The sequence below is a fragment of the Pinus tabuliformis genome, chromosome 9, assembly GCF_031772625.1.
Source record: "Pinus tabuliformis cultivar Carrire ecotype Pingquan chromosome 9, CPIR1, whole genome shotgun sequence".
NCBI lineage: Eukaryota > Viridiplantae > Streptophyta > Pinopsida > Pinales > Pinaceae > Pinus > Pinus tabuliformis.
In genome coordinates this window covers 1,153,552,694-1,153,696,872 of record NC_142307.1, presented here as the reverse complement: position 1 = coordinate 1,153,696,872, position 144,179 = coordinate 1,153,552,694, and the positions used below count along the sequence as shown (strand labels likewise).

At 38.8% G+C, this 144,179-nt stretch overlaps 1 protein-coding gene across 1 annotated transcript; it reads right to left on the bottom strand.

The window, feature by feature from the left end:
- Positions 1-47,893: 47,893 nt before the first annotated feature.
- LOC149152713 (uncharacterized) lies at positions 47,894-106,958 on the bottom strand. Its single transcript, XM_089443577.1, has 5 exons — positions 106,692-106,958; positions 53,694-53,764; positions 48,526-48,702; positions 48,309-48,376; positions 47,894-48,207 (listed from the first exon to the last, which is right to left on the bottom strand). Exons 1-5 carry the CDS (start codon positions 106,956-106,958, stop codon positions 47,894-47,896), a joined length of 897 nt encoding a protein of 298 aa, XP_089299703.1.
- Positions 106,959-144,179: the final 37,221 nt, after the last annotated feature.

Here is a 144,179-nt window from a genome sequence, read left to right as displayed (position 1 = left end):
TTCGACTTAATCCACCATTCTCATTAGTTTATTCCATGTTTTTTATTATATTTATGCTAATAGAGTGAATTGGGTTCGTCATTATGTCAACAAGTCTAATGGGTGCTTTGTGCAGTTTTTTTGGTCAATTTTGAGACAAAATCAAAGGTTTTAATGAGCACTTGGCAGCCAAATTCATGGAAGAACAAGCGAGAGGATTTGTAGGAAGGTGTCCCCTTCATTTATGGGCCCTTACCTTGAAATCTCCACCATCAGCTCAGAGTTTAAGGGCCACCACATCAATTATCACAAGGGCAGCCGAGCAAGGGCTAGTAAAGGTGTTGTTAACTACAAGTTTTGGCAGCCGAGTTCCTAAAGTTTAGGAGGGATGTTGGTGTCTTAAATTTGTATAAATAAGAAGGCTTAGGGCCTCATTTCAGTTAGTCACTTTGTATGTAGAATTTAGCTATTTTGTAGTTCGATTTTAGTTATTCTTTTAGTCATCTTTTAGACAGTAGATTAGCTCTGCATTTTCAGCACACTTTCAAGCTTTTCCTTGTGTAAAATTTTTGGAATGTAACTATTCCTTTGATCAATAAAGATGAATCCAACTTTTCACCAACTCTAATCTCTCTTAGGGGGCTGTAGCTCTTGGAGTTGGGCCCAACCCAAGTGCCCAGTACTTCCTTTGTTTACTTTTATGTGTTTTTGCTGCACTCTTAGAGTAAAATCTGCTATTTATATTTAAATCTTGTTTTGTTGTTTAGGTTTCTCTTGATGATTAAAAAGGATTTTCATGTTTAGATTGATTTGGATAGGTTAATAACAGAGAAGATATTCAGAAAAAGGCTATCAAGCACCTCTGATCTCACCTCTCCCTCAGTGGGACCATGAGCTGGGACCAAGGTGTCCTTGCTTCCACCAAAAACATCATCTTTGCTTCATCATGCAATTATTAGTGTTAGATTCTCATTTGCAAAAGTTGATACCAGTTGTGATTACATGCTTAGATCCATTCTTGTTTGGTTTCCATAGTTGATTTACGTGATTTGCTGCCAATAAACTGTTGTGCATCATGCTTATGGTTTCTAGGTCAAATTAGGTTAAAGTAGTTAGATCTTTGGTTTGCATAGCCTTTGTTGATCAGTTTTTGGAAATAACGTGCAGAGTACTTGTGATACCTCCTCATCTATGCTTACCCCATCCATGCAACTCGCTTCGTCCTCTAACTCAGATTCTTGCCTCTCATTTGCCACGTTTTCTCACTTTTCCCTAGTTTCTACATTCTTGTGCATCATTGCTTCCTCCATCCTTGAACAAATCCAATCACTCGTTAGGCTCATTCACTAGGTCCTAGACCCCTTAACATCCTTATCCAACCTCCATTTCCACTTTCTTACCATTTTTCCTCCATTAACCCTCCAAAATCCTCTTTTCGGAACATCCTGTAGAAATTTCAGAACATCTTGTAGAACCTCGGCAAACTTCCTGTAGAAGCTCACGAAAGTGGTTTTTTGAGATCTGATCATTGTGAAACTCTTTGGAAGGGTGCTAGGGACCCCTTAGGCCCTATTCTAACCTTCCCAACCTCCTGCAAGCATTTCCTTTCACCAATCCACCTCTGCACAGTAAAAAACAGTTAAAGCACATGCACAATAATTCTGCCAACTTACTCAAAAATACAAAAAGATGTTTCTTTTCAGATTTCACTTCAGAAGTAGCTTAGTCACATGCATTTTACCTTTCTAAGATTCAATGGCATTCCTTTCTGTAGCTTTCATCATTTTTCTTGCACCAGTAGGGTTAGTCAGTAAAGCTAGGGTTTGCATTTCCTTTCCGCTTTCAGTTTCTTTCTGCAAGTAGATTAGCCTCCTTTGAGTTATCTTTCATCCATCAGTTAAAAAGCTTCTTCTAAGAGCTCATAGAAGTTGGCTTAAGCTCCTAGCAGACTTGTGCCAGCTGATCAAGTGACAACTGCGGTAAGAGCTAGTACTTGTGCATACAGCACCGTCGCTTCCAAGTTTGTTACGAACTACCGGGTTGATAAAAGTAAATAAGGGAGTCCCAGGAGTTGCAGCATTATTGCTGCAATACTGGGGCCCACTATCTTTTTGGCGCCGTTTCCGGGGAAGCGTCAGAGTATTGGTGATTGTTGTTTTTCTTCTATTTTCTACTACAACCTTCTGCTAAGTAGTTTATTTCAGCAAGCGTAGAGTAGATTGTTTCATTTCCATTCTGTAATTTCATTTCCGCAAAAGTAGATTAGACATTTCCTACTTTCATAGACTAGCATTTCAATTCCACAATTTCATTTCTCCAAGCGTAGATTAGCATTTCAATTCCACAATTTCAATTTGCAAGTGTAGATTAGCATTTCAATTCCACAAGCGTAGCCTAGCATTTCATTCCTGCAATTTCATTTCAGCAAAATAGATTAGTCATTTCCTGCTTTCATTTCAATTCTGCATTTTCATTTCAGAAAGATAGTTAGTTACAGTTCAATCTATTTTAGTTTTTGCAGGTATAAGTAGAAAAAAAAAAAAAAAAATCAACGAAAAAGATTTCATTTCATGCCTTGTAGGAGTAGAGATAAGTCAAAAAAATGTTTGCACAACACCCCCCACTGCTTCACACAGCCAAATTTCTCTCTTCTTCGATGGCTGTGATTAAGAAGAACCCCTAGGTGGACAACAAGACATATTTGAAGAACCTCTAGGGGAGAAGAAGAAGAAAACATTCCTCTGGAGCAAATGGCTGCAAACAGAAATGTTGGGAGTAGTACCTTATCAAAAAAACGAATTTTCAAATCAGAGATTTCAAGAGCGATATGAGGTAGTTTCTTTCCATGCAACTGGATACCTTATAGATCCAAAGGAAGCAAGAGGAAGCCAAGAGGGCTTTAGTCATCTTTTGTCCCAGGTGCACTAGAAAGCATCCTAGGAACGAATGTCCAATGCACTCCCTAGAAGTGTGTTTCGTCTGTGAAGAATACCATCCTATGAACCAGTGCCCTTCCTTGCCCGAAATCAAAGCTGCATATCAGAGGGCAAAAGGAGCCACTGAACCACTCTATTATCTGAACCAAAGGACGCCACATGGACCCATACCTTACCAGCAAGGAATGCAAGGGACATCCCAGACTTATTACAACCCCTATCAAGCCACTTCCATGCGTTCTTGGGGTCCCGATGTTCATCCTTCCTTGTCCACACCCCCTCCTTGGTCGTATCCATCTCAATACCATGCTCCTCAAGTTGCTCATTCGTTTCACCCCTATGCTCAACCACAGCCTCAGTGGAATGCACCTCATCAGGGGTGGAGGCCCCAGTACAACTCTCCTCCCGCTCCTTTGCCTCCACCACCTACCCAACCACAACCCCATCCACATCCATCTCAAGTATACACCCCCACTCAACTACCCATACTACCATTTCCAAACCCGCACATTGGAATAGCTCAACCCAATTGCAAAGCTGAGGCACAACATGTCCAAATGACTCCTCTTGAGCTCAATGATCTTCACCATAGCTCAGGAAAAGCATTTCAAAAAAGAGATTATCTTGAAAGCATTGAAGGACCACATCCAGAAAAAAAAATATTCAAAAGAGGAGATCAAAGAACCATGGGCTACACTAGATGAAGAGAAGACATCAGAATCAGAGACCGAGAGAGCTCCCTCATGGTTACCATCAAATCCTCTATGTATTCAAGAGAAAACTCAGCAAAAAGAGGAAGATGTGAAGGTCATGATAGAAGAAGATATGGAGAATGATCCAGATCAGCAAAAGGACCAAGGATATCAGAGCTATATTGAGATATGGTTCTAGACAGTCACTAAGTTTCAGCAGTACTTTCTTCCTCAGCTATGTTTGATCCCTTCAAAGTCAGATCATTTGGCCTCTGAAATCTGGATCCCTGTCAAAGCATGCATTTCAAGCCTACATGTTGTTGGGCAAAGTATCCAATTCGGAATGTCCCTATCCCACTCTAAGGTGTGATAGTGCATTAGCAACAAACAAGGAAACTTATTTGAGTATTTCTTCTTTATGAAATGTAAATGAGGAGAAAGGATGTAACTAACCTGTGTCTTCCGCTAGTTTGTCGATCCAAATCACTCCTCTCTTTAGTAGCTCCCAGCTTCTTGCTCCTTCACCGGCCCAGCTTCACCGAATTCCTGCAAGATCACAAGAGAGAGAAACTACACAAAGATACAGATATACATTCATAAAAAGCTCAAGATCAGATTAAGCTAAACATGTAAGCATAACAAAACATCATTGGTACACAGCATGTAGGAGAAACTCAAATAGCTTATTGATAGAATAAGAAAGTCCAAGAGGAGATACAACCAAGTGAGTTCCGATCCAGCATCTACCTCCCAGCAAAGGAATCCCTTCCTCTCCTCCAACAAAGTATAAATCACCCAATGTACTAATCTCAATCTCAAACCAACAACAATTCTCTGCAAAGTACAAAATTCCAGCCTCCTGAACCTCTGGGTGAGAGATCCATATATAGATGTAAGCAGAGAGGATGAGTTAGCTTATGTTTTGACTTGTGGCTTCTCTCTGTCAGTTCTTGCTTTTAGGTGTAAAAATTCCAGTACTGTGGGTTCTCCGGTCAAAAATTCAAAAAACTCAAACCACAGATCTCTGAAATCCAACCTCTTACTCATCACTAGTCGGATTCATTGAGGCAAGTGTCATTGGAGAAGATTCTGGAAGCTTCCAGGGTCTTTCCACCTCGTTGAATGAGCTTGCCATTTGTCATTTCCCGCTCAGTGCACCCTGGTAGTGCTTCCACCTGCGTTGCAGTGCACCTAGCCAGTGTAGTCTCTGCATTTCAACGCAGGCAGCTAGAAGAGCTTCTGAATTGATCCTGAATTGACTGTTTTTGAGTTGTTTTTGGTGGAGAACTTCTGGGAGAAGCTGTCATTGGTTGACCTTGTTCCTTTAGGAGCTGTAACAACATCTTTAGGGACTTTGGATCCCTTGAATTATGGACATTTCATGCTTATAGCTGTAAGGCACAAAAATGTCTATAACAGTTGCCCCCTAAAGTATGAGGCCCTTTATCGGGTGAAATGCTTTATTAGGAGGATCCGAAGTTCATTCAATGCCGGGAGGAGACCTGTAATAAGATACAACACAATACATTATCTTTCATACTATTTTCATGATCTAGCTGAGGCGGGCATTCCCATGCTCAGCTTTATAAATTCATTTTTATGTACATACGACAGACAATTGTCTGATGATAGACTGATGATCCTGCTAAAATCATCATCCTTTGGTAGGATGATTGTCTGTGCTACAATGCTGTACATGTCAATGTCTTTATTTTTCCTGAATATATATCGCAACCCAGATGGATGAAACTAGATCCAAGGTCTTCAAACTCGTTCGATCGTCACTCTAAGTACAAGTCGATCCATGTGAGAAATGTTCTGAAGTCGAACATAGAAAGACATCGCTTGATTACCAGTCAATGATGTAAACCGTTAACAAGCGCGAGAGGAATCACCGATAATGATAATGACCCTCAAGGTACTGCAGTACAATTCACGTGGTGTGAATAAAGGACTTGGCGTCGAACACCACACAAAATCTTTCGGTCGAAGGTCATTGATGTATACCTGTCGCCGGAAGTGAGAAACTTGCCATTGAGGCATGCAAGCTTCAAAGTACTGAAGGGGTTGTTCCTAGATCAACTTCTTGGATAATGAGCTGATGTCGACAAGAAGCGATCCATCAAAGGAGGGCCTTAATGTATCCCACATCAGTGACACGGAACAGAGCAAATGATTTTGATGGAGGTGAAAACGATCTGATGATATATGGTTCAGGGTGGCGGTCATGAAAAGAATGAAGGATAATGTATGGTAGTGGACGGGACACGGTTGACTTCTCTGGATGACTTCTCTTGAACATATCGACGACACTTGTGTGATGGATTGGTAGCATTTACCCCAAAGCTGGATGGTATGGCGAGACCATGGTGATGTGACCGGTGAATGAAATAACCCAACCCGACTCTGGCACGGAGTGGAAGTGTCATGTTCAAGAGCGACTTGCTATCAATAAAGTTCTTTGAGTTTCTTCCCAATTTTTCCCCAGTCATTGTTGACCAGTACCTCTTTATTTTTGTCAAGCTTAAGGAGGATAACATATGCTTGTTCTATAATTTGCCCTTCGAGCAAACCCATCGCTATGTTTTAACGAGCCTAGCGATAGTGAAACTCGTTCTCGTCTAAAGACAAGTTTGTCGCTATTTAATGTTTTTAACGAGTCTAACGACAAAGATAACTCGGTCCTTTTCATTTTTAGAGAGTCTGAAAAGGTACGTAAAGTCAACTCCGAAAGTCCTTTTTCGTCATCTAATCCCTTAAGTCCAAAAAAGTATAAAACAATACAGAAGGGATGAATTTTCGATAGTTTTAACGAGCCAAACAAAACAAGCGCTCGATCTTTTTGTGCAATAATCCCTCAGGTCCAAAAAGATTAAAATCTAAAGGAGGGATAGCACCTTCGGTCGCTTTAACGAGTTGGAAGGCCAAAACTCGGCAATCTTTTCATATTTTACGAGTCAGATGAAAAGATATTAAAGAAGACTCGTCTTTTGAGGAACGAGTGATAAAATGGGTTAGCAGCTGATTCCAGGTAAGGGTTGGAATTTTCCAATCACGACAGTGTCACAAGGATGGCTAGTGAAATCACTCTTCGCAGTTGTTCCTCAAAATGGGTAAACAATCAATATGGAGGTGAATGATCGGCCAATGGAAAAGTGGAGGTGACGGTGCAAACACGACCAAGGCTTTAGTGGCTGATAATGTTACATTCACGGTGGTTATTTACCGGAGGGTAGTTCATTTTTTAACGAGCTTAAACGCGGAAAAACACTGCTCGGTCTTATGTTTATTTTTTAACGAGCATGAACTATGTGCTAAAACTGCTCGATTATCCAGTCATATGATAAGAATGTCTCATGTAAGATTCCATTTTTTATGGAGCTTGCGCCTTACAAAGCTATGCCCCGCATCCTTTCGTTATGCAAGTTCGGAAATGACTAATCCTACGAGTTTAAAGGGTTAGAACTACGGGTTTAAAGGGAGGACCTAAAAATTTAAAAAAATAAATAGCCGCCCCTTGCTTGCACTCCAAAAGGTTTGCATGCCCCCAGGTATAAAATAGAGTTTCAAGGTTACCTCTACTTCACTTCCGCCAAAACAATTGTTTTACCGAGAGAGGCCTACCTCTTCCAGGTTACCCAAAGATTGTTCCGTTAATCTTTCAAACAAAACACTTCTTCGGCGATGTCTACCGAGATAAACAAAGGTGAGCGACGAGGCCCGCCAACTCACATAAATTTGACAAAAGAATCTTATTTTAGAACAACCCCTATCTCAATCACGGACGGGGTACGGACTAGTCATATTCTCCCGCGGAAACCTACCCTATACCCAAAGTTTTCCTGCCGAATCAGACCAGGACGCATGCCCCCTGGGTTCCATTCATATCCCTCCGAATTACTCGCGCTCATCGGGAGGATGGACCGTGGGTTGAGAGATTTCTTGCGTGAAGAGACCATTTAGGGATGGTATATGACTATTTACGATGCGTGATCCGGGAAATGAAAGCTGGTCCATGAGCTTGACCACTCTTCCTTCGTGCGGAATACACATTACTCTAAAGAGTGAGGAGACAATGGCTCCCATGCAATATATATAGTCTCGTCCAAGGAGTAGGTTATAATCCAAGGGTCCTTGAACGACCATCACATTCATTTGAACGGTATTCCCTTTCAATGTTATGGGCACATTGGGGAGGATCCCTAAAGGTCGACTGGTTCCTTTATCAAAGCCTGTCAGATTTCTCATTTCAGGCAAAAGCGCTGGCGAACCAAGCTCTTTCCAAGCAATAGAGGAAAGGGTACTCACAGATGCCCCCTCATCAATGATGGTGCCAGCCATGACCATTCTGTATATTTGGACGATAATTCTGAATGGTACGCTTGCTGGCAAACGGGGTCTGCCTAGTTGGTTCCAGTCGAAAGAGACAACTAGGTTGCTTGGTGGTGTGACCGAGTAGACGGCCGGGTATCGCTCTGACGAACTTCCTTCCTGCGATAAAGGAATGGGGGAATTGCCCCCGTGCTCGTCGGAGTCTGTGTTGATGAAGAGAATTTGGATGGTGTCATCTTTATCCTCTTCAGTGACTGTATCATTCGAAAATAAATCCTCTGAAGGAAAGACCGGGTCAACTGCCGCCTCGACCTTTTGACTTTTGTCAGGTATGGATTCAGCTGGTTCATCTTCAATGACCGGCGCTTCAGCTGACCACTTGAGCGGGTCAGCTGGATTTTCAACTAACGAAGGACTCGGCAAGATTTTTTTATATCCAGGAGGAAGTCGTAACGGTGAAACCGGAAGATCATCCAAAACTCTTTTCGCTTCGTCTAAGAAGGGACAATGGTGGATGGCGTGGTTGCCTTCGCACAGTCTACAGGGGGATCTAGCTCTCCCTTTTTGTCCAAGGACTTCACTTTCGCTATTTGACGGTATGCATTCAACATGGCTATTAGAGTTTGAAGCCACCGGATTGTGCAAACGGGGAGACCAGTCCCTTAGTATCCGAGGGATGCAAGGACAATCTCTGTGGAAGTGGTCTCCCTTGCATATGACACATGGTGATTTAGGCCTAGTCAGTGTTGTGTGTGGATTTTTGTCAGACGACACTTGTTTGCCCCCAGTCGCTTTTGGCTCCTTCTTCTTCTTCTCTTTCTTCTTCTTTTCCTTCTTCTCCTTAGGAACTTGGTTTTTTGTTTTACCAGTTCCGTCAAGCGAAGAGGAAGGAGGAGAGGAAGAATTAGAGGAAGTAGAAGGCTAGTGGGTAACTCTAGACTGGTCTAACTGTTGATTCGACTGTTCAGGAATAGTGGTGTTCTGAACGACATTGGTTGAGAAGAGCCAGACCGGCAAGCCAATTGTCAGTCCTGGAAGCGACAATGTGGCCATATGGGGTGCACCAACATCTCCCCAAGAGGAGAAGGGACTAGGATTTCCACCAAGGGGAATTCCTTGGTTGGTAGGCTCCATTTTCTCAACCTAAAGATCTGTTGGCATTATGATGCATGTGTTGTACTTGATGGCAACCCCCCTCATAGAAGACCATCTCACTTATATACATTCAGAAGAGATATCAGATGTAACATAATACATAGATGCAGGACAGCTCAAAGGAATCAAATGGCAAGTTCTTAGTAAGCTTTGCCATCAAGTCCAAAGGGGGAGATTGTTGGCATTATGGCTAAAGTGTTGTCCTTGATGGCAACCCATTCAGGTGGTAGTTCACTATTCTTCAAGTCAGCAGCAGAAGTTGATGATCAGCTCTCATTTTATTGAAAAATTATGAAGGATGCAGGAAGCCAGTTCAGAAAGTGTGTCCCCGCAGGTATACCATGCAGAACCCGCGTCCAAGGACGCAGGCCAGCCGTTCAGGGGGTGCGTCCACCCAGTGTACACATTTCAAGGCAGAGAAAAGCACGTGGGGGTTTCTTGTGTGGTATCTAGCCGACGGTTTTATGTTTCTATGGTGTCGGCTCGTGGTATTGTTCCATGTTTTAAGGAGGAGCTTGCCTATATAAAGCAAAGGAGATCATTTGGATTTGGCAAGTCTTGGGTTGAATATCTTATGAGGGCTAGATCTGGTCTAGATCTAAACAAGGCGAATCTAGTGATGGACCGAGATCTCTTCGGCGCATGTTCAGATCTGTGGATCTGATTGTCTGGGTTACTTCTGAAGTCTTGAAATCATCTATGCCCGGAGGGACGCAGGTGCAGTAAGGGTTCAGGTGCGTTCGGGACTCAGGCTAGCAGTTGAGCAGGGTGAGTCCGGGACTCAGGCTAGCAGTTGAGCAGGGTGAGTCCGGACTCAGGCTAGCAGTTGAGCAGGGTGCTTCCTTCTCTTAAAATCTTTGTTTATCATTGTTGTGTTCTGGGTTTTGTCCTATTATTGTTGATCTGGTTACTTCAGTTGATTGGGTGTTTCAGAAGGTTGTTTGAGCTTCAATGTTGTTGTTGGGTCCAGTATGAAAATTGGATGAAATGTGGCCTTTCAGTTTATGGGTTGTGCTTCAGTGTATCCAGTATGAAAATTGATGAAACATGGTACTTGAAGGAGAGAAGATTGTAGGCCGGCGCCTACGTACTAGTATCTAAGCTAGTACAAGAGCTAAAGGAAATCTTTGGAGCTTTGTAGCAGGTAGTAGCCTGCGTACTAGTAAATGGATCGGCTAGTACAAGAGCAAAGGGGGTTGTAGCTCCCGTATTGGTATAAGGCTGCACCAGTACAAATATTGTAAAAGAATTTTCTTATTAAGAAGAAGATTGAGATGACTTGCAGCAGGTGGTTTTTCTCCCACATTGGGTTTCCACCTTACATCATTGTGTTCATGTGTGTGCCTTATGTGTGATGATCTACTTTATGTTACTGCATCTGTTAACTGATAATATGGTTGATAATGTTCTAATGCACTCATTGAAGATCGATTAACTTAATCATAAGAAGTTGTGGAAGTAGCATATATGAATCTAATTATGGAAATGAAAAAGTTTTATTAATATGATAATACTGATTCACCCCCCCCCCCTCTCAGTATTATTTCCAACAATTGGTATCAGAGCAGGTCCTTTGATAGAAGCTTGATCGCTTGAAGGAGATCCGTGGAACAATGGGAAAGAAGCTTAAGAAGAAAGCTCATAAGAAAAATAAGTCATCTCAGAAGAACTATGATAGTGGAAGAATCGATTGGGGATTAGGCATAAGAAGCTCTTCAGATTCAGAATCAGATTCAGAATCATTATCAGGTATGAATGTGTTATCATCTGATGTTCCAGCTATATTTCCTTGTGAAAGAGATGAAAGTGATAGTGAGACTACTGAACTTGCTCTTATGGGTGAGCAAGAAAGATGTCAAATAGAGGCAGAACTTAACAGGTTGACAAACAAAATTATTGAACAAGAAAAACGTTTTGACGTAAAGAATGGTGCCCTCAAGTTATGCAAGGAAAGGTATCAAAAGTTGCAGGATGAAGCAACATCTCTAAAGAATGAAGTCATTGAAAAGAACACAACAATCAAGGAGCTCAGAGATCGATCCAGTTATTATGAAAAACTTGAAGCTACAATCCTCTCACTAAAAGGAGATCTTGAAGAATCAAAGAAGCAGAATACAGACCTTCTCCAAGCTATTGAAAAACAAGAAAACGAAGTCATCAGCTTAAAATCTCAACTAGAATGTGCCTTCCGAGTTCATCAAATGCAGCAGGATCTGAATGAAGAACAAGAAAAGGAGATTCTCAAACTAAGGGAACAAATGGAAGAAGGAAGGAAAGCTGAAGAAGTTTTGAAAAAGAAATCTCTTGAAAAGGAAGAACAGCTTCAGGTTGAGGTAAATATCTTGAAAGGTAAACTAGAAGAAAAGGATAAGCTTTTACGATTTCAAGATAGCTCTAAAGTATTGGATGATATTCTTAGTAGTCAAAGGTCCCCTGCTATAAAGACTGGTCTTGGTTTCCATGAATCTGTTGAAGGTGAATCTAGTTCACAAGGTGAGGCAAGAAACTCTAAAAGGAAATCTAAAGTGATCAACGAAGAAGTGAAAGATCAATCTCATCATCAACCAAGGAAAGAGATTCCTCAAAGAAAATCCTTTACTCCTCCTATGAATAATGTTGAATGTTATGTATGTCATAATCTTGGACATGTTGCAGCTAGATGTAGAAGAAGAAGAGTTCAAGACCATTATGCAGAAAGGTCATCTCAATCAAGGTACTTTTATGGATATTGCTTTGCTTGCAATATGTTTGGTCACAAAGCTACTGATTGTTACAGGAGGAATATGAAACATGTAAGATGTTATGCATGTAACAAGCTTGGACATATAGCCAAGGAATGCAGGAACAAAGTTTGGGCACCATATCAAAAGGAGAAAATGTCATCATCACGCTTGAAGATATGGAGGAAAAAGGAAGTACAGTCAGAAAAGGATGGCACAGTACAATGTACAGACATACCAGAATCAGAGGAAGCTGAAAGTACAGGACGCAGTGCAGTAACAGGAGACCTGCGTGCGGACGCAGGCCAGACCAAGTCCAGGTGCGTCCAGGACGCAGTTCAGTAACTGAAGATCTGCGTGGGGACGCAGAGCGACTGAGGATCAGGTGCATCCCTGAAGCAAAAGGACGCGGCGCGATAGTAATTTTGGGTGCGTCCCTGAGTAAAAGTACGCGGCGCAATAGTGTTTTTGGGTGCGTCGCTGCAGCAACAGGACGCAGCGCAGCAGAAGATGAAGTGCGTACCTGTCTCAAAGAATTTATTGGCTGATTCTTCTTGATATGCATGATCAGATTTAACAGATGGCACTGGTTCAGGAGGAGCATATGTCCTAAATTCATTGTTGGCATTATGGTCCTTGATGACAATGCTTATGATTCATCTTGCTATTATGAGTTGGTCACATGATCAGATGTATGGTTGATTCTCTAATGATGCTTGCATGAAGTCTTTATTATCCTTGGCACATATATGGATGAGGTTGGCTGATTTCGTGGATGATTATTCAAAGTCGCATTGTTGGAGACATGATGATGATGAGTTACTCATATGCATTTCATGATGATGTTGACATGAGCAAGATGCATGATTTCTTTCTTGGCACAAATGGATGAGGATTGTTGGCTGGATACAGGGATGATTATTCATACATATGTTGATTGATGCTGATGCTTTCATTTGATGGCTCTTGATTCATGTAGATCTGGATGGTTATGAGTTGATGTTGACAGATACTATGGAGCAGATTATACAGTGTTGTTGTTTGTCATGATCTTTAGATGTTTGGAAGGTCGTAGCAAGACTCATGTTGTAATAGTCTATCTATTATCGTCATCTCTTCAGGTCATGTAACGGCCTATGTCCCCCCACTATGCATAGGATGAAGATGTAATGTATTTGGTTTTCATATTTCTGATGTATTCCCACTTGGTTGGATGGATGATCCTTATTGTGATGGGTGATGGATGTATGTATTTTATAGAGTCATGTTCTTCTTGTAGAACATCTTTTTGCAGACCTTGCTTACAGTCAGGGGGAGCTTGAGCATGAACAACACTATACAGCAGAGCAGACATCTCAGCTTGTTCTCAGAAAGACCATTATCAGATTGGAGCACCATGTCATATTCGAAGGGGGAGCTCATTCAGAGACTTCAGCAGATCTGGTTTATAGTCAAAGGGAGCATGTTCTTAGGGGGAGCATACCCCTTTGCCCTTGATGTCAAAGGGGGAGAGTGATCTGGTGTTGTTGCCATCAAGTCCAAAGGGGGAGATTGTTGGCATTATGATTCATGTGTTGTACTTGATGGCAACCCCCCTCATAGAAGACCATCTCACTTATATACATTCAGAAGAGATATCAGATGTAACATAATACATAGATGCAGGACAGCTCAAAGGAATCAAATGGCAAGTTCTTAGTAAGCTTTGCCATCAAGTCCAAAGGGGGAGATTGTTGGCATTATGGCTAAAGTGTTGTCCTTGATGGCAACCCATTCAGGTGGTAGTTCACTATTCTTCAAGTCAGCAGCAGAAGTTGATGATCAGCTCTCATTTTATTGAAAAATTATGAAGGACGCAGGAAGCCAGTTCAGAAAGTGCGTCCCCGCAGGTATACCATGCAGAACCCGCGTCCAAGGACGCAGGCTAGCCGTTCAGGGGGTGCGTCCACCCAGTGCACACATTTCAAGGCAGAGAAAAGCACGTGGGGGTTTCTTGTGTGGTATCTAGCCGACGGTTTTATGTTTCTATGGTGTCGGCTCGTGGTATTGTTCCATGTTTTAAGGAGGAGCTTGCCTATATAAAGCAAAGGAGATCATTTGGATTTGGCAAGTCTTGGGTTGAATATCTTATGAGGGCTAGATCTGGTCTAGATCTAAACAAGGCGAATCTACTGATGGACCGAGATCTCTTCGGCGCATGTTCAGATCTGTGGATCTGATTGTCTGGGTTACTTCTGAAGTCTTGAAATCATCTATGCCCAGAGGGACGCAGGTGTAGTAAGGGTTCAGGTGCATCTGGGACGCAGGAGCGAAGAGTTTCAGGTGCGCCGGACGCAGGCGCAGAAGGGTTCAGGTGCGCCGGGACGCAGGCAGTTCAGTAGACTCAGTGCGAGGGACGCAGGCTAGCAGTTGAGCAGAGTGCGTCTGGGACGCAGGCCAGCAGTTGAGCAGGGTGCGTCCAGGGACTCAGGCCAGCAATTGAGCAGGGTGAGTCTGGGACTCAGGCTAGCAATTGAGCAGGGTGAGTCCGGACTCAGGCTAGCAGTTGAGCAGGGTGCTTCCTTCTCTTAAAATCTTTGTTTATCATTGTTGTGTTCTGGGTTTTGTCCTATTATTGTTGATCTGGTTACTTCAGTTGATTGGGTGTTTCAGAAGGTTGTTTGAGCTTCAATGTTGTTGTTGGGTCCAGTATGAAAATTGGATGAAATGTGGCCTTTCAGTTTATGGGTTGTGCTTCAGTGTATCCAGTATGAAAATTGATGAAACATGGTACTTGAAGGAGAGAAGATTGTAGGCCGGCGCCTACGTACTAGTATCTAAGCTAGTACAAGAGCAAAGGGGGTTGTAGCTCCCGTACTGGTATAAGGCTGCACCAGTACAAATATTGTAAAAGAATTTTCTTATTAAGAAGAAGATTGAGATGACTTGCAGCAGGTGGTTTTTCTCCCGCATTGGGTTTCCACCTTACATCATTGTGTTCATGTGTGTGCCTTATGTGTGATGATCTACTTTATGTTACTGCATCTGTTAACTGATAATATGGTTGATAATGTTCTAATGCACTCATTGAAGATCGATTAACTTAATCATAAGAAGTTGTGGAAGTAGCATATATGAATCTGATTATGGAAATGAAAAAGTTTTATTAATATGATAATACTGATTCACCCCCCCCCTCTCAGTATTATTTCCAACAAGATCAACGCAGGAAAAAGGGGTGATTGTTTCGTTTAAAATAAATTTTAACGACGCTTTAGACACAACTTGCTTTTTCAATTTTAAAGAGTCGAGAAAAAGCTAAATATGACTCTAGTCGCCTTCGATGTTTTAACGAGCCCGAAGTGACAAATGCTCGGATGGACTTTTTCCATTATAGAGTCTGAAAAAGGCCAAAAGGAACTTCTCTGGAGTTCTAGGCAGAGGGTGTGCCAAAATTTTCGCAAAACCGCAAAATACTTTTTAAGGTACGGGTGGTCAATCTTCCCGAATGCTGTGTTCAGTGCATTGCGATCAGTACAGCGGCCGACACGGCTTCCTATGGATAAAGGTTTTATTCCTATAGGGGTCTCCCAATATATACTCGATGGTACGTGGGAGCACAATCCGTACTGGCGCTATCGTCTCTCAGGAGGAATCACCCAACCATCAGCGATATCGACAGTCACCAGGTTTTACGACGTCGGAACACATCTCTAGCCTAGACCTCTATGTTGTGCATTAAGTTACAACGCGTTGTTAAGTTCATTCAATTTATTTTAGGTTGATCTTTCTTAGAAGTTTGCCTTTTTGGATCACCACGAGATGTATGATACAATTCCTAAATGCAGCCTAAAGATGATAAGCAAGCTTTTATATCTTTTCAACAATGAAAATCCTAGCTACAAGGGGAAAAGAAAGACACAATCTTTTCTCAAAGAGCATAGAGCACACCGTAAATGCACTTTTCCTAAATCAAAGCATGCAAACTATCAAAATGCAAATGCACATATGCATGTATTTGTTTTCGCTTTCTTAATATTGATGCCTAAAAAGAAAGCTGTTGTACAAATTTGAATTCGATTTCAAGTGAAAACATAAAAAAGCTCCTTTTTCAAAATCAAAAAGACGATTACGACACTTTATGATTTACTTGTTTAGACACTAGAAATGCATAAATTCAAACCAAAAGAAAAAAGTGAAAGCGTAATCAACTGTGAACAGCAAAAAAACTCACTCCTAAGATCAAAACGACACTTACGACAGGTCTAGATCTAAGGGCGACAGTATGACTAGTTTACTTTTGTAATGGGAAACTGCAAATGATGTAACAAATACACAAAGAACAAATACAGTTTCTTTATACAACTGAGGCGGAATTGAGGCAAAGAAGAGGGGTTTCAGATAGGTACACTGACTGATAATAGGCTGCAAAAACAGAGATAAAACTGAGCAAAAGGAAGCAGGGAACCACAGCTGCACAAGGCAAGGGCTGATCAGCGCACCCTCAGCACAAAGAAATTGAACTTCAGCGTAGGTAACCTTCACGGGACCTGCGTTGAAATGCAGAACCTCTTCACAGAGTCTGCGCTGAAGCAGAAAAGAGAATTGTCTCTGGGTTCTGGGTCACGACTTGCAGTTTAATCTACAGTTTTAGGCCGGATAAAAGCTATCAATTAGGTACAATTAGGAGGATGATTTAAAGGAGGACTAAGATCTATCACAAAGGGCTGTTAGAGCACTTGCGGATCAGTTTGTTCAAATCATAAAAACAGGCCCAGTGAGTGGACTAGAGTGGCAGATCTCTACTTTGCATTTGAAAATGGCAAATGCATTTCGATTCGACACTCCTGAGTTTATGAGAAGAACAACAATAGAAACACAAATAAACTAACAAGATACTCTCCCCAGCGGAGTCGCCAATTTGTTGTTGGGAAAAGTATCCAATTCGGAATGCCCCTATCCCACTCTAAGGTGTGATAGTACCTTAGCAACAAACAAGGAAACTTATTTGAGTATTTCTTCTTTATGAAATGTAAATGAGGAGAAAGGATGTAACTAACTTGTGTCTTCCTCTAGTTTTTCGATCCAAATCACTCCTCTCTTGAGTAGCTCCCAGCTTCTTGCTCCTTCACCGGCCCAGCTTCACCGAATTCCTGCAAGATCACAAGAGAGAGAAACTACACAAAGATACATATATACATTCATAAAAAGCTCAAGATCAGATTAAGCTAAACATGTAAGCATAACAAAACATCATTGGTACACGGCATGTATGAGAAACTCAAATAGTTTATTGATAGAATAAGAAAGTCCAAGAGGAGATACAACCAAGTGAGTTCTGATACAGCATCTACCTCCCAGCAAAGGAATCCCTTCCTCTCCTCCAACAAAGCATAAATCACCCAATGTACTAATCTCAATCTCAAACCAACAACAATTCTCTGCAAAGTACAAAATTCCAGCCTCCTGAACCTCTGGGTGAGAGATCCATATATAGATGTAAGCAGAGAGGATGTGTCAGCTTATGTTTTGACTTGTGGCTTCTCTCTGTCAGTTCTTGCTTCCACTTGGAGGTTGAGAACCTCTTACTCATCACTAGTCGGATTCATTGAGGCAAGTGTCATTGGAGAAGATTCTGGAAGCTTCCAGGGTCTTTCCACCTCGTTGAATGAGCTTTCCATTTGTCATTTCCCGCTCAGCGCACTCTGGTAGTGCTTCCACCTGCGTTGCAGTGCACCTAGCCAGTGTAGTCTCTGCATTTCAACGCAGGCAGCTAGAAGAGCTTCTGAATTGATCCTGAATTGACTGTTTTTGAGTTGTTTTTGGTGGAGAACTTCTGGGAGAAGCTGTCATTGGTTGATCTTGTTCCTTTAGGAGCTGTAACAACATCTTTAGTGACTTTGGATCCCTTGAATTATGCACATTTCATGCTTATAGTTGTAAGGCACAAAAATGTCTATAACACTCCACATCATTTTATCTCTAATCTTGATGTGCACATGGCTCCATTGGAAGTATTCTTATACTTGAAAATGATTTTGTTTCAAGTAGGGTAGGGTAGAAAAAAGAAAAAAAAGGAAAATAAAAATCCAAGGTGAAAACCTCCTCGAAGGTGCCTTAGATGGGCTCATTGATTAAAAACCTCCATGAGGTGCCCTAGTTGCTTTCAAAAAAAAAAGAGAAAAAGAAAAAGAAAAAGAAACCTAATTTCCATTGAATAATTGCAGGTTGTAGCAAGGACATTGCAGGTTGGGAGGATCACTTAAAACAAAGACAGAGGAAGTTTTGTGCCTTCTACAGGAAGTTCTGTGTCTTCTACAGGAAGCCTACAAACAAGCCAAAATTGATCTCCGAAGAGGAACAGAAGGCTAAGAATATGTCCATGAGGCCTGCAAGCATCCATGTTTACATATCTCACCCTTCTCCATCATTTTTTCCATCTCATTGTGCTTCTTTCCTAAAAACTGCGTGTTCTATAGGAAGTTCCTGTAGAAATTACAGGATTTCTACAAGAAGCTAGAAACGGATTTCAAAAAGGCAATTTGGCGAACATAATAGCTTCCTCGTGGGTTCATAAGTCCTCCTAAAATCCTCAAACCTCTCTCCCATCAATTCCATGCCTGCATCACAGCCCAAGCTCATTTTTTCTTACCATGCAAAAAACTACAAAATGCTTGGAAGCAAAAATACATAGTGTTGAAATTTGTTTTTTCCCTAGCTTGGAAACCGTGCATCTGTTTACAAAACTGTTACATGGAGAGTTGTATAGGGATGATGGCAACATGCTCGAGCAATTTTAGCCAATTCCGGTGCACGGTTTCCAAGAAATCAGCCTCCATCACCTTCAGCCATTTTTGCATTTTCTCCATATCCGTGCATCCATTTCAAAACCTATTTCATGGGGAGATGCATATGGGTGATAGTAACCTACCCAAGTAGTTTCAGCCGATTCCGATGCACGGTTTCCGAGAAATTGATCTCTGTAATCTTCAGCCATTTTCTATTTTTCTCGAAATTTTTGCATCCATTGATCACAATTTTGCTATGGGAGGTGCATAATGATGATAGGAACATGCTCAGAAAGTTTCAGATCGATCCGGTCTATCGTTCAGGAGCAATGGAGAAAATAAGTCACTGCCTTGTAAAAATTCAACATCAGCAGCTTGAGGGTGCAAGTCTGAATGTGGAAACAAATTCTTGCAACTTAGATCCAGTCAGAGGACACCTGCACAAGGAAAAAATCCATGAATCAGCAACCAAGCCATCATACAACTACAAAAACAAATGCATGTAGCAAATGAAAAGCCACAACACCTCACAGCAACCACGCTCGACTTCCAGGTACATGACTAAACTCGTTCCTCTGATTGCATGAATGTAATTTGAAAACTGCATGAACAATGAGATGGTTGTGGTTAAAAAAATCAATGGCCAGCCAACTAGCCACCCTCATCCAGTTCAACAACGCTCGGTGGGTGAATATGACACGTGTGCTCAGCCATCTCAGGAGGAAATATGGAAACAGGTAGTGGTGACTGTTTAAACTTCAATGTAATTGATGGAAGTGATCACAGGTAGAAAACATGAAGTTTCGGGACAAAACTGCCATCTGCATGGAGCCAAAGCACATTTTTCCACCTCATCCCCTCACCTTGAATCACGCTGCAATTAAAAAAATGCTCGGCTGAAACCACCTGTTGTTCATTTGCACTTGCAATTGAATTATGCGTCCTCCACTTCCACAAAATGATTAACTAGTCGTCCTCCACCAATTTTTCTACCTGTCTTCGAGATTCTGTTGCGTATCGGGCTCGCTGAGAGGTGCAGTGGCGTTCTACAGGAACCGGGGGGGGGGTCTTCTACAGGAAGTACGGCACAGCTTTCCGGAGCAGGGAAGCCTGGACTTTTCCACGACAAATTTGGAGTGCGAGGAAGGCTTGAAAACACTCTTCCATGCATGGTATGTTTAAAAAAGGTGGTGAAATTAAACTGCCTTGAATTGGAAAGTCCGAGAAAAGTCCGCTTGTGAGTTAGCGATAGCAGTTGCCTGTGTATTTGCACGGAATTTCTTAGTCGTTCTGCGTCAAAATTTTCCTCCACAATTCTTGTTTAAAAATTCTCCTATAGGAAAGATAAAGCACTGTGAGGGCTAGCCTGTATATAAAAATTTTTAATTTGTATGTTGTATGTATGCTGGGGTTAAAAATTGAGCTCTGTACTCTGTCTGTGGAAACCCAATTTTCCCTTTCATAAATGGACAGTCAAGTTTTGGGCAGCAACAACCTTAAAACCAGGGAATTGGTGCTAATTAAAATTTGAACACCCGAGAGCTCCCTTCTTGAAGTTCAGGAAAGAAAACCAATGATGAAGGAACACAGGCAGTCAAGCACAAAAAGGACAGAAAGAAAAAGGGAGAAAGGGTCCGATTGTTGAGCCTAAAATAGCAGGAGGAACAATGGCACAAACACCTAGGGAAAAAAGATTGCAGAGTAGAGCAGAGAGGACTGAAAAAGTCCAAATAAAGGAGGGCACAACCAAGGCAACCACACAGAAACTAAAAGGAAAGACCCATCCAGCCAAGCAGACTGAAACAGTTGACACAGGACTTTCTACAGGAAGCATGAAAATAGAATAGAAAGAGGAGAAATCACCCGAGATATTGGCTAGGGAGGTAGCAGTTGTTCTTGCTGCCTTAAGCACATCTCCCAAGCAAAAATGGAAGTGAAAAAGGGATACCCCCATGTACTTTAAGGCAAGAAGGAGCACATGGATAAAAGTGGGCAGACCTAAACCACAGTCAAAAGAGCCAATTACTATTGATGACGCCACAACTAAACAAAAGAAGGAGTCTCATTCAAAGATAACCATCACCTATGAATGAGGAAGCCAAAAACCTTCACTTGGAGAGAGAAAATTCAAATGATGGACTCAAAGGTAGCTCTACAGGAAGTTGAGACAGTTCTACAAGAAGCTGAGATAGCTCTACAGGAAGCTGAGAATTCTCTACAAAAAACACAGGTTAAGCTAACAGAGACCAAGAAATTGGAGGAAAAGGCGACCAAACAATCACAGGAAGAAGGGAAGGCAAGGAAACATCTGATGAACAACAAAGAGAGGACAAGCTACAGGCTGAGGTTGAGGCGCTAACAAAACTGCTACAAGAAAAGGAGCACAGGCAGTGGGAAGAAGCATAGAGAAAAACATGGTTTCATGACCAAGAAGAGGATATCACTTCAGAAGCTTGGCATGACAGGGAGGTCACCAGGGCCATCAAAGAAGAAGAGATAGATTAGTTGCTCAGAGGATGAGCAACACTTTCAATAGGGGGGTGATGATGAGCCCCAAAAATGGATAATTATATGGGCTCATTCAGCCTCCTAATTCAACTTAATCCACCATTCTCATTATTTTATTGCATTTTTTCGATTATATTTATGGTAATAGAGTGAATTGGGCTAGTCATTATGCCAACAAGTCTAATGGGTGCTTTGTGCAGTTTTTTTGGTCAATTTTGAGACAAAATCAAAGGTTTTAATGAGCACTTGGCAGCCAAATTCGTGGAAGAACAAGGGAGAGGATTTGTAGGAAGGTGTCCCCTTCATTTATGGGTCCTTACCTCGAATTATCCACCATCAGCTCGGATTTCAAGGGCCACCACATCAATTATCACAAGGGCAGCCGAGCAAGGGCTAATAAAGGTGCTGTTGACTACAAGTTTTGGCAGCTGAGTTCCTAAAGTTTAGGAGGGCTGTTGGGGTCCTCAATTTGTATAAATAAGAAGGGTTAGGGCCTCATTTCGGTTAGTCACTTTGTAGGTAGAAGTTATCTATTTTGTAGTTTGATTTTAGTCATTCTTTTAGTCATTTTTTAGGCAGTAGATTAGCTCTGCATTTTCAACACACTTTCAAGCTTTTCCTTGTGGACAGTTTTTGGAATGTAACTATTCTTTTGATCAATAAATATGAATCCAGCTTCGCACCAACTCTAATCTCTCTTAGGGGGCTGTAGCTCTTGGGGTTGGGCCCAACCCAAGTGCCCAGTACCTCCTTTGTTTACTTTTATGTGTTTTTGTTGCATTCTTAGAATAAAATCTGCTATTTAGATTTAAATCTTGTTTTGTTGTTTAGGTTGCTTTTGATGATTAAAAAGGCTTTTCATGTTCAGATTGATTTGGATAGGTTAATAATAGAGAAGGTCTTCAGAAAAAGGCTATCAAGGACCTATGATATCACCTCTCCCTCAGTGGGACCATGAGCTGGGACCAAGGTGTCCTTGCTGCCACCAAAAACACCGTCTTTGCTTCATCATGCAATTATTAGTGTTAGATTCTCATTTTTAGAAGTTGATACCAGTTGTGATTACATGCTCAGATCCATTCTTGTTTGGTTTCCATAGTTGATTTACGTGATTTGCTGCCAATAAACTGTTGTGCATCATGCTTATGGTTTCTAGGTCAAATTAGGTTAAAGTAGTTAGATCTTTGGTTTTCATAGCCTTTGTTGATCAGTTTTGGGAAATAACGTGAAAAGTACTTGTGATACCTCCTCATCTATCCTTACCCCATCCATGCAACTCGCTTCGTCCTCTAACTCAGATTCTTGCTTCTCATTTGCCACTTTTTCTCACTTTGCCCTAGTTTCTACATTCTTGTGCATCATTGCTCCCTCCATCCTTGAACAAATCCAATCGCTCCTTAGCCTCATTCACCAGGTCATAGACCCCTTAACATCCTTATCCAACCTCCATTTCCACTTTCCTACCCTGTTTCCTCCATTAACCCTCCAAAATCCTCTTTTCGGAACATCCTGTAGAACCCCTGCAGACTTCCTGTAGAAGCTCACGAAAGTGGTTTCTTGAGATCTGATCACTATGAAACTCTCTAGAAGGGTGCTAGGGACCCCTTAGGCCCTCTTCTAACCTTCCCAACCTCCTGCAAGCATTTTCTTTCACCAATCCACCTCTGCACAATAAAAAACAGTTAAAGCACATGCACAATAATTCTGCCAACTTACTCAAAAATACAAAAAGATGTTTCTTTTTAGATTTCACTTCAGAAGTAGCTTAGTCACATGCATTTTAACTTTCTAGGATTCAATGGCATTCCTTTCTGTAGCTTTCATCATTTTTCTTGCACTAGTAGGGTTAGTCGGTAAAACTATGGTTTGCTAGGGTTTGCATTTCCTTTCCACTTTCAGTTTCTTTCTGCAAGTAGATTAGCCTCCTTTGAGTTAACTTTTATCCATCAGTTAAAAAGATTCTTCTAATATCTCATAGAATTTAGCTTAAGCTCCTAGCGGAATTGTGCCAGCTGATCAAGTGATAACTGCGGCAAGAGCTAGTACTTGTGCATACAACACCGTCGCTTCCAAGTTTGTTACGAACTACCGGGTTGATAAAAGTAAAGAAGGGAGTCCCAGGAGTTGCAGCATTATTGCTGCAATACTGGGGCTCACCAGCTTTTACAAAACCCTCCCCCTTAGGGGAACACCATCCTCAGTGTTCAACCACACCTACAATCACAAGACTGCTGTAAGAAAAACATACTTCCCATGGAGATTTATAACTTAGCGCGTTGTAGTATTTACAATGATCATCCTGCTAAGAAGCAAACCGACATGAAAACATAACAACAAAACCTCATAATGACATGACACCCATATCGGCTTGGAGCTTTATAACATAGCTCATGGAGGTATTTATATCCATATACATATGTACATATACAAAAATCACCAAACATATACCGAAACACCATGCCAAAACTGCTTTGCCTCAATTATCAAACTGATACATAGCCCGTAACTAATCCGCCATCTCCCATGCAGCTTCCTAGGGCCCAAAGTGATTCCATTACACTTTAACTTGCTCGATTTCTCAGTTCGAGAGCATGAGCACCTTTTTCTTCATTATACACTGAGGATCTGACTTGAATTCTCTGTCTGGGTCCACCTACAATATAGACGAGTCAATCACATGATCATCATCTCTAACATACTTCTTAATCAATGACACTTGGAAAACATCATGGACTTTCACTGTTGGGGACAGTGTAATTTGATATGATACTCGCCCAATCCTCTCAATGATACTGAAGGGTCCACAAAATCGTGGTGCCATCTTGGCACATGATCCAATCTATAAGGATCTCTTCTTTGGTTTGATGTACAAGTACACTTGATCCACAATCTAGAAATCCTTAAACAACCTGTCCCGATCTGCATATCTTTTCTTCCTATCATGTGTTTCCTTCAAATTCTTCTTTATAACCTACATCTCTCATTCCATGTCTGCCAACATGTTCATTGCAATCAACACCTTGTTAACTAGATCTCTCCAACTGACAGGAGTATTGTAACTCCACTCATACAATGCCTCAAATTGAGTCATCCTCAAATGTTCTTGATACCCATTGTTGTAAATGAAATATACCAATGGAAGATACTCTTCCCACTTTCACTGATGATGCATCACATACATCCTCAACATGTACTCCAATATCTTGCTGACCCTCTATGTTTGTCCATCTGTCTGCGAATGATAAGTTGTACTGAAGGCCAACTCTATGCCCAAACCTACAAATAATTCCTTCCAAAACTTGGAAGTAAACTTTGTATCCCTATCTAAAACAATATTCTTCAGAACACCATGTAATATGACCACATCTTTGATGAACACTTGTGCTACATCGCTAGCTGAGAATGTAGACTTCACTGGAATGAAGTGTGCAACCTTTTTCAACCTGTCCACAATAACCATGATGGAATCATGTTGTCTCATTGTCCTCGATAAACCTGTGATGAAGTCCATGGAAATGACCTCCCATTTCGATTATGGAATCACAATCAGTTGTAGGAGTCCACCTGGATATTTACACTCTACCTTCACACGCTGGCAATCAAAACACCTAGCCATAAACTCTGCTACATCCATCTTCAGATTCGACTAATAATAAAATATATTTACCGTTGTCAGTGTCTTTTGATAACCTGGGTGACCTAAATATGGTTTTGCATGAAAATCCCTCAATATCACCTTCTTGAGCTCACTTCTTTCCGACACATGTATCATGTCTCAAAATCTAACCAATCCATCTGTTGTAAGACAATAGTCCACATCCTGTGCACCTACACCTATACCTATACCTGTACATGTACTTGTACCTGTGCCTGTACCTATACCCATACCTATACCAGTACTCTATTGCAACTTGTGCACAATCTCCATATACCTGACATCCTACTGACCTGCCTACAATATCCTATCCTGTAAGTTTGTCCCATAGGAGCTCATAGATGCTAAGTGATTTACCTATATTCACCTGCTAAGAGCATATGCAACCCTATTCCTCTTTCCTTTGATGTACCTGATCTCAAAGTAAAACTCACTGATCGTGGCCAACCAACTAACCTTATTTCCATTCAGATTTGATTGATCAAACAAATACCTCAACCTAATGTGATCACTCATAATTACAGACCTCTTGCTAAGAATATAATTCCTCCACAACTTCAATGTATGTATGATCATTGGTAACTCAAGATCATGCATTGGGTATTTCTTCTTGTGCTCATACAGTTTTCATGACTCATATCATACCACCTATCCATCCTGCAGAAGGAATCCACTAAGTTCTATCTTGCAAGAATTTGTGCAAACTAGAAACTCTTTGTCTAGATTTGGAATATTTAACACTGGTGCATGTGTCAACAATTGCTTAAGCTACTCAAAACTAGCCTCACACTCCTCTGTCCATTAAAACTTCTTACCTTTCATTTGTAATGATGTAATAGGATAAGCGATCTATGAGAAGTTCATGATGAACCTCCTTTAAGAACCTACCACTCCCATGAAGGAAATCACCCCATCTACATTCTTAGAAGCTACCCACTCCATGATGACCCTTATCTTTTCTGGATCTACTACAATTCCCTCCTTGAAGACAACATGTCCCAAGTAATGTACGTTAGTTTGAAAGAAAATACACTTGTTGAGCTTAACATACAACTGATCCTCTCTCAACAACTTCAACACTACTGCTAAATTCTCGGCATGCTCTTCCTCATTTTTAGAATATACCAATATGTCGTCAATGAACATAATAGCAAACTTATCCAAATATAGATGAAACAAACTATAAATCAAGCACATAAATTTTGTTTGAGCGTTAGTCAAACCAAAAGTAACTACAACAAACATATTTGCCCATACCTGGTCTGGAAATCTGTCTTGCAAATGTCCTCCTCATTGATGCGTACCTGATGGTATTTGAATCTCAAGTTGATCTTAGAGAACGTTGATGCTCCCTTGAGTTGATCAAACAAATCATCAATCCCCGGTAATGGGTACCTATTCTTAATAGTCAATTTGTTCAAATTCCTGTAGTCAATACAGAATCTAAGAGTACCATCTTTCTTCTTTACAAACAAAACCTGTGCGCCTCATGTTGATACACTTGGCCCAATGTATCCTTTGTACAATAGTTCCTTCAATTGTAGCTTCAACTCAACTAACTCAGGTGTGCTCATCATGTAAGGTGCTTTTGATGTTGTAGCTACCCCTGGAACTAACTCAATAGAAAAGTATACCTCCCTATGAGGTGGCTACTCTGATATGTCCTAAGGAAATACATCCTTGAACTTCTGTAAAACCGAGTACATGCTCAACATATCTGCATCCTAAGCTTCCTTACCCTTATCACTAGAAATATGCACTGCAAATAACATACACCCTTTCCTGTGACTACACTTTTCCTGCATAGTTGTTACCATCCTAATTGATGTGGCTTTCTTCTTTCCCTGCGAGACTCTTGGTTTTGCATTATCATCCACACACTAAATTTCTTTGTGATAACAATCCACCTTGGTTCTATGAAGATACAACTAATTCATGCCTAACAACATACTGTATGATCCCAATGGTAATACATCCAAATGTGCTATGGTAGGCATACCATTCAAATCAAATGCATAAGATCTTATCCAATGATGAACTAACCAAGATTCTGGATGCAGTTCCTTACTCAAACCACACTTATCCACCAAGTTAGGACTAACATAGCTATAATTAAATCCAGGTTCAATCAAAATAGAAATAACTTGATCACAAATCTTACCGTCCATCTCAATAATAGATGTCGAGTTCTTTGCCTATCTGTTGTCCACGACTGCATAAATACGAGGAATACTCTTCCCCACATTCCCAATAGTTTGTGCCTCCTGTGCACTGTATATCTTAGGCCTACCACCCTGATACTATGAATAACCTCTCCTGCGATGATCCCCTCCACAAGTCCAACACTGCACGTGCTCCTTATTCTACTCCTCATATTGATGTCCATGTCCTCTATCTGACGTATTGAAATTCTTAGGTGGTGCAACATTCTCTTATTACCTGAATCATATGGTCTTACTCACTTCTTGCCCCATTTTCCTTTGTTCTTGGAATTACTTTTCCAATCTGGTTTAGTATTAGTCTTGTGTTTTGATTCTTAATAGCAATGCTTCAGTTTTCGAATAGCCTCCTACAATGTCCTAGGCTCATTAATCTCAATCCTATCTTTGAATGCCATTGGTAACCCACTGGTGAACCTTTGAATATTGGCCTTTTCCTCCTTGAGGTAAGACACATACCTCAGTAGCTCTAAGAACTTGCTAGTGTATTCATCATCTGTAATAGACCCTGTTAGTGTCCAATAGTCACCAGTGGTCAAATGTATTCTTTCCATGTGGTCAATAGGTTCATTAGGTCAAATTCTTATTTTTTCAAATAAAATTTTACATCTCTTGGTTGTCAAATGATCATTGGTTCTTGTCTAGTTCAGCGCTACTCCCTTCACTTGCTCATGGTCACCATCACCCATCATGGTTGCTGGCTTGAGGATGCCTGGCCCAGGTTCAAAGTAGTTTGTGCCAACCAACACAACCCTAACTGCTGGCCCTTTCAGTAACAACCTGCATAGTGCAGCCTACAGTCTCACTCGAAGCAGTATTAGGGGATTCTAGAACCAGGTTTTTGCATCCAGAGATAGTGTGATAAGCGGTCTTAAGCCCTTGTATCTCAGATCTGCCTTCGCGTAGATCAGTATCCTTCTATGGCCTGATACTGCAACTATAGGAAAATGGATTCTAGACCTTCGCGAAGGTTCGCAACCAGTCTTTGCACACCCTAAAGAGGCAAACTATCCACTTTCGTGCACTAATTAATAACCCTAGATATGCCTTTTCTTAGATTTATCCAATTCATCAGAAATCATAATAGAATTAACCCTTATCTTAGTGAAATCAAATAATTACTTAATTCATGCATAAATATTATAGATTCAATATATTCACACAACATTTATACATTATTCCATAGAAAACATATTATTGAGCGATAGAACATAACATAAACAAAATTAAAAAATACTTAGAGGCAAGATATTTCTCCAAAATCATTGTTTATTCAGTTCCAATGTTCAATTTATAAACTTCTCCACCCTTCTCACTCAGTGCAGGGGTCCACGCACTCAACTCCGGACATACCAAGGCCTCTTGCACATTCAGCTGCAAGATTCTTCCCCTTTCTCCTAAGTACAGGAAGCAGAGCCTTCCTTCCTTAGGACTTGCCCAAAATAGTCTCTATCTTGACTTCTCACTTCTTGGTTGCCTCTCTGGACTCGCTATCACTCAACTATATATAAATTTTTCAATACAATACCATGGTCCTTGAACCATGGGTGAGTCTCAACAAAGAACCTATCACTTACCCAAACAAGGGGCTAAAGCCCCTTTGACTCCTATCTAGTTGCGCGCTCCACATCTACATTTCGTGAATACTTTACATTCTTTACAAAGATTTTACAAAATTGGGTTAAACTAGCCCCAAACCTGACCTTAAGGAGCCTATCCCAATAGGCCCCCAACACAAATATGGTGACTTTCCCTCGAGTCACTCGGCTGGCACCTCAATCTTGCTGTAGAGGCCACCTAGTTCAACCTGTAAAGCTTCTATGTCAGCAGTGCTCTAAACCGCGGCATGCTGCACTTCGTCTACCAACTTCTCTATTGTCAGGCCTTCCACTTCTATTCGCATTGTTCTCTATGTCTACTATAGTACCTTTAACTTTTCTTGAAGTGATAGAGTAAGCTGGTAGGCTTCCTCTATCCATGGCTATAATCCGGAGTTTATAAGGGCCTCTTTCGTCTATAGTGCTTATGTCTATGATTGCAGCTACTTACCTTCTTGTAACTTCGTGAGGCATTGTACTCGTGCCAAAGTGCGTGCAGTCGCTCGAACTTCATCATACTTAAACTGTGTCTCCTTGATATCTGTGTTCAACCTCTGTAAGTTCGGGTCCTCTTATAAGTTTTTCCATAACTCCATAGCATGATCAAACATGGTCGCGTAGTCTATGATTGCAATATCCAATGTTCTCATATTTTCTCTAATCGTTGCTCGACATTGCTCCCGAACCTCTAGCGGAGTAGTTGGCTGCAACTTCAGCTGTAGTTCTAAGATCCTCATTTAAAATTCGAAGGTAACTCTACCGATCTCATCCTTTGATGCATGGACCACAGCAGCCAATTTTTTTATTTTGTTGTAGCTACAACATCCTCCAGGATGTTCAAGTTTGGAACTATCTTGCAGGCCTGCTCTATGGCCAAATCTAGGCTCTGACTTCGTGCTTGCAGTTCCTCCTTTTTCTTCAGAACATGAGCTTTCTTCGCAAAAAATTGTTCATTGTTCACCTTGGACTCACTGATGACAGTAAGGGCATGCTTCTCTCTGATCCTTAACTCACCTAAAACCCCCTGATGTAGCGCATGGAGAGGCTTAAGTGATAATGCGGCCAAGTTTACCCCCATGTCCTTAACAGTACTTAATACAGCATGGTCTTCATTTTATTTTGCACGGATAGATCCTTCTAGTAAAGGTATGACTCTGAGTTCCAAAGTTTGTTCCAACTCTGTTATTGTCCTGCTTCCTTGCACCCCACTTGCTTGCCCAACACTCACCTAAATCCTACACGTTTGGATATGCAGCTCACGCAGATCATTCTGGACACAACCTAGAATCTACATATATTGTTGCTCGAAATATTGCCACAACTTTGTTGTGGTATCTACGACCTTGTATCCGATCTCATTGAGATCCATTTGTTGGCTTAAGGGGGCCTAACCCAGGTTCAAATTTGTTTGCGCCAACCAACAAAACCCTAACTGTTGGCCCTTTCAGAAACAACCTTCATAGCATAGGCTGCAGTCACACCCGAAGCAGTATTGGGGGATGCTAGAACTAGGTTTCTACATCCAAAGACAATGTGATAAGCAGTCTTAAGCCCTTGTAGCTAAGGTTTTCCTTCATGTAGATCAGTATCCTTCAATGGCCTGATACTATAACTCTAGGGAAATGACTTCTAGACATTTGTGAAGGTCTACGATTAGTCTTTGTAGACCCTAAAGAGGTAAACTATCCACTTTTGCACACTAATTAATAACCCTAGATCTACCTTCACGCAGATCTATCCAATTCATCAGAAATCATAACAGAATTAACCCTTATCTTTGTGAAATCAGATAATTACTTAATTCATGCATAAATATTATAGATCCAATAGATTCATGCAACATTTATACATTATTCCACATAAAACATACTATTGAGCGATAGAACGTAGCATAAATAGAATTAACAATAATACTCATATGCAAGATATTTCTCCAAAATCTGTCTTTATTCAGTTCCAGCGTTCAATTTATAGAGTTCTCTGCCCTACAAACTCAGCTACAGGGGTCTGTGCACTCAGCTTGGGACTTACCAAGGTCTCCTGCACACTCAGCTACAGGAGCCTTCCCCTTTCTCCTAAGTACAAGAAACAGAGCCTTTCTGCCTTAGCACTTTCCAAAAACAGTCTCTATATTGACTTTTCTCTTCTTGGTTACCTCTCTAGAGTCCCTATGACTCAACTATATATAGCTTTTTCAATACAATACCATGGTCTGTGGACTATGGGTGAGTCTCAAAAACTGCATATCACTTACCCAAACAAGGGGCTAAAGCCCCTTTGACTCCTATCTAGTTGCGTGCTCTGCATCCACATTTCACGAATGCTTTACATTCTTTACAAAAATTTTAAAAATTGGGTCAAACTAACCCCAAAATTGACCCTATCCCAAAAATGGTCGTGTCATCATCCCTTGTCCTATGGTCATCAAAAAAGTTAATGGATCATCATATAGGTCATGGTCTAGGATTTACCTTTCATTTTCATCATAATGTCAGTCAATAAACATCAAATAAGGGAGTCATGTCCATCATTTGTGTCACCATCATGGGAATTAGCAGCTTAGGGAATAAAGTAAAAAGGTAAAATTTCCATTTGAAGAAATTTTGCTGCAGTAGCATTAGTCAATAGTCTTTATTTCAAAAGTACACATAATGTCATGAGCCAAAATCGACTTTTTTGTGCTATAAAGGGAAATAAATACTTTCAAGAGTTCATTCTATCCTTCCAAGTCTCCAAGAGCTCCTCTTAGCCATTGTAGTACTTGCCACAACCATCAGAAGTTCAAATTACATCACCAATTGCTGAGTTGACTAACTTGCGATGCTTATGTTGGTCTTCTAGTAGGGTTGTTGCACTTTTGTTTTGGAGACACAAGGAGGGAAGGAACAGGTGAAAACTCCATCTCGGTGTTTCAAAAACCTTCAGACAAGTAAGTGGGACCATTACAAACCCCTGCTTCAATCAATTCCTTCACAAAACTGATAAACTTCTTCCCTAGGGTTTGTTGCTGCGCTTTTATGATTTCATTGTTTTGCTTCACTTGACAGGGAAATTTCCTATTTTATTGGCCTATACATCCCTAATATCCCTCATTAGACACTCCCTACCATTCCCCTCACTTTACTTCAGTTATTTCATCATTTTCTCACACAACCCTAGCTAGTTGCTGCGCTTCTAGACTAGGACTATGTTTTCCCTCTTTTTCCCCCTTCCCCTCACTCAAATTCATAAATTACACTCTCATTGTGTTCCAAAAACACTTCCCTACTCCCCATAATTTTCTCAGGAATTATCTCATCTCCCTTCCCCTTCATTTCCTCACCCCAACTTGTTGCGCTTTTAGCCCTGTTTTGCAAATCAAATCCCTTGCCTCCCCTTCACAACCCCTTTCCTGTGAGAAGCACTTCCTCATACGTTTGTTTTCATTCCATGTCAATTCAAAGTGTAATTATACATCTCCTTCACCATGGAAACATCAGATACCAAAAAGAAGGAGGTGGTTGGCATGATTTTTACGGTTTTGAGGTCATTTGCTGCACATAAGGATAGTTTTATTTAAAAATCTATTTTTGAAGTAATGAAGATGGATCTTGGAGAAACAATGAGTGTTACTTACAAACCCAATCACAATAACCACCTTAATTTCCTACACATATTTCATATATTGGGAGATATTCAAGTTTATTAGAGGCTTATTTCATAAAATCAAATTCTCCAATTTAATTTCTTGTTTTAGTAATTATTTTGTGGTATAGATTCCACGAATGTGGAAATTAATTTCACAATAGTGAGAGAATTTTTTCTTCAAAACAAATGTATCTACAAAAACCTATAACATTTTTGTAAAACCTAGTTTTTCTAGAGAGATACTGGTTCATCTTTGAGCCATAGTTTTGTAGAAATGTAGAAATTTGATTGCCCAGAAACAGAGTGTGTGCTCACTGCGCTTTTTCCCAGAGGCTCCAAATGAAGATTGAAAAGTATGTGGATATGGCTACTGATTCAAGGATGACAAAAAAAGTACTTTTGGAAGCTTAAGGATGCATAAAGTTTCATAAAATATCAAAATAGTGCTCATTTTTAACCTTTCTACCACTATTTCAGACCACTCACTGCTCTTTTGGACATTCTGACTTGAAGGCAATTTTTTAGGGGTTTGGAGAAGTGTTTTCTAGTGCTTGATGATTCAATGGTGTAGCAGACAACTCCATATTTACAACCATACCATTTTCATCCACAAAATCCTATGGGAAGGCCTGCAAATCACCTTCCAAACTTTCGTTGTGCTTCTCCTGCCACATGCTGTGCTTCTGCGATTTTTCACTGCACTTTTATAGAGGAAGCCTGTTTCTCAGTTTTCATGGTCAAGAGTCAACATTGGTCAATTTAATTATTATTTTAATGATTTTAACTGATGTAATTAAGTATTCTAGTGATATTTAGAGTTGATTTCCTTGTAATTAAAGCTTTCGAAGTCAAATCAAATCAGTTAGTGTAAAAAGGGAATTGGTTTCTAACCTCGCTAGGTTTTGTAATGGTTAGATAGAATCATGTAATTAGTTCCTAGGAGGTATGATTCAACACCTGAGAGGGGGAATGTTGCTTATCATCAATATGTAGTCAAAATGAACTCATATTCTGGTTTAAGTACTTGGTAATCATAGTTTGGAGCTAATGTACACCATTTTACAGTGATATTAATGACAGTTGCAACTCTAATCTTGAAATTCCTGTGGTATGCTTATTGGCAGTGTTTCTTCTTAGTTTTATCATCAATTTGAAAGTTTTCTTCTCCTTGAAACCATATGTATTCTTTCTTGTGATCTTCTCATTAGTTTTTAAGCAAAATTCTTAAGCTTTATGCTCTATTTTGATGAGATCTTCATATTTGTGTTCCATTTCTTCTCATGAATGAATTCATAGTCATATGCTCATTTTGATCCTTCATTTTTCAACCCTATACCACAATGACAACCCAAATATGTCACTAAACATACCTACCTTGCCTCATTTTTATCCTTACAATTGATCATTCAAAACCCTGACCTAGTTCCTAGATGTATGACCTTGATCTAGCAAACCCCATTTCAAAACCCTAATGAGTTGAATACCTAGCCTAAAACCCTGATTTTCTCCAGTCACTTCCATTCACTATGATCTTGATATAGAGAGAGCCCTCTCTCATTTTGTAAGGCTAGATACTAAGTCAGAAGAGGGTCTCAGGTTACCTCCTTAGCTTCCTTTCTCAGCCTTGGCAAAACTAAGGAGTGCTAACAAACCCCACCATTATCTCATAGAATTCCTTTTCCCTGTCATCAAAGTATCTCTCTGACAAATACTTCTTCTTCATTATCCACTCAAACTCACTCCAATTCAAATCTTCCTCATGTATACCTGTGACATTATTCACATCTTCCCACCAAATGTCTAATTTACCTTTGATATTGAATGTTGCTACTCTGGATTTCATGTTCTCTGAATAGTCATGCAACCTAAAGAACTTATTCATACCAAGAAACCATGCCTCTACATCCCGTGAATTCTTCATATCTCCTACAAAAGTAGGTGGTTTTCATTTCTTAAACTCATTTGGAAAGTGTCCCTTATCAAGCCTCTTGTAAGGATGATAACGATATCGATCATCATGCCTGTCAGAACCAGAACTAGAATGGTACCTATGTCTATCCCTCCTCCTATTCTAAGTGTCCCACAATCTGCCATCTCTAGTTGTGTCACCCCCATATGACCTATTACCACCATGCAACCTACTACTGTATGCCCCATTAGTTTTTTCCTCCTTCTCATGGCTTATCCGAAGTGGTCCCTGTCACTGAAAATCTGACAAACACTAAAGTATCACTACATTTACCTCTGCTAGCTTCTCGTCCCTGTATGATTATGTCATTATTTGCTTTACAACTCCTTATTTCTTCCTTTAAGCTTCTCAGTGTGTCTTCCAAATCAGATTATTCCCAACACCATACTACTCTTCTGATTCATAGCAAGATTCTTTGTAGTCTGCCATCTTGCTAGCTATCTGATATTTCTTACTGCAAGGTATATCATGTCATCTAAACCAAATAAAAATAAACCAATGTACCTTAGTATAGCTCAGGGAAGATACCTTCTTTGCAACATCAACAAATTAGTGTGATACATGTATAACATAATCATGACAACATATAGAAACATAACACGTAAGCATATAATCATGCAACCATCATTCTAGCTAGGGTCCAATCATCAATGCATGACCTTAGCAACAACACACACCATGACCTAATGCATGAAAAAAACCACCACATCACTATACATGTGACCACATCCAAACATTAACATGTATAAGGAATGTGTAACCAACCATACACATGCATAAACACATGTAATCAAGCATAAAAAAATAATACTTGTAACCAAACCTACAAGAATGATACATGTAAACAAACATACAAGAATGAAACCAAGTGACATATAACAACATGTAACCAATAATACATTCAAGACAATGCACTCCAAGATAACAACATCAAGTTCCTCATGAAGAGATCACTACAACCATGATCAACATTATGCAAATGCAACAAGCACATGGAATGCAAGTGTAAGAGACACACATGCAACTGACATGCATGCATGACCAACACATAGCCCATCCACTCTGAGGGGTGAACCTGTGGAGCTTTGTCATTAAACCGAAACCCGCAGGTGTTGGTAAACGTAAACTAGTAACTAGGATCCCCAGGGTGGAAATTACGGATTCTATAGAGGTGCGGTGATTCTTCCAACACCCCACCTCAAACGCAACTTGGGGGAATCGAACCTGGGTCCAAGCTCTAATACCATGTGGAGGTTTGCCGTTACACCAAAACCCACAGGTGTTGGTAAACATAAACTAGTAACTAGGATCCCTAGGGTGGAAATTACAGATTCTATAGAGGTGCGGTGATTCTTCCAATAGAACCATGCTCTGATACCACTCTATAACACCCTCCTCCCACATCTACCCAAGTAACTGGCCAAACGTGGTAAATAAGTGACGAGAGGCCACTATGATATGATTTGACCTTCTAAGTCACATTAAGGAAGTAGAACCGATAGAAAACCACCATACAAACATTCAACATAAACATTAGGACCCTCAATATCCTATACAACACTTCAGGAAGCTTGCCCTTGGGCTACACTAAAATTTTGGACAACTAGACCTCTAGACGCTCTCATGCTATGGGCATGCGAGCATCCAGGGACCTCTAGACGCTCTCACAGGACTGCCTGACAACATATAGGGACTCTTTTTGTCAGTTCTGTGCCAGTGTCCCCAAGAATAAACCCACATTTTTAGACCCAAAGCCCAGGTCACCCCCAGAATGGCATGATACCTTCAAAACAGTAAATTAACAAGGAAATTATAGTTCAAAATCAATCACTTGAATGACACATTGATTGGACCCCTATTACCCATGACATGAATTTCGTCAAACATATCACAAATATGTAATCTACATGTGTAAATAATAGATCTGAGCATAAGGGTCTCATGCTTAGCTGAGAAACACTAAGAAGCATTAATGCCTCAAGTCATCAAATTCCATTTCATCCATTAGGCCATAGATACATTGACCATTCATTTACAAGTAAAAACATGATGAGAGGCATGCATAGTTACTATCATAAAACACATATATAACCAGCATAATAGCAGCAAAAATACCAATGAAATCACAACCACACAAACCATATCTAATCCAATATAATACTCATATAAATACAAGGAGAAATAACATCATATTGATGTTGCAAAATCCAAACCCGGGATGGGAATTCTACATTCCACCCAACCGTAGAATGGTTGACCCAAATCTATATTCAACCATTCACGCATGTGCCATATTCCAAGCATGAATGTGGGATCTCATAAAATACAACAATCCAAAACCATCCAAGTCTTCCAGAGGCCATCCACCTAAACCCATAAAACAGTGATTCCACCTCACGATCAGACATCCCAAAACCATCATCAGATTGGTCTCTATCTCGGCCATCCAGGGCTCCAGAGCATTTGTCCAACCAAGGCTCTAGGACTAGTAACTCAACCCATAACTTTAAAGGGTTCCAAAGCATTTGTCCAACCAGGGATCCACAACCAGTAACTCAACCTACCAAGGGCTCCAAAGTGTTTTTCCAGCCAAGGCTACGAGACTAGTAACTCAACCCAAGTTGTTACAGGGCTCCATAATGTTTTTCCAACCAAGGATACACAACTAGTAACTCAATCCAAGCTAAGGAAACATGATAACCAACAAAAAAACTAATGAAAATAAACCCACAATCTCCATGGCTATCCAGGAAATGGAAAGGCTAGGTAATCCACTATCAATCACGTCCAACCTCCACGCCGATGACAGATCACAATCAACAAGCCACATGCATATGCCATGCATGCCCAAACTAGTGAGGAAAACATACATGCAACTCGGTAACTGTAAGAAAATCCGATTTAGTTTTTGATCCCAATGTCCTCTTACACTTTCCTACTCTTCCTTTTCCTTCTTCCTCCAAGAATCCAAGTATGCCACACCCTCCAAGAGTGCTCCAAGAAAACTCTAAGTGTCCAAGTGTATGACAGAGAGAGAGAGAGAGAATAATTAGAGAGTTCCAAAACTGAACTAACAAATGGCTACCAACTGATCCTCAGAAGCCTTTTTATGAATGAGGCATATATTTTCTTCATTTTCCTTTATTTTCCTTCAATTTCCTCCTCACATGCAACATGTGACCTTTCACCTCCGTTTTCTCAATTTCCATTATTTTAATAAATAAATGTGCCAAAAATGCCATTTTTCCTTTCCAAATCTTTAGTCATTGCCTTTGACAATTTCCTTATCTATTAATAACCAAATGAACACCCACAATAGGATGTCTTTCCCAACATTCATCTTGGAATATGTCAACTGTGGTTATTATTTTTCCTTTATTAACTTTTATTACATGGAATTTTCACCAGGAATGTTACAACTATCCACCATTTAAAACAGGCAGTAAATTTAATTTCACTAAATCTTCAGTAATATTTCTCTACCCAATTCACACACATAAGCACTTAATTCTACCAATTCGAAATTTTAAGAATACTTCAAAGACCATTCACATAGACATTTCATACGCAGAAGATATGGAAACTTCATCTCATTAACAAAACATGTACATACAAAAATAATCAAAGCCATGTTTTTCTCTCTATGAGCTAATTATACATTTTTTTGGCCATTATCTTTGCTCATAGGATTATAATAATTAAATACAAAGTTAGCATAAAAGTATATTTTTCTACATCCATAAATCAATCCTGATTTATTCCCTAAATCTCTCATGATTTATTCCATAAACTTTCATGGTTTTCAAGGTAAATTAGCTTTTGCCTTATGGAAAAAATCTTTCCTATCCATAGTGTTTTCTAACGCTATTCCATAATAATCAAAAGAACTTAGAATATTTACTATTAAGGAATTATAATTTCTTTACAATATTGAAATCCCTTTTGGAGCTTTATCTCTAAAATCTTCATGAGTTGGAAGCTCTAATGCTCCTACATCACTAAACATCTAGAACTCCCTAAGGAGCCACTCTAGAGTAAGGTTTGGAAGGGAAAAAACTAGCCTAAAGTGGCGAGATTCTTATGGTTGATAGGAAGGCGACAATTGTTAACATGGGATTTGCTATGGAAAAAGGGGTATGCTGGCCAATCTTGGTGTTCCATATATCAACAACAAGAGGCAAGAAGTGAGCATCGTTTTAACACTTGTACAAGCATGGAGTCCCTTTGGAATAGGATTAGTAGCCTCTTTGGCCACCTGGACCTGTCCCTTGATAGTCTATCAAAGACTATTGAATCTTGGCACCCTATGCCATTTAAAAATACAATGGCTAATAGGGATTGGGGATTGTTGTTGGGACTCCTATGCAATGTTTTGAAAGAAAAAAATCAAAGAGTATTTAAAGATACAAAGGGTTCAAAATATTCTAGCTAGAAAACTATACATTCAACATCATGGAATCACTTTTAGTATGGAAATGGGTTGAAGAGGATTGGAAAGTGGAAGGAGATGAAGCCCATATTCTAAGAGAGTTGGAGGTCTCTAAGAACATGATTTAAGTGGAGAGCACTCGGTGGCCCATCAACACTAGCTCATCCCAGAATGTCTTTTCACTCCCTCCCCAAGGATTCGCTAAGCTCAATTTTGATGGGGAAACCAAAGGAAATCGAGGACTGACTGAGTATTGGGGATTGTTCAGGGATAACCACAGTAATCTACTTAATTTATTTGATGGATACTGTGGTTACAATAGTAATTTGGCAAAATTTAAAGCCTTAAAAAGGGGCTTATTCCTTGCACGAGAAGCAGGTTATAATAAATTACAGGTGGATGGGGATTCACAGTTGGCCATAAATGTGGTAAGGAAGTTGATAAATGGATCCCCTGTACAAAAGGTAGCATTAGAGAAATTTTGAGGTCAACAATGGGCCTCCTAAGAAAAATAATAAAATAATAGCTAAAATGATAAAATAAGAATTCTGAATTTGCAATTCACTTCTTGCACCACAATCCATGTAACCATGGCTAAATTCAATTGAAAAGTTGTACCAAAATAAAATTAATAAAAAAATTGTATTGATGTCACTATAAATAAAATGACCTTTTAAAAAAAAAGTCATTATCATTGAACAACTAGTACATTTGTCCTTTGTACTTAAATAACTTAAAGCAAATTATAATTATAAATCCTTAAATTCTTAATTATATAATATACTATTATATAAAATTTAAATTATTTAAATTATATAATAACATGTAATTAAGATAATATATAAAAATCAAATAATATAGTATAATGAATGTAATATATTATATTATGTATTAATTTTATGTCACATGTTTAGTTGATTTGATCTATAACATAAGAAGAAATAATATATAATATAAAAGGGAATATAACATATACTTTTATAGCATATTCGATTATTTTTCATAATATTATGTATGAAAATATATAATAGTAATATAATCATAATGAAATGAATTTAGTTGTATTTAAAATTAAAGAAAAATAATATGAAATAGGCTAGACTCCAAGGAAAGTGTGGAAGTCATTAGTGGTAGATTGAAGTTTGAGAGCTTATATCCCTGTATAACTTTAGGGAAAAAATACAAATGTTGTGCTTCTATTATGGGAACTCATATTAGTATATTAGAGGTTTGAGTAAATATTGCAGAAGTTAGAATGCTTCACAAGGGAAATTTAACTATAAGCTATGTTGATTGGGTAAATATTTTTTTGTTTTCACCATATTTTTCAACAATATATCATTTTTACACTTATTAAAGTTATTCTATAGAAGTGTTAAAACTTGGCATCAACCCATCAAATTTTAGAAGCACTCCGATCTTGTAATATACTGAAAAACCAGCTCACAATGTCAACAAGTAAATTGGTAATGCAAAATATACCAATTACATTATTTGTGAATTAATTGAGGAGATGTAATTACTATTCATTCAATAATTCTACCAGAAATCTATTTGTATAATTTGATTATGTGAATCTGCAATGACATGGATTCCAACATTGTCATGCTTATATTTATCCATAATAAAAATGTTGTTTTGTAACAACTTCCATAATACACTTGATCACCTTTATCTCCTTCAATGGTAGGTGAGATCAAGAAAAATGAAAATAACATGGACAAATTTTCATTTCGGAGCACCAACATAAGATATTTTAAAAGACATAGGGAGGATTTTAGGAAGAAAATAATAAAACCCCAAATGGGGTATTGAAATATCCAGATCATGCATAGTTTTAAGCAATATTATTATCTATCATCCCTTTTTTTCCAAATATTTTGTTAGATTTGTGGTGAAGTTCCTTGGCTTGATATTTAAGAAAGTAGGCTACCAAAGGTGTATAGGAAAGAATCAAGATGCAGTAAGCTAAAAGGAAATAGGACCAATCACTAAAATATTTTTGCATTGTAAAGGGTTTGTATTTTGGTGTGTTTTCTCAATTGAGGAACTTAGTATTTTAAGTGGTCATCTGTATTTCAGTAAACAAAAGAAGACATCCTTTTTACTTACCAGTAGAAAGGTAGCATCTATGGAATAATTTTCATTTCATTTTCTACATTGGGTGGTTGTAAGTTCTAACCATGAAGTTCTAAAGTACACAGAAAATAATTTTTCTAGGGATTTCCACATTTTTTTCTGTAAATTTACACATTAATTGTATTTACAAATAATACATAAAGGAAATTTTTGCAATTATTTGAGAATTTATTCTAAAAACATTTGATATTGTTTGAACAATTGTCTCTCAAAGGATTTGCAGGAGACACAATAAAAGCACATGCAGGGGAAAGCAAGCAAGGAAAAAATCCTTAATCTCTTTAGCCAAGAGTTGAAATTACCTCAAACCTAAAGCCTAAAACATAGTCAGTTAGTTGGATTTCTATTTGGAATCTCACATCTCCCAATATATGGATCTCAAGGCTTAATACTGTGGTATGGTACAACACTAATTCAAAATGTAACCTCAAAGTTCTCCAAAGTGATCAAAGTCTTTTGTAGTTATTTCAATCACAATAATTTTTGTTACTGGAGAACTAAATCTTGCACTAGATTTCATCAAAGGTGGAGAAGAAATGATTTTTTTTTTTGCAATTCTTGACTGTGGAACAAAAATTGAACCAAATGATGAATATGCAAAAACTGTTTATAAAATCAAAGGTGAAATCGAATTAGAGCATATAGAATTTTCTTATCAATCTAGGCTCTAAGTCACCATTTTAAAATATTTAAACCTAAAAATTGAAGTTTGTCATAGCCAAGACTTGGTTGGGGCAAATCGTTTAGTAAAAATCTCAATGATAACATTAATTTAAAGAATTTATGATCCTTTAGTAGGTAAGGTTACAATAGATTGTAAAGAGATCACGAAATTGAATATGAAGTCTCTACTTTTGAAAGTTGGTCTTGTACAACAAAAGCCCGCACTTTTTACTACCAATATATATGAAAATATACTTTATGGTAAAGAAATTTCAACTGAGGTAGAAATCATTGAGGTTTCCAAGGCAGAGGATGGACATAATTTTACAATTATCTTGCATGATGCATACCAAATCATGGTTGTTGAAAGAGGTGTTCAGTTGTCTGGAGGCTATAAGCAAAGAATCTGCATTGCAAAGGCCATATTGAAGAATCCAATATTTCTCTTATTATATGAAGCTACTAGTGCACTAGATGTTGAATCAAAGATTATTGTTCAATAAGATTTGGAGATATTGATGTCTAGAAGGACAATAGTGGTAGTTTCTCATCATTTATCAACAATTCAAAATGTGGACTCCATTGTTGTCATTCAAAATGGTAGAATTATTGAACAAGGTACTCATTATGAGATGTTTGTATAAACTAGTTTTGGATTTTAATTTTTCCTTCCCAACTCTATATTAGACAAATGATTTAGGTATAAATATAGCCTAAGCCACACTTAGATTTCAGAAAGTGTTTGAGGTAAATTTTGGCACCTTCTAGATTTTGACTTCACTAGATTTAGCAATTAATGAAGTTAATTTCAATTCACTCTGTTTGACTCCTTGCAAATGCATTTGAAAAATTGTATTGTTGGCTAACTGTGAACTGATAGATAGAGGAAAATGTAACCTAGTATATCGAGCAACTATTTCCACACTCGACAGAGAGAATTTTCCTTCATTTTTTTTTAATTTTTCTAATGCTTGATCATTCGTTGGGGTAATAGCTACACAAATATTTTATTTAGCATTGGTTGCAGTAAGGGGACTTGAAATTATACTTGTTTGAGCCAAGCTCTATTGATCCCTGATCTCCTCATGCAATACTGAAGCACCAGGAGGAGATTTATCTTTACCCACACATCCTTGACCAAATGGAACATTATAAAACATATATTTCTCAATCCTTTTGACTACAATCTTTTTGGATGATTCCTTAAGAAAAAAACATTCATACCAAGATATTGATATATACACAGTTTTTGATTGATTTTATGTAGGTTTTTCAAACTTATGTACTAGAAGAAAACATCATTAAAATTACAGATGGTCATATGGACGAGTACCTTTTCACTGATTGCATCTTGAATGAGAAGAGTACCCGTGTAAATTCTCTTTATCCATGATATTAACATCTGTGTCAAAGAAACCTACATACTAATTCAAAACTCCTAAGTATTTCTCTTTCAATTTACCCACCCGGCTCTCCCCAGTGTGCATCCAACAAGCAATTTCTACAAAAATGTTGACAATATACAAAATCAAATAGCTCTCTCCTAGCCTAGAGGATTCATATACATTAAATTAGTTGAATAGAAAAACACATTAGAAAGTTATAAAGCTTAATAAAATGGTGAACATTGAAAACAACAACACTTACAAGCTATAAAAGAGAAACTCACAGAAGTTTACCTTCACCAAAACTTGTGTAGCCCACGCAAGAGCATCATTTGCAACTTCCATGCTTCCAACAATTTCAATACATTGAATATAATGAATCCAATAATCTGGGTAGTTTATGCACGCGATGAGACATCTTTCATATATCTTTACTATCAGTAAAACATGAAAAATATTAAACTAGAGTGACAATACGATTTTTTAATATTCAAGCATGAATTTCCACCTAGTATATGATAAATAAATTTATGTAGGAAATATACCTAATCAAAATCATTTAATTTCTCAATAAAGTCAAGATATCCATGGTAGTTACAAACCTCGTTTGTTGGAGGCAAGTGAAATTCCTAGGTGCCTCATCAAAAACTTATGATTGAATTTTTCAAGTTAGATACACTAATTGAGGAAAACTTGCCACATCATGATAAAAGGAAGCTAGTAAAATACAAACAAAAATGCATGTAAGTAACAAACAAAATTAAGAAGCTTTGAATTTAAATCTCCCTCAAAAAGGAAATCAAGAGTGAGGCCCCAAAGAATCTAAACTAATAGATGGTTTTAAAACATATACAAATACTACAAAAATATCAAAAAGAGAGGAGAGACAATGCATGCCAAAAAGCAAAGAAAAATGCATGAGGCCAAAAGATGGCACATTGAAAGGTTGGAAATTTTCTCACATTTTCCATCATGGAAATCCAACATCTCAACAACACAAGTGTTGTTGAGTGGGAATATTATTGATGCCAACATTAATTGTTAATAAGATTCAATTAGCATACAGAATCCCTGTCAATGTTCTTTGGCATGGAAAATTATATCCTAAGTAAACTCAAAATAATCAAATTATGAAAGAACCATTATTTGTACTACAACCAATATTCAACTCTGCCATTTAACACATCAACACACCCTAAACACAATCACACACTCCATTCAACCACTATCGAGTGCCATATCAATCACATATCAAGCATAAGATACTTCTAAAGATGAATATAATATCAATCATTGAGTCAGACCATCAAAGTCGAGAATGAAGATAACTAATCATACTAGTTCCATAATCATATACAACTTTTGATATGCAAGGTTAAGATATTGTTTTCCAAATAAAGGCTTGGGTTCAAACCAATTTTATCATATGGACATGGAGCTCATTTCCTTCTATCACTACATCAAAAAGGTAATTTGTGACGTTCGAAAAATGTCGCCATAAGCTCATTGGTGATGGTCAAAATCACTTTTGTCACCAAATTTGGCATCACTAACAGTATAGTTGTTGTGGTGAAATTCAGGATTTGTCATGAATAATGATTATAATGATGAATAAGGAACTTCACCATTTCATATGAAAAATAGTTATTTATGATTATGGAACTTTCATAGACCTCACTATTGATGCATATATATGGCAATGTTCATTGATCGTCACCTTTTCATATTTTGGTGAGGATCAAAAAATGTCACCGTAAGCTCATTAGTGGAAGTCAAAATAGCTTCCATCACCAAAGGCCACATCACCAAAAGTATAGGTGTTATGGTGACATTGAAGGCCCATCAAAAATAATTATTATAATGATGGAGAGTGACCATCACCATTTCATATGCACAACAATGATTTATTGTGATGAACCTTTCATGAGTCTCACGATATATATATATATATATATATATATATATATATATATATATATATATATATGGTGACGTTCATTAACTGTCACCATTTCATATATAAAAAAATGACTTTAAATGATGGCCCTTTAATGACCCTCACTATTGATAAATATATATGGATGGATAATGATTTTCACCATTCCCTATGAATATTAGGGGAAAATGGAATTGAACCACCAATTGCCTTCTTGTAAAGTATGTGCTCTTCATTGAGCTAACACCCTTCAAAGAATTAGACCTTGAAATTTTACAAATTATAAATTATAAATATTTGTAATCTCTTGTAGGTTTCATTGGCTCAACTGGCACAAACAAATGTTCAATAGATGTAGAGCATAATTGTTTTAGAATAAAGAAGCAACCTTCACACGGTTAATACACTCAACCACCTAAAAAATAACATCAAAGTCAATTTTTTAACTTGAGACTAACCAAATTACAAACCCAAGTTGGCCATGTTCTATCGCTCCTCTAATACAAGTTTTCAAATGAAATAAATCTCTGAAGAACTTAAAAATTATATACAGCTATAACAAAATTTGACAAAAATAGGCATTATAACTTCTATGATGATTAAAGATCAAAATCATGTAGATTAGACAATTCAACAAATAGACTAAACATGATGGAGCCAACATGAAATCTAGTGCACAATTCTCACATGGGTTCAATGAATATACATACCTCTAGAATGTAGTTATTTTGAATCCCCAAAATTAATATTGAACTCCAGTGATATATAAAGGAATAAAGGGAAATATAACTTAACTATAAAGATTCAAAATCTTGCAGGGCAAGTAATTTCAAAATAAAAATTAAACATATGGTGTAGACATGATATCATGTAAATGGTACTAGTATGGGCTTCCTAAATATATATACCTCCAAAACGAGACTCTTCTGAAGTGCCAAAAATTAAAATAGAACTTCAATTATTTCTCTGGTAAAATGGGAGCTTCAAGTACTAAGACCATGGTTAACTGCCTTAATCCTCAATAAGGAGGACAATCTTTTATCTTTATGTCATTAAGAATCACTTCATGAGGTAACATAGTATGGAGGTGTTAGTATCCTATAGTCATAGTAATCACTATTAGTTTGGTTTTTCTATGTATTTACACAAAATTGTGAAGTTTAGTCATGACTTTATAAAGATCAAGTATAAAACGAAATTTGGAGAAATAAGTGGTGTTTGGTCATGAGTAAGGTGTCATGAGTTAGTTATGTTATTTACAAGATCATACCTCAACATCACAAGTGGCGCTGCGTTTTTGAAAGTGGGGCATCATTGTAACTAAAGAATACTTTAGACCATGTGGAGGATTAAAAGGACATCCTTGCCTTTCAGAAACATCCACCAATTTTATTCTTCAACTTTTCAGATGCTCCAGACATCAAGCAAAAGTTTGTTTCGTTATTGACAAAGAATTCGGGTTAGAGTTTTTGGTCTAGAGATGAATGTTTTGCACTTTTGGTGAAAGGAGGCTTGAAAGGGGTGTGTGTTATCACTAATATAGTGTTAGAATCATCATCAACATGTGTAGCTTGTTCAAAGACCCTAGTGTTTCTTAAACCATGAAAAATAGATGGCGATGCGCATGCACACAGTCAACAAATTTTCACCATATCTATTAAACCATATATTCGTTTACCATGAAATTTGTATAGTAAATGAACGGGGATAATATGAATAAACCCACTTAATTTTAGGTTAAAATGCTTCATATTTTTTGAGAGATGAGCCACTGTCATCTATAACCATTTATGGATTTTCTTGAATTCAGTGTGTTAGATTTATCTCAATTTTTTTTGTGGAGAACCATTATGATTATATTAATCAACTGACAAAAATCAGCTCAATCTAATTTAGCGTTTACGATATATTCAAGAAATATAGTCGCTGCACACAAGTGTTGCACACAAGATGAGCAACAAGACTAAGATTTCTTGAAAAGGGCTTTTTTGGAAAACAAATTGGTACTTACAAGGCATGTATATCTTTATTATAGTCAACATGGCATCAACTAGGAGTTTTTTATCAAATTGTAGCCATCGATGCGGTCAGAGAAGGAACAATGAAGTTCTGTGCATAGATACAGTCAACTTTTTTGGACCTAATTTTTACCTTAGCATTGGCAATTGAAAATTTAAATCATGTCATTATTTATGTTTTATCATGTAAAAACTTCTCTGATGATGTTTTGTAAGATTTCAATGTATTAGGAGTGTAGGCAAGGTTATAAGTAATAGTTAAAGATGCTTTCCTAGTTTCCAGAATAGTGGTTTTTCATTTCCTATCTTCATGAAATCAGTTCCATCTATTAGGGATAGGTGGGTTTCGATCTCCTTTGATCTAGAAACAATATTTTGTATATAGTGTATGATCTTCAATGTAGAAATGGTTTATTGTGGAGTAAAAATAAGATATTTCCTTTGATATTGTAAGTTGTGGAGTTTCAATACATGTAATCAATTCAGCAATATAGGGAGAGTTTTGTTTCAGGATTCTTGTGTCAGAAAAATGGTGATGTTTCCCTTTTTGTACATTTTTCTTTCCTTCTATTTTTTACATGGATTCTCCTCCTTAATTGTATACAATAAGATTTTGAGTGGAATTTACTCACTCTTCTCTAGATTATCAAGCAATTTTAATGTTTTTCTTTTGAAATTAAATATGAAATTCATATTTGTATGCTTTATATTTAACAGATCCTTACCCTCATTCATCTCACTCATACTATAATAGCTTTGTAGGATCGAGGAGTTTTCCTACCTCACCTGGTTTCAAGTTCTTACATTCATTTGTGATTTATTTTTGAACATTATTATGACTCCATGCCTAATGGACCTCTCCTTTACTCTTCAACTGCAACTTTAAAACCTATCTTTTGTTCTTTATAACTAGCCTCGAATCTGAAACATTCAGTTATCTAATTGACTGTAAATTCAAATAGATAGAGCCCTCTCCAGGCCAAAAGGGCTGGATTTTGGTCCAAAAGAGGTTTGTGGTTACCTCTGCAAATTTCCTCCTTAGCCAAGGAAAACTACATAGTGCTAACAGGAGGAATATTAGTAGTTGTGGTCCCTATTGTAGGCAATCCAAGTTGGCTAGACTATGGAGGATCAAAGGTTGTATATTGGTTATAGTGGGGGTTGTACTATGTTGGTGCTACAACTCCATGAGAAACAGATAGCCCTGTATATGCAGGTTTTCCTACAAATGTAGCTCCATATAAAGGTTGCGTAAGAGGAGAAGATTGTGGAGAATATGATGGTAGAATTGTAAGATATGCTTGTGGAGTAGTAGGTAGTTGTGACCTTGGATATGATGGAAAGTTTGGTTCCATTGCTACATAACTTGGTTGTACATGTGGTCGCAACTTTACTTGAGATGATGGTATAGGTTGTGAAGAAACCTTCTCATTTTGGCCCTTTACTACAAGTTTCATTGTAATTGACCTTCCTTGCATGTCAAAAAACAAGTACATATTCCAAATCCTTTAAACTAGCCAAAAAAAATAATAATCTCAAGAGCCATTTAAAAATATGTAGCTCCATTCCTTACATCATTTTTTCTATTTGAATCCCCAAAATCCCTTTTGGTCACTTCAATAGTCTTAAATGTCACAAATGAAAAACCCCTATTTGCAAAAAGTATTTTAGAGTAGAAATATAAAATGATATTGCCAAACTAGATATAGTATATATATATAAAACTTTCATACGGTATAATTACAAGAAACTAATGTTTCCACTTACTAATTTCATTTTTAGCCAAAAACTAAATTACCTGGATATGTTTGTATTCTTGCCATATGCAACATAACCTTCCTCTATTTCTCCATATTTTGAAAAATATGATATGAGTTTCTTGTTTGATGTCTCATATAAAAGGCCACCAATGTAAATCTCCCTCTGTGACTGATCGGTAATTTGTGCAGGATAGGTGTCAACATTTGCGAGATTACATACATTAATTCAACCCTATAGAGTCATCAACACACCTTAAAAACTATGCATCCAGTAAAATTCCCAACAAATTGACACACAACTAACAAAAATAGAAGCCCCTATGAAAACCATTGGCTGGTTTGTGAAAATATTATGCTTTCTCTACAAAGAATCTTATTGCATGGAACAATTTAAATGACATTCCACTAGGATAAAACTCATAAATTTTCATATACTAAATTTCTATTATTAATTTTCCGTTTCCAATTATCTTAAATTTGCACTAGAAATCATATCAAAAGAAAGAAATAACTGAACAACATGAAAAAAATTGCATGTAGATTGAACAATGGTGGTTGTTCCATCAAATAATTTTTTTTGCAATACATGAAATTTAAAATCAAATTCTTGTTCATGCCTTTGTGAAACACTATTATATTACTTGCACAGTTAAATGGTATCCAAAGTAGAAACAACATTAAAAAGTATTTATACAATCAACATTTCACAACAAACTTCTAAGTCAAAAATTACAAATATCCGGAACCAAGAACGGTATCCAAAGTAGAAACAACATTAAAAAGTATTTATACAATCAACATTTCACAACAAACTTCTAAGTCAAAAATTACAAATATCCGAAACCAAGAATGTGAAAGTGAGGCAGTGCCTAGTTCACTCACCTTTCCTTCGACCATGATACTCAAGAGACAATATTTTTCAAGAGAAGGGGAATACAGAGGAACACATGGCAGTAATCCAGGCCACAATTATCAAAGAATTTAGACTCGTTGATAGAAGAGGGAGGTAAGCTGATAAATGAACTTTAAACAAGATGGAAATATGATGAAATTCTTTGGCAGTAAAAATCACAGATACAATGGCCATGGCAGCGTAATATGAATACACATTTATTTCATAAATCTTTGATTAAGAATACATGACATAATCATAGTTTCTCTTTGGATTTAGGAGACAAATCTAGGTTAATCGAGCATGAAGAGATAAAGAATGAATTGGTTTCTTACTAAAAATATCTCCTTTTAGAGGACATACTAGATAAGGAAGAGGTCATCTCAAGGATTTTAAGGCACATTCCAAGGTTGTTTAATCCTGAACAAAATGCAACCTTAATGTGTGAAGTATCATTTAGTGAGGTAGAGGAAGTAGTAAAATAAATTCTCAGTAACAAAGCATTAAGCCTGGATGGATTCACTACAAATTTATCCAGGGTGTGTTAGCCCTTCATCAACAAGGAGGTCCATGCAGTAGTAGAAGAATCATGATGCTTGCATCAGGTTTGGTCTGACCTTAATATTACATTTCTTTCATTTATCCCTAAGACCAACAATATTTTTTCTACCAGTGGTTTTAAACCCATAGTTTTATGTAATGTAATTTGTAAGATAATTTCAGCAATCATTGTGAGAAGACTCAAAACTATAATGAAGTTCCTCATAGGTCAATAGAAAATTATATTTTTGGAAGGTAGATAGATCTTGGATGGCATTATTACAACCCATGAGGTTTTTCACTCCCTTACGAATAGTAGGAAACCAACGATGGTCATAAAGCTTGATATTTCCAAGGCCTATGACAGGTTAAACTGGACCTAATTTCTTATGATATTGGCGGTATTAGGGTTTTCCCCTGGTTCAATATGTTCGATCTTCTCTCTAATATCTACACCATTTTTCTCCATCCTGGTAAATGTATCACGATCTTGCACCTTTAGAGTGTAAATGGATCTCTGGCAGTGGGACTCATTATTTTCATTACTATTTGTTCTTGTTGCATAAGGTCTATGAATATATATCAATACATGCTTCATTAAGGTATTATAAAAGCCCTAAGATTATGGGGTCAAGACTTGCCTATCACCCATGAGCAGTTCGTGGATGACAAAATGTTATTTAGGGAACTGACCATTTAGGAAAACAGGGCTTTAGAATGTATCCTCTAGGACTTTCAAATGGACTCCGATATGGGAATTAATGGGAAGAAATATAGTATGTTTTTCTATAACACTAATAAGATGGTGCAAATGAATTTGGAGAGATAGCTTGTCTTTCAAATTGAATCCCTTCTAGCTAAATATATGGCCATCCCCCTTGTGACCAAATTACTATGAGTTTCTTGTTGGCAAAAGATTAAAGAGAAGACATCAAAAAGTTTGGAAAATTGGACATTTAGAGAGTTGAAATTACCCAATTGCATCACACTTCTCAAGGTTGTTTTACAATAACTTCAGATCTATCAATTATCAATGCTCCAAGTGTCGAAATAAGTTTTCAAGGAAATAGTCTCTTGTCTCCATAAATTCTTATGGCATGGAGCGCAAAAAGCCTAGAAATGGACCCTGGATTCTTGGGACAAAGTATATCTATCGAAATGGGGAGGGAATCTAGGATTAAGGGACTCGAAAACTTTCAAGAAAGCCTTGGGGGCTAAGCTATGGTGGAGATGGTTAGAGGGAGTCTAAGAGCTATGGAAATAAATAAGGACTAGGAAATATAGTTTGGTCAGTACACGGGAGGAAAGGGTAAGGAAGAAAGAATATCTAATGGGTTCATCAATATGGAATCTTATAATGAAGTAGAAATCTCTCATATATGAGCACACTTTTTGGGAGATTAGATATGATCTAACAACAGAGTTCTAAGAAGACTCCTAGCAATAGTTGCCAATATTAGGGCATAGGGAAGATATAAGGAATACAAAATAATACACTAAGGTCATAGGAGCAGTAGTGGTTGTTGATTTCTTGGTAGAATCAGATGATAATAATCAATGGTGTGTGCAGAAGAAGTAAAAACTTGGAATAAAGGGAATTTCTCATAGGAATGGCAGACCCTTGAAGAACAACTAAAAGAGAAGAGAATCCAAGTAGTAAGAGGAGGAGATAAGTTGAGATGGTGGCATCAATCCTAGACCACTTTCACTATCAAAGAGGATTTTGGAATATGGCTAAATGATGACACAAAAATCACACTTGCACCAGGATCATGAAATTTCCACTCCATACACATCTGTGCATTTACATTAATTTCACAACATTTCCTGAAGTGTTCACTATGCACATTCAATATAAGAATATAAATCATGAGAACCCATTATCTTTCTTTCCATTAAGTACACAGAATAATTATTCTTCATAAAATAATACCATTCTCCACCATTTAATACATGCAGTAAATTTAATTTCACTAAATCTTCAGTAATATTTCCCTACCCAATTCACACACATAAACACTTAATTCTAGCAATTCAAAATGTTAATAATTATTCAAAGATCATGCACACGGACATTTCATACATAGAAGATATGAAAGCTTCATTTCATTACCAAAACTTGTACATACAAAAATACTCAAAACCATATTTTCTCTCTATGAGCCTAATTATATATTTTTTTGGCCATTAGATTTTCTCATAGGATTAAAAGGATTAAATACAAGGTCAGAATAAAAGTATATTTTTATACATCCATAAATCACTCCTAATTTATTCCCTAAATCTCTCATGATTTATTCCATAAACATCTCATGCTTTTGAAGGTAAATTAGCTTTTGCCTTATGGAAAAAATCTTTCCTATCCATAACGTTTTCTAAAACTATTCTATAATAATTAAAATAAATAAGAATATTTACTATTAAGGAATTATAATTCCTTTACAGTGTTGAAATCCCTTTGGAGCTTTATCTCTAAAAGCTTGATGACTTGGAAGCTCTAATGCTCCAGCATCAGATTCCCAAGGTAGAAATTTTTTTATGGTCGGCTGACCATGAGTTGTTGTTGTTGATGTCATCCTAGATCCCATACATAATTTTGTTGCTGATCATTGGGTTTTTCATGTTGTTGTATTGTTCCTTCTTGAATTCCACTATAATTTGTATTTTTCCTTCCTTGTTGCAAACCAATATTTTTCACGATGTTGTTGCTCACTATTTCAAGTGACAATTTTCCAAACAAAATATACAACCATCCTAGCATACTTTCATTCTCATTCCACACTTGTAAAGTTGATCCCCGAAATCTATGTCTCACTACAATTTTTTGAAAGAGTTCTATCTCTGTGCTGCTAGTAAACTCTTCCTCCTTTGACTTTGTTACATCCTCGTTAACAACAAATTTTGCAAGTTGTTCACCCTTGGTTTCTGTTCCACTTGCATCAATTTGAAAACTAATAATTACTTATGTCACACTTGCATGCACACAATCAGTGTGAAGACCCAAATTTTTCTTTGTCTTTGGCTCATCATTCCTTATGAGCATCCCATTTAAGTATTGTGCCTTCTCTTTGCTGAGAACAAAATTTTAACTTTGTTCTCCTTTATCTTCCTCTTTCTTCATGATAACTTCAAAGGGTTTTTCATCATCAATGACACATGAAATCATAAATAAACCATTAGGAAAAACATAAGGATTTTTAGTCTCATTTGATGTATCAATTAATATCAAATATCCACCAACATTGATATCTTCTCCATGGATTTATCCTTGTTCAGGTTCACCTTTGTGAATTTCGTCCTCACACTCAATAGCTTTGAGTTCTTCCTTCAACCTGTGTCTCTATTTTTGTCTCTGTTTCTTAGCCGATAATATTTCAACGGGCCACTTAACCCTTTTCGTCAGGTTCCACTCATACCTATGATTCTCCTCATTCTATTGTAGCAACTTTGTAAGCACATTCAACTGTAATTTTATCTCAATGAGTTTCCTTTCATATTCTTCATCACTCATTTTCCTTATGCTAACTGCTTTGGCATCTATGTGGCCTCCATTTGAATTCTTCAAATGATTTCTGATAATTGTCTTCATCTTCCCCTTTTGTGAGATTCTCGCTGCCCAGTGTGACCTAAAAATCACCTTTGTAGTAGTACACCTCTTTCCTGCTACATAGGCATCATCAAGCTTCTCATCTGAGCTCAAACTGTCAACATTCTTGGTCCCCTCCTTTGGAACCCCTTTTGAGCACTCCCTGCTCTTTAGGTTTTTGGAGTTACTCTTTTTCCTCCATCACAACTACGCTATCTATCAGAATTATCACCACGTCCTCCTTCTCAATTACTGCTACCTGTCATCAATATCCACAAATTATAAAAGACCCAAAATCAATTTACCTAACGCTATCTTAATCTCATTCTAATTTTTTCTCCATATTGTTGTGCAAAAGTCTTCTATTGTCTCTAAATCTCTTGCTCTGATACCACTTGATTGCATGAAAATCACAATGGCACCAAGATCATGAATCCACTCCATACACATCTATGCATTTCCATTAATTTCACAAAACTTCCTTAAGCATTCACTTTGCACACTCAATATAAAAATAGAACTCAGAACACATTATCCTTCTTTTCATTAAGCACATAGAATAATTATTCTTCATAAAATAATACCACTATTGTAACACCCTCTGCCCACATCTACCCAAGCAACCAGACAACCAAGGTAAACATGCGACGAGAGGCCACTATCATATGATTCGACCTCCTAATTCACATTAAGGAAGTGAAACTGATGGAAAACCACCATACAGACATTCAACATCAACATTACGACCCTCAGGAACCAATCCAACACTTCAAGTAGCTTTCCATTGGGTCCCACTCAACTTTTGGAGAACTATATATCTCGACGCTGTCATGTTATGTGTCTAGGGACCTTTGGAAGCTCTCACAGGCCTGCCTGCTAGTGTCCAGGGAATCTTTTTGTCAATTTGTGCCAGCATCCCTGGGAATTAAGCCATATTTTTAGGCCAAGATCCCAGGTAACTGCCTAGAATGGCATGATACCTTCATAATAGGAAATTAACAAGAAAATGATAGTGAAAAATCAATCATTTGAATGAGACCTTGAATGGACCCCTACTATCCATAACAGGCATTTTGTCAAACATATCATGAATATATAATCTACATGTGTAAATAACATATCTAAGCATAGGGGTCTCCTACATTGCTAAGAATCATTAAGAAGAATTGATTACTCAACACATCAACTTCAATTTCATCCATTAGGTCATAGATACATTGATCATTCATTTACGAGTAAAAACGTGATGAGAGCCATACATAGCTACTGTCATAAAACACATATATAACCAGCATAATAGAAGTATAAATACCAGTGAAATCACAGCCATATAAACCACATATAATCCAATATAATACTCAGAAATATAAGAAGACATAAATTCATATTGATGATGCAAAATCCAAACATGGGATGGGACTTCCACATTCCACCTGGACCATAGAATGGTTGATTCAAATCTCTCTCCAGCCATTCACCCCCATACCATATGCCAAGCATGAATGTGGGATCTCATAAAACACATCAATCCAAAACCATCCATGGTCTCCAAAGTCCATCCACCTCAACCCATCAAACAATGATTCCACCTCACGATCAGACATTACAAAACCACCATCAGATTGGTCTCTATCCTAGCCATCCAGGGCTCCAGAGCATTTTTCCAACCAAGGCTCTAGAACTAGTAACTTAACCCACAACTTTTATTGGGATCCATAGTATTTGTCCAACCAAGGCTCTGGGACAAGTAACTCAACCCACCAAGGACTGCAGAGTGTTTTTCCAACCAAGTCTACGGGACCAGTAACTCAATCCAAGTTGTTACAGGGCTCCAACACAATTGTCTAACCAAAGCTACGAGACTAGTAACTCAACCCAATCTAAGGAAACATGAGAACCAACTAAAACAAAATAATGAAAATAAACCCACAATCTCCATGGCTATCTAGGAAACGGAAAGGCTAGGAAATCCACTATCAATCTCATCCATCCTCTATGCCCATGAAATATCACAATCAAAAAACCACATGCATATGCCATGCATGCCCAAACTAGTGAGGAAAACATACACGCAACTCGGTACCTGCAAACAAAATCTGATGTAGTTGTTGATCCCGATGTCCTCTTGTACTTTTCTGCTCTTCCTTTTCCTTCTTTCTCCAAGAATCCAAGTATTCCACACCCTCCAAGAGTGCTCCAATAAAACTCTACAGAATCCTTTTTATGAATGAGACCTCTATTTTCTTCATTTTCATTATTTTCCTTCAATTTCCTCCTTACATGCAACCTGTGACATTTCACCTCCCTTTTCCCCTAAGTTCCATTATTTTAATAAATAAGTGTGCCAAAAATGTCATTTTACCTTTCCAAAGCCTTGGCCATTAATAACCAAATGAACACCCACACTAGGATGTCTTTCACAACATTCAGCTTGGAATAAGTGTCCCATCAATCACAATTATTATCTTTCCTTTATTAAATTTTATTAGATGGAATTTTCACTAGGGGTTTTATAGAACCCCCCCCCCCCCGGGGGAACACCATCCTTGGTGTTCAACAACACCTACAATCACAAGACTGCTATATGAAAAACATATTTCCCATGGAGATTTATAACTTAGCACATTGTAGTATTTACAATATTCATCCTGCTAAGAAGCAAACCGACATGAAAACATAACAACATAACATCATAATGACATGACACCCATACTGGCTATTGGAGATTTATAACATAGCTCATGGAGGTATTTACATCCATATACATATGTACATATACAAAAATCACCAAACATATACCAAAACACCATGGCAAAACTGCTTTGCCTCAACTAGCAAACTGATACATAGCCTGCAACTGACCTGTCATCTCCCATGCAGCTTCATAGGGCCCAAAGTGATTCCATTACACTTTAAAGTGATCGATTTCTCAGTTCCGGATCATGAGAACCTTTTTCTGCAATATACATAGAGGCTCTAACTTGAATTCTCCGTCTAGGTCTACCTACAATACAAACCAGTCAATCACATGATCATCATCTCTAACATACTTCTTAATCAATGAAACATGGAGAACATCATGGACTTTCACTGTTGGGGGCAGTGTAAGTTGATATGCTACTCGCCCAATCCTCTTAATGATATCGAAGGGTCCACAAAATCGTGGTGCCATCTTAGCACATGATCCAATCGATAAGGAGCTCTTCTTCGGTTTGATGTGCAAGTACACTTGATCCCCAATTTGGAAATCCTTAAACAACCTGTTCCGATCTGCATAGATCTTCTTCCTATCATGTGTTGCCTTTAGATTCTTCTTTATAACCTGAATCTCATGTTCCATGTCTGCCAACATGTTCGTTCCAATCAACACCTTGTTAACTAGATCTCTCCAACTGACAGGAGTATTGTAACTCCACTCGTACAATGCCTCAAATGGACTCATCCTCAAATATTCCTGATACCCATTTTTGTAAACAAACTCTACCAATGGAAGATACTCTTCCCACTTTCGCTTATGATGCATCAAATACATCCTCAACATGTACTCCAATATCTTGCTGACCCTTTCTATCTGTCCATCTGTCTGCGAATGATAAGTTGTACGAAAGGCCAAATCTATGCCCAAAACTACAAATAATTCCTTCCAAAACTTGGAAGTGAACTTTATATCCCTATCTGAAACAATATTCTTCAGAACACCATGCAATATGAACACATCTCTGATGAACACTTGTGCTATATCACTAGCTGAGAATGTAGACTTCACCGGAATGAAGTGTGCAAACTTTGTCAACCTGTCCACAATAACCATGATGGAATCATGTTGTCTCATTGTCCTCGGTAAACCTATGACGAAGTCCATGGAAATGACCTCCCATTTCCATTATGGAACCACAATCAGTTGTAGCATTCCACCTGGATATTTACACTCTTCCTTCACACGCTGATAATCAAAACACCTAACCACAAACTCTACTACATCCATCTTCACATTCGAACAATAATAAAATATCTTTACTATTGTCAGTGTCTTATGATAACCTGGGTGACCTAAATATGGTTTCACATGAAACTCCCTCAATACCACCTTCTTGAGTTCACTTCTATCCGACACCTATATCATGTCTCAAAATATAACCAATCCATCTATTGTAAGACAATAGTCCACATCTTGTGCACCTGTACCTGTACCTGTACCTATAATTGTACATGTTCATGTACCTATACCCGTACTTATACCAGTACTCTTGTCACACGGAATAAGTTGATCTTGCGGACAAGATAAACCTTCCTAGAATCTAAAGAAGACCTAATGACAAGCAAACCAACCAGACACTATCTTTCCCTAAATATGCTTTGATAAACAATAGCAAACAAGTGTTTTTAGGGCCTACCTTAGGTCCAATGCTAGCTTGTGGATGCCCTCGCTCCTTCAATCCAAATGAGCTCCTTTTCGCGAATCTGCAAACACAAACAAGGCAAACAAATTAAATAGCACCTGAAAAGCCAATTGCATAAAACATATTTAACATGAAAGTTAAGGAGTCCATGAAACAAATAACATAAGATACTTGTTGAGAAAAATGAGTTTGATTTTATTAATTCAAAAGAAGAATAACCTTACAACCTTTGCCTTGACGATGTACAAGCTCCTCCTACGGTCCAGCAAGAAGTCTCCTCTACTTTGACAAGTTTCACTCACTCCCCAATGAAGCCAAAAAGATGTGTGATCTCTCCTCTTAAGCTCAACTAGGAAGTCTTGATTTCACCAGCATTTACCCTAAAAAATGTTCAGCTTCTAACCTCTCTAGCAACCAGCCCAATGCCTGTATTTATAGTGCAATGGAGGGAGGTTACTAGGTCCTCCTTCAAAGGGATAAAGCCCTCCTTCAAAGGGATAGCTCCTCTCATCAAGGGATTAGCTCCTTCTCTTTTGGGATGCATGAACCACCTCAAAGCGAACAATCCACGTCAAAATTCCTTCTAGAAACCTCTAGAATTAACCCAAAGTGAGTTTTTTAAGATAAAACTTGTGCCTTTTGACTTTCATAGGGGCCCGCACCTACACCGTTAGGGACAGAGCGGGCAGGTCCGCAGCTTTTGTACACAGAAGGTGTGGGATCGCAGGTGACCATGAGAGAAAGTGTGGAACCAGAGTTACATTGATTTTTAATGTCTTTCTCTCATTTCCAAAGATTGATTTGAAGAGCTGAGGTATGAGACTTGCTTAGGAGGACAGTACAAGTGATGATAGAACCATACTAACTGCAAATAATCATGGTGACAATATTTTTGTGTAACAGATTTCTCCCTAAAGTGTGAAGTCTATAGTATATGAGGATTTTTTATCATTTAGGAAGAGTGAAGTACTTTATCATTTCGAGGATCATCTTGTGGAGAACCCGGTTGGAACCTGTAAAAACATTCAATGCAAGATATATATATGAGATCGTATCATCGCTGAGGTAGGAATTCCCATACTCAGATAAAAACTGACTAGAAACTAACTACTGTTCTGATACAGGAATGATCTTGTAAAACATCACAAGTATAGACTCATGTGGACACAGTATGGACGCAACCATCTGTTTATGAATAGTCCATTATATAATGAATACAAAATTCCTCGCAGCCTGGATTGTGGAAACTAGATCCAGGGTCTTCATTTCTACTTCCTGAAACAGTACGATTCTATCCATGCGAATAAATGTGTTGATGTCGAACATGGTAGAAACCACTTGATTACCAGTCAATGATGTAAACTGTTAACAAGTGTGAGAGAAACCACCAGTAATGTCAATGGCTCTCAAAGTACCCAGTATAGTCCATGAGATGCGAATAAATGTGTTGATGTCGAGCATGTGACGGAATCCTTTGATCGAAAGTCAATGATGTAAAATGTCGTCAAAGGCGAGAAACCTGCCATTGATGCATGCAGATCTCAAGGTACTGACGATTCCTAGATCATCTTTCTAGATAATGAGCTGATGTTGATAGAAAGCGATCCGTCATAGGCAAGCCCACAACACAAAATCATAGATCAAGATGAAGAAATTTAGTTGCAAAGACTGACTCAGGGATGGTCAAGATGGATGACAGATATTTTTCAAATGAATGGCTTATTGGCAGTGACCTCTTGAACACATAACGACACGACAGAGGGCTTGGTGAAAATTGACCCAAAGTTAATACCCAGAAACCAGCTGAAGACTTTCAATGTGGTTTGATCAACTGTTAGGCAAAGGATTTCCCAACCCAGGTGAATAATAGTGTCGTGTTCAAGAGTGGTTACAAAGTATGACAAACAGGCTCATTTTTCTCTCTTTTCCCCCACCATTTCTGGCAAGTACCTCTTTATTTTTGACAAGCTTGAGGAGGATAACATTTGCTTGATTATAAGCTCATCCTTCGGATGAGTCCAACTTAGTTTAAATTCGAACCCTAAGGAGTGGTTCGTTCTTGTTTGTAATTGAACAGGTCCTTTACTGTGAAATTTTAACGAGTCCAGTATAGGAGAAACTCGGCGTTTTTCAATTTTAGAGAGTCTGAAAAAACTTAAGAAGACTCCAGGGTTGACCTTTTTCGTAAATTTGTGTCTCCCAAGCCCGAAAAAGTATAAAATAATACTTGAGAGAACCGCTTGATCTTTTACGACCAAGGAGTACTTTTCGTTATTAGTGCCTTTGACCCGAAAAAGTAAAAAAGCAATCAATGACATGTCATTTTATAACCAATATCAAATTTGAAATGACAAAAATCCGGCAATCTTTTCATGTTTTTACGGTCGGAAAAGAGCTGTAAGTGGACTATTTTCTAATTCCATTTTAACGAGTCTAAAAGAAACACTTGGCAATATTTTCATGTTTTAGGAGTCAGAAAAGAGCTTAAAGATGACTCTACATGTTTTTCTGTTGAAAATGATAGATTTCGCCTGAATAATCCTTTATTCTGCACAAAAACACAAACATTACTCATACCTGTTTGAAATGGATAAAAACATCACAAAATACCTTTTCAAAGTGAAACTTAAACAAATTTGCGATTTATTTACTCAAAAAACTTATAAAAAGGGCCTTTGTCAATTCATTTTTATCGTTTGAGTTAGGGTGAGAAAATAGTGCTTTTGCTCATAAAACTTCCCATGAAGATTGTGGAAAATCCAACCATCGGAATCGAGCGCCGTCTTCTCCAGGTAATCCACATCATCCTACTCTTCATTTTTAACCGTTTAATTTTTTGTTTTAGTCCTTTATTTTCATTTTTGGGAGGGTTTTTAGGCGTAAAACCCACGCGCGGGGGTCCGCAGGTTTACCATTGCGGGCCTGTGGACCCCGACTTTTTCTCCATTGGGAAAAAGCTCAGGGTCCGCTCCTTCTGTGTAGACAAAGTGCGGTCCCACACACTGTGTCTAACGCGGAGGGTGCGTACCCCGCCGCAAGGGTTTTGAACCCAAAAATTCTCAAAAATGGACCAATCAAAATATTTTCTAGCAATTTAATTTGTCTTTATACTTGATGCAGAGAGTACATCTGTTATAGACATTTTTGTGCCTTACAACTCCAAGCATGAAATGTCCATAAACCAAGGGCTCCTAAGTCCCTAAAATTGTTGTTCTAACCCCTAAAGGAACAAGGTCAACAGATTACAGCTTCTCCCAGAAGTTCTCCACCTGAAACTGCTCAGAATAAGTCAAAACGGGATCATTTCAGCTGCTCCACTGGCTAGGTGCGTTGCATTGCACCTAAATACACTGGCCAGGTGCGTTGAAATGCACCTAAATACACTGTGAGGGTGCGTTGGGTGAGAAATGACAAATGGCAGTGTCATTCCGCGAGGTGGAGAGACAATGGAAGCTTCGAGAATCTTCTCCTGTGACACTTGCCTCACTGAATTCGACCAAGGATGAGTAAGAGGCCTTCAGTCTCCAAGTGGAAGAAAGAACTGATAGAGAGAAGACACTAATCAAATCACAAGCTGACTCATCCTCCTTACACATATCTATATATGGATCCCTCATCCCAGAGATCCAGAGGCTGGAATTTTTCACATTGTAAGGAATTTCTGTTGGTTTTGAGACAAACATCAGAGTATTGGGTGATCTATGCTTTGTTGGAGGTGAAGGGGGGCTTCTTTGCTGGGAGGTTGATGCTAGGTCAGGAACCAACGGTTGTAACTCCTCCTAGATCTTTTCTTTTTTATCAATAAAAACTATTTGAGTTTTTCCTCCATGCTTTTGTATCATTGATGCTTGTTACATTTGTATGGTTAACTTAAATCTGATCCTAAGTTGTTTATGAATATAGATCCATGTCTTTTTATAGTGTTCCTCTTCTGTGATCTTACAGGTACTTGGTGAAGCTGGGCAAGTAAGGGAGCAGGTAGCTGGAAGCTGTCAAAGAAGAGAGAGATTGGATCAAAGGATTAGCGCAAGACACAGGTTGGTTCTTCCTATTCCTCTCTATCTATAGTTCATAAAGGAAATACAAAAGTAGTTTTTCTCTGTTTGTTTCTAAGGTAGCTGTCACACCTTAGTGGGATAGAGCAGTTCTAAATAGACACTTTTCCCGGTAACAAAATGGTGACTCCGCTGGGGAGAATGTCTAATTAGTTTGTTTGTGTATCTCTTTGTTGTTTGTTTCATAAACTTATAAGTAGCATTCGAACTGCGTTTGCCATAACAAATGCAAAGTAGACATCTGCTACTTCAATCCATTCACTGGATCTATTTATGATTTGAATAGCTGATTCACAAACTATCTGATTGCCCTTGTGATAGCTCTTAGACCCTCCTTAGATCTACCCCTGATTGTGCATTACTAATTGCTTTTACTCGGCCAAAAACCAAAGACTAAACTGTAAAATGTGACCCAGAACCCGAACAGATTCTCGTTTCTGGCCCAGCGTAGGTACTGTTAAGAGATCCTGAATTTCAGCGCACTTCCCAAAAGGGCAACCTGCGCTGCAATGCAGTTTCTCTGTGTTATAGGTGCGCTGATCAGACTAGCCCTGTGCAGCTGAGGTTCTTGTGCTTCATTCTCTCCAGTTCTATCTCTGAATTTTGTTGCCTGTGATCAGTATATGTCTGTTTAAAACCCCTTTTCCTTGCTGTTATTCCACCTCCTTTGTACAAAAGAACTGTAGATTTTTTTGTGTGTTTGTTGAGTCGTTTACAGTTTTCCATTGCAAAAGTAGAATAGTCGTACTGTCGTCCTTTGATTTGGATCTATCGCAAGTGTCGATTTCGATCATAGGAGAAAGTTTGATTGTTGTTGATGGTCGATTATACTTTTACTATTGCCTTTGGTTTGAATTTGTGATTTTCTAGTGTCAAGTACAAGTGTTCATTTCAAAATCGCAAGGTGTCGTAATCATCTCTATCTTTTGATTTCGAAAAGAAGCTTGTTTGTGTTTGTCGCTTGAAAGCAAATTCAGATTTGTACATCAACTTTCTTTTTAGCATCAATACTAAGAAAGTCGAAAACAAATACATGCATGTGCATTTGCATATAGATAGTCTGTTTCGCTTGATTTAGGAAAGTGCATTTACAGTGTGCTCTTTTCTCTTTGTGAAAAGATTGTGTCTTTCTTTTCCTCTAGTAGCTAGGATTTTCATTGCAAAAAAGAGATAAAAGTTTGTTTATCATCTTTAGATTGCATTTTAGGAATTACATCTACATCTCGTGGTGAACACAAAAAGAAAACTTCATAAGAAAGATCAACTTAAAATAAATTCAATGAATCTAACAACGCTTTGGAACTTAACGCACAACATTTAGAGGTCTAGGCTAGAGACGTATTCCGGCGTCGTAAAACCTGGGAACTGTTGTCCTCATTGATGGTTGGGTGATTCCTCCACTTTGAGACGATAGGTGCCAGTATGGACTTGTGCTCCCACGTACCATCGAGTATATTTTGGGAGACCCCTATAGGCTTAAATCCTTTATCCATAGGAAGCCGTGTCTGCCGCCCTATCGATCGCAATGCACTGAACATAGCATTCGGGAAGATTGACTGCCGTACCGTAAAAAGTATTCTGTAGTTTTTCAATTGGTTTGGTACTCCCTCTACCTAGACCTCCAGAGCAGCCCCTTTCGTTCCTTTTTAGACTCCTTAACGGAAAAGGTCCATCTGAGCACTTGTCACTTCAGGCTCATTAAAAATCGAAGGCGACTAGAGTCATCTTTTGTTTTTTCTCGACTCTTAAAAATTGAAAAAACAAGTTGTGCCAAATTTATTTTAAAGGGAATAATCATCACCTTTCCCTCGTTGGTCTTCAAGGTTAGTCTCCCTTCATCGCAAGTTCTTGTAGAATCGCTAGGAAATGTTTTGGATAGACTAGATATGTCTGAACAACCGTCGACATCTAGGACTGTGTCATCTGACACAGTAGCAGCAGAACCTCCTGCTGCTACTCCAACAATGTTCACTGGTATACCATCTGTCCCGGCAAGTTATCAACAACAAGCCGGAGTCCAATCAGGGACTGTTGCGACGACATGGTCAGTTCCTATTTCTTCATCCGGATTATTATCTGGTATTTCTTACGTTGAAACTCAACAAATTGATCCAATGTGCCTTCAAAGGCCAATCTACCCTTTAAGTACTGGATTTCCACCATATGGAGGGCAGTATGCCTTTTCATTGTTCCCTCCCAGAGAACAACCATATGAGAGTTTACAACAAAGTTCAGGTCAAACTGGAATTACATCCAGCGTTTGGGTACCAATACTGCCTCAGCAACCAAGGGTTGTATATTCAATTCAACCAGTCCACCCTGTGTCGAATATTCCCACTATACCTGCTATGGTGACTGCGTCGCAAGTACAAGCACTACCTGTTGTATGTTGACCCCAAGTTTCTCAGGTTGCAATACAACAGCCTCTTGTCTCAACGACTCAATCACAACCTCAGGGTAGTGCCTCCTTATCTGGAGTGACTCAGGCTCAAACAAGTACTATGACTTCTCATCTTGGTCAATCATCCAGTATTGGGCAACAGCAAATGGTCCAACAACCATGGCTGATTCAATCTCAACAACCGCCATTCCAGCAATCAAATCAAGGACCTGAGCAACAAGTCTTTGTAAGTAATGGGAAACCACATTTCCAAATGGTTATCAACAACCATATTATAACGATTATGCCCATCAACCTTGTCAAAGTTGCCAACATCAAATACATTATGCTGGTATGCAAAGACCCACTGCTCAGGCGATTCCATCTTATCCTGGCTATGCTTCGCCTAACCTGAATCAACAGTTGCACTTTGTAGCAACTCTAGAATTACCAGATCTAAACTGGCTGACGAATGATCCAATTTCTTATCCCACTTGGTGGCCAGCGATTCCGCATAAAATTCCATCAGATATTCCTAAATTTAATGGAAATCTGGGTGAAGATCCGTCGAATCATGTGATGACCTTTCATCTGTGGTGTTCATCAAACACCCTAAACGATGATTCGATTAGGCTTCTCCTTTTTCAAAGGACGTTAACTGGTCCAGCAGCAAAATGGTATATTGAATTGCCTAGAGCTTCATTTGACAACTTCAGTACCCTAGCCAAAACCTTTTTAACCCATTTTCAATTACCGATAAGGTATGAAACGGGAACGGAACATCTTACCAATTTCAAACAAACAACGGCCACTCACATATCTGATCATATACATGAGTGGTGACGTCGTCGTAGAATGGTAAAAACGTATGTCCCCGATCAGCTGTTAGCTGAATGGTTTATCAAGTCATTACTGCCTTCTATCACGGAAGATGTGGCAAAGGGGGGAGTCATAACAGAAGAGCAAGTTATCGCTCATGCGCAATATTTGGACTTGATTTACACTCATTTGGCACACTCTACGATAAAATACCTGACGCTCCTAGACCGGAATTCTCAGTCCCTCCTCCTCCTAAACCAAACAATGACTCTCATGCCAGCGATGGCGTGATTGGCACAATAGACACGAAATCGACAAAGGCTACACCTAAAAAGGCTTGTAAGATTTCTAGTCATAATGCAAATGAGGAACTTCTTGCCTCGGAAGTAAATGTTGTGTCGGCTGACAAGGGAAAACAACTGAAGCAACCAGGGGGCACGAAGAAAAAGAAAGGGAGAAAAAAAAAGCAGGATGAGTCATCTCGAAAACCTTCTGCAAACCCTTCTGGGCAAAGGAAACCCCCTACGGGGTGTCATATATGCGATGAGGATCATCGGACGAGAGATTGTCCACATAAAGCTGAAGTTAAAAAACTCTTTAAGAGTTCAAAAACCTCAGCAGTATTGACTGACCCGTTTCCAAACCCAGGAACCAAACTGGTTGCTAATCAAAATGCTTCTCGATCCCAAGTTCTTATGTTGTCTATCTCAGAAAAGCAAAATGATGCTTTGACAAGGATAAAGATTACGGGAATCCACAGCTGTCGAATAACAAGGCTAATGAACAACCTGGTAGTTCGACAACAACTTTGACTGAAGTTGTGCCACCCATCATTCCTGAACCAATGATAAAGTCGCCAAAGGGAGTAGTACACAAATCGACATTTAATCCTCATGCAAAAGTAGCACAAAATTATAATATAGTAGAGGACCTGGCCCAATCGCCGTCTGCTATGTCGACACTTGAGGTACCGCAAAATTGCCCCTCCCAAAAGCAAGCTTTATTATCAGCAATAGGTGGGATTGGCCCAATGGATTCCAATCTTGTGGCCTTTGATCATAAAGGATATGACCCTCAATTACCAGCTCAACTAGCTTTCCTTATTCAAGTGAAAGCCCTCAACAAAACTGTTCATCGAACAATTATTGATGAGGGGGCATCCACATGTATTATATCGATGAGTTGCTGGAAAAATTTAGGCTCACCACCCTTGTCGCGATCTTCAACAATGTTAAAAGCATTTGATGGACGATCATACACTCCATACGGGATTTTAAGTAACTTGCAAGTTGAACTAGGGGGCAAAACAGTAGAAATTGATGTTGAAGTAATCGACGGAAACCTCGATTACAACATCCTACTGGGAAGGCCTTGGATATATGCCATGGCCGCAGTTGTGTCGACCTACTTCAGGAAGATTAAATTTCCCTTTCAAGGAGGAATTACAATCGTCGACCAACAAACATTTCTCCCCAACAGTTCACAAGTTACGGGAAGCATTCCAATGATCCATGGAAGCAATCATTCACTTCAAAATATCGGAGTAGGTCTCCTAAAAGACCTTGCCTTAATGGGTACTTTTTCCCTACCGCCTCCGAGTAATTTGGCGGAAGTGGCCAGAGTGGAAACCTACAATATGAAATCTTCTATATCTAATGGATTCGGAAGATTCCTAAACATTTTGTCAGCATGGATCATCACCATTTTAGAAATATTGTAGCAATCAATTTTCTTGGCTTGGGGGGAAAACCAAAATCAACACTCATCGAGTGTTTGGATAGATAGGTCTAAGGAATATGGTACCTCTTCAGATCCTTGGTCGCATGTACAATCTACAGACAAAGGAATCATTCAGTCAATGATTTTAGGAGATGCACCATGGGAAGATTACCACCATCGTTCCCTTCTTCTGGATTGTGAAGAAGATACCCCTGATTACCTTCATCATCCTTCAGTTTTTGATTTTCTATCAAATACTGTAAATACGGTGGATTTCGAGGATGGTTCTTATCTCGTGTCGACCTCGTTAAAAAATGAAACAAGGAGTCATGAGGATAGTTCTTTTACTGTGTCAACCTCATTAAAAAATGAAACAAATCCCCTTTCCAAATCTCAAAGGTAAACCTTCATTCCAACCACCGAGTTGAATGCAATGAAGCTTGGGGGGCATGCACCTCGATTTGTGTTATTATGCTGGGGGCATGCAAACTTATCATGAGCAGTGTTACTGCGGGGTTCAAGCTCATTAAAAAATAAACCCGCCTCGAGCAGTGTTACCGCAAGGTTCAAGCTCGTTAAAAAATGAACCCGCATCGAGCAGTTTTAGCACATAGTTCAAGCTCGTTAAAAAATAAACATAAGACATGAGCAAATGTTTCCACCCACGTTTAAGCTCGTTAAAAAATGAACTATCCCCCGGTAAATAACCATCATGAATATAGTACTCCAGCCATTAAAGCCTTGGTCGTGTTTGCGTCGTCACCTCCACTTTTTCATTGGCCGATCATTCACCTCCATTTGATTGTTTACCCATTTTGAGTAACAGATGCGAAGAGTGATTTCACTAGCCATCCTTGTGACACGACCGTGATTGGAAAATTCCAAACCTTACCTGGAATTAGCTGCTACCCGTTTTATCACTCGTTCCTCAAAAGACGAGTCTCCTTTAAGCTCTTTTCAACTGACTCGTAAAATATGAAAAGATTGCCGAGCCTTTGGCCTCTCCAGCTCGTTAAAGGGACAGGAAGTGCTATCCCTCCTCTAGATTTTAATCTTTTTGGACCTGAGGGATTATTACACAAAAAGATCGAGCGCTTGTTTTGTTCGGCTCATTAAAACTATCGAAAATTCATCCCTTTTGTATTGTTTTATACTTTTTTGGACTTAAGGGATTAGATGACGAAAAAGGAATTTTGGAGTTACCTTTACATACCTTTTCAGACTCTCTAAAATTGAAAAGGACTGAGTTATCTTTGTCGTTAAACTCGTTAAAAAGATTAATAGCGACAAACTTGTCTTTAGACGAGAACGAGTTTCACTATCTCTAGGCTCGTTAAAACATAGCGATGGGTTTGCCCGAAGGGAAAATTATAGAACAAGCATATGTTATCCTCCTCAAGCTTGACAAAAATAAAGAGGTACTAGTCAGCAATGACTGGGGAAAAATTGGGAAGAAACTCAAGGAATCTTTATTGGTAGCAAGTCGCTCTTGAACATGACACTTCCACTCCGTGTCCGAGTCGGGTTGGGTTGTTTCATTCACCGATCACATCGCCATGGTCACACCATACCGTCCACATTTGGGGTTAATGCTACCAATCCATCACATCAGTGTCGCCGACATGTTCAAGAGAAGTCATCCAGAGAAGCCACCTGTGTCTCACCCACTACCATACATTATACTCCATTCTTTCATGACCGCCACCCTGAACCGTATATCATCAGATCGTTTTCACCTCCATCAAAATCATTTGCTCTGTTCCATGCCATTGATGTGAGATTCATTAAGGCCCTCCTTTGACGGATCACTTCTTGTCGACATCAGCTCATTATCCAAGAAGTTGGTCTAGGAACACCCCATTCAATACTTTGAAGCTTGCATGCCTCAATGGCAAGTTTCTCACTTCCGGCGACAGGTTTACATCAATGACCTTCGACCAAAAGATTTTGCGTGGTGTTTGACACCAAGTCCTTTATTCACACCACGTGAATTGTACTGCAGTACCTTGAGGATCATTATCATTATTGGTGATTCCTCTCGCGCTTGTTAACAGTTTACATCATTGACTGGTAATCAAGAGATGTCTTTCCATGTTCGACTTCAGAACATTTCTCACATGGATCAACTTTTACTTCGAGTGAAGATCGGATGAGATTGAAGACCCCGGATCTAGTTTCATCCATCCGGGTTGCGATATATATCCAGGGAAATAAAGACATTAAATGTACAGCATTGCAACACAGATAATCATCCTATCAAAAGGATGATGGCTCTATCAGAATCATCAGTCTACACTCAGACGATTGTCTGTCCTATGTACATGAAAATGAATTTATAAAGCTGAGCATGGGAATGCTCGCCTCAGCTAGATCATGAAAAACAGTATGAAGATAATGTATTGTATTGTATCTTCTTACAGGTATCCTCCCAGCATTGAAAGAACTTCGGATCCTCATAATAAAGCATTTCACCCGACACCAAAAGGTTAACGACCTCATACTTTAGGGGGCAACTGTTATAGACATTTTTGTGCCTTACAACTCCAAGCATGAAATTTCCATAAACCAAGGGCTCCTAAGTCCCTAAAAGTGTTGTTCTAACCCCTAAAGGAACAAGGTCAACAGATTACAGCTTCTCCCAGAAGTTCTCCACTTGAAACTGCTCAGAATAAGTCAAAACAGGATCATTTCAGCTGCTCCACTGGCTAGGTGCGTTGCATTGCACCTAAATACACTGTCCAGGTGCATTGCAATGCACCTAAATACACTGTGAGGGTGCGTTGGGCGAGAAATGACAAATGTCAGTGTCATTCCACGAGGTGGAGAGACAATGGAAGCTTCCAGAATCTTCTCCTGTGACACTTGCCTCACTGAATTCGACCAAGGATGAGTAAGAGGCCTTCAATCTCCAAGTGGAAGCAAGAACTAACAGAGAGAAGACACTAAACAAATCACAAGCTGACTCATCCTCCTTACACATATCTATATATGGATCCCTCATCCCAGAGATCCAGAGGCTGGAATTTTGCACATTGTAAGGAATTGTTGTTGGTTTTGAGACAAACATCATAGTATTTGGTGATCTATGCTTTGTTGGAGGTGAAGAGGGGCTTCTTTGCTGGGAGGTTGATGCTGGGTCAGGAACCACCAGTTGTAACTCCTCCTGGATCTTTTCTTGTTTATCAATAAAAACTATTTGAGTTTTTCCTCCATGCTTTTGTATCATTGATGCTTGTTACATTTGTATGGTTAACTTAAATCTGATCCTAAGTTGTTTATGAATATAGATCCATGTCTTTGTATAGTGTTCTTCTTCTATGATCTTACAGGTACTTGGTGAAGCTAGGCAAGTAAGGGAGCAGGTAGCTGGAAGCTGTCAAAGAAGAGAGAGATTGGATCAAAGGATTAGCACAAGACACAGGTTGGTTCTTCCTATTCCTCTCTATCTATAGTTCATAAAGGAAAGACAAAAGTAGTTTTTCTCTGTTTGTTTCTAAGGTAGCTGTCACACCTTAGTGGGATAGAGCAGTTCTAAATAGACACTTTTCTCAGTAACAACATCATGCTAGATTGGTGTGAACGAGAGCATGAGGACGTGGATGCTGCCGCATGGAATCATCAGCCTTCACTTGATTCTTTGAGGGCGTGCGGATTGTACAAATTCTGGGCCATTCCTAGCATGAGGGCTCAGGTGGATTTCTTACAGTGGCTGGTTAACAGATGGAGCATACAGGACCAGTGCTTCTTCATTGGCAGCCACCAGCTCGAAATTGAGCTGGCGGACATATATTTCTTGACTGGTTTGCCTAAGAGAGGCGAAGACTTGACTCTACATGTGTTATAGAAATTTTTGTGCCTTACAGCATTGAGCATGAAATGTCCATAATCTAAGGGATACAAAGTCCCTAAACATGTTGTTCCTACCCCTAGAGGAACAAGGCTAACAAAACACAATAATTCACAGAAGTTCTCCACCAAAAACTGCTCAAAAACAAGTCAATTCAGGATCATTTCAGTGGCTACACTAGCTGTTTGCGCTGAATGTCAAAGCCAACACTGGCTACCTGTGTTGAATGTCAAAGGGAACACTGGCTACCTGCGCTGAACGAGAGTGGACATGTGGCAAGATCATTTCTCAAGGTGTCAAAACCCAGGAAGCTTCCAAAATGACACTTGCCTCAAGGAATTCGACTGGTGATGAGTAAGAGGTTCCAAATCTCCAAGTGGAAGCAAGAACCTCCAAGTGGAATCAAGAACTGACAGAGGGAGAGGACACTAGTCAGATCTCAAGCTGACTCATCCTCTCTCCAAACATCTATATATGGATCTCTCCTCCATGAGATCTAGAGGCTGGAATTTTGTTATTGCAAAGAATTGTTGTTGGTTTGAGATTGGAATCATTGGGTGCTTAATGCTTTGTAGGGGGTAAAGATAGGAATTCCATTTGCTGGGAAGGAGATGCTGGATTGGAGCCCTCTGGGTTGTATCTCTTCCTGAACCTTGTTATTCATCAATAAAGCTATCTTGGTTTCTCCTATATGCTGATGTGTTTTGATGTATGAATGCATTAGTATGTTTAGTTTATTTCTAATCCTAAACTAGTTATGAATGTGAATATCTGTCTTTGTGTAGTGTTCTTCTCTTGTCGCAAGTAGCTGTTCTCTTGCGATCTTACAGGAACCCGTTGAAGCTGGACAAGCAAGAAGGCAAGTAGCTGTTCTCTTGTGATCTTGCATGAACCTGTTGAAGTTGGGCGAGTGAGAGGGCAAGTAGTTGTGAACTCCCAAAGAGAAGAGAAACCAGATCGAGGGACAAACGGAAGACACGGTAAGTCTATTGATCTCTCTTCTTTCACATTTCATAAAGGAAGAAACCAAAATAACTGTCTCTGTTTGTTGCTAAGGCACTGTCACACCTTAGGTGGATAGGATCGTCCTGCATAGGCATTTTTCCCCACAACAAATTGGCGACTCCACTGGGGAGATTTGTTTAGTAATTTTATTTGTGTCTCTATCATTTTTTATTTCATAGACTTGACAGCAACAATCGAACTACATCTGCTATTCCCAGATGCAAAGTAGACAGTTGCTGCTTTGATCCAATCACTGGACTTGTCTATGATCTGAACAATGGACTCACAAATGATTTGATGATCCTTTGTGATAGATATTAGTACCCCCTCAAAGCATCCCTTTGATTGTACCTTGCTTGTTGCTTTTATTTGGCCTGAAACAGTGAATTAAATAGCAATCTGTGACCCAGAACCAGTGAGAAACGAGAGTTTCTCCTTCAGCGCAGACCCAGTGAAGGGATTCTGCATTTCAACGCAGGTCCCGTGAAGGCTACCTGTGCTGAATGTCAAAACCCCTGTGTTGAGGTTGCGCTGAACCAGTTTGCCCTTGTGCAGCTGGGGTTCTCTGCTCTGTTTTGCCTTGTTTTGATCTCTGATTTTTGCAGCCTGTAACCAGCATAGGTACCAGTCTGATAACTCCTTTTCTCTGCTTAGATTCCGCCTCCTTTTGTACAAAAAGACTGTGAGTGTTTTTATGTGTTTGTGGCATCATTTACAGTTTTCCTTTGCATGAGTGAAATAGTCATCCTGTAGCCCTTGATTCAGATCTGTTGATTGTGATCTTAGAAGAGAGTTCATTGGCTGTTTGCAGATTGATTATACATTTAATCTTGCTTATTGGTTTGAGTTTGTCTCTTTTAAGTGTCGAAACAAGTATTCATTTCGGAAATCGTTAAGTGTTTTAATCTCTTCTACCCTCTCTGATTTCGGAAAAGTAAACTTGTTTGTATTTGTCATTTAAAAGCAAATTCAAAGTTGTACAAAAAGCTTTCTTTGTAGGCATCAATACTAAGAAAGCGGAAAACAAACACCTGCATTGTGCATTTGCATCTTGATAGTTTGCATGATTGATTTAGGAAAAATGCATTAGAGTGTGCTGATTTCTCTTTGAGAAAAGATGGTGTCTTTCTTTTCCCTCAGTAGCTAGGATTTTCAAAGTTGAAAAGATATAAAGCTTGCTTATCATCTTTAGACTGCATTTAGGAATTGTATCATACATCTCGTGGTGAACCTTGAAAGGAAAACTTCTAAAAAGATCAACCTAAAATAAATTGAATGAACTTAACAACGCTTTGCAACATAATGCACAACATAGAGGTCTAGGCTAGAGACGTGTTCCGGCGTCGTTAAGCCTAGTGACTGTCGATCTCGTGGATGGTGGGTGATTCCTCCTGAGGGACGATAGCACCAGTACGGATTGTGCTCCCACGTACCGTCATGTATATATTTGGAGACCCCTATAGGCATAAAATCTTTATCCTTAGGAAGCCGTGTCGGGCGCCCTACTGATCGCAATGCACTGAACAAAGCATTCAGGAAGATCGACCGCCCGTACCCTAAAAAGTATTATGCGGTTTTGCGAAAAGTTTGGCACACCCTCTGCCTAGAACTCCAGAGCAGTTCCTTTTGGCCTTTTTCAGTCTCTATAACGGAAAAAGTCCATCCGAGCATTTGTCACTTCGGGCTCGTTAAAACATTGAAGGAGACTAGAGTCATCTTTAGCTTTTTCTCGACTCTTTAAAAGTGAAAAAGCAAGTTGTGTCTAAAAGCGTCTAAAAAATTCATTTAATTCGGAAACACACTTTCCCCTTTTGTATTTCGGTTGATCGAGTAATCCGCAATCGTGGAAGAAAGTCAATTGAAACCCTTTCGTTCGCGGAGGCTTACGAGTCAACCGTCTTTGTCTCCGGAATCGAAAATAGTACGGACAAAGCGAACTCGTTTAACCGGTTCGAAATCTCCTATCAAAGTTAGAACAAGTGTTCCAACAACATCCGAGATTCCGGTTACTCCAAACATTTCTGGAAACCCTGCCTCTATAAAAGAAGTTTAACAACCACAGAGGGATAGTAACACTGATCCTAGTCTGGGGGAAAATACTTGCCTTACTGAACCAGTCCCATCTGTGACCGGTTCGGAGAGTCTTTCTCCTCAAACAACTGTCGCTATCGATTCAACCCCTTCTTCGGCACCAGAAATATTTTACGGACCTGACGGACCTGACGGTACTCCAACACATTTTGGAGTCGGGGTCACTCTATTTCCTTCATCAGAAGTTAGTCTACCACAAGTGGAAGTTCCTGTAGAATCGATAGGCAATCTCTTGGATAGACTCAAAATGTCTGAACAACCGTCAACATCTAGGACTGTGTCGAATGACACAGCGACAGCAGAAGCCCCTGCTATCACTCCGACAATGTTTGCTGACATACCATCTGTCCCGACTAGCTCGCAACCGCTAGAAGGAGTCCACCAAGGGACTATTTCGACAGTGTGGTCCGTTCCAGTTTGTTCCCCCGGAATAATATCTGGCAACTCTTATGTTGAAACTCGCCAGATTGATCCATTTGGAGGTCAATTTGGGCAATCCAGTCCCCAAGGACAAACAATCCCCTTGAGTTCCGGATTGCTACCGTATGGGGGGCAGTATGCCCTTTCATTACCCCCTCCAGGAGGGTATCCATACGGGAGTTCACAACAGTATTCAGGTTATACTGGAATTACATCAAGTAGTTGGGTACCTATGCTACCTCAACAACCAAGGGTTGTATATTCTATGCAACAGTGTGTACCTATGTCGAACATCCCGACCACACCGGCTATTGTGACAGTGTCGCAAGTTCAAACGTTGTCTGTTGTATGTCAACCTCAGATTTCTCAGGTTGTAATGCAACAGCCCCTTGACCCTGTGGCACAACCACAATCGCCAACTGGTGGGGCGACACAGGTCCAAATGGGTACAATTACCCCACACCTTGGTCCAACAGTTAGTATAGCACAACAGAACATGGCTTCACAACCATGGCTGGTGCAATACCAAAAACCACAATTCCAGCAAGTGTACCAAGGTTCTGAGCAGCAGATCTTTGCGAACAGTGGACAACCGTATATTCAAAACGGTCAAAACCAACCACTTTACAGTGGTCAAGTCCACCAACCGTATCAGTCATACCAATATCAATTACATTATGCTGGTATGCAAAGGCCCACTGCTCAGGAAATTCCATCGTACCCTGGGTATGCTTCACCTAACCTGAATCAACAGTTACCATTCGTGGCAACTCTAGAGTTACCCAATTTACACCGGTTAACCAACGATCCGATTGCTTACGCCCCTTGGTGGCCAGCGATTCCTCACAAACTTCCATCTAACATTCCTAAATTCAATGGAAATCCAGGTGAAGACCCATCGAATCACGTGATGACTTTTCATCTGTGGTGTTCATCAAACACCTTAAACGATGATTCGATAAGACTTCGCCTTATCCAGAGGACGTTAACGGGTCCAACGGCAAAATGGTATATTGAATTACCTAGAGCCTCGTTCGACAATTTCAGCTCCCTAGCCACGACTTTCTTAACCCATTTTCAATTACAGATAAGGTATGAAACGGGAACAGAAATCTTAACCAACTTCAAGCAAACAACAGCCACTCATATATCCGATCATATACATGAGTGGCATCGTCGCCGTAGGATGGTGAAAACATACGTTCTCGATCAGCTGTTAGCTGAATGGTTTATAAAGTCGTTACTTCCTGCTATAACGGAAGATGTGGCCAAGGGGGGAGTCGCAACGGAGGAGCAAGTTATTGCTCGTGCGCAGTATCTAGACTTAGTTTATACTCAGTCTGGCACGCTCTATGGCAAAATACCTGACGCCCCTAGACCGGAATTCTCAATTCCTCCTCCTCCTAAATCAAATAGTGACTCTCATGCCGGCGATGACGTGATTGGCACGGCAAACAGGAAATTGACAAAGGCTTCGTCTAAGAAAGCCCGTAAGAATTCGGATCAAAATTCAAAAGAATAAATTCTTGCTTCGGAAGTAAATGCCGTATCAGCAGATAAAGGCAAAGAAAGCAATCAACCAGGAAGCAAGAAGAAGCAAAACAAAGGGAAGAAGAAGAAACAGGGTGAGTCATCCCCTGAGAAAACTTCTTCAAACCCTCCTGGGAAAGGGAAACCAAAAAATCCATGTTTTATATGTGATGAGGATCATTGGACACAAAATTGTCCATACAAAGCTGAGCTTAAGAGGTTCTTCAAAATTTCACAAACCTCAGCTGTGTTAACTGATCCGTTTCCCAATCCAGGTCAAAATCTGGTTGATAGTGGAAATGCTTCCCCGTCGCAAGTGCTAATGTTTTCAATCTCCAAGCAACAAAATGATGCTTTGAGTTCGACAAGGAACAAAGATTACGGGAATCCGCAGCTGTCGAACGACAAAGGTAAAGATCAACCAAGTAGTTCGACAACAACTTCGATAGAAGTTGTACCGCCCATCATTCCTGAATTAACAATAAAACTGCCAAAGGGAGTAGTACACAAGTCGAAATTTAATCCTCGCGCCAGAGTGGCGCAGCATTATAACATAGTTGAAGATTTGGCCCAATCGCCATCCGCTATGTCGACTCTTGAAGTACTACAAAATTGCCCATCCCAAAGGCAGGCTTTGTTATCGACTATTGGTGGGGTTGATCCTAAAGATTCCAATCTTGTATCCTTCGACCACAAAGGATACGATCCTCAGTTACCAGCTCAACTAGCTTTCCTTATTCAAGTGAAAGCCCTCAACAAAACTGTTCACCGAACAATTATTGATGAGGGGGCATCTACATGTATTATGTCGATGAGTTGCTGGAAAACTTTAGGATCTCCAACCTTGTCGCAATCTTCGACAACATTAAAAGCATTCGACAGAAGGACATATACCCCGTGCGGTATCCTTAATAACTTGAAAGTTGAACTGGGAGGAAAAACAGTAGAAATAGATGTTGAAGTCATCGATGGGAACCTTGACTACAACATCCTACTAGGAAGACCGTGGATCTATGCCATGGCAGCTGTAGTGTCGACTTATTTTAGGAAGATCGCATTCCCTTTTCAAGGAGGGATTACGATCATCGACCAACAAGACTTCCTCCCTAATGGTTCACAAGTTACAGGAAGCATTCCCATGATCCATGGAAGCAACCATTCGCTTCAAGGCATCGGAGTGGGCCTACTGAAAGACCCCACATTAATGGGAACTTTCGCACTTCCACCTCCAATCTATATAGGAGAAGTAGCATTGGTAAGAGCCTGCAACATGATATCTTCCACGAAGATCTTAGAAGACGATATCGCCATGGATCATGCAATGGTTTTGCCCCCAAGCCCTATAGAAATATTGTAGCAATCAATGTTTCGAGCATGGGAGGCGAACCCAAATCAACGCTCATCAAGCGTTTGGGTAGATAGGTCTAGAGAATATGGTACCCCATTAGATCCTTGATCGAAAGTACATGGGACTGACGAAGGAATTCTACAATCAATGTTGATTAAGGGGGCACCATGGAATGATTGCCACCATCGTTCCCTTCTTCCAGAATATGAAGAAGATACTCAACATGACCTTTATCACCCTTCAGTTTTTGAATTCCTATCAAACACTGTAAACACGGTGGATTCCGAGCGAAACTTATCCAATATTGAAGAGACTATAGCCATAAATATCTCGACTAAGACAAATGTTGTAGAGAATATTTATGTTGGCAAAGGATGTTCTCCTTCAGAACTGGAAATATATAACGCTATTTTTCGCGAATTCAGAGATGTCTTTGCTTGGTCATATGATGAAATGCCAGGCATTGACTCGAGTATCGTTGAATATGAAATTAAAGTGTATCCTGATGTCAAACCAGTAAGACAAAGGCTTCGGCAGGTGCACCACAAGAAAGCCGCTGCCATTAAGGCAGAAGTTGAAAAACTTCTCCATGCTGGTTTCATCTACCTGGTTCCTCTAACCGATTGGGTATCGAATATTGTCCCTGTTATGAAGAAACAAGGGACAATTAGAGTGTGTGTCGATTATAGGGATGTAAACCAAGCTTGTCCGAAAGACAACTACCCTACACCCTTCATCGACCAGATAATTGATGAATGCGCCGGATGTCAAATATTTTCATTTATGGATGGATTTTCCGGGTATAATCAAATAAATATCCGCCCACAGGACCAGTCTTAGACTGCATTCATTTGTCCGTGGGGCACATTCGCTTATCGAAAATTACCCTTTGGTTTAAAGAACGCAGGAGCGACGTTTCAGAGGGCAATGAATTATGCCTTCCATGACATCAAGAACATCGTTCAACCTTATCTCGACGACCTTCCGGCTCATTCGCGAAAGCAGACTGATCATCCGCAGCATTTAAGAGCGATATTTCTACGTTGCCGACACTACAAGATAAGACTCAATCCGCACAAATGTGTGTTTTGCGTCGGTTCTGGTCGTTTACTTGGCTTTGTAGTCTCTAAGGATGGGATTCGGCTCGACCCTTGCAAGGTTCAGGCAATCATTAATTTGCCTCCACCTTCAAATTTGCTTCAGATTCAGGAACTCCAAGGGAAAGCAAACTTTCTAAGGAGGTTCATTCCAAATTACGCAGAACTTGCTAAAGGTTATACTCGTCTTTTGAAAAAGGATGTACCTTTTGTCTGGGATCAGGTGGCGCAAGCTTCCTTTGATGCTCTGAAAGATTCTCTAGTAAAAGCATCATTAATGTATGCCCCGGACTATCAAAGAGATTTTAACCTGCATCTGGCTGTAGCAGATACGACCATTGCAATGGTTTTAGTTCAAGAATTCGATGGAATTGAACATCCTATATATTATTTAAGTAAAAACTTGAATGATACAGAAAGCAAATATTCTTATGTTGAAAAGCTAGCACTCGCTGCTGTTCAAGCGATACAAAGATTTCGACATTATGTCCACTTTCGGAAAACTACCATTTTATCATATTGCAACCCCATGACTTATATATTGTCGCGACAGTTGCTGGGGGGCAAATATTCAAAATGGATAGCGATCCTTCAAGAGTTTGATCTGGAATTTGTCAAATCCAAATCAAAGAAAGCTTTAGTTTTCGTAGAATTATTGTACGATTTCCCATCGTCGTCCAACGATGAAACATCAGAAGAGTGAATCGTGGACGAAAGTTTGTTTCTGATATCTGCAAGCAATGAGTGGTATGGAGATATAATAATTTATCTCCAAACCCAAAAATTCAGGCCTGACACCTCTCACTCAGAACAGAAACGTATATGATACCAAGCGAAAGACTACATGATCGTCGGTGATACACTTTACCGTCGTGGTATCGATACAGTTCTGAGAAGGTGCCTCACCCATGAAGAGGCTGAAAAAGCCCTGAATGAGTGTCATTCAGGCGCGTGTGGGGGGCATCAATCTGGGTATGCTACAGCACAGAAAATCTTACGAGCAGGATACTTCTGGCCAACCATGTTCAAAGATTGCATAATCGCAGTCAGAAGTTGCCATGCTTGTCAAATTTTCGATATCAAAACCAAAAGACCACCCGCACCTTTACAGCCAATAGTTGCTGTTGGGCCTTTCGCCAAATGGGGCATCGATTTCATGACATGTAACCCCACCTCGACCGGGGGGCATGGGTATATCATAGTCGTCGTTGACTATTTTACCAAATGGGCCGAGGCGATGCCTACATTAGATAACACTGGTGAAACAGCTGCCCTTTTCTTTTTCAATCATGTAGTCACCAGGTTCGGTGTACCACAGGCTATAGTTACAGATCATGGGTCACATTTTCGCAATCACATGATGGTTGAATTAGCTGCCAAGCTAGGGCTATCTCACGACAGCTCTACCCCGTATTATCCGCAAGCCAACGGACAAGTTGAAGCAATCAACAAGGTCCTGAAGCGTATGTTGCAAAGGATGATCGGGGTTCACAAAAGAAGGTGGCACCTAATCCTGTACTCAGCCTTGTGGGCTTACCGAACATCGGTAAAGAATGCGACCGGGTTCACACCTTTCCAACTGGTGTATGGCCTGGAAGCAGTCTTGCCAATCCAGTGTGAAATCTCATCTCTTAAACTCGCAATTGATCTCCTCCCTGGAACTTCGGAAGAAGAGGCCCGTTTCTTGGAATTAATCCAATTGGATGAAACCCGTCGTGACGCTGCTTTGGCTAACAAAGCCTATAAGAAACGAGTCAAGGCGCAGTTCGACAAAAATGTCAAACCCCGTGTCTTCTCAAAAGGTGACTTGGTCTTGCTTTATGACCAAGAATCCGATAAATTGGGAGCAGGTAAATTTAATTCTTTATGGATGGGCCCCTATATTGTTAAACGAGTGTTAGCAAAAGGAGCCTACGAGTTAATGGATTATGACGGAATTCCACTGGCGCAACCCCGTAATGGGTTGTACCTCAAGCGTTACTATGCTTAAATAGTGACCAATATGCATGCACCTCGATTTGCGTTATTATGCTGGGGGCATGCAAAATTATCATCGAGCAGTTTTAGCACACAGTTCATGCTCGTTAAAAAATAAACGCAAGATCCGAGCAGTTTTAGCGCATAGTTCATGCTCGTTAAAAAAATAAACATAAGATCGAGCAAATGTTTCCACCCACGTTTAAGCTCGTTAAAAAATGAACTACCCGGTAAATAACCACTGTGAATGTAATATCATTAGCCATTAAAGCCTTGGTCGTGTTTGCACCGTCACCTCCACTTTCCATTGGCCGATCATTCACCTCCATATGATTGTTTACCCATTTTGAGGAACAGCTGCGAAGAGTGATTTCTCCTAGCCATCCTTGTGACACTGCCGTGATTGGAAAATTCCAACCTGTACCTGGAATCTGCTGCTAACCCTGTTTATCACTCGTTCCTGAAAAGACGAGTCTTCTTTAAGCTCTTTTCAACTGACTCGTAAAATATGAAAAGATTGCCGAGTTTTGGCCTTCCAGCTCGTTAAAGCGACCGGAAGTGCTATCCCTCCTCTAGATTTTAATCTTTTTGGACCTAAGGGATTATTGCACAAAAAGATCGAGCGCTTGTTTTATTCGGCTCGTTAAAACTATCGAAAACTCATCCCTTCTGTATTGTTTTATACTTTTTCGGACTTAAGGGATTAGATGACGAAAAAGGACTTTTGGAGTTAACTTTATGTACCTTTTCAGACTCTCTAAAAATGAAAAGGACTGAGTTATCCTTGTCGTTAGACTCGTTAAAATCATTAAATAGCGACAAACTTGTCTTTAGACGAGAACGAGTTTCACTATCGCTAGGCTCGTTAAAACATAGTGATGGGCTTGCCCGAAGGGCAGGTTATAGAACAAGCATATGTTATCCTCCTCAAGCTTGACAAAAATAAAGAGGTACTGGTCAGCAATGACTGGGGAAAAATTGGGAGAAACTAAAGAAAACTTTGATGGTAGCAAGTCGCTCTTGAACATGACACTTTTCCTCCGTACCACAATCGGGTTGGGTTGTTTCATTCACCGGTCACATCCATGGTCTCGCCATACCATCCATATTTGGGGTAATGCTACCAATCCATTGCATCAGTGTCGCCATATGTTCAAGAGAAGTCGTTCAGAAAAGTCAACCGTGTCCCATCCACTGCCATACATTATCCTTCATCCTTTCATGACCGCCACCCTGAATCATATGTCACAGATCGTTCTCACCTCCATTAAAATCATTAGCTCCGTTCTGTGTCACTGATGTGGGATTCATTAAGGCCCTCCTTTGATGGATCGCTTCTTTTCGACATCAGTTCATTATCCAAGAAGTTGATCTAGGAACAACCCCTTTAGTACTTTGAAGCTTGCATACCTCAATGGCAAGTTTCTCACTTCCGGCGATAGGTATACATCAATGACCTTCGACCGAAAGATTTTACGTGGTGTTCGATGCCAAGTCCTTTATTCACACCACATGAATTGTACTGCAGTACCTTGAGGGTCATTATCATTATCGGTGATTCCTCTCGCGCTTGTTAACGGTTTACATCATTGACCGGTAATCAAGCGATGTCTTTCCATGTTCGACTTCAGAACATTTCTCACATGGATCGACTTGTACTTAGAGTGAAGATCGAACGAGTTTGAAGACCCCGGATCTAGTTTCATCCATCCGGGTTGTGATATATATTCAAGAAAGATAAAAACATTGACATGTACATCATTGCAGCAGATAATCATCCTACTCAAAGGATGATAATTTCATCAAAAATATCAGTCTACCATCAGACGATTGTCTGTTCTATGTACGGAAAAATGAATTTATAAAGCTGAGCATGGGAATGCCCGCCTCAGCTAGATCATGAAAGCAGTATGAAAAATAATGTATTCAGGGAAAATTTTAAGAACCCCCCCTAAATTTATAAATATAATAAATGGGCGAATCTCCATGGTATATAGGAAAAATGGAAGGTGATTTTATCAATAATATAATATGTATATATAATTTTTTGGCGAATCTCTCACCAGGCATGGCGAATATTTTACTCAATTATAAAATCTTGTAAGATCTTGGCGAGTCTTTCACTAAATAATAAAACTTTGTAAAGTCCTAGTGAATCTTAGCATAGGCTACATGCTAGTTTAATTCCCCATTTAAATAGGCTACATTCTAGGTGAATACCATGGGTCAATACCATGTGCCATTTTGGTGAATACCATGGGTCAATACCATGTGCCATTTTTATTTTTATTAATTCTAATATTAGGGTTAATAATGGTTTTGCATGGTATTAATAACAATCTAGTCCATGGTATTTGTCCCATAGTATTTTGGCCATAGGTTTCACCTAAATATAACCCATTTTTTGAGTGTTCGTAAATATAAAGTGACTTACGGAGTAAATATAAAAAAATGTTTTATTTGTTTACCATACCTCTGGTTTATTTATATTTTTATTAATTTACCATACCTCTTTTACAAATATGGTATTTGGCCCATAGGATTCACTTAAATAAAACCTCTTTCTTGAGCCTTCATAAATAGAACGAGGGTTATGGACTAAATATAAAAAGAAGTTTTATTTATTTACGATACGTCTAGTTTATTTATATTTTTATTTATTTACCATACCTTTTGAGTAAGTATAAAAAGACGTTTTATTTATTTACCATACCTCAGTTTACTTATATTTTTATTTGTTTACACCCTTACATGTATATAAGGTGACTTATGGAGTAAATATAAAAAATGTTATATTTATTTACCATACTTCTCATTTATTTATATTTTTATTAATTTACCATACCTCTTTTATAAATATGGTATTTGGCCCATAGGATTCACTTAAATAAAACCTATTCTTGAAAATGGGTGAGTGGATTCACTTAAATAAAACCTATTCTTGAAAATGGGTGAATGGAAAGTTGTAAGTCCTAATTTCAAGGGCTAAATTTACCTTTTTTACCCTCTCCCTTAAAATAAGGTGGGCTATTTGAGGTGATTTATAAAAATGTACTATGATACAAAATATTCGCCCGCTAAAAATTTAAAACCCCTTAATTTAGCCAAAGGGCGAACATTCGCCCCTAAAATTATCCTTGAATGTATTGTATTGTATCTTATTACAGGTCTCCTCCCAGCATTGGATGAACTTCGGATCCCCCTGATAAAGCATTTCACCCGATAAATAGCCTCATACTTTAGGGGGCAACTGTTATAGACATTTTTGTGCCTTTCAGCATTGAGCATGAAATGTCCATAATCTAAGGGATCCAAAGTCCCTAAACATGTTGTTCCTACCCCTAGAGGAACAAGGCTAACAAACCACAACAATTCACAAAAGTTCTCCACCAGAAACTGCTCAAAAACAAGTCAATTCAGGATCATTTCAGTGGCTACACTAGCTGTTTGCGCTGAATGTCAAAGCCAACACTGGCTACCTGCGCTGAACGAGAGTGGACATGTGGCAAGATCATTTCTCAAGGTGTCAAAACCCAGGAAGCTTCCAAAATGACACTTGCCTCAGGGAATTCGACCGGTGATGAGTAAGAGGTTCCAAATCTCCAAGTGGAAGCAAGAACCTCCAAGTGGAATCAAGAACTGACAGAGGGAGAGGACACTAGTCAGATCTCAAGCTGACTCATCCTCTCTCCAAACATCTATATATGGATCTCTCCTCCATGAGATCTAGAGGCTGGAATTTTGTTATTGCAAAGAATTGTTGTTGGTTTGAGATTCGAATCATTGGGTGCTTAATGCTTTGAAGGGGGTAAAGATAGGAATTCCATTTGCTGGGAAGGAGATGCTGGATTGGAGCCCTCTGGGTTGTATCTCTTCCTGAACCTTGTTATTCATCAATAAAGCTATCTTGGTTTCTCCTATATGCTGATGTGTTTTGATGTATGAATGCATTAGTATGTTTAGTTTATTTCTAATCCTAAACTAGTTATGAATGTGAATATCTATCTTTGTGTAGTGTTCTTCTCTTGTCGTAAGTAGTTGTTCTCTTGTGATCTTACAGGAACCCATTGAAGCTGGACAAGCAAGAAGGCAAGTAGTTGTTCTCTTGTGATCTTGCATGAACCTGTTGAAGTTGGGCGAGTGAGAGGGCAAGTAGCTGTGAACTCCCAAAGAGAAGAGAGACCGGATCGAGGGACAAACAGAAGACACCGGTAAGTCTATTGATCTCTCTTCTTTCACATTTCATAAAGGAAGAAACCATAATAACTGTCTCTGTCTGTTGCTAAGGCACTGTCACACCTTAGGTGGATAGGATCGTCCTGCATAGGCATTTTTCCCCACAACAGCACGGGACTAGGCCAGGTGGACAGTCTGTCAATAGCCTCCGGCTAGAGTACTACAATAGCCAGGCTAGAGACAAAGGGATAGACATAAAGACGATATCCTGTCCTGAGCTCATGGTGATTGCATTCACTGTCACCAGACTTTGCGGAGCTGCCGCATTACATATTGCCAACGGATCCCAGATGCGTATGGCAGTTGATTGCTTTCGAGGCACCATCTTCAACTGGTGCGATGCCGTGTTGGCCAATGTGAAAGGCCAACTGACCATGGCCAAGGACGGACGACTAAAGACCTTTGGTTATCGGGCTTTGGTCGTGAGTTTTGGCCTGGAGAGGGTTCCTATGCTGATCCCACAGCACCTTACTGTTGGAGCTGGGCTTCCTCGAGAGCCCAAACTGATGCGATGGGTCGCAGTCATGGCCCGTCACTCGGACGAGAGGACAGAGGTTGCTCGATTCAAACCTGAGTATTTCCAATGGCTGGAAAACCAGGTCTTTTCTATTCAAGACTTCCCTTATGCTGGGATAGATTTTCGTGGTGACCCAGACATGGTTCTTCTACCAGGAGAGCAGTGGGACGAGTCAGGTAAAATCCTTTTCAACATTTTTCCTATTTTAATTTTTTTTTTATTTTTCCATCGTCTCAAAACTGATAGTAAAAAATTTTGAAATGCAGATGTGGGTCCACAGCGACCAACCGCTCTCTGGCCTTTCGAGAGGAGGCAACCAGTTGCACCCGCGCCAGCCCCCCAGGATGAATCAGCAGAGGTTTTGGCCGAGTTGGAGGGTCATCTCGAGCGCTTGATAGGAGATATTCCTGAGACCACTATAGACGACATTCCTCGTCGACTTCAGCGCTATGTGATTGGAGTCCCGGGACCTTTTAGGAGGTTCCTTTGCAAGGTGGCCCGTGCAGTGGTTTCTTATAGAGATCATCACCAGTGATAGGATGATCGCCTATTGTGGGCACATGTGACATTTTCGTTTTTTGTACTTATCATTTTTTCCGATAATAAGGTTTTTTTAAACCTATGATCGAATACAATGTATTTTTTGACACACTCCTATATACATATATATATATCACTCTTACTGGCTTATCTTGTAAATCATATTATGGAATGGTTTTAAATTTACATGTATGATTATTGCAAATTTCTATTTAACATTCGAGAAGCGATTGCATCTGCTAATATATTTAAAGATCTCGGAATATGTTGATATTCAATGTAATCAAATTCACGTTCCAAGAGACGCACTCTCAAAAATAATCTTAATAACACTGGATTTCTAATGGAATACACTCTATTAAGTTGTAATACAACGAGTTCAGAATCTAACGTCACTATCAAACTCCGAATCCCAAATGAAATAGATTCAGACAATAACTCAATCACTGCACTGTACTCGGCAATGTTGTTCGTTGTTTGACCGAGGCTTACCCCATGCATAGATACTAACTTGTCAGAGGGCGAATAGATAACCCAAGCTGCGGAAGAGATGTTTCGTGTATTACGACAAGCACCATCAGTGAAACCAATGTATGTTTGGAGAGGCATCGACATCTGCAATATCAAGAGTAAAACCAAGATAAGCAGGAATAATGACAAAAAAACACTCTCTAAGCTAAGCACACTGTTTAAACTAAAACACACCAGCTAGAAAGAAAAACTATCCTAACTAAAAATCTCCATACCCATTCTTTTAACCATAATACCTCTTCAAGTAAAGGCCATTTCTGGGTTTACCCAAAGAGTCCCCATCAAAGTCTACCAATTCATAAACCCCTTTGGCTAGCTTTCGCTTGACAACATAGGGACCATGCCACATAGGAACGAATTTTACAGCGCCTAATTTATCATTAGCTTGATCATAAACTAAGACCAGATCTCCTTCCGAAAAATTTCGAGGGGTCACATTTCGATCATACTGAGCTTTCATTCATTTTGCATGAGTCTCGATCGCCAATGCAGCATCACGTCGATTCTCATCTAATTGAGCTAAGTATAACAAACACTTTTCCTCTTCGGAAGTGGTTGGAAGTAACTCGATGGCCATTTGCAGTGACGGGATTTCACATTCAATGGGTAACACAGCTTCCAAACCATAGACTAGGTTGAAAGGAGTGAACCCTGTTGATGTTTTTACTGAAGTTCGGTATGCCCAAAGCGCTGAAAATAGCATGTTGTGCCAATTCGACCGATGAATCCCAATGATTCTTCGGATCATGATAACTAAAACTTTGTTGATGGACTCAACCAGACCATTCGCTTGTGGATAATAAGGGGTTGAACTATCGTGACGTAAACCAAGCTGGCCTATAAGTTCGGTCATCATAACATTTCGAAAATGACGCCCATGATCAGTGATTATCGCTTGCGGGACACCAAACCTAGCAATTATATGATTGAACATGAAAATTGCAGCTGTCTTGCCGTCTGCCTCGAATGTAGGCATCGCCTCGGCCCACTTAGTAAAATAATCTATCGCAAGGATGATATACGCATGCCCCCCGGCCGAGTGAGGGTTACATGTAATAAAATCGATACCCCATTTGGCAAAAGGACCAATGGCAATTATAGGGTGGAGAGGAGCAGGTGGAGCGCGCATCTTACAATCAAAAATCTGGCAGTTGTGGCATTTTCGGACCACCATGATACAATCTTTAAATAAAGGCAGCCAGAAGTAGTCAGCACGCAATATCTTTTGGGCTGTGGCATACCCAGACATATGACTACCACACGCTCTAGAGTGAAAGTCATTTAGAACCCTTTCAGCTTCCTCGTGAGTTAAGCAACGTTGGAAAATAGAGTCCGCCCCACGGCGATAAAGAGTATCTCCAATAATTCTGAATTGTTGGGACTGGAATCGAATTTTCCGACGTTCTGACCTTGAAATTTCTGGTCGAAAGGATTGGGTCTGGAGATAAACGATGATATCCCCATACCAAGGATCTAAAGTGCTGATTAGAAATAAGGATTCGTCCGTAATGGGCTCCTCCGCCACAGTTTCCGTGTCAGCACGCGGGAAGTCACACATTAACTCCGCAAAAACTAAAGATTTCTTAGACTTAGATTTTCAAATTCCAAGTCGAACTCTTGCAGAATGACGATCCATTTAGAGTACTTGCCCCCTAGCAACTGCTTGGTCAAAATGTAGATCATAGGGTTGCAATCCGAAATTACCGTAGTTTTACGTAGTAGAATGTAGTGACGAAAACGTTGGACAGCTTGAATGGCTGCCAATGCCAATTTCTCCACATGTGAGTATTTTAGCTCAGTTGGATTTAACGTTCGACTAGGGTAATATATCACATGTTCAGTTCCTGATTCATCTTCCTGAACTAAGACCATTCCAATGGTGGAATGAGAGGCAGCGAGATACAAGAAGTAATCCTGGTTGTAGTTGGGAGGATGCAACAATGGTGCATGGGTCAACACGTGTTTGAGTGCATCAAAAGATTTCTGAGCTATCTCATCCCAATAGAATTGAGTGTTTTTCTTTAACAACCGGGTAAAACCCTTTGTAACCTCGGCGTAGTTAGTAATGGATCGTCATAAAAAGTTTGCTTTCCCCTGCAAACTTTGGAGTTGGCGAAGACTCGAAGGAGGAGGCAATTTGATGATAGCTTCGACCTTCGAGGGATCAACGTGAATGTCGGCTTTTGAAACTACAAACCCCAACAATCGACCCGTTTCTATACAAAAGACACATTTGTGTGGGTTCAATCGAATACGATAATGCCTACACCTCATAAATATTGCTCGTAAATGGACGAGGTGATCAACTCGATGTAAGGAATGAGTAGGCAAATCATCGAGATACGGTTGCACAATGTGCTTGATGTCATGAAACGCATAAGACATCCCCCTTTGAAAAGTTTCTCAGGCATTCTTAAGCCCAAAAGGTAATTTGCAATAAGAAAATGTCCCCCATGGACAAATGAAAGCCGTTTTTGGTTGATCGGCAGGTAGAATGTTGATTTGATTGTATCCAGAAAAACCATCCATAAAGGAAAATATTTCGTTGCCGGCACAATCATCAATGATTTGATCGATATAGGGGGTTGGGTAATTGTCCTTTGGACAGGTTCGATTAATGTCCCTATAGTTGACGCTTCTTATTGTTCCCTGCTTTTTGTTAACCGGAACAATATTCGATACCAAATCTGTTAACGAGATCGGATAAATGAAACCTGCTTTCAACAATTTTTCAACTTCTGCTTTAATTGCAGTGGCTTTTCGTGGGTGAATCTGACGCAAACTTTGCTGGATGGGTTTAGCATCTGGGTAGTCTTGATCTCATGAACAACAATCGCGGGATCAATTCCTGGCATTTCCTCATAGGACTAGGCAAACACGTCGCAGAATTCTTGAAATAGGGCCTTATATATTTGAATTTCGTCATCTATACGCGAGGCACCTATATGAATGTTCTCAACAATTCCAGGCTTAACCGAAATGTCAATAGGAATAGTTCGAGAGATGTTCCCCAAATTTAACTCTAAATTGGGATGTTTCATTGGATTCTGAGGTTCCTTGACATATTCAGTTGTAAAAATTGATGAGAAATCAGTTTCAAAACGATCATCCTCAGGTAAAAACGAAGATTTGTGATGGAGATCTTCCCATGGTAAATCATCTACACATAGGATTTCACGAATTTGCTCATCAGAGTGAACAAGTTCAAAAAACGTGGTTAAATCCGAGGTTGATGTGAAAAGTGATTCCTCACGGACCACATTCATTAAGTCATTTTTGGTTGAACACGGGTCAGCAAAAGACTGCACGACTTCATAGGAAATTTCATATGGACTCAAAGGCATGGAATTGCCAAATGAGTCTATCTCAGATTTAGAAGGGACGATCCAAGGATCATCATAAATAATGGTGTTTGATGTAATCATATGAATGGTTGCGAATGAAGATGATGCGTTGATTGGAGGAAAAGGAAAAGTTCCCAGTAAACCGGCATCTTTAACTAGTCCTACTCCAACATCCTTATATGGGATATTCGTTTTACCAACATGTTGTATACTCTCCGAAGAGGCTGGGTCGGATGAAAAGTAAGCCAGCTAGTCTATTGTTATGATCTTTCCATTATGTGGAAACTTTATTACTCGAAAGACCGATGAAACGACTGCTGTCATAGTGTAAGACCAACTTCGACCCAAGAGAAGGTTGTAATCTAGAGGGGCATCAACCACCTCCACATCTAGACTAACGGATTTTCCTTCAACCCCTATAGGCAAATCCTGTAGAATGCTAAAAGGATAAAACCCACGGCCATCAAAGGCCTTTAGAATCATCGGGGATTGATTTAGTGAAGGAGAACCAAGCGATCTCCAGCACTGTATCGACATAATACACGTTGAGGCTCCCTCATCAATTACAGTCCGATGAATAGGCCTGTTTTTGACTATCACTGGAATATGGAAAGCCATTTGATGAGGCAAACACGATGTACTATTTTCTAGATCGAAAATTATTAGGTTCGGGTCCTGAACATCAACAGCTCCTATAGCCGACAAAAGTAATTTACGTTGTGCTGGGCATGATTGCAGCACTTCCAAAGCTGACATTGCCGAGGGTGAAACAGCTAAATCCTCAACAATGTTATAATTCTGAGCCACTCTCGCATGTGGATTGAAAGCTGACTTTCGAAGTATACCCTTGGCGGGCAGTTTGATTACCAAGTCTGGATTAGGTTTCTCGATTTGTAGTGGATCGGAACCGAGAGCTGAGGTTGATGGATTAGAATGAGAAGATTCTGCTTCTTTACCATCAACAGGACTCTTACTACCATAATCTTGCGATCGAGTCGCAATCCTAACATGGGACATCATCAGTATGGGTTCTTCATTGGAACTCGAGGATGAACCTATCATCTTACTGTCTTGAGCCGGAAAAGGACCCTTCAAAACAGCAGGAGTTTGGGAACCCTTGACAATTTTCGCAACCTCTACACGATGAGGGCAGTCTCTTGTAAAATGTTCATCATCACAAATGAGACAAGGATAACAAGGTTTTCGCTTTTCGTCATTGGATTCTGCCTTTTCAGGTTTCTCCTTTGAACTTTTGTCTGTTTTATTCTTCTTCTTTCCTTTCTTCTTCCCACCGGATTTTGATTTGGCTGTAGATGACTCTACAACGTGAATATCAGCGGAAATCTCTGCAGAAGAATCTCCTGTAGGGGAATCAATCAAGGTTATGATAGGGGAAGAATTCTTCGAAGACTTCTTCTTACTTTTAGTGTTAACCGTGCCAATCATACCATCGGCGGCATGAGATCCCAAAGGAGCTGCAGCGATTTGATTTTGCTTGGGAAGATCGTGGATTTTTTCGTGTAACGTACCCGACTGAGTATACACCAAGTCAAGGTACTGTGCTTGAGCAATGACTTGCTCCTCAGTAACCACTTCGGCTTTAGCAACATCTTCAGTGATCTTTGGCAACAAAGATTTTTCAAACCACTCAGCCAAGATCTGATCCAGAATAAATACCTTCACTAAATGACGTCGATGTCTCCACTCATGAATATGATCTGAAATGTACGTGGATGTCGATTGTTTTAGCGAAGTTAACAATTCCGTGCCATTGTCATATCGGATTGGCAACTGAAAATGAGTTAAAAACGAGGTAGCTAACTGACTAAAATTATAAAATGTGCCTCGCGGTAACTCAATGTACCACTTGGCCGGAGACTAATTAGAGTACGCTAGAAAAGTCTAAGACGGATTGAATCATCTGTGATGGAGTTAGATGCACACCAGAGGTGGTAAGTCATCACATGGTTCGACGGGTCCTCCCCTGATTTACCTTCGAACTTGGGAATGTCACTGGGCAACTTATTCGGCATTGGCAATCAAAACGGAAGATAATTAATGGGATCGTTCGTTAGGCGCGATAAGTCAGGCAAGTCCAAAGTTGTGATAAACGGTAACTGCCAATTAGGATCCCTAAAACTATGGGTCATGAGACCAGCCCCAGGAGGAGGATATCCAGGATAACTAGGAATAGGAATCGTGTTCGGGATATTGTATCCTCCCGGAAAACCAAGATTAATCGGACCGTACTGGGGTTGTTGAGGTTGTTGATCAGTGTATCCAGGATACAGTTGATACTGATAAATTGGTTGTTGGACAGCAGGACCGAATTGGTATTGTCCCTGGTACGGTTGATAGGTGAATCGTGGTTGACTTGTGACAACCGTACTTAAACCAGGTTGTCCTACAGGCATCTGAACCAAAGTTTGAATCGTAGATCTGGACGGTGGTAAATATGTCTGAGGAGTAGATACAGGAACAGTAGAAACCGGAGCTGTCGATACTCCAGAAGTAGGTGGGGTAGATTGAACAGATGTAGCGGCAGTTGTAGCAGTCGTTTGAGGCGGAGTATGAGGTGTACTGGGCCCAGGCTGAGAAACTACCGAAGGTAAAAAAGTTTGAATGTTAGACTGGACTGATTGCTGGGGTGTACCAGAAACTAGGGGTTGTCCAGTTTGAGATGACAAATGTACACCTGGCTGCAACACCTGTTGGGTTTGCGATGGATCCCACACTATATTCATTCCGGGGTACTGACTCATAACAGGTTGAGAATACTGAGGACCATAACCGGGTTGAGGGTAGGATTGATAATTGAAAGGTACATTTCCTGTTCCTTGAACATACGTTTGACCTTGGGGTGGTTGGAAACCTTGGTTCGAGTATTGACCTTGGGGTTGATACCCTTGAGGCACATACTGATACTGCGGTTGACCTTGAGGTATAAATTGATACTGGGGTTGACCTTGGGGTACATATTGAATCTGGGGTTGACCTTGAGGAACGTACTATCCCGTAGGTATGTACCGTGCTTGAGGTTGCCCCCCAGATGCAAATTGTGTACCTTGAGGTTGCCCCCCAGGCGTTAATTGAGGCTGCCCCCTAGGCGGTAATTGGCCACCTTGAGGTTGAGGATTGGGAATAGAACCTGACATCATAAGAATGTCTTCTATGCTCAACGGCTTTGTACCATTGTTTCCAGTTAATAACCCTTGCTCAATGGGTTGAGGAGATGCGCCCAAAAAGGTACCAGAAAGAGACTGATACCCGGAGGGAACAGAAGTACCGCCATAAAAAAAGGATTTGGGTGATTGAGTAAAAATGGTCGACTATCCTGCCATATTGATGGGAGTATAAAAACCTCTAGGTTTTGAGTGATAAGGAGCACGAGGTGGTGAAAAACTTAACCCTGAGTTTTCTAAATAATTAGTCAAAGAAAGATACCAAGAACTACTCCTAGGTGGACTGTAAAAAATTGATTCACGCTCCCTTACTTCAATGATAGGTTGATTTTCAGGGATAGGGATGCCTACTTCTTCTTCCAGAGCAATTTCTTCAATAGAAATAAGTCCAAAAGGAAGATCTTGAGTGATTACTCTTTCTACCCTAGGTGAACCAGGACCACTAAAAGTTGGAGAAACAAACCCCGATGTTGGAGTAGCAGCAAATTCACTTTCAGGCTCGGATATTTTGGGTTCTTCACCTATATCACTAGTAGATGAAAAGCTACCAGCGATTTCGGAGACAGACACTGATTGTGGATTATATTCTGCGACTGGCGTTTGAAAATCAGGATGTACTATCAAAGAAGATTCTCCTTCTTCCGGTGACCCAACTCTACTGTCTCTAGGAGTTACGAGGACTTTTAAGCCTTCAAGTTGGCTCGGTACTTCCTCAGGAGGTTGGCCCCGAAGTCTACGAGACTTCCTCAATAACTCAACCACATTTATAATCTCAGGAGACTGGCCTCGAAGTCTACGGGACTGTCTTGGTAATTCAGCCACAGTTAAAGACTTTTTACTACTTCACACACAAACAAAGTAAAATCTCAATAAAAAGCACCTAAAGTCTCTAAAAAACCAAACAAATTTGAATCACACGCCTAAAGAATCTAGGAGATCAAACACACACAAACAGTAACTTTCTGGACCGAAAACACTAGTTGGTGATGAAATCTGTTGGGTCCCTATAATACTAGTGATTACCCCATTACTATTATAGTTATACCCCTTATTTATATTGTTGTGCCCCATAGAATCCCTCTATTGTTATTTTTGTGGCTTTATATTATTATTGTTAGGTCGACTGGATTATATTGTGACTCCTTAGACTCCTATATATAGAAAGGAGGTTTTGTCATTTGAATCATCAAAGAATTGTTCATTTATGTAATGTAAAGGAGGTTTCCCCCTTGAAGAGGCTGAATTCTAAGGCGTTGATCTATCTTTTCTATCTTTTATTGAGCTGGTTTCATAACATTTCGTATCAAAGCTTTGGATTCTAGGGTTTCGCTGCTCCAAACAGGTCATCGTGGCATTTTCGCTATAACTTGTTTTCTGTGACATTTCAGAAGTCACAAAAAAAATCCATTTGAGAAGAAATCACGCTGAACCTTGGGTCCGCATTTCAGAGCTTTTTGCACGATATTATTGGAGATATAATCTAAGGAAGTTGGTCTTTTTGCAGACTCCTGAATTACATTCAAAACAGATGACCTGGGGAAAATCGTCATAACTTTCTCTTTGACGATCAGAGTGAAGTTTCGTAAGAAGGTACAGAAAGAGGACGGACTGTAGTTTCTTTTGGGTGTTTTTCAGATCCAAAGGTCGAAACAGTGACTCATGGCACGTCGTACAAGTTCACTCTACTGAACTAGTCTATAATCAAGTCACCGTGGGAGATTGTGCATAACTCTTTCTTGGAGAATCCAATTTGGATCAGACTGGTGGCATTGGAAAGAGGACATAGAGAGCTACTACAGGTCACAATTTTAGAACTAGATGATTGGAAAGTACAGAGATACATCAGAGGCAATATCGAGCTCCTACAAAGTGAAAAAAGGTGTGTAGATTTTTTTAAATTTTTGCTTAAGCTTGGTTTGAAAATTTATTTTGAAGGAATTCAAAGGGCATAGTAGAGCATTATTATCGGTAACTGATGCCCCAAGAAAGAAAATGCAAACACCTAGTAAGGAACCTGAAAGCTCTAGCATGACTCATGAAGAAGAGGAAGAAATGCTACATGATATATCAAAATTACAAGAACAATTGCAACAAATGGCACACTCACAAAAGTTAACAGATGCTAAGATAAATGGCATGGAAGCTAAGATAAATGGCATGGAAGCTAAGATGGACAATTTGAAGATAGATCTGAACACAAATTTGAAGACAGGCATGGCAGATTTGAAGACAGATTTGACAAATTTTCTACAAGAAATACTTACTAATGGTGAAAAGGTAGTAAACGAAACTCATGATGAGAACAAAAGAAATGTTAATCATGATTCCATCGACGCTAATGTTGGATCAAAGAATCACCATATTCCAAAAATCGATATGAGGAAGTTTGATTGCAAGGATCCCGCCACATGGATATTACAGATGGAGCAATTCTTCGATCTCAATAATGTGCAAAACGCACAAAAGGTACGTATGGCAACTGTATATTTGGAACCAAATCAGTTTGTATGGTATCAATGGCTTTGTTCTCGTAAACAATTTATCACTTGGGAAATTTTTACGGAAGAATTGATAGCACATTATGAGGATACAAAAAGCAACACTTTTTATAGCCAATTGATAAGTCTCAAACAAAAGGGTTCAATAATGGAGCACATTGAGGAGTTCCAAAAATTGAACATAAGGGTAAAAGATATTCCAGAGGAGCATAGGATTGATGTGTTCATAGGGTCTTTAAAGGATAATATCCAACATGATGTTCGCCTTTGGGAACCTGATTCATTAGAGAAGGCATTCAGGTTAGCAAGAAAAATGGAAAGTAAAATTATGGCAACTAGGAAGCATACCACTCACAACTATAAAGACGGAAGTGTTGTTGCCCCTAGTCTTCCAGAACCTACAAGGTTGACACCACAACAATTGGAAGAAAAAAGAGAAAAAGGGCTTTGTTACAATTGTGATAGCAAATACACAAAAGGTCATAAGTGTGCTGAGAAGAAATTATTCTACATAGATTGTGAAGAGGAAGAAGAAAAGGAGCAAGAAAGGTCAAAAGAAGAGGATATATTCCAGGAACAAAGCCTAGATGAAGAAAAAATAAATACGACCATATCTTGTAATGCATTGGCGGGAATTACCACTCCTCAAACCATCAAGATAGAAGGACAAATCAAGAAGAAAAAGGTAATAGTGTTGATTGATTCAAGAAGCACCCACAATTTTATTCATTGTAGGGTAGCAAAAGAATTGAATTGCTTCCTATATCCAGCACCAGAGTGTCAAGTGATGATTGCAAATGGAGGAACAATAAATTTCTCTGGAAAGTGCCATAATATCAAGCTATCCATGGGAGAATATGTATTGACTAGCCCAATGCTTTCCATTCCAATGGGAGGTGTCGATGTTGTACTAGGAGTCCAATGGCTACAATCCTTGGGTACAATAGCTTTTAATTTTCAAGAAATTTTCATCAAATTTTCTACGGAAGGAAAGGAATTTGAATTAAGGGGTATTGCAGGGAAACCAGGAAAGATAATCAGCTCTAATGGCATGACTAAGCTTCTAAAAAAGGAGCAAAGAGGTGTAATTGCACAATTATGTTCGCTAGATGTTTCCACATCGGAATCATATATTTCTCCGGATCTCCAAAAAGTCCTGGACAATCATTCCAAGGTATTTGAGACTCCCAAAGGTCTCCCACCTATGCGTGAGCATGATCATGCTATTCATCTGATTCCAGGAAGTGTTCCTCCAAACATTAGGCCGTACAAATATCCCTATGTCCAAAAAAGTGAAATTGAACGTATGGTTGCAGAAATTCTAGAGGCTGGTATAATTCAACCGAGTCAAAGTTCTTTCTCAGCTCCAGTAGTATTGGTACACAAGAAGGATGGATCATGGCGCATGTGTCCGGATTATAGGGAGCTCAAAAAGCTCACTATTAAAGATAAGTTCCCCATTCCTGTCATTGATGAATTACTGGATGAATTGCATGGATCAATTTACTTCACCAAGTTGGATCTTTATTCGGGATATCATCAAATCAGAATGAAGATTGAAGACATTCCGAAAATGGCATTTAGAACTCATGAGGGTCATTATGAATTTTTGGTCATGCCTTTTGGCCTTACCAATGCATCTTCAACATTTCAAGGTTTGATGAATTCAATTTTCAAACCATTCCTTAGAAAATTTGTGTTAGTATTTTTTGATGATATACTAATTTACAGCAAGTCTTGGAAGGATCATGTTGAACATGTTGACAGGGTGCTACAACTATTGGAGGAGAAACAATTATATGCAAAAAGATCCAAATGTTTCTTTGGAGCTCAGGAGGTGGAATATTTGGGTCATATTGTATCTCATGAAGGAGTTAAGGTAGACCCTAGAAAAATTAAAGCCATTAAGGAATGGAAAATCCTCACATCCATAAAGCATCTGCGAGGATTTATTGGGTTGACAGGGTATTATCGCAAGTTTGTTAAGAATTATGGGAGAATAGCAGCACCTATAACAACATTATTGAAGAAAGATTCATTTTCATGGACTCCAGAAGCAACAAAGGCCTTTGAACATCTTAAAGAGGCAATGTGCCAAGCACCGATCTTAGCTACACCGGACTTCACAAAAACCTTTATTGTGGAATGTGATGCTTCAGGAAATGGAATTGGTGCTGTTCTAATGCAAGATGAAAGACCCATTGCTTTTGAAAGTAGTCCAATCAAGGGAAATTTTTAAGCAAAGCTATTTATGTGAAGGAAATGTTGGCAATACTCCATGCACTTAAGAAATGGCGACCCTACCTAATGGGAAGACACTTCAAGGTAAAAATGGATCATGATAGCCTTAAATACTTTTTAGAACAAAGATTATCCTCTGAAGAGCAACAAAAGTGGGTCACAAAGATGTTGGGTTATGACTTTGAAATCATCTACAAAAAAGGGAAGCAAAATGTGGTGGCAGATGCACTCTCAAGAAAGGATGAGGATGTGGAAGCATTGTTGTGTGCCATTTCTATTATCCAACCAGATTGGATAAACAAAGCAAGGGAGGAATGGAAGAATGACAAAAAAGTGTGAGCACTTATTCGAAAGCTACAACAAGATTCCAGTACTTCCGATACATTTAGCTGGCAAAATGATTCGTTATGGTACAAGATCGTTTATACCTCTGTAAGAATTCCCAGCTAAAACAAAAGATTCTTATGGAATTGCACACTTCTCCCTTAGGAGGGCACTCATGATTTTTAAAAACTTACCACAGGGTTAAGAAGGAATTTTTTTGGGATGGCCTTAAATCAGATATTCAAAAGTTTGTGGCGGAATGTTTGGTTTGCCAACAAAGTAAAGTTGAAACAATTAAGACACCGGGTCTATTACAACCTTTGTCCATTCCAAGCCAATGTTGGGAGGAGGTTTCAATGGATTTTATCACAGGTTTACCCAAGTCTGAGGGAAAGAGTGTCATCATGGTGGTAGTTGACAGACTTACCAAGTATGCACACTTTTGTGCATTATCACACCCATTTAAATCTAGTACAGTTTCTACTGCATTTATGGAAACAATTCAAAAGCTACATGGAAACCCAAAGATTATTGTAAGTGACAGAGATCACATTTTCACTGGAAATTTTTGGACAGAATTATTTTCTTGTCTTGGTACTCAGTTAGCTCATAGCTCATCTTATCATCCTCAATCTGATGGGAAAACTGAGATAGTAAACAAATGTTTGGAAGGATATCTTCATTGCTTTGTATCTGATAAACAGACACAATGGGTCAAATGGTTACCTCTGTCTGAATGGTGGTATAACACTTCCTTCCATACAGCAACAAAAATGACCCCATTTATGGCACTTTATGGGTATCAACCACCATCCATCACATCATATTTAAAAGAAAATTCTAAGGTTTAGGCAGTGGAACATCACATCGAGCATCAACAACAAGTCCTCCAACTCTTAAAGGATAACCTCGTGTTGGCACAAAATAGAATGAAACAACAAGCATATCAAGATCGCAGTGAAAGAAGTTTTTGATGTAGGTGATTGGGTATTCCTACGGCTACAACCATATAAGCAAATGTCCTTAAAGCAAGCTAAGAAGGATAATAAACTATCACCAAAGTATTATGGTCCGTACAAGGTGTTGGAAAAGATTGGTACTATAGCATAAAAATTGGAGCTTCCTGCAGCTTCTTGATTGCACCCAGTTTTCCATGTTTCATGTTTAAAGAAGGTTATAGGCGACAAGCTCCAAATTCAAACAATATTGCCAGAACATGACGAGGAAGGAAAAATTATAATGGAACCGGAAGCATTCACAGAAACAAGAACTCGACAGCTACGAAATCGATCAATTTCAGAGTATCTTATCAAGTGGAAGAACTTATCCGCTGAAGATTCCACATGGGAGGATGAGAATTTTATGCAGAAGTATCCAGAATTACTCAAGCGTTGAGGACAACACTTTTTTGAAGGATAGGGGCATGTTGGGTCCCTATAATACTAGTGATTACCCCATTACTATTATAGTTATACCCCTTATTTATATTTTTGTGCCCCTATTACCCCCATATTGTTATTTCTGTGCCCCATAGAATCCCTCTATTGTTATTTTTGTGGCTTTATATTATTATTGTTAGGTCGGCTGGATTATATTGTGACTCCTTAGACTCCTATATATAGAAAGGAGGTTTTTTCATTTGAATCATCAAAGAATTGTTCATTTATGTAATGTAAAGGAGGTTTCCCCCTCGAAGAGGCTGAATTCTAAGGCGTTGATCTATATTTTCTATCTTTTATTGAGCTAGTTTCATAACAAAATCCAATGTCGCAGAGTTCAATACAGAAATGGCGGTTGGAACAGTTACCCCGACAACCTGCTTAATGAATAGAATGGCACAAGTTCCTCCACTTAACCATCTCGAGTGAAGTGAACCCCCCAGAAAATCCAAGTGATTCTAGCCGACGTCTGCTCCAGGTACAGTGGGATCTTCCCACCACTGTCACCTCAGGAAGAATCCTAAAGAATATGGCCACTAAGGTTACCAACTGATACAAATACACTAGGGAGAACATTCTATGATCCGATACACACGCAAGGGCAGAGTAGCAAGCTCAATCCCCTTGAAGGCTCCTTGACATAATCCAAGGTTTACCAACAAGTGACCCCAGGCTCCTCGACAATGGTTAATCCGAGGTTTACCATTTTTAATACGTGAATATCTGGCATCCTTCCCAATGAGGAAGGATTGATTCCCACACTGGTTCGGACACGATCTCATGATTCTCCTTTAAGAGGAGCTTTCCCAGAGCATAAATGAAACAATTGGATTTCTTCCCTACCACAAGATACAGCTACTTGTTTGTTTTTACTGTCTTGGAGAGTTAATTACTCTCCTACTCCAAGACACTAGCCTAAGCTAAGTTGGTGTATCAGAGCCCTAGAAATAAAAATGTTACTAGGTGAATTTTACTTTAAGCGTTAATTTTAGTGGTTCTTGTTTAAGTCCAAAGGTGTGGAGATGAAACTCGTGGTATGAAGACTCGACTCAAAATCACTAAAAATGCACCTAAGATGATCTAAACAATCTTTTTCTCTTCGATGAACTTCTAAACTAAGAAAGAGTTTGAGAATGCAAATACTTTGTAAACACAAATCTTTCTCATTTTAAACAAATTAAAAGAAGAGCTTTTCCTTTCCAAAGCACTCGAACGAGATAACTAGTTATTTCACAAAAATTTCCCTTCTTCGTTTCAAAGCACTCAAACACTACAAAAAACAAACTTTTTCAAAAGAGATTTTTTTTTTTTTATTTTATAATAAAACACTCAAAACTAATGAAAATAACTAACCTTGAGAGCTACAAACTATAAAAACCTATTTGAGGTCAAAGCCTACTAAAAGTCCTTTTTAAGGATGTTTTACTCAGCTAGATGCAAGCTAAGGACTAATTTATACAGAATCACAAATCAGTCAAGAACAACCAATTTCGTTTTCTTTTTGAAAATGAAAATCCAAACTCTCAAACACAAGCTTTTCGAAGTTTTGTAAAGAGAAAACTTAAAGCGGATTCCTCAAACAAGGGGAGATTTCATTAATGGTCAGACTCATAAGAGAGCTGGTAGACACTAAGGTGATATGAGGTCCCTACAGCCTCTAAGCTCAGAGCCACTACACAACCAAAACGAAAAACAAACCCAACAAGCAAAACTCGTAGGAATTTCACCTAAAACCCTAACACTAACGAAATCAATCCAAGGAAAGCTTCTGACAAGTTATATGCAGGTCTGGGCAGTGGATAACAATTTCTAAAGACAAACTAAGCTGACTGACAGAGGAAATTTTAGGGTTTTCAAAATTTTGACAGGGTCCGCAAGCCCACAGTTGGCACAGGTGCGGTCCCGCTCTGTGCTAAAAGCCAAGCTGCGGGTAAGTACGCACTGTGTCAAATGGCTAGGGTGCGGTCCTCTCCCAAAGCTATGAAAAACGAAAAATAACCCTGGATCTACAAACTCTACCCAATTTTACACACAACAAGCCAAAAACAGAAACAAAAATAGAGTTTCTCAGGTCAAAGTAAAAACAAGGAAAACAATCAAGTCCCCAGTGGAGTCGCCATTTTGTCACATGGAATAAGTCAATCTTGCAGACAAGATAGACCTTCCTAGAATCTAAAGAAGACCTAATGACAAGCAAACCAACCAGACACTATCTTTCTCTTAATATGCTTTGATAAACAATAGAAAACAAGTGTTTTTAGGGCCTACCTTAGGTCCAACGCTAGCTTGTGGATGCCCTCGCTCCTTCAATCCAAATGAGCTCCTTTTCGCGAATCTGCAAACACAAACAAGGCAAACAAATTAAATAGCACCTGAAAAGCCAATATCATAAAACATATTTTACATGAAATTCAAGGAGTCCATGAAACAAATAACATAAGATACTTGTTGAGAAAAATGAGTTTGATTGTATTAGTTCAAAAGAAGAAGAACCTTACAACCTTTGCCTTGACGCTGTACAAGCTCCTCCCAGGGTCCAACAAGAAGTCTCCTCTACTTTGACAAGTTTCACTCACTCCCCAATGAAGCCAAAAAGATGTGTGATCTCTCCTCTTAAGCTCAACTAGGAAGTCTTGATTTCACCAGCATTTACCCTCAAAAATGTTCAGCTTCTAACCTCTCTAGCAACCAGCCCAATGCCTGTATTTATAGTGCAATGGAGGGAGGTTACTAGGTCCTCCTTCAAAGGGATAAAGCCCTCCTTCAAATGGATAGCTCCTCTAATCAAGGGATTAGCTCCTTCTCTTTGGGATGCATGAACCACCTCAGAGCGAACAATCCACGTGAAAAATCCTTCTAGAAAGGTCTAGAATTAACCAAAGTGAGTTTTTTAAGATAAAACTTGCACCTTTTGACTTCCACAGGGGTCCATACCTACAGCGTTAGGGACAGAGTGGGCAGGTCCGCAGCTTTTGTACACAGAAGGTGCGGGACCGCAGGTGACCATGAGAGAAAGTGTGGAACGAGAGTTACATTGATTTTTAATGTCTTTCTCTCATTTCCAAAGCTTGATTTGAAGAGCTGAGGTCTGAGACTTTCTTAGGAGGACAGTACAAGTGATGATAGACCCATACTGACTGCAAATAATCATGGTGACGATATTTTTGTATAACAACCCTGCTGCAACTTGTGCACAATCTCCATATACCTGAAATCCTACTGACCTGCCTGTAAGATCCTATCCTGTAAGTCTATCCCACAGGAGCTCATAGATGCTAAGTGATTTACCTATATTCACCTACTAAGAGGATATGCAACCGTATTCTCCTTTCCTTTGATGTACCTAATCTCAAAGTCAAACTCACTAATCGTGGCCAACCGTCTAGCCTTCTTTCCATTCAAATTTGGTTGATCAAACAAATACCTCAACCTAATGTGATCACTCGTAAGTATAAACCTCCTGCCAAGAATATAAAGCCTCCACACCTTCAATGTATGTATGATCTCTACTAACTCAAGATCATGCATTGGGTATTTCTTCTTGTGCTCATATAGTTTTCGAGACTCATAAAATACCACCTATCCATCCTGCATAAGGAATCCACTAAGTCCTATCTTGCAAGAATTTGTGTAAACTACAAACTCTTTGTCTAGATCTACAATATTTAACACTGGTGCATGTGTCAACAATTACTTAAGCTTCTCAAAACTAGCCTCATACTCCTCTATCCATTCAAACTTCTTACCTTTCCTTTGCAATGATGTAATAAGATAAGCGATCTATGAGAAGTTCATGATGAACCTCTTGTAAGAACCTGCAAATCCCATGAAGGACATCACCTCATCTACATTCTTAGAAGCTACCCACTCCATGATGACCCTTATATTTTATGGATCTACTGCAATACCCTTCTTGGACACAGCATGTCCCAAGTAATTTATCTTAGTTTGAAAGAAAATATAGTTGATGAGCTTAACATACAACTAATGCTCTCTCAACAACTTCAACACTACTGCTAAAATCTCGGCATGCTCTTCGTCATTTTTAGAATATACCAATATGTCATCAATGAACATAATAACAAACTTATCCAAATACAGATGCAACAAACTATTCATCAAGCACATAAATGTAGTTTGAGCATTAGTCAAACCGAATGTAACTACATCAAACACATAATGCCCATACCTGGTTTGGAAATTTGTCTTGCAAATCTCCTCCTCATTGATGCGTACCTGATGGTATTGAATCTCAAGTTTATCTTAGAGAACATTGCTACTTCCTTGAGCTAATCAAACAAATCGTCAATCCCTGGTAATGGGTACCTATTCTTAGTAGTCAATTTGTTCAACTTCCTGTAGTCAATAGATAATCTAAGAGTACCATCTTTCTTCTTTACAAACAAAACCAATGTGCCTCATGTTGATACACTTGGCCTAATGTATCCTTTGTCCAACATTTCCTCCAATTGTAGCTTCAACTCAACCAAATTAGTTGTGCTCATGATGTAAGGTGCTTTTGATGCTGGAGTTACCCCTAGAACTAACTCAATAAAAAAGTCTACCTCCCTGTGAGGTGGAAACTCTGATATGCCCTCAGGAAATAAATCCTTGAACTGCTGTAAAACTGGGTACATGCTCAACATATCTGCATCCTAATCTTCCTTACCCTTATCACTATAAATATGCATTGCAAATAACATATACCCTTTCCTACAACTACAATATGCCTGCATAGTTGTTACCATCCTAACTAATGTGGCTTTCTTCTTTTCCTACGAGACTCTTGGTTCCCCATTATCATCCACACACTCAATTTAATTTTCATAACAATCCACCTTGGTTCTATGAAGATACAACTAATCCATGCCCAACAACATATTGTATGATCCCAATGGTAATATGTTCAAATGTGCTACAGTAGGCATACCATTCAAATCAAATGCACAATCTCTTACCCAATGATGAACTAACCAAGATTTTGGATGCAATTCCTTACTTAAACCACACTTATCCACCAAGTTAGGACTAACATAACTATAATCAGATCCACGTTCAATCAAAATAGAAATAACTTGATCACAAATCTTACCATCCATCTCAATAATAGATTTCTAGTGCTCTGTCTATCTGTTGTCCATGATTGCATAAATACGAGGACTACTCTGCCCCACATTCCCAATAGTTTGTGCCACCTGTCCATTGTATATCTTAGGCCTACCACCCTGATACTGTGCACAACCTCTCCTGTGATGATCCCCTCCACAAGTCCAACACCACACAAGCTCCTTATTCTTCTCCTCATATTGATGTCCCTGTCCTCTATCTAATGTATTGAACTTATTAGGTGGTGCAACATTCTCCTCACTACCTGAATCCTATGGTCTTACTCACTTCTTTCCCCATTTTCCTTTGTTCTTGGAATGAATTTTCCAATCTAGTTTAGTCTTAGTCTTGTGCTTCACTTCTTCATAACAATGATTCATTTTTCGGATAGCCTCCTCCAATGATCTAGGCTCATTAAACTCAATCCTATCTTTGAATTCCATCGGTAACCCACTAGAGAACCTTTGAATCTTGGCCTTTTCCTCCTTGAGGTAAGACACATACCTCAGTATCTCCAAGAACTTGCTAGTGTATTCATCATCTATCATAGACCCTATTAGTTTCCAATAGTCACCAATGATCAAATGTACTCTTTCCATGTGGTTGATAGGGTCATTAGGTCAAACTGTTATTTTTTCAAATAAAAGTTTGACATCTCTTGGTTATCAAATGATCAGTGGTTCTTGTCTAGTTCAACACTACTCCCTTCACTTTCTCATGGTCACCATCACCCATCATGGTTGTTTCCTTAAGGGGGCCTAGCCCAAGTTCAAAGTTTTTCACGCCAACCAAAAAAACCCTAACTGTTGGCCCTCTCAGCAACAACTTGCATAGTGCAGGTTGCAGTCTCACCCAAAGTAGTATTAGGGGATTCTAGAACCAAGTTTTTGCATCCAGAGACAGTGTGATAAGCAAACTTAAGCCCTTGTAGCTCAAATCTGCCTTCGCTTAGATCGATATCCTTCTATGGCCTGATACTATAACTCTAGGAAAACGGATACTAGACCTTCGCAAAGGTCTACGATCAGTGTTTGCACACCCTAAAGAGGCAAACTATCTACTTTCGTGCACTAATTAATAACCCTAGATATGCCTTTTTGCAGATTTGTCCAATTCATCAGAAATCATAATAGAATTAACCCTTATCTTCATGAAATCAAATAATTACTTAATTCATGCATAAATATTATAGATCCAATAGATTCATGCAACATTTATACATTATTCCACATAAAACATATTATTGAGCGACAGAACATAACATAAACAAAATTAACAACAATACTTAGATGCAAGATATTTCTCCAAATTCAGTGCTTATTCAGTTCCAGCGTTCAATTTACAGACTTCTTTGCCCTGCGCACTCAGTTGCAGGGGTCCGCGCACTCAACTGCCAACTTACTAAGGCCTCCTGCACATTCAGTTGTAGGAGCCTTCCCCTTTCTCCTAAGTACAGGATGTAGAGCCTTCCTTCCTTAGGACTTGCCCAAAATAGTCTCTATATTGACTTCTCACTTCTTGGTTACCTCTCTGGACTCGCTATCACTCAACTATATATAGATTTTTCAATACAATACCATGGTCCATGGACCATGAGTGAGTCTCAACAAATAATCTTACACTTACCCAAACAAGGGGCTAAATCCACTTTGACTCCTATCTAGTTGTGCGCTCCACATCCACATGTCCCAGAGACTTTACATTATTTACAAAACTTTTACAAAATTGGGTTAAACTAACCCCAAAACTGACCCTAGGGAACCTATCCTAATAGGCCCCCAACACAAATATGGTGACTCACCCTTGAGTCACTCGGTTGGCTCCTCGATCTTGTAGTGGAGGCCACCTAGCTCGACCTGTAAAGCTGCTATGTAAGCAGTGCTCTGCACCATGGCCTATTGCACTTCCTCTACCAACTTATCTATTGTCAGGCCTTCCACTTCTAGGTGCATTTTTCTCTATGTCTATTGCAGTACCTTTAACTTTTCTTGAAGAGATAGAGTAAGATGGTAGGCTTCCTCTATCCACGACTGTAATATGGCCTTTAGAAAGGCCTCTTTCGTCTATAGTTCTTTCATTTGTGATTGCAATTGCTTACCTTCCGGTAACTTCTGAGGCATTGTGCTAGTGCCAAAGTGCACACAATCGATCAGACTTCATCATACTTGAACTGTCTCTCCTTGAAATCTGTGTTCAACCTCTGCAAGTTCGAGTCCTCCTACAAGTTTTTCTATAACTCCATAGCATAATCAAACATCATCGCGCAGTCTATGACTACCCAATGTGCTCATATTTTCTCTCATCGTTGCTCCACATTGCTCCTGAACCTCTGGTGGAGTAGTTGGCTGCAGCTTCAGCTACAGTTCTGAGATATTCATTTGAAAGTTGAAGGTAACTCTATTAATCTCATCCTTTGATGCACAGACCACAGCTCATAATTTTCTGTGTTTTTTTGTAGTTACAGCATCCTCCAGGATGTTCAATTCTGGAACTACATTGCTAGCGTGCTCTATGGCTGAATCTAGGCTCTGACTTCATACTTGCAATTCCTCCTTGTCCTTCAGAACATGAGCTTTCTTCGCAAACCTTTGTTCATTGTTCACCTTCAACTCATTGATGACTGTGAGGGCACACTTCTCTCTGATCCTTAACTCATATGAAACCCCCTGATGTAGCGCATGGGGAGTCTTAAGCGGCAACACGACCAAGTTTACCCCCATGTCCTTAACAATACTTAATACAACGCGGTCCTCATTTGATTCTGTACAGGCAGATCCTTCTAGTAAAGGTATGACTCTGAGTTCCATAATTTGTTCCAGCTCTGCTATTGTCCTGCTTCCTTGCGCGAGGCTTGCCTGCACTCCACTCGCTTGCCCAACTCTTGCATGAATCCTATAGGTCTAGATATGTACCTTGCATAGATCCTTCTAGACACAACCTAGTGTCTGCATATATTGTTTCTCGAACTACTACCACAACTTTGTTGTGGTATCTCTGACCTTATCTCCGATCTCATTGAGATCCATTTGTTGGCATAAGGGGGCCTAACCGAGGTTCAGATTTGTTCGCAACAACCAACAAAAACCTAACTGTTGGCCCTTTTGAAAACAACCTGCATAGTGCATGTTGCAGTCTCACCCGAAGCAGTATTGGGGGATGCTACAACCAAGTTTCTACATCCAAAGACAATTTGATAAGCAGTCTTAAGCCCTTGTAGTTGAGATTTTCCTTCGTGCAGATCGGTATCCTTTTATGGCCTGATACTGTAACTCTAGGAAAATGGATTCTAGACCTTTGCAAAGGTCTATGATCAGTCTTTGTAGACCATAAAGAGGCAAACTATCCACTTTTGTGCACTAATTAATAACCCTAGATCTACCTTCGCGCAGATCTATCCAATTCATCAGAAATCATAACAGAATTAACCCTTGTCTTCACGAAATTAGATAATTACTTAATTCATGCATAAATATTATAGATCCAATAGATTCATGCAAAATTTATACATTATTCCACATAAAACATATTATTGAGTGACAGAACATAGCATAAACATAATTAACAATAATACTTAGATGTAAGATATTTCTCCAAAATATGTCTTTATTCAGTTCCAACGTTCAATTTATAGACTTCTCTTCCCTGCGCACTCAACTACAGGGGTCCGCGCACTTAGTTACAGACTTACCAAGGCCTCCTGCACACTCAACTACAAGATCCTTCCCCTTTCTCCTAAGTACAGGAAGCAGAGCCTTCCTGCCTTAGCACTTGCCGAAAACAGTCTCTATATTGACTTCTCTCTTCTTGGTTACCTCTCTAGACTCACTATGACTCAACTATATATATCATTTTCAATACAATACCATGGTCATTGGAAAATGGGTGAGTCTCAACAACTTGCCTATCACTTACCAAGACAAGGGGCTAAAGCCCCTTTGACTCCTATCTAGTTGTTTGCTCTACATCCATATTTCGCAAAGGCTTTACATTCTTTACAAACTTTTACAAAGTTGGGTTAAACTAACCCCAAAACTGACCCTAGTGACCCTATCCCAATAATGGTCGTGTCATCATCCCTTGTCCTATGGTCATCAAAAGAGTTAATGGATCATCATATAGGTCATGGTCTAGTATTTACCTTTCATTTTCATCATAATGTCAGTCATTATAAATCAAATAAGGCAGTCACGTCCATCATTTGGGTCACCATAATGGGAGTTAGCAGCTTAGGGAATAAAGTAACAAGGTAACATTTCCATTTGAAGAAATTTTGCTGCAGTCACATCAGTCAATAGTCTTTGTTTCAAAAGTATGCATAATGTCATGAGCCAAAATTGACTTTTTTTTGCTATAAATGGAAATAAATATTTTCAAGAGTTCATTCTATCCTTCCAAGTCTCCAAGAGCTCCTCTCAGCCATTGTAGCACTTGCCACAACCATCAGAAGTTCAGATTACATCACAAATTGCTCAATTCACTAACTTGTAGCGCTTATGCTACTCTTCTAGCAAGGTTGCTATGCTTTTGTTTTGGAGACACAAGAAGGGAAAGAACAGGTAAAAAACCCCATCTTGGTGTTTCAAAAAACTTCAAGCAAGTAAGTGGGACCATCACAAACCCTTTCTTCAGTCAATTCCTTCACAAAACTGATAAACTTCTTACCTAGGGTTTGTTGCTGTGCTATTTTGATTTCATTGTTTTGCTTCACTTGAATCAGAAATTTCCTAGTTTATTTGCCTATGCATCCCTAATATCCCTCATTAGTCACTCCTTTCCATTCCCCTCACTTTACTTTAGTTATTTCATCATTTTCTCACACAACCCTAGCTAGTTGCTGTGCTTCAAGACTAGGACTGTGTTTTCCCTATTTTTCCCCCTTCCCCTCACTCAAATTCATAAATTCCACTCTCATTATGTTCCCAAAACACTTCCCTACTCCCCATTATTTTCTCAGGAATTATCTCATATCCATTCCCCTTCATTTCCTCACCCCGACTTGCTGTGATTTTAGCCCCATTTTGCAAATCAAGTCCCTTGCCTCCCCTTCACAACCCCTTTCCCCTGAGAAGCACTTCCTCATACCTTTGTTTGCATTCCATTTCAATTCAAAGGGTAATTCTACATCTCCCTCACCATGGAAACATCATAGACCAAAAATAAGGAGGTGCTTGGCATGATTTTTAGGGTTTTGAGGTCATTTGTTGCACATAGGGATAGTTTTATTTAAAAATTTGTTTCTAAAGTAATACAGATGAATCTTATATTTGCACATTACGAATAATGCGGATGGAGACGAGGGTTTCAACAACTTTCAGCTCTCTGGCACCCTTTGCGCTGTATGATTTCTTTGTTGCAGATAATCCGGCATTCCCAGAAGGCGTAGAATGGCTTCCGGCATCTTGCATGGAACCCAAATCCTGGCACATTCTTGAAGTTTTACTGCATGCAGAGAGGTTCAGGGAGATCTGTTGTTTCTTGGTCTCCACGCCAGCGAAACTCTTGGTCTCGAAGAAGGAAGATGCCTCTGCGGGGGCCGTTGGCATCTGCCTTAGCGTAGAAGGAATTGAAGGCTTCAAACTCGTTTCTGGTGCTCGAGTCACTGAACGCGTAAAGGAAGGGGAGCTTTTTCTTTTGAAGAAAGATTTCAGCGATATCCAAGCAGGGGAGCTCAATGTCCTGGATCTGCTCAATGGGGTCACAGATCTGCCTTTATTACAGATCTGCAGTCTTCGAATCCTCAAGATCCGACGTCAAGGGTCATGGTTCTGCTCTGAATCAGGAGTACTGACTGTGGATGGTAGTCAGATGATCAGATCTGCAATTAAACCATCAAATCAGGAGCCCAGAAGATATTGGGGCCTTAAAAAAACCCAGATCGATGGACAAGCAGCTTTCAGGAGGCAAGTTCAGACGAGATCAACTCTGAAGCAGTTTTCTATCTTGAACCAGCTGGATCTGCCTGAAGAATCTCATGCATTTCAGATCCAAGTTAATCTTTCAGGCAAAACGGCAATGTTATGGGTTTGCGCAACAAATCTTGTGCAGGATCTTCTACAAAAACTTGAATTCCGGCTGGGGATTCCCTCCTCTTGCATCAGACTGCTGTATAACGGTAAGCAGCTTATGCATCCCCTACCTCTTTCTTTTTACAGCATTCAAAAGGACGCTTCTATTGGGGTTTCTTTCCGTCTAAGAGGTGGTTCATTTGGGCAAACCTCCTCTGCCCCATCTTTCTCTTACAAAGATGCAGCACGCAAAAACGCTGCCCAACCTCAGTTCTCTTCAAAGGAAACCCAACTAAATGATGCTCCAAAGTCGTTTCTGGTAGACAAATCAGAGGAAATTCCCTCCATCAACTTCTCTAATCCTAGGGTTGAAAGCCGCTACCAGATTTTTGCAGAATCTGCACTCATTTGCAGATTTAATGGCCTATGGCCTCGCACAGCAGATCTTTATCAATGGGTTCATTCCTTTTGGACAAAAAAGTGTAAAATCTTCTTATGTTCAAAAGGTTTTTTCTTGGTGCTTTTTGACTCAAGCGAAGATTACCAGAAAGCCTTAACGGGAGGCCCTTGGTTCTGGGGTTCAGCTGGGATTTTTCTAACCCCTTGGTTTCCTAACTTCGACGCTTCTACAACAGTCATCTCCAAGCTTCCCATTTGGGCCAGGCTCCCAAATCTTCTGGCACATTTTTGGGATTTCTCTGTCTTCCTAGCTATTGGAAACACTTTGGGACGATACCTGGCTACAGATACCTCAAGAAGGGAAAATGGTCTTTACACTTATGGCAGACTGTGTGTAGAAATAGGTATCAGCAAAGGACTGCCGGATCAGATTAATCTCAAGTTTGGAGATTTCAATTGGACTCAACCACTCGATTACGAGAACACAGCGTTCCGCTGCCGCCATTGTCATCAAACAGGGCACCTTCAGAGTACATGTTCCCAGCTCAAAGATAAAAAGAAGAATCTGAATCATAAGCCCAAATCCAAGAGATGGAATCCTTTTGAACCACCCTGTCCGCTGGACGACTTAGGCTTCTCGAGTTTGGAGGAGGAGGAATCTGAGGCAGATGTGCAGGTTGATGAGGAAATTGAAGCTAATTTGCAGAATGAGGAAATTCCGAAGGACGCCCCCTCGGCTCACCCGGAGGCTCCCTCTAACCAGCAGATTTCTCAGAAACGTTCCCATTTCTCTTCGTCCTCAGACTCTAACAAGGATGATCAGCCATCAGAACAGAATAATCTACAACTTGTCATGACTCAGCCAAGCTCCACTGGGTGGATAAAAGTGAGCAAGAAAAAAGGCAAAAAATGTCGATTTGCAGGAAACAACCCTTTGGGGTAGCCTTTTGATCAGTACTTTCCTTTGTATTCCTTTGATTTCTATGACCTGTCCCTTATCTTTCTATTTGGAGCAAGGTTGATTCCCTATCACCTCCGGCTCCATTGCTTCTCTGCTAAGCCTGTTTCCAGGCTTGATTGTACTATATTTTCCCTCTCTTAATAGAATTAGTCTTTATTCAGAAAAAAAAAAATACAGATGAATCTTGGAAACCAAAAGGAGGTTTTTGTTACTTACATAACCAATCACAATAACCTCCTTCATTTCCTACACATATTTCATATATTGGGATATATTCAACTTTATTATATTCCTATTTCAGAAAATCAAATTCTCCAATTGTATTTCTTGTTTTAGTAATTATTTTGTGGCACGAATTCCATGAATATGGAAATTAATTTCACAAAAGTAAGATAAGTTTTTCTTCAAAACAAATGTATCTACAAAAACCTTTCCCATTTCTGTAAAACCTAGTTTTGATAGTGAGATATTGGTTCATCTTTGATCCCTAGTTTTGCAGAAATGTAGAAATTTCATTGCCGAGAAACGCAGCGTGTGCTCACTGCACTTTTTCCCAGAGGCTCCAAATGAACATTGAAAAGTATGTGGAGATGGATAATGATGCAAGGATGACAAAAAATTACTTTGGGAAGCTGAAGGATGCATAAATTGTCATAAAATATCAAAATAGTGCTCATTTTTAACCTTTCTACCACTATTTCAGACCACTCAATGCTCTTTTGGATAGTCTGACTTCAAGGCAATTTATCAGGGGTTTGGAGAAGTGTTTTCCAGTGCTTGATGATTATATGGTGTAGTAGACAACTCTATATTTCCAACCATACCATTTTCAGCCAAAACATCCTACGGGAAGGCCTCCAAATCACCTCCAAACTTTCGTTGCACTTCTGCTGCCACATGTTGCGCTTCTGTAATTTTTCATTGCGCTGTTATGGAGGAAGCATGTTTCTCAGTTTTCATGGTCAAGAGTCAACATTGGTCAATTTAATTAGTCTTTTAATGATTTTAACTTATGTAATTAAGTATTCTAGTGATGGTTAGAGTTGATTTCCTTGTAATTAAAGCTTTCAAAGTCAAATCAAATCAATTAGTGTAAAAAGGGAATTGGTTTCTAACCTCCCTAGGTTTTGTAATGGTTATATAGAATCATGTAATCAGTTCCTAGGAGGTAGGATTCAACACCTAAGAGGGGGACTTTCTTTTCTCATCAAAATGTAGTCAAAATGAACTCATATACTGGTTTGAATACTTGGTAATAATAGTCTGGAGCTAATGTGCACCATTTTACAGTGATATTAAAGACAGTTGCAACTATAATCTTGGGATTCCTCTCGTATGCTTATTGACAATGTTTCTTCTTAGTTTTATCATAAATTTGAAAGTTTGTTTCTCCTTGAAACCATATGTATTCTTTCTTGTGATCATCTCATTATTTTTTAAGTAAAATTCTTAACCTTTATGCTCTGTTTTGATGAGATCTTCATTTTTGTGTTCCATTTCTTCTCATGAATGAATTCATAGTCATATGCTCATTTTGATCCTTCATTTTTCAACCTTATTCCACAATCACAACCCAAATATGTCACTAAACCTACCTACCTTGCCTCATTTTTATCCTTGCAATTGATCATTCGAAACCCTGACCTAGTTCCTAGATCTATGACCTTGACCGAGAAAACCCCATTTCAAAACTCTAATGAGCTAAATACCCAACCTAAAAGCCTGATTTTCTCCAGTCACTTCCATTGGCTATGAGCTTGATCTAGAGAAATCCATCTCTCATTTGGTAAGGCTAGATACCAAATCAGAAGATGGTCTGAGGTTACCTCCTTGGCTTCCTTTGACAGCCTTGGGAAAACTAAGGAGTGCTAATAGACCCCATCTTTATCTCATAGAATTCCTTTTCCTTGTCATCAAAGTATTTCTCTAACAAATAATTCTTCTTGAATAGCCACTAAAACTCAATCCAATTCAAATCTTCCTCATGTATAACTCTGACATTATTCACATCTTCCCACCAAATGTCTGCTTTACCTTTGAGATTGAATGTTGTTACTTTGGCTTTCATGTTCTCTGAATAGTCATGCAACCTGAAGAAATTCTTCATACCAAGAAAACCTGCCTCTAAATCTTGCGAACTTTTCATATCTCCTTCACAAGTAGGTGGTTTTCCTTTCTTAAACTCATCTGCAAAGTATCCTTTATTACTCCACCTGTAAGGATGATAAAGATATCGATCATCATGCCTGTCAAAACTAGAACTAGAATGGTACCTATGTCTATCCCTCCTCTTATCCGAAGTATCCAACAATCTGCCATCTCTGATTGTGTCACCACCATATGACTTGTGACCACCATGCAAACTACTACCGTATGCCCCATTAGTTGTGTCCTCCTTCTCGTGTCTTATCCGAAGTAGTCCTTGTTGCTGAAAATCTGACAAACATTGAAGTATCACTGAATTTACCTCTGCTAGCTTCTCTTGTGCCTATATGATTATGTCATTATTTTCCTTACAACTCCTTATTTCTTCCTTTAATATTCTCAGTGTGTCTTCCAACTCAAAATATTCCCAACACCATACTACTCTTCTGATTCATAGCAAGATCCTTTGTAGCTTGCCATCTTGCTAGCCATTTGATATTTCTTCCTGCAAGGTATATCATGTCAACTAAACCAAATCAAAATAAAGGGAGGATACCTTGTCTGCAAGATCAACAAATTAGTGTGATGCATGTATAACATAATCATGACAACATATAGAAACATAACACATAAGCATATAACCATGCAACCATCATTCTAGCTACGGTCCAGTCATAAATGCATGATCTTAACAACAACACACACCATGACCAAATGCATGAAAAAAACCACTACATCACTGTACATGTGACCACATGCAAACATTAACATGGATAAGGAGTGTGTAACCAACCATACACATGCATAAACACATTTAATCAAGCATAAACAAACAATACTTGTAACCAAACCTACAAGAATGATACATGTAACCAAAAATACAAGAATGCAACCAAGCGACATATAACAACATGTAATCAGTCATACACTCAAGACAATGCACTCCAATATAACAACATCAAGTTCCTCATGAATACATCGCTAGAACCATGATCAAAATTATACAAATGCAACAAGCACATGGAATGCAAGTGTAAGAGACACACATGAAACTGACATGCATGCATGACCAACAGATAGCCCATCCAATCCGAGGGGTGAACCATGCTCTGATACCACTCTATAACACCCTCCTCCCACATCTACCCAAGTAACCGGCCAACTGGGGTAAACAAGCGACGATAGGCCACTATCATATGATTTGACCTTCTAAGTCACATTAAGGAAGTGGAACGGATAGAAAACCACCATACAAACATTCAACATCAACATTAGGACCCTCAATATCCAATACAACATGTTAGGAAACTTGCTCTTGGGTTCCACTGAAATTTTGGACATTTATACCTCTAGTTGCTCTCATGCTATGGGCATGCCAGCATCCAGGGACCTCTAGACGCTCTCACAGGCTTGCCTGACAGTGTCCAAGGACTCCTTTTGTCAGTTCTGTGCCAGCATCCCCCGGAATTAACCCACATTTTTAGGCCCAAAGCCTAGGTCACCCCCTAGAATGGAATGATACCTTCATAACAGTAAATTAACAAGGAAATTGTAGTTCAAAATCAATGACATGAATGATACATTCACTGGACCCCTACTAGCCATGGCATGCATTTCGTCAAACATATCACAAATATGTAATCTACATGTGTAAATAATATATCTGAGCATAGGGGTCTCATACTTAGCTGAGAAACACTGAGAATAATTGATGCCTCAACACATCAACCTCCATTTCATCCATTAGGCCATATATAAATTTATCATTCATTTACAAGTAAAAACATCATGAGATGCATACATATTTACCGTCATAAAACACATATATAACCAGCATAATAGCAGCAAAAATACCAATGAAATCACGACCATACAAACCATATATAATCCAATATAATAATCATATAAATACAAGGAGACATAACCTCATATTTATAATGCAAAATCCAAACCCAGGATGGGATTTCCACATTCCACCTGACCATAGAATGGTTGAGCCAAATCTCTCTTCAGCCATTCATGCATGTGTCATATTCCAAGCATGAATGTGGGATCTCATAAAATACATTAATCCAAAACCATCCAAGCCTTCTAGAGGCCATCCACCTCAACCCATAAAATAGCTATTCCACCTCACAATCGGACATCACAAAACCATCATCATATTGGGCTCTATCTTATCCATCCAGGGCTCTAGAGTGTTTGTCCAACCAACGCTCTAGGACTAGTAACTCAACCCACAACTTTCACGGGCTCCAAAGCATTTGTCCAACCAGGGCTCCATGACTAGTAGCTCAACCCACCAAGGGATCCAAAGCGTTTTTCCAGCTAAGGCTACGAGATTATTAATTCAACCCAAGTTGTTACAGGGCTCCATAATGTTTTTCCAACCAAGGCTACATTACTAGTAACTCAACCCAAGCTAAGGAAACATGAGAACCAACCAAAAAACTAATGAAAATAAACCCACAATCTCCATGGCTATCCAGGAAATGGAAAGGCTATGTAATCCACTATCAATCGCATTCATCCTCCATGCCCATGACATATCACAATCAACAAGCCACATGCATATGTCATGTGTGCCCAAACTAGTGAGGAAAGCATACATGCAACTCGGTACCTATAAGAAAAATCCGATGTAGTTTTTATGCCAATGTCCTCTTGCACTTTCCTACTCTTCCTTTGCCTTCTTCCTCCAAGAATCCAAGTATGCCATACCCTCCAACAATGCTCCAAGAAAACTCTAAGTGTCCAACTGTATGAGAGAGAGAGAGAGAATAATGAGAGAGATCCAAAATTGAACTAACAAAAGGTTAGCAACTGATCCTCAGAAGCCTTTTTATGAATGAGGCATCTATTTTCTTCATTTTCCATTATTTTCCTTCAATTTCCTCCTCACATGCAACATGTGACCTTTCACCTCCCTTTTCTCGTAATTTCCATTATTTTAATAAATAAATGTGCCAAAAATTCCATTTTTCCTTTCGAAATCCTCAGTCATTGCCTTTGCCAATTTCCTTATCTATTAATAACGAAATGAACACCCACACTAGGATGTCTTTCCCAACATTCATCTTGGAATAATTTTCCTATCAACCATGGTTATTATTTTTCCTTTGTTAACTTTTATTACATGGAATTTTCATGAGGGATGTTACAACTATCCACCATTTAAAACATGCTGTAAATTTAATTTCATTAAATCTTGAGTAAGATTTCTCTACCTAATTCACACACATAAGCACTTAATTCTACCAATTCCAAATTTTAAGAATACTTCAAACACCATTCACATAGACATTACATACGCGGCAGAGATGAAAACTTCATTTCATTAACAAAACTTGTACATACAAAAATACTCAAAGCCATTTTTTTCTGTCTATGAGCTAATTATACATTTGTTTGCCCATCAACATTGCTCATAGGATTACAATAATTAAATACAAAGTTAGGATAAATGTATATTTTTCTGCATCCATAAATCAGTTCTGGTTTATTCTCTAAAGCTCTCATGATTTATTCCATAAAACTCTCATGGTTTTCAAGGTAAATTAGGCTTTTCCTTATAGAAAAAATCTTTCCTATCCATAGTGTTTTCTAATGCTATCCTATAATAATAAAAAGAACTAAGAATATTTACTATTAAGGAATTATAATTTTTTTACAATATTGAAATCCCTTTTGGAGCTTTATCTCTAAAAGCTTCATGAGTTGGAAGATCTAATGCTCCTACATCACTAAACATCTAGAACTCCCTAAGGAGCCACTCTAGAGTAAGGTTTGGAAGGGAAAACACTAGCCTAAATTGGCAAGATTCTTATGGTTGATAGGATGGCGACAATTGTTAACATGGGATATGCTATGGAAAAAGGGGTATGTTGGCCAATCTTGGTGTTCCATATATCAACAACAAGAGGCAATAAGTGAGCATCGTTTTAACACTTGTACAAGAATGGAGTCCCTTTGGACTAGGATTGGTAACCTCTTTGGCCACCTGGACCTCTCCCTTGACAGTGTATGAAAGACTATTGAATCTTGGCACCCTATGCCATTTAAAAATACAATTGCTAATAGGTATTGGAGATTGTTGTTGGGACTCCTATGGAATGTTTGGAAAGGAAAAAAACAAAGAGTATTTAAAGATACAAAGGGTTCAAAATATTCTAGCTGGTAGACTATAACATTCAACATCATGGAATCACTTTTATTATAGAAATGGGTTGAAGAGGATTGGAAAGTGGAAGGAGATGAAGCCCATATTCTAAGAGAGTTGGAGGTCTCTAAGAATATGATTTAAGAGGAGAACACTCGGTGGCCCATTGACACTAGCTCATCTCATAATGTCTTTTCACTGCCTCCTCAAGGATTCGTTAAGCTCAATTTTGATGGGGTAATCAAAGGAAACCCAAGACCGACTGAGTATTGGGGAGTTTTCAGGGATGACCACTGTAATCTACTTAATTTATTTGAGGGATATTGTGGTTACAATAGTAATTTGGAAAAATTTAAAGCCTTAAAAAGGGGCTTATTCCTTGCTCAAGAAGCAGGTTATAAATGCGGTAAGGAAGTTGATAAATGGATCCCTTGTACAAAAGGTGGCATTAGAGAAATTTTTAGGTCAACAATGGTCCTCCTATGAAAAATAATTAAATAATAGCTAAAATGATAAAATAAGAGTTATGAATTTTCAATTCACATTTTGCACCACAATCCATGTAACCATGGCTAAATTCAATTGAAAAGTTATAATAAAATAAAATTAATAAAAAAAAATTATTGCTATCACTATAAATAAAATGAGCCCTTAAAAAAAAGTCATTATCATTAAACAACTAATGCATTTTCCCTTTGTACTTAAATAACTTAAAATAAATTATAAATATAAATTCTTAAATTCTTATTTATATAATATACTATTATATAAAATTTAAATTATTTAAATTATATAATAAATGTAATTAAGATACTACATAAAAATCAAATAATATAGTATAATGAATGTAATATATTATATTATGTATTAATTTTATGTCACATGTTTAATTGATTTGATCTATAATGTAAGAAGAAATAATATATAATATAAAAGGGAATATAACATATACTTTATAACATTTAGATTATTTTTCGATAATATATAATATTAATATAATCATAATGAAATGAATTTAGTTGTATTTAAAATTAAAGAAAAAAATATTGAAATAGGCTAGATTCCAAGGAAAGTGTGGAAGTCATTAGTGGTAGATTGAAGTTTGAGAGCTTATATACCTGTATAACTTTAGGAAAAAAATACAATTGTTGTGCTTCTATTATGGGAACTCATATTAGTATATTAGAGGTTTGACAAAATAGTGCAGAAGTTAGAATGCTTCACAGGAAAAATTTAACTATAAGCTATGTTGAGTGCATAAATATTTTTTTGTTTTCACCATATTTTTCAACAATATATCATTTTTACACATATTAAAGTTATTTTGTAGAAGTGTTAAAACTTGGCATCAACCCATGAAATTTTAGAAGCACTCCGATCTTGTAATATATTAAAAAACCAGCTCATGATATCAACAAGTAAATTCGTAATGAAAAATATACCTATTAAATTATTTGTTAATTAATTGAGGAGGTGTAATTACTATTTATTCAATAATTCTAACATAAATCTATTTGTATAATTTGATTATGTGAATCTGCAATAACATGGATTCCAACATTGTCATGCTTATGTTTATCCATAATAAAAATTTTGTTTTGTAACAACTTCCATAATACGCTTGATCACCTTAATCTCCTTCAATGGTAGGTGAGATCAAGAAAAATGAAAATAACATTGAAAAATTTGCATTTCGGAGTACCAACATAAGATATTTTAAAAGACATAGGAGGATTTTAGGAAGAAAATAATAAAACCCCAAATGAAGAACTGAAATATCCAGATCATGCATAGTTTTGAGCAATATTATTATCTATGGTCCCTTTTTTTCCAAATATTTTGTTAGATTTGTGGTGAAGTTCCTTGGCCTACTATTTAAGAATTTAGGCTACCAAAGGTATAGGAAAGAATCAAGATGTAGTAAGCTAAAAGGAAATAGGACCAATCACTAAAATATTGTTGCATTGTAAAGGGTTTGTATTTTGGTGTGTTTCCTCAATTGAGGAATTTTTATTTTAAGTGGTCATCTATATTTCAAGAAACAAAAGAAGACATCCTTTTTCCTTACCAGTAGAAAGGTAGCTTTCATGGAATAATTTTCATTTCGTTTTCTACATTGGGTGGTTGTAAGTTCTAACCATGAAGTTCTAGAGTACACATAAAATAATTTGTCTAGGGATTTCCACCTTGTTTCTGTAAATTTACACATTAATTGTATTTACAAATAATACATACAGGAAATTTTTGCAATTATTTGAGAATTTATTCTAAAAACATTTGATATTGTTTCAACAATTGTCTCTCAAAGGATTTGTGGGAGACAACAAAATAGCATGCAGGGGAAAGCAAGCAAGGAAAACATCCTTAATATCTTTAGCCAAGAGTTGAAATTACCTCAAACCCAAAGCCTAAAACATGGTCAATTAGTTGGATTTCTATTTGGAATCTCACATCTCTCAGTATATGGATCTCCAGGCTTAATACTATGGTATGTTGCAACACTAGTTCAAAATGGAACCTCAACGTTCTCCAAAGTGATCAAAGTCTTGTAGTTATTGTAATCACAATAATTTTTGTTACTAGAAAACTAAACCTTGCACTAGATTTCATCAAAGGTGGAGAAGAAATGATTTTTATTTTTGCAATTATTGACCATGGAACAAAAATTGAACCAAATGATGAATATGCAAAAATTGTTGATAAAATCAAATGTGAAATCAAATTAGAGAATATAGAATTTTCTTATCAATCTAGGCTCTAAGTCACCATTTTCAAATATTTAAACCTAAAAATTAAAGTTTTTCATAGACAAGACTTGGTTGGGGCCAGTTGTTTAGTAAAAATCTCAATGATCACATTAATTGAAAGAATTTATGATCCTATAGTAAGTGAGGTTACAATAGATGGTAAATAGATCACGAAATTGAATATGAAGTCTCTACTTTTGAAAGTTGGTCTTGTACAACAAAAGCCCACACTTTTTACTACTAATATATATGAAAAATATACTTTATGGTAAAGAAATTTCAACTAAGGCAATCATTGAGGTTTCCAAGGTAGAGGATGGACATAATTTTACAATTATCTTGCATGATGCTTACCAAAACATGATTGTTGAAAGACGTGTTTAGTTTTCTGGAGGCCATAAGCAGAGAATTTGCATTGCAAATGCCATATTGAAGAATCCGAGATTTCTCTTATTAGATGAAGCTACTAGTGCACTAGATGTTGAATCAAAGATTATTGTTCAATACTCTTTGGAGAGATTGATGTGTGGAAGGACAATAGTGGTATTTGCTCATCATTTATCAACAATTCAAAATGTGAACTCCATTGTTGTCATTCAAAATGGTAGAATTATTGAAAAAGGTAGTCATTATGAGATTTTTGTATAAACTAGTTTCGAATTTTAAATTTTTCTTCCCAACTCTATATTAGAGAACTAATTTAGGTAGAAATATAGCCTAAGCCACACTTAGATTTCAGAAAGTGTTTGAGGTAAATTTGGTACCTTTTAGATTGACTTCACTAGATTTAGTAATTAATGAAGCTAATTTTAATTCACTCTGTTTGACTCGCAAATGCATTTGAAAATTTGTAATGTTGGCTAACTGTGAACTGATAGATAGAGGAAAAGGTAACCTAGTATATTGAGCAACTATTTCCACACTCAACGAAGAGAATTTTCCTTCATTTTTTTAAATTTTTTGTAACGCTTGATTATTCTTTGGTTGAGTACCTAGACAAAGCTTTAATTTAGAATTGGTTGCAGTAAGGGGACTTGAAATTATACTTGTCTGAGCCAAGCTCTATTGATCCTTGATCTCCTCATGCAATACTGAAGCACTGGGAGGAGATTCATCTTTGCCCACACATCCTTGACCAAATGGAACATTATAACACATATATTCTCAATCCTTTTGACTGCAATATTTTTGGATGATTCCGTAATAACAAATACAATCATACCAAGACATGGATATATACATAGTTGTTGATTGATTTTATGTAGGTTTTTCGAACTTAAGTACTAGAATAAAACATCATTAAAATTATAGATGGTCATATGGACGAGTACCTTTTCACTAATTGCATCTTGAATGAGAAGAGTATCCATGGAAATTCTCTTTATCCAAAATCATAACATCCGTGTCAGAGAAACCTACATACTACTTCAACACTTCTTCTAATTATTTCTCTTTCAATTTACCCACCTGCCTCTCCCCAATGTGCATCCAACCAGCAATTTCTACAAAAATGTTGACAATATACAAAATCAAATAGCTATCTCCAAACCCAGAGGATTCATATACATTAAATTAATTGAATAGAAAAACACATTAGAAAGTTATAAAGCTTAAGAAAATGGTGAACATTGAAAACAACAACACTTACAAACTATAAAATAAAAACTCATAGAAGTCTACCTTACCAAAACTTGTGTCGCCCATGCAAGAGCATCATTTGCAACTTCCATGCTTCCAACAATTTCAATACATTGAACATAATGAATCCAATACCCTGGGTAGTTTACGCATGCAATGAGACATCTTTCATATAGATTTACTGTCAGTAAAACATGAAAAATATAAAATTAGAGTGACAATACGAATTTTTAATATTCAAGCATGAATTTCCACCTAGTCTATGATAAATAAATTTATGTAGGAAACATACCTAATCAAAATCATTTAATTTCTCAATAAAGTCAAGATATCAATGGTAGTTACAAACCTCATTTGTTGGAGGAAAGTGCAATTCCTAAGTGCCTCAGCAAAAATGTATGATTGAATTTTTCAAGTTAGATACACTAATTGAGGAAAACTTGCCACATCATGATAAAAGGAAGCTAGTAAAATACAAACAAAAATGCATGCAAGTAACTAACAAAATAAAGAAGTTTTGAATTTAAATCTCCCTCAAAAAGGAAATCAAGAGTGAGGCCCCAAAGAATATGAACTAATAGAAGCTAGCGATGACCATGAAAAAAATTTAAAACATATGCAAATCCTACAAAAATATCAAAAAAAGAGGAGAGACAATGCATGCCAAAAAGCAAAGAAAAATGCATGAGGCCAAAAGATGGCAAATTGAAAGGTTGGAAATTTTCTCACATTTTCCATCATGGAAATCCAACATCTCAACAACACAAGTGTTTTTGAGTGGGAATATTATTGATGCCAACATTAAGTGTTAATAAGCTTCAATTAGCATACAGAATCACTGCCAAGGTTCTTTGGTATGGAAAATTATATCCTAAGTAAACTCAAAATAATAAATTTATAAAAGAATCATTATTCATACTACAACCAATATTCAAATCTGCCATCTAACACATCAACACACCCTAAACACAATCACACACTCCATTGAACCACTATCGAGTGCCATATCAATCACATATCAAGCGTAAGATACTTCTAAAGATGAATATAATATCAATCATTGAGACAGACCATCAAAGTCGAGAACAAAGATAACTAATCATACAGGTTTCATAATCATATACAACATTTGATATGCATGGTTAAGATATTGTTTTCCAAATAAAGGCTTGGGTTGAAACTAGTTCTATCATATGGACATGGAGCTTATTTCCTTCTATCAATACATCAAAAAGGTAATTTGTGACGTTCGAAAAATGTCGCCATAATCTCATTGGTGATGGTCAAAACCGCTTTTGTCACCAAATTTGGCATTGCTAATAGTATAGATGTTGTGGTGAAATTCAAGATTCGTCATGAATAATGATTATAATGATGAATAAGGACCTTCACCATTTCATATGAAAAATAGTGATTTATGATTATGGAAATTTCATGGGCCTCGCTATTGATGCATGTATATGGCAATGTTCATTGATCGTCACCTTTTCATATTTTGGTGAGGGTCAAAAAATGCCACCATAAGCTCATTAGTGACAGTCAAAATAGCTTCCATCACCAAAGGCCACATCACCAAAAGTATAGGTGTTATGGTGACATTGAAGGGCCATAAAAAATAATTATTATAATGACAGAGAGTGACCGTCACCATTTCATATGCACAACAATGATTTATGGTGATGAACCTTTCATGAGTCTCACTATATATATATATATATATATATGGTGACATTCATTAACTGTCACCATTTCATATATAAAGAATGACTTTAAATGATGGCCCTTTAATGACCCTCACTATTGATAAATATATAGGGATGGGTAATGATTTTCACCATTCCCTATGAATATTAGGGGAAAATGGAATTGAACCACCAATTGCCTTCTTGTAAAGTATGTGCTCTTCATTGAGCTAACACCCTTCAAAGAATTATACCTTGAAATTATATAAATTATAAATATTTGTAAAGTCTTGTAGGTTTCATTGGCTGAGCTGGCACAAACAAATGTTAAATAGATGTAGAGCATAATTTTTTTAGAATAAAGAAGAAACCTTCATAGGGTTAATACACTCAACCACCTAAAAAATAACATCAAAGTCAATTTTTTAACTTGACACTAACCAAATTACAAACCCAAATTCACCATGTTCTATCGCTCTTCTAATACAAGTTTTCAAATGAAATAAATCTCTGAAGAACTTAAAAATTATATACAACTATAACAAAAATTGACAAACATAGGCATTATAACTGCTATGATGATTAAAGATCAAAATCATATAGAGTAGACAATTCAGCAAATAGACTAAACATGATGGAGCCAGCATGAAATCTAGTGCACAATTCTCAAATAGGTTCCATGTTACACAAAAATATCGTCACCATGGTTATTTTCAGTCAGTATGGTTCTATCATCACTTGTATTGTCCTTCTAAGCAAGTCTCAGACCTCAGCTCTTCAAGTCAAGCTTTGAAAATGAGAGAACGACATTGAAAATCAATAAAACTTTGGTTCCACACTTTCTCTCACTATTGCCTGTGGTCCCACACCTTCTGTTTACAAAAACTGCGGACCTGCCCGCTCTGTCCCTAAAGGTGTGGGTGCGGACCCCTGTGAAAGTCAAAAAGGCGCAAGTTTATTCTAGAAAACTCACTTTGGGTTAATTCTAGATGATTCTAGAAGGAATTTTGACGTGGATTGGCTGCTCTTAGGCGGTTCATGCATCTCAAAAGAGAAGGAGCTAATCCCTTGATGAGAGGAGCTATCCCTTTGAAGGAGGGCTTTATCCCTTTGAAGGAGGACCTAGTAACTTCCCTCCATTGCACTATAAATTCAAGCATTGGGCTAGTTGCTGGGGAGGTTAGAAGCTGAACATTTTTGAGGGTAAATGCTGGTGAAATTAAGACTTCCTAATTGAGCTTAAGAGGAGAGATCACATACCTTTTTGGCTTCATTGGGAAGAGAGTGAAACTTGTCAAAGTAGAGGAGACTTCTTGCTGGACCCTGGGAGGAGCTTGTACAGCGTCAAGGCACAGGTTGTAAAGTTCTTCTTGATTTGAATTAATACAATCAAACTCATTTTTCTCAACAAATTGTCCCATGTCATTTGTTTCATGAATTCCTTGACTTTCATGTTAAATATGTTTTATGATATTGGCTTTTCAAGTGCTATTTAATTTGTTTGCTTGTTTGTGTTTACATATTTGCGACAAGGGAGCTCATTTGGATCGAAGGAGTGAAGGCTTCCACAAACTTGCGTTGGACCTAAGGTAGGCCTAAAACACTTGTTTGCCTTTATTTATAAAAGCATATTTAGAGAAAGATAGTGTGTGATTGGTTTGCTTGTCATTAGGTCTTCTTTATATTCTAGGAAGGTCTATCTTGTCTGCAAGATCGACTTATTCCGTGTCACAAAATGGCGACCATATTGGGGACTTGATTTTTTTCTTGTTTTTACTTTGACCTAAGAAACTGTGTTTTTGTTTCTGTTTTTGGCCTGTTGTGTGTGGAATTGGGTGGAAATTAGAGATCCAGGGTTATTTTTCGTTTTTCATAGCTTTGGGAGAGGACCGCACCCTAGCCTTTTGACACAGTGCGTACTTATCCGCACTTTTTCTTTTAGCACAGAGTGGTACCGCACCTGTGTTAACTGTGGGCCTACGGACCCTGTCAAAATTTTGAAAAACCTAAGATTTCCTCTGTTAGTCAGCTTAGTTTTTGTTTAGAAATTATTATCCACTGCCCAGACCTGCATATAACCTGTCAGAAGCATTCCTTAGGTTGATTTCATTGGTATTAGGGTTTTAGGTGAAATTCCTAGGAGTTTTGCTTGTTGGGTTTGTTTTTCATTTTGGTCTTGTAGTAGCTCTGAGCTTAGAAGCTGTAGGAACCTCAGATCACCTTGGTATCTACCAGCCTTCTTATGAGTCTGACCATTTATGAAATCTACCCTTGTTGAGGAATCCGCTTTGTGTTTTCTCTTTACAAAACTTTGAAAAGCTTGTGTTTAAAGTTTGGATTTTCATTTTTAAAAAGAAAATAAAATTGGTTGTTTTTGACTGATTTGTGATTCTGCATAAATTGGTCCTTAGCTTACATCTAGCTAAGTAAAACATCCTTAAAAAGACATCTTGTAGGCTTTGACTTCAAATAGGTTTTTATAATTTATAGATCTCAAAGTTAGTCATTTCCATAGTTTTGGGTGTTTTATAAAAAAATAAAAATAAAAATCTCTTTTGGAAAAAGTTTGTTTTCTGTAGTGGTTGAATGCTTTGAAAAGAAAAGGGAAATTTTTGTGAAATAACTAGTTGTCTCGTTTTGAGTGCATTGGAAAGGACAAAAAACTCTTCTTTTAATTTGTTTGTTAAGAAAGATTTGTGTTTACAAAGTATTTGCATTCTCAAACTCTTTCCTAGCTAGAAGTTCATCGAAGGGAAAAGATTGTTTAAATCATCTTAGGTGCATTTTTAGTGATTTTGAGTCGAGTCTTCATACCACAAGTTTCATCTCCGCACCTTTTGACTTAAACAAAAACCAATAAAAATAATGCTTAAAGTAAAATTCATCTAGTAAAATTTTTATTTCTAGGGCTCTGATACACCAACTTAGCTTAGGCTAGTGTCTTGGAGTAGGAGAGTAATTAACTCTCCAAAACAGTAAAAACAAATAAGTAGCTGTATCTTGTGGTAGGGAAGAAATCCAATTGTTGCATTTATGCTCTGGGAAAGCTCCTCTTAAAGGAGAAGCACAAGATCATGTTCGAACCAGTGTGGGAATCAATCCTTCCTCATTGGGAACGACGCCAAATATTCACGTATTAAAAACGGTAAACCTTGGATTAACCATTGTCGAGGAGCCTAGGGTCACTTGTTGGTAAACCTTGGATTATGTCAAGGAGCCTTCAAGGGGATTGAGTTTGCTACTCTGCCCTTGTGTGTGTATCGGATCGTAGACTATTCTCCTAGGTATATTTGTTTCAGTTGGTAACCTTAGTGGCCATATTCTTTAGGGTTCTTCCTAAGGTGTCAGTGGTGGGAAGATCCCACTGTACCTGGAGCAGACGTCGGCTAGACTCACTTGGATTTTCTGGGGGGTTCTCTTCACTCGAGATGGTTAAGTGGAGGAACTTGTGCCAGTCTATTCATTAAGTAGGTTGCCGGGGTAACTGTTCCAACCGCCATTTCTGTATTGAAATTTGTGACGTTGGATTTCATCACCAACTAGTGTTTTCAGTACGGAAAGTTACTGTTTGTGTGTGTTTGATCTCCTAGATTCTTTAGGCGTGTGATTCAAATTTGTTTGGTTCTTTAGAGGCTTTAGGTGATTTTCATTGAGATTTTACTTTGTTTGTGTGTGAAGTAGTTAAAAGTTTTTAACCGTGGCTGAATTACCGAGGAAGTCCCGTAGACTTCGAGGCCAACCTCCTGAGTTTTCACCAAGCCATCCTGAAGGGTTGAAAGTCCTCGTAACACCTAGAGATAGTAGAGTTAGGTCACCTGAAGAAGGAGAGTCTTCTTTGGTGGTACATCCTGATTTTCAAGCTTTAGTAGCAGATTATAATCCACAATCAGTGTCTGTTTCCGAAGTTACTTGTAGTTTTTCATCTACTAGTGATATAGGTGAGGAACTTGAAATATCTGAACCTGAAAGTGAATTTGCTGCTACTCCGACATTGGGGTTTGCTTCTCCAGCTTCTAGTGGTCCTGGTTCACCTAGGGTAGAAAGAGTAATCACCCAAGATCTTCCTTCTGGACTCATAGCTATTGAAGAACTTGCTACTCCGGAAGAAGAAGTAGGCATCCCTATCCCTGAAAATCAACCCGTTATTGAGCTAAGGGAGCGTGAATCAATTTTTTACAGCCCACCTAGGAGCAGTACTTGGTATCTTTCTTTGACTAATTTCTTAGAAAACCCAGGGTTAAGTTTTTCACCACCTCGTGTTCCTTATCACCCAATACCTAGAGGTTATTATCATCCGTTAAATATGTCAAGACAGTCGTCCATGTTTACTCAATCGCTTGAATCCTTTTTGTACGACGGTCCTTTTGTTCCCTCTGGGTATCAGTCACTTTCTGGTACTTTTTCGGGAGCATCTCCTCAACCCATTGAACAAGGGTTATTAACTGGAAGCAATGGTACTAAGCCGTTGAGTGTAAAAGATATTCTCATGATGTCAGGTTCTATTCCCAATCCTCAACCTCAAGGTGGCCAGTTACCACCTGGGGGGCAGCCTCAAAATCCTCAATTACCGCCTGGGGGGCAACCTCAAGGTACCCAATTTGTGCCTAGGGGGCAACCTCAAGGACAATACATACCTACGGGAAAGTACGTTCCTCGAGGTCAACCCCAGACTCAATATGTACCCCAAGGTCAACCCCAGTATCAATTTATACCTCAAGGTCAACCCCGGTATCAGTACGTGCCTTAAGGGTATCAACCCCAAGGTTAGTACTCGAACCAAGGTTTCCAACCATCCTCTGGTCAATCATATGTTCAAGGAACGGGGAATGTACCTTTGAATTATCAATCCTACCCTCAACCTGGTTATGGTCCTCAATATTCTCAACCTGTTATGGGTTCGTACCCCGGAATGAATTTAGTGTGGGATCCATCACAAACTCAACAGGTGTTGCAGCCAAATGTACAGTTGTCATCTCAAACTGGACAACCCTTAGTTTCTGGTACACCCCAGCAACCAGTCCAGTGTAATATTCAAACTTTTGTACCTTCGGTAGTTTCTCAGCCTGGGCCTAGTACGCCTCGTACTCCGCCTCAAACGACTACTGCAACTACCGCAACATCTGTTCAATCTACCCCACCTACTTCTAGAGTATCGATAGCTTTGGTTTCTACTGTTCATGTATCTATTCCTCAGACATATTTACCACCGTCTGGATCTACGATTCAAACTTCGGTTCAGATGCCTGTAGGACAACCTGGTTCAAGTACGGTTGTCACAAGTCAACCACAATTTACTTATCAATCGTACCAGGGACAGTACCAATTCAGTCCTGCTGTGCAGCAGCCAGTCTATCAGTATCAACCATACCCCAGGTACACTTATCAACAACCTCAACAACCCCAGTACGGTCCGGTTAATCCTGGTTTTCCGGGAGGATACAATATCCCAAATGCAATTGCTATTCCTAGTTACCCCGGATATCCTCCTCTTGGGGCTGGTCTCATGACCCAGAGTTTTAGGGACCCTAATCATCAGTTATCATTTATCGCAACTTTGGACTTGCCTGACTTGTTGCGCTAATGAACGATCCCATTAATTATCTTCTGTTTTGGCCGCCAATGCCAAATAAGTTGCCTAGTGATATCCCTAAGTTTGAAGGCAAATCAGGAGAGGACCTGTCGAACCATGTGATGACTTATCACCTCTGGTGTGCATCTAACTCCATTTCAAATGATTCAATACGTCTAAGACTTCTCCAGCGCACTCTAATTGGTCTTGTAGCCAAGTCGTACATTGAGTTACCGCGAGGCACTTTTTTATAATTTTAGTCAGTCAGCTACCTCGTTTTTAACTCATTTTCAGTTGCCGGCCAGATATGACAATGGCACGGAATTGTTAACTTCGTTAAAGCAATCGACGTCCACTTACATTTCAGATCATATTCATGAATGGAGACGTCGACGACGTTTAGTGAAGGTTTTTATTCCGGATCAAATCTTGGCTGAATGGTTTGTAAAGTGTTTGTTGCCAAAGATCATTGAAGATGTAGCTAAAGCCGGAGTTGTTACTGAGGAGCAAGTAATTGCTCAAGCACAGTACCTTGACTTGGTCTATACTCAGTCAAGTACGTTACATGAGAAAATCCCTGATCTTCCCAAGAAAAATCAAATCACTGCAGCTCCTTCGGGATCTCATGCCGTCGATGGTATGATTGGTACGATTAACACTAAAAGTAAGAAGAAGTCTTCCAAGAATTCTTCTCCTATCATAACCTTGCTTGATTCCCCGACAGGAGATTCTTCCGCAGAGATTTCTGCTCATATTCACGTTGTAGAATCATCTACAGCCAAATCAAAATCCGGTGGGAAGAAGAAAGGCAAGAAGAAGAATAAAACGGACAGAAATTCAAAGGAGAAACCTGAAAAATCGAAATCCAATGATGAAAAGCGCAAACCTCGTTATCCTTGTCTCATTTGTGACGATGAACATTTTACAAGGGACTTCCCTCATCGTGCAGAGGTTGCGAAGATTGTCAAAGGTTCCCAAACGCCTGCTATTTTGAAGGATCCTTTTCCAGCTCAAGACAGTAAGATGATAGGTTCTTCCTCGAGTGCTAATGAAGAACCCATACTGATGATGTCCCATGTTAGGATTGCAACTCAATCGCATGATTATGGTAGTAAAAGTCATGTTGATGGTAAAGAAGCAGAATATTCTCATTCTAATCCATGAACCTAAGCTCCTGGTTTTGATCCACTACAGATCGAGAAACCTAATCTAGACTTGGTAATCAAACTGCCCGCCAAGGGTATACTTCGAAAGTCAGCTTTCAATCCACATGCGAGAGCGGCTCAGAACTATAACATTGTTGAGGATTTAGCTGTTTCACCCTCAACAATGTCGGCTTTGGAAGTGCTGCAATCATGTCCAGCACAGTGTAAATTACTGTTGTCGGCTATAGGAGCTGTTGACGTTCAGGACTCGAACCTAATAATTTTTGATCTAGAAAATAGTACACCGCGCTTACCTCATCAAATGGCTTTCCAAATTCCAGTGATAGTAAAAAATAGGCCTATTCATTGGACTGTGATTGATGAGGGAGCCTCAACGTGTATTATGTCGATACAGTGTTGGAGATCGCTTGGTTCTCCTTCGCTAAATCAATCCCCGACGATTCTAAAGGCCTTTGATGGTCATGGGTTTCATCCTTTTGGCATTTTACAGGATTTTCCTATAGGGGTTGAAGGAAAAACCGTTAATCTAGATGTGGATGTGGTTGATGCCCCTCTAGGTTACAACCTTCTCTTAGGTCGAAGTTGGTCTTATGCTATGATAGCTGTCATTTCATCGGTCTTTCGGGTTATAAAGTTTCCTCATAATGGAAAGATCATAACAATAGACCAGCTGGCTTACTTTTCATCTGACCCAGCCTCTTCTGAAAGTATTCAGCATGTCAGTAAAATGAATATCCCATATAAGGATGTTGGAGTAGGACTAGTTAAAGATACCGGTTTACTGGGAACTTTTCCTTTTCCTCCGATCAACACATCGTCTTCATTTGCAACCATTCATATGATCACATCAGACACCATTTTTTATGATGATCCTTGGATCATTCCTTCTGAATCTAAGATAGACTCATTTGGTAATGTCATGCCTTTGAGTCCATATGAAATTGCATATGAGGCCGTGCAATCGTTTACCGACCCATCTTCAACCGAAATTGATTTAATGAATGTGGTCTGTGAAGAATAATTTTTCACCTCAAGCTCGGATTCAATCATGTTTTCAGAACTTGTTCACTTTGATGAGAAAATTCGTGGATCCCTATGTGTAGATGATTTACCATGGGAAGATATCCATCATAGATCTTCGTTTTTACCCGAGAATGATCATTTTGAAAATGATTTTTCATCAATCTTTACGACTGAATATGTCAAGGAACCTCAGAATCCAATGAAACATCCTGATTCAGAGTTAAATTTGGGAAACATCTCTCGAACTATTCCTATTGACATTTCGGTTAAGCCTGGAATTGTTGAGAACATTCATATAGGTGCCTCGTGTACAGATGACGAAATTCAAATATATAAGGCCCTATTTCAAGAATTCCGTGGCGTGTTTGCCTGGTCCTATGAGGAAATGTCGGGAATTGATCCCGCGATTGTTCTTCATGAAATAAAGACTTACCCAAACGCTAAACCCGTCCGGCAATGTTTGCGTCAGATTCACCTGAGAAACTCTGCTGCAATTAAAGCAGAAGTTGAAAATTTACTCAAAGCAGGTTTCATTTATCTGATCCCGTTAACGGATTGGGTATCGAGTATTGTTCCGGTTAACAAAAAGCAAGGAAAAATAAGAATATGCATCGATTATAGGGACATTAATCGAGCCTGTCCAAAGGACAATTACCCAACTCCCTATATCGATCAAATCATTGATGATTGTGCCGGCAGCGAAATATGCTCCTTCATGGATGGTTTTTCCAGATACAATCAAATCAATATTCTACCTACCGATCAACCAAAAACGGCTTTCATTTGTCCATGGGGGACATTTGCTTATTGCAAATTACCTTTTGGACTCAAGAATTCCGGAGCAACTTTTCAAAGGGCCATGTCTTATGCGTTTCATGACATCAAGGACATTGTGCAACCCTATCTCGATGATTTGCCTACTCATTCATTACATCGAGCAGATCACCTCGCCCATTTACGAGCAATCTTTATGAGGTGTAGGCATTATCGGATTCGGTTGAACCCACACAAATGTGTCTTCTGTATAGAAATGGGTCGATTGCTGGGGTTTGTAGTTTCGAAAGCTGGCATTCACATCGACCCCTCGAAGGTCGAAGCTATTGTCAAATTGCCTCCTCCTTCAAGTCTTCGCCAACTCCAAAGTTTGCAAGGGAAAGCAAAGTTTTTACGACGATTCATTCCTAACTACGTCGAGGTTACAAAGGGTTTTACTCGGTTGCTGAAACAGAATACTCCATTCTATTGGGATGAGATAGCTCAGAAATCTTTTGATGCACTGAAACACGCGTTGACCCATGCACCATTATTGCATCCTCCCAACTACAACCAGGATTACTTCTTGTATCTCGCCACCTCTCATTCCACCATTGGAATGGTCTTAGTTCAGGAAGATGAATTCGGAACTGAACATGTGATATATTACCTTAGTTGAACTTTAAATCCAACTGAGATAAAATACTCACATGTGGAGAAATTGGCATTGGCAGCTGTTCAAGTTGTCCAACGTTTTCGTCACTACATTTTACTACGTAAAACTACAGTAATTTCGAATTGCAACCCTATGATCTACATTTTGACTAAGTAATTGCTAGGGGACAAGTACTCTAAATGGATTGTTATCCTGCAGGAGTTCGACTTGGAATTTGAAAAATCTAAGTCTAAGAAATCTTTAGTTTTTGCGGAGTTAATGTGTGACTTCCCGCGTGCTAACACGAAGACTGTGGCAGAAGAACCCATTGCGAATGAACCCTTGTTTCTAATCAGCACTTTAGATCCATGGTATGGGGATATCATCATTTATCTCCAGACCCAATCATTTTGGCCAGAAATTTCAAGGTCAGAACGTCGGAAAATACGATTCCAGTCCCAATAATTCAGGATTATTGGAGATACTCTTTACTGCCATGGGGCGGACTCTGTTTTTCGACGTTGTTTAACACACGACGAAGCTGAAAGGGTTCTAAATGACTGTCACTCTGGAGCGTGTGGCGGTCATATGTCTGGGTATGCCACAACCCAAAAGATATTGCGCGCTGGCTACTTCTGGCCGTCTTTGTTTAAAGATTGTATTACTGCGGTCTGAAAATGCCACAACTGCCAAATATTTGATCGAAAGATGCATGCTCCACCTGCTCCTCTCCACCCTATAATTGCCATTGGTCCTTTTTCCAAATGGGGTATCGATTTTATTACATGTAACCCTCACTCGGCTGGGGGGCATGCGTATATCATCCTTGCGGTAGATTATTTTACCAAGTGGGCCGAGGCGATGCCTACATTTGAGGCAGATGACAAGACAGCTACAATTTTCGTGTTCAATCATATAATTGCTAGGTTTGGTGTCCCACAAGCGATAATCACTGATCATGGGCGTCATTTTCTGAACGTTATGATGACCGAACTTACAGGCCAGCTTGGTTTGCGTCACGATAGTTCAACGCCTTATTATCCATAAGCTAATGGTCTGGTTGAATCCATCAAAAAAGTTTTAGTCATCATGATCCGACGAATCATTGGGATTCATTGGTTGAATTGGCATAACATGCTATTTTCAGTGCTTTGGGCGTACCGAACTTCAGTAAAAACATCAACAGGGTTCACTCCTTTCCAACTAGTCTATGGTCTAGAAGCTGTGTTACCCATTGAATGTGAAATCCCGTCACTGCAAATGGCCATCGAGTTACTTCCAGCCACTTCCGAAGAGGAAACACGTTTGTTATACTTGGCTCAATTAGATGAGAATCGACGTGATGCTGCATTGGCGATCGAGACTCACGCAAAATGTATGAAAGCTCAGTATGATCGAAATGTGACCCCTCGAAATTTTTCGGAAGGAGATCTAGTCTTAGTTTACGATCAAGCTAATGATAAATTAGGCGCTGGAAAATTCGTTCCTATGTGGCATGGTCCCTATGTTGTCAAGCGAAAGCTAGCAAAAGGGGCCTATGGATTGGTAGACTTTGACGGGGAATCTTTGGGTAAACCCAGAAATGGTCTTTACCTGAAGAGGTATTATGCTTAAAGAATGGGTATGGAGATTTTTAGTTAGGATAGCTTTTCTTTCTAGCTGGTATGTTTTAGTTTAAAAAGTGTGCTTAGCTTAGAGAGTGTTTTTCGTCATTATTCCCGCTTATCTTGGTTTTACTCTTGATATTGCAAATGTCGATGCCTCTCCAAACATACATTGGTTTCGCTGATGGTTCTTGTTGTAATACACGGAACATTTCTTCTGCAGCCTGGGTTATCTATTCGCCCTCTGACGAGTTAGTATCTATGCATGGGGTAAGCCTCAGTCAAACAACGAACAACATTGCCGAGTATAGTGCAGTGATTGAGTTATTATCTGAATCTATTTCATTTGGGATTCGGAGTTTGATAGTGAGGTTAGAGTCTGAACTCGTTGTATTACAGCTTAATAGAGTGTATGCCATTAAAAATCCAGTGTTATTGAGATTATTTTTGAGAGTGCGTCTCTTGAAACGTGAATTTGATTATATTGAATATCAGCATATTCCAAGATCTTTAAATACATTAGCAAATGCAAATTGCTTCTCGAATGTTAAGTAGACATTTTCAATAATCATACATGTAAATTTAAAACCATTCCATAACATGATTTACAAGATAAGCCGGTAATAGTGATATATATATATTGGAGTGTGTCAAAAAATACATCGTCCTCGATCATAGGTTGAAAAACACCTTATGATCAGCAAAAATGATAAGTACAAAAAACAAAAATGTCATATGTGCCCACAATAGGTGATCATCCTATCACTGGTGATGATCTCGATAAGAAACCACTGCACGGGCCACCTTGCAAAGGAACCTCCTAAAAGGTCCTGGGACCCCAATCACATAGCGCTGAAGTCGACGAGGAATTTCATCTATAGTGGTCTCTGGAATATCTCTCGTCAAGCGCTCTAGATGACCCTCCAACTCGGCCAAAACCTCTGCTGATTTGTCCTATGGGGTTGGCGCGGCTGCAACTGGTTGTTTCCTCTCGTAAGGCCGGAGAGCAGCTGGTCACTGTGGACCCACATCTGCATTTGAAACTTTTACTATCAGTTTTGGGACGATGGAAAAATAAAAAAAAATAAAATAGGAAAAATGTTGAAAATGATTTTACCTGAGTCATCCCATTGCTCTCCTGGTGGAAGAGCCATGTCTAGGTCACCATGAAAATCTACCCTAGCGTAAGGGAAGTCCTGAATAGAAAAAACTTGGTTCTCCAACCATTGGAAATACTTAGGTTTGAATTGAACAACCTCTGTCCCCTCGTCCGAATGACGGGCCATAACTGCGACCCATCGCATTAGTTTGGGCTCTCGAGAAAGCCCAGCTCCAACAGTAAGGTGTTGCGGGATCAACATGGGAACCCTCTCCAGACCAAAGCTCACAACCAAAGCCCCATAACCAAAGGTCTTCAGTTGTCCGTTCTTGGCTCTGGTCAGTTGGCCTTTCACATTGGCCAACACAGCATCGCACCAATTGAAGATGGTGCCTCGAAAGCAGTCAATTGCCATACGCATCTGGGATCCGGTGGCAATATGTAATGCAACACTCCCGCAAAGTATGGTGACAGTAAACGCAATCACCATGAGTTCAGGAAGGGATATGGTTTTTATGTCTATCCCTTTGTCTCTAGCCTAGCTGTTGCAGAACTCTAGCCGGAGGCTATCAACAGACTGGCCACCTGGCCTAGTCCCGAATAGAGTCAAGTCTTCGCCTCTCTTAGGCAAACCAGTCAAGAAATATATATTTGCCGGCTTGATTTCGAGCTGGTGGCCACAAATGAAGAAGCACTGGTCTTGTATGCTCCATCTGTCAACTAGCCACTGTAAGAAATCCACCTGGGCCCTCATGCCAAGTATGGCCCAGAATTTGTACAAGCCGCAGGCCTGCAATGCATTGATTGAAGGTTGGCGATTCAACGTGGCTAGATCCATGTCCTCATGCTCTTGTTCATGCCAATCTCGCATGATGTACTCTCTGCATCAAGTAAAAAGACAAATTAGAATGCTAGAAATTAATTTGTTTGGGCCAATTTTGAGAAATTTTGGGTTAAAAACCCTTGCTGTGGGGACCGCACCCTCTGCATTAGAGATAGTGTGTGGGTCCGCACCTTGCCTACATAGAAGGTGTGGACCCCTGACTTTTCCCCATTGAGAAAAAGTCAGGGTCCGCGGGCTGCCAGTGGTACACCTGCGGGCCCCTGTGCGTGGGTTTTAAGCCTAAACACCCTCCAAAAATGAAATGAAAGCCTAAAACAAGAAATGAAACAGTTAAAAATGAAGAGTGGGACGATGTGGATTAACTGGAGAAGACGACGTTCGATTCCGACGGTTGGATTTTCCGCAATCTTCACGGGAATTTTTCTGAACAAAAGCATTATTTTCTCACCCAAAACTCAAACGGTAAAAATGAATTGACGAAAGCCCTTTTTATAAGTTTTTTGAGTAAATAAATTGCAAATTTGTTTATGTTTCACTTTGGAAAGGTATTTTTGCAAAGTTTTTATCCATTTCAAATAGGTATGAGTAATGTTTGCATTTTTGTTTAGGATAACAGATTATTCAGGCGAAATCTATAATTTTCAACGAAAAAACATTTAGAGTCACTTTTAAGCTCTTTTCTGACTCCTGAAACATGAAAAGATTGCCGAGTTTTTCTTTTAAACTCGTTAAAATGGAACTAAAAGATGGTCCACTTACAGCTCTTTTCTGACCGTAAAAACATGAAAATATTGCCGGATTTTTGTCGTTTCAAATTCAATATTGGTTATAAAACGACGTGCCGTTGATCACTTTTTTACTTTTTCAGATCAAGGGCACTAATTACGAAAAGTACTCCTTGGTCGTAAAGATCAAGCGGTTCTCTCAAGTATTATTTTATACTTTTTCGGGCTTGTGAGACACAAATTTACGAAAAAGGTCAACCCTGGAGTTTTCTTAAGTTTTTTCAGACTCTCTAAAATTGAAAAACGTCGAGTTTCTCCTATACTGGACTCGTTAAAATTCCACAGTAAAGGACCTGTTCAATTACAAAAAGAAACGAACCACTCCTTCTTAGGGTTCGAATTTAAACTAAGTTGGACTCATCCGAAGGATGAGCTTATAATCAAGCAAATATTATCCTCCTCAAGCTTGTCAAAAGTAAAGAGGTACTTGCCAGAAATGGTGGGGGAAAAGAGAGGAAAATGAGCCTGTTTGTCATACTTTGTAACCACTCTTGAACATGACACTTTTATTCACCTGGGTTGGGAAATCCTTTGCCTAACAGTTGATCAAACCACATTGAAAGTATTCAGCCGGTTTCTAGGTATTAACTTTGGGTCAATTGTCACCAAGCCATCTGTCGTGTCGTTATGTGTTCAAGAGGTCACTTCCAATAAGCCATTCATCTGCAAAATATTTGTCATCCATCTTGACCATCCCTGAGTTAGTCCTTGCAACTAAATTTCTTCAACTTGATGTATGATTTCGTGTTGTGGGCTTGCCTACGACGGATCGCTTTCTATCGACTTCAGCTCATTATCTAGAAAGATGATCTAGAAATCATCAGTACCTTGGGATCTGCATGCCTCAATGGCAGGTTTCTCGCCTTTGACGACAGGTTGCATCATTGACCTTCGATCAAAGGATTCCTGACATGTTCGACATCAACACATTTATTCACATCTCATGGATTGTATTGGGTACTTTGAGGCCATTGACATCACTGGTGGTTTCTCTCACACTTGTTAACAGCTTACATCATTGACTGGTAATCAAGTGGTTTCTACCATGTTCGACTTCAACACATTTATTCGCATGGATAGAATCGTACTGTTTCGGGAAGTATAAATGAATACCCTGGATCTAGTTTCCACAATCCAGGCTGCAAGGAATTTTGTATTCATTATATAATTGACTATTCATAAACAGATGGCTGCGTCCATACTATGTCCACATGAGTCTATACTTGTGATGTATTACAAGATCATTCCTGTATCAGAGCAGTAGTTAGTTTTCTAAGTCAGTTTTGATCTGAGTATGGGAATTCCTACCTCAGTGATGATATGATCTCATATATATATCTTGCATTGAATGTTTTTACAGGTTCCAACCGGGCTCTCCACAAGATGATCCTTGAAATGATAAAGTACTTCACTCTTCCTAAATGATAAATGAAATCCTCATCTACTAAAGACTTCTCACTTTAGGGGGCAATCTGTTACACAAAAATATCGTCACCATGGTTATTTGCAGTTAGTATGGGTCTATCACCACTTGTATTGTCCTCCTAAGCAAGTCTCAGACCTCAGCTCTTCAAGTCAAGCTTTGAAAATGAGAGAAAGACATTGAAAATCAATAAAAATCTGGTTCCGCACTTTCTTGCACTATTGCCTGCGGTCCCGCACCTTCTGTTTACAAAAACTGCAGACCTGCCCGCTCTGTCCCTAAAGGTGTGGGTGTGGACCCCTGTGAAAGTCAAAAAGGTGCAAGTTTATTCTAAAAAACTCACTTTGGGTTAATTATAGATGATTCTAGAAGGAATTTTGACGTGGATTGGCCGCTCTTAGGTGGTTCATGCATCCCAAAAGAGAAGGAGCTAATCCCTTGATGAGAGGAGCTATGCCTTTGAAGGAGGGCTTTATCCCTTTGAAGGAGGACTTATTAACTTCCCTCCATTGCACTATAAATTCAGGCATTGGGCTAGTTGCTGGGGAGGTTAGAAGCTAAACGTTTTTGAGGGTAAATGCTGGTGAAATTAAGACTTCCTAGTTGAGCTTAAGAGGAGAGATCACATACCTTTTTGGCTTCATTGGGAAGAGAGTGAAACTTGTCAAAGTAGAGGAGACTTCTTGCTGGACCCTGGGAGGAGCTTGTACAGCGTCAAGACACTGGTTGTAAAGTTCTTTTTGATTTGAATTAATACAATCAAACTCATTTTTCTCAACAAATTGTCTCATGCCATTTGTTTCATGAATTCCTTGACTTTCATGTTAAATATGTTTTATGATATTGGCTTTTCAGGTGCTATTTAATTTGTTTGCTTGTTTGTGTTTGCAGATTCGTGACAAGGGAGCTCATTTGGATAGAAGGAGCAAAGGCTTCCACAAACTTGCGTTGGACCTAAGGTAGGCCTAAAACACTTGTTTGCCTTTGTTTATAAAAGCATATTTAGAGAAAGATAGTGTGTGATTGGTTTGCTTGTCATTAGGTCTTCTTTAGATTCTACGAAGGTCTATCTTGTCCACAAGATCGACTTATTCCATGTGTCAATTTTTTAACTTGACACTAACCAAATTACAAACCCAAATTCACCATGTTCTATCGCTCTTCTAATACAAGTTTTCAAATGAAATAAATCTCTGAAGAACTTAAAAATTATATACAACTATAACAAAAATTGACAAAAATAGGCATTATAACTGCTATGATGATTAAAGATCAAAATCATATAGAGTAGACAATTCAACAAATAGACTAAACATGATGGAGCCATCATGAAATCTAGTCCACAATTCTCACATAGGTTCCATGAATATACATACATTTGGAATGTAGTTATTTTGAATCCCCAAAAACTAATATGAAACTCCAATGATATATAAAGGAATAAAATAGGAAATATAACTTAACTATAAAGGTTCAAAATCTTGCAGGGCAAGTAAATTCAATATAAAAATTAAACATATGGAGTAGACATGATATCGTGTAAATGGTACTAGCATGGGCTTCCTAAATATACATACCTCCAAAACGAGACTCTTTTGAAGTGCCACAAATTAAAATAGAACTTCAATTATTTCTCTGGTAAAATGGGAGCTTCAAGTACTAAGACCATGGTTAACTGCCTTAATCCTCAATAAGGAGAACAATCTTTGATCTTTATTTCATTAAGAATCACTTCATCAGGTACCATAGTATGGAGGTGTTAGTATCTTCTAGTCATAGTAACCATTATTAGCTTGGTTTTTCTATGTATTTACATAAATTTGTGAAGTTTAGTCATGATTTTATAAAGATCAATTCTAAAACGACATTTGGAGAAATAAGTGGTGTTTGGTCATGAGTGAGGAGTCATGAGTTAGTTATGTTATTTACAATATCATACCTCATCATCGCAAGTGGTGCTGCATTTTTGAAAGTGGAGGATTAAAAGGACATCCTTGCCTTTTAGAAACATCCACCAAGTTTATTCTTGAACTTTTCAGATGCTCCAGAAATCAACCAGAAGTTTGTTGCATTATTGACAAAGCATTAGGGTTAGGGTTTTTGGTCTAGAGATGAATGTTTTGAACTTTTGGTCAAAGGAGGCTTGAAAGGGGTGTGTGTTATCACTAATAAAGTGTTAGAATAATCACCAACATGTGTAGCTTGTTTAGAGACCCCAGTGTTGCTTAAACCATGAAAAATAGATGGCAATGCACATGCACATAGTCAACAAATTTTCCCCATATCTATTAAACCATGTATCCCTTTACCATGAAATTTGTATAGTAAATGCATGGGGATAAGATGAATAAGCCCACTTAATTTTAGGTTAAAATGCTTCACATTTTTTTAGAAATGAGCCACCCTCATCTATAACCATTTTTGGATTTACTTGAATTCAGTGTGTCAAATTTAGCTCAAAATTTTTGTGGAGAACCATTATGATTATATTAACCAACTGACCAAAATCATCTCAATCTAATTTAGTGTTTAGGATGTATTCAAGAAATATAGTCGTTGCACACAGGATGAGAAAAAAGACTAAGATTTCTTGAAAAGGGCATTTTTGGAAAACAAATTGGTACTTACAGGGCATGGATATCTTTATTACAGTCAACAAGGCATCAACTAGGATTTTTTTTATCAAATTGCAGCCATCTATGCGGTCAGAGAAGGAACAATCAAGTTTTGTGCATAGATAGAGTCAATGTTTTGGACCAAATTTTTACCTCAGCGTTGGAAAATGAAAGTTTAAATCATGTCATTATTTATGTTTTATCATGTAAAAACTTCTCTCATGATGTTTTGTACAATTTCAATGTATTGGGAGTGTAGGCAAGGTTATAAGTAATAGTCAAAGATGCTTTCCTAGTTTCCAGAATAGTGGTTTTTCCTTTCCTATCTTCATGAAATCAGTTCCATCTATTGGGGATAGGTGGGTTTCGACCTCCTTTGATCTAGAAACAATATTTTGTATATAGTGCATGATATTGAATGTAGAAAGGGTTGATTGTGGAGTAAAAAGAAGATATTTCCTTTGATATTGTAAGTTGTGGAGTTTCAATACAAGTAATCAATTCAACAATATAGGGACAATTTTGTTTCAGGATTCTTGTGTCAGAAAAATGGTGATGTTTCTCTTTTTGTAAATTTTTCTTTCCTTATAGTTTTTACATGGATTCTCCTTCTTAATTGTTTACAAGAAGATTATGAGTGGAATTTACTCACAGTACTCTGCTTTGGCTTGTCAAGCAATTTTAATGTTTTTCTTCTGAAATTAAATATAAAATTCATCTTTGTATGCTTTATATTTAACAGATCCTTACCCTCATTCATCTCACCCATACTAGCATAGCTTTGTAGGATCCAGGAGTTTTCCTACATAATTCAGTTTCAAGTTGCTCTATTCATTTGTGATTGATTTTTGAAAATTATTATGACTCCATTCTTAATGGACCTCTCCTTTACTCTGCAACCACAACTTTAAAACCTATCTTTTGATCTTCATAACTAGCCTCAAATTTGAAACATTCAGTCATCTAATTGATTGTAAATTCAAATAGAGAGAACCCTCTACAAGCTAGAAGGGCTAGATTTTGGTCCAAAAGAGGCTTGTGGTTACCTCTGCAATTTTCCTCCTCAACCTAGGAAAACTATAGAATTCTAACAGGAGGAATATTAGTAGTTGTGGTCCCTATTGTAGGCAATCCAAGTTGGCTAGACTATGGAGGATCAAAGGTTGTATATTGGTTATAGTGGGGGTTGTACTGTGTTGGTGCTACAACTCCGTGAGAAATAGATAGCCCTGTATATGCAGGTTTTCCTACAAATGTATCTCCATATAAAGGTTGTGTAAGAGAAGAAGATTGTGGAGCATATGATGGTAGAATTGTAAGATATGCTTGTGGAGTAGGAGGTAGTTGTGACCTTGGATATGATGAAAAGTTTGGTTCCATTGCTACATAACTTGGTTGTACATGTGGTTCCAACTTTACTTGAGAGGATGGTATAGGTTGTGAAGAAACCTTCTCGTTTTGGCCCTTGACTACAAGCTTCATTGTAATTTACCTTCCCTGCATGTCGAAAAACAAGTACAGATTCCAAACTATAATTTTCCAAAGAAGACAAGTCTATCCTTTAAACTAGACAAAGAAAAAAATAATCTCAAGAGCCACTAAAAAATGGTAGCTCCATTCCTTACATCATTTTTTCTATTTGAATCCCCAATATCCCTTTCGATCACTTCAATAGGCTTAAATGTCACAAATGAAAAACCCCTATTTGAAAAACGTATTTTAGAGTAGAAATATAAGATAATATTTCCAAACTATATATATATATATATATATATATATATATATATATATATATATATATATATATATATATATATAACTTTCAGATGTTATAACTACAAGAAACTAAATTTTCCACTTACTAATTTAATTTTTAGCCAAAAACTAAATTACGTGGATATGTTTGTATTCTTGTCATATGCAACATAACCTTCCTCTATTTCTCCATATTGTGAAAAATATGATATGAGTTCCTCGTTTGATGTCTCATATGAAAAGCCACCAATGTAAATCTTCCTATGTGACAGATCGATAATTTTTGCAAGATAGGTGCCAACATTTGCAAGATTACATACAGTAATTCAACCCTACAGAGTCATCACCACACATTAAAAACTATGCATACAGTCAAATTGCCAACACATTGACACACAACTAACAAAAATAGAAGCCCCTACCAAAACCATTGGATGGTTTGTGAAAATATTATGATTGCTTTACAAATACTCTTATGGCATGGAACAACTTAAATGACATTCCACTAGGATAAAACTCATAAATTTTCATATACTAAATTTCTAATATTAATTTTCCATTTCCAATAATCTTAAAGTTTGACTAGAAAGCATATCACAAGAAAGAAATAACTGAACAACATGTAAAACATTACATGTAGATTGAACAATGGTGGGTGTTCCCTCAAATAATTTTTTTTGCAATACATGAAAGTTAAAATCAAATTCTTGTGCATGCCTTTGGGAAACACTATTATATTACTTACACAGTCACATGGTATCCAAAGCATAAAGAACGTTAAAAAGTATTTATACAACCAACATTTCACAACAAACTTCTAAGTAAAAAATTACAAATATCTGGAACCAAGAATGTGAAAGTGAGGTAATGCCTAGTTCACTCACCTTGCCTTTGACCATCATACTCAAGAGACCCTGACATCATCATCCCCATCATATGATCTCTCGATAAGTTCTTGGTTTGGGTTATCCACCTTTCCAGTCTTAAATAAACTCACTTAG

Bases quoted from the DNA above. Each gene is read 5' to 3' on its own strand.
- LOC149152713 (XM_089443577.1), bottom strand. From the start codon at position 106,958: ATGGAACTCAGAGTCATACCTTTACTAGAAGGATCTGCCTGTACAGAA. The intron at 53,765-106,691 runs GTATGAAGTCAG...TATTGATGACAG, and splicing joins AGGACAAGGAGGAATTGCAA to GTAGCAGTAATTGAGAAGGA. The intron at 48,703-53,693 runs GTAACTCCAAAA...AATTAATGTATG, and splicing joins GTTGTGATGGAGGAAAAAGA to TAATCTCGCAAATGTTGACA.